At 30.6% G+C, this 110314-nt stretch overlaps 2 protein-coding genes and 1 long non-coding RNA gene across 14 annotated transcripts; 2 read left to right on the forward strand and 1 right to left on the reverse strand.

Moving 5' to 3' along the window:
- Nucleotides 1–19416: 19416 nt before the first annotated feature.
- On the reverse strand, nucleotides 19417–22522 carry LOC107456409 (uncharacterized). Its single transcript, XR_015429221.1, has 3 exons — nucleotides 22263–22522; nucleotides 21258–21403; nucleotides 19417–20638 (listed from the first exon to the last, which is right to left on the reverse strand). It is a non-coding gene; the product is annotated as an uncharacterized LOC107456409 (long non-coding RNA).
- LOC147816842 (GPI-anchor transamidase component PIGS-like) lies at nucleotides 22517–53571 on the forward strand. Of its 6 annotated transcripts, XM_087151784.1 has the most exons (7): nucleotides 24109–25437; nucleotides 27275–27374; nucleotides 29829–29975; nucleotides 40570–40695; nucleotides 45130–45221; nucleotides 50309–50413; nucleotides 53513–53571. In XM_087151784.1, exons 2-5 carry the CDS (start codon nucleotides 27333–27335, stop codon nucleotides 45169–45171), a joined length of 357 nt encoding a protein of 118 aa, XP_087007910.1. In that variant the 5' UTR covers nucleotides 24109–25437; nucleotides 27275–27332; the 3' UTR covers nucleotides 45172–45221; nucleotides 50309–50413; nucleotides 53513–53571. The 6 variants fall into 6 exon arrangements, with proteins under 6 accessions (XP_087007892.1, XP_087007903.1, XP_087007898.1 ...); XM_087151766.1 differs by lacking the exons at nucleotides 40570–40695; nucleotides 45130–45221; nucleotides 50309–50413; nucleotides 53513–53571 and adding exons at nucleotides 22517–22772; nucleotides 37985–39370 and having other exon boundaries at nucleotides 25322–25437; XM_087151760.1 differs by lacking the exons at nucleotides 40570–40695; nucleotides 45130–45221; nucleotides 50309–50413; nucleotides 53513–53571 and adding exons at nucleotides 22779–24093; nucleotides 37985–39370 and having other exon boundaries at nucleotides 25322–25437.
- Nucleotides 53572–55307: 1736 nt separating this feature from the next.
- On the forward strand, nucleotides 55308–74336 carry LOC122272964 (uncharacterized). Of its 7 annotated transcripts, none has more exons than XM_087151796.1 (6): nucleotides 55308–56273; nucleotides 59447–59550; nucleotides 63669–63744; nucleotides 66155–66213; nucleotides 68816–68910; nucleotides 73884–74336. In XM_087151796.1, exons 1-6 carry the CDS (start codon nucleotides 56264–56266, stop codon nucleotides 74026–74028), a joined length of 489 nt encoding a protein of 162 aa, XP_087007922.1. In that variant the 5' UTR covers nucleotides 55308–56263; the 3' UTR covers nucleotides 74029–74336. The 7 variants fall into 7 exon arrangements, with proteins under 7 accessions (XP_087007922.1, XP_087007920.1, XP_087007925.1 ...); XM_087151794.1 differs by having other exon boundaries at nucleotides 55311–56273; nucleotides 59447–59559; XM_087151799.1 differs by having other exon boundaries at nucleotides 55314–56273; nucleotides 59447–59559; nucleotides 63687–63744.
- The last annotated feature ends 35978 nt before the right edge of the window (nucleotides 74337–110314 follow it).

The following is a 110314-nucleotide window of genomic DNA, read 5'->3' on the forward strand; positions in this document are numbered from 1 at the left end:
CTTAAGAATCTCTGTAAGTTGGTGTTGCTAAGTCTCGAATGTTGGAGCTCCAGTCAATATGTCATCCATGCATAGGTCATTACAAAAAAACTGATGCGGCCAATGGAAAATTTTTACCCTCGTGGATGGAAATTCGTTTAATAGTTCTCATTGCTAAATATGGGGCACTAACAGTTCCGTATGTGACGGTGTTTAGCTGCTACACCTTAACGGGTTTGTCAATCTCCTCTTTCCACAAATTTCTTTTTAATTTTCTGTGATTCTCTTCAATGTCAATAAGGCGGTGCATACGACGAATGTCTGCCCGTGAACGAACAGCTGTGCTTTCTAAATATCGCTAGCAACGAAAAAATATCATCCTGAATGACTCCACTATTGTATCGAATGGGGCTGAGAGAATCAGGTAGTTAAGGTCGATGCATTGAATACTATTCGTAGTTTTGTTGTGCTCTTCTGAGCCTTATAAATGTCATAATGGGGCATATAATACGAAACTTCGGGTTCATTACTCTGGCTTACTTCAGTCATATGTCCTCATTCTTCATATTCATTCAAAAAGTCTCAATGCAATTTTAGGTAGTTTTGGTCACGAGACAAACGAATCCACAGCGATTCAAGTCTCTTAAGAGCTATGTACCTCGAATCTCACAAAAACAGACCAATGCTTCCGAAATGGTATGGAAACTATATATTTTTTCGTCTTATCTCTCTTACGCGTTAACACGTACGATGGTTGCTATTTATATTTCTGGCCTAATAATGAAAAAACAAATATGTAGGATCGAAACTGGTTTTATTGTTTTTCAAAATATTCTCCATGATGATCAATACACTTTTGCATGCGTTTAAACCAATTTTCAAACCACTTTTTCCAGTCCGATTGAGGTAACTCCAAAACATGCATTTTGAATGCATCAGCCGCTTCTTCGGGGGTCGAAAATCGTTGTCCACGTAATTTATTTTTGATGTGTGGGAGTAAGAAGAAGTCATTGGGTGCCAAATCAGGGCTGTACGGCAGATGACCCATCAGTTCGATATTTCGCTCCGTCAGAAATGCCTTTGTTTGAGTCGATGTGTGAGAGCTCGCATTGTCATGATGAAGAATGATTCGCCTGTTCTTCTGCTTTTTTCGAATTTCTCTGATGACTTCTGGCAAACAAATGGTCGTGTACCATTCAGAATTGAACGTCCTGCGTTGCTCTAACGCCACTGTTGCCGCATGACCGTTAATGCCGAAGAAACATGCAATCATTTGTTTCGATGTGCTTCTTCCTCGAACAACTTTTGTTGGTTTTGCCTCGTCTTGGAAGACCCATACAGTTGATTGCTGTTTTGTTTCCGGCTCATATGCATAGATCCATGATTCGTCACCTGTGTAGATGTTATACACAGCCTTTGATGTACCTTGAACGTATTTTTCCAACATTTCCTTGCACCAATCGACACGAGCCTTTTTTTGAGCGTTTGTCAGATTATGCGGGATCCAACGCGAACAAATTTTTTGTACGCTCAAATGTTCATGCAATATTTTATTGATGCTAGTCATACTAATGTCCAAAGACGCCTCTATCTCAAGGTATGTCACATGACGATCTTGCTTTATCAGTTCACGCACAGCATCGATCCTTTCTGGCAGAACAGCGGATTTTGGACGACCTGCACGGGATTCGTCCCGGATCGAACATCGACCACGATTAAATTCGTTATACCAATTTTTTACAGTGTTGTAGGAAGGCGCTTTATCGCTGAATAAAGAATTAAGTTCATCGAAGCACTCTTGTCTTGACAATCCACGTCGAAAGTTATGAAAAATAATGGCACGAAAATGTTCACGATTCAATTCCATTTTTTGAAAGAGAAGAACTATTCAATTTACTGCCAACAACACAAATGAAGCTATAATGGTAAATCGTCTGCTGAATTTATGTTTAAAAATATCAAACTTTCGATTAAAATCGTCTACGGTCGCCTAGCAACACTTACTGTTGCCAAGGCCAGAAATATAAATAGCAACCCTCGTAATGGTCTTCGCATAAACTTATAATCTTCGCATAAACATAATGTTCTTCGCATAGAATTTTCCTTACTTTTAGGTTATTCATTTCCCATCTCATCGATCTTCCAAAATTTTCTCAAATTCAAATTTAATTCATCTGACCCTCATATTAAAACGCTATTAACTAGAATTAAGTGAATCGAATCTGGAGACACTATATATGTAAACTAACACTGAGTTTGTAATAGTTTTTTTTTCACTTTTAGCTTATACACAGTCCAGTCACATTAATGTGACCACCACCTACTTTCGACGTCAACGTGAAATAATCAATCACAGAGTGTATGTGGCAGCACATTACAGTGTAGTGTATATATTGGATGTCTTAGGGCATCGAAAAGCATTTCAGTCGTTGGCGCAATGCAGAAACGTAGCGATTTATCCGACGTCCGAAAGGGCATGATTATTGACTTTCGGACCAAGGGTGGAAGCATTTCGGAAGCGACTGATTTTGTGAACTGTTTGCGTGCCGCCGTGGTAAAAGTATACCGTGCATGGCAAAATGGCACTATACGAAACAAGCGGCGTGGCACATGGGGTGCACCACGGACCAAAGATGGCAGAGGCGAATGAAGGCTACGGAGATGCGTTCAGATGAATATACGTGCAACTGTTGAGCAACTGACCGCCCAAACGAACCAAGGGGCTACCAAGAGTGTATCCTCAACAACTGTTCAGCAAACGTTGCTGCGCATGGGCCTCCGCAGCAGACGCCTGGTTAATGCACCCATGCTGACTGCTGTTCATCGGTGACAAAGGCTGAATTTGCACACCAGTACCGCAACGGGACGTCCACAGAGTGATAACAGGTGACTTTTTCCGATTAATCACATTTTAGCTCCATGGGACAGATGGACGTTGGCGTATACGGCGTGAAACGTCTGAAAGCAAACACCCTGCAACAATTGCCGGAAGGCTGCAGGCTGGAAGAGAGAGCGTTATGGTTTGGGGAATGTTTTCCTGGCATTCATTGGGTGCACTCATCACTGTGGAAGGCACTATGGATCAGTACAAGTACGTATCTGTCCTTGCGGACCACGTCCACCCCTACATGCAAATGATTTTTCCTCAGACTGATGGCATCTACCACCAGGACAATGCGAGGTGTCATACAGCTCGCAGTGCATGTGAGTGGCTCGAAGAACACCAGGATGAATTTACCGTACTCCCCTGACCAGCAAACTCACCGGATTTAAACCCAATCGAGAATCTGTGGAACCACCTCAATCGGGTTGTTCGCGCCATGGATCCTCAACCGCGTAATCTAGCGCAGCTGGCCACGGCACTGGAGTCGGCATGGCTCAACATCCCAGTGAACACTTTCAGAAACCTAACTGACTCTCTTCCTGCACGTCTCGTAGCGGTTCGCTCTGCCAAAGGTGGTTATTCTGGATTTTGACAGGTGGTCACATTAATGTGACTGGACTGTGTATTTTCGCCGGTTTTATCACGTCATTAAAATATTCTGATGAAAAGAATAATGTCGACTGTTCCTGGGATATTGAAATTAGGATCCGCAAGATTAAATGACTCTGGAATTCGCACACGCGTATCCATAATTTTATTTAGAACAAAATCCACTATTTTTTGTACTACTAACATGGAAATACTCCTTGTAAACTTTTATTTTTATTCGCAATAGTCGCCGAGTTACCCGAGCGCGTAGCCAGATTTTTCAAGAAAAAATAAGCACTTTTTAAACTATATATTCGGGGAAGCAACGTGTGAGTCGTGGTGTGGTTGTTAGCTCCATGGTTAAAGAAGTTTGTAGACTCGGTGGTCAGGGGTTCGGTCCTAGTCACAGAGTAATTTTTAATTTTTTTTTCTATTTACTTTATTTTATTTTTCTGAAACTTATTTTTCGACATTTCAGCATGAATAAAGTGTTCTATATATAAAAATAACTATTCTTTTTTTGGGAAAAAGAGAATAATAGCTACAAACGGAAAAATTTCTAATAAAACTTATTTTTCGATATTTCAACGTGAATAAAGTGTTATATATATAAAAATAAATATTTTTCTTTGGGAGAGAGGGATTATTAGCTAAAAAGGGATAAATTTCGACTCCGGAGCTACGCACACGACTCACTCCGTAACTCCCTTTAATATTAACTTATAATTCTCAAACTCTGCCAGAAAATAGAGTTTTATATACCAAACATCGTACCAAAAGGAATTTTTATACACTAATTAGGGGAGTCATAAAGGGCCAAAATAGATTTTGTTAATTAAAAGGAAGAAAGTACTTTAAGCTATATATTCGTGGAAGCAACGTGTGAGTCGTGGTATGGTTGTTAGCGCCATGATAAAGAAGATTGTAGTCTCGGTGGTCAGGGGTTCGGTCCTGGTCACGGATTATTTTTTAATTTTTTTTCTTGCTTCTTTATTTTATTTTTAAATTTTATTTTTCGATATTTCAACGTGAATAAAGTGTTATATATATATAAAAGTTATTATTTTTCTTTGGGAAACAGCGATTAATAGCAGAAAAACGGATAAATTTCGACTCCAGAGCTACGCACACCACTCACTCCGTAACTCTCTTTAATATTAACTTATAATTTTCAAACTCTGCCAGAAAATAGAGTTTTATATACCAAAACATAGTACCGAAAGGAATTTTTATACACTAATTAGGGGAGTCATAAAGGGCCAAAATAGAGTTTGTTAATTAACTGGAAGGAAGTTCTTTAAGCTATATATTCGTGAAGGCATCGTGTGAGTCGTGGTGTGGTTGTTTGCGCCATGGGTAAAGAAGTTTGTAGACTCGGTGGTCAGGGCTTTGGTCCTGGTCACGGATTAATTTGTAATTTTTTTTCTATTTACTTTATTTTATTTTTTAAAATTTATTTTTCGATATTTCAACGTGAATTAAGTGTTATATATACAAAAATAATTATTTTTCTTAGGGAAAGAGGGATTAATAGCTGGAAAACGGAAAAGTTCTTTAAATGGATATTGGAAGGTGAGAAGAAAAACATCCAAACCATTGAAAAAATTATATTGTTTCTTTTTATAATGGCCTTTCAATTCCTCCTTTTTTCTGTGTCATAAATTCCCGACAGGGGGGGGGGAGTATCGCAGTAGGCGGTGCAGCCCTTCTGCAGGGACCTAACAAGATTGTGGTTGATTAAGAGATGTTATGGATTTTCGGAAAATTTTGAAGATCGATCTATTTTTAAACTTAATTAAATATACTATTTTTCAAATTTAGAAATTTGTTACTAGAAAACTATGAAGTATGCAAATATTTGTTTGTTTTTAACACTTTTTATAAATAATTCTTGAATGTATTGGTAAGATAGTTTATTTGTATAATTTATGTGTTTTTTTCTCTCTTTGTGTGATAATTCAAAGGGATGTTCTCAAATCTACTTTACCTCACATTTTTTGTTAACTCATAAAGTATATGTGATTAGATTTTTAAAAATATTTCGCTCATAGTAGTACTAACAAAAAAAAAATCAGGCGGTGGATTGCAGGTCTATCTAATAGCATTTTTATTATATTGCCGGCATTGAGCAGTAGACGCAATTCTGAGTTTACGACTATCTATGTTCAACTACGTAGCCTTGTAATTTTGAACCCTGCCCGGAAGACAAGAGAACTCATAGATCAAGCATTGGGACAAACTAGCTTTCGCGGAGGTCTCTTTGATGAAACTTATTCGCATTTGCGTTATAGTGAGAGGAAAACCACGAAAACATCTCACCGTTTGCCCGTATGCTAAGGTACACTAACCCTTGATCCATCTAACACTGAGGATATCCTGCGAGTGAAACTGTGTTTGGTGTGAGTCGGGACCGGAATTCGAATCAACCAGCACCTCTGGGTTTCCAAACTAGGGCATCTCATTGAGAGGTGAACGCTTTATCTACCGCAGCTCTGATAAAATTTGTCGAAAAAAATTTTCAATAAAATATAAGAAATATATTTAATTAAATATTTAATTTAAATTTCAAAATTATTCCGCTGAATTTATTTTTACGCAAAAACACTTAAATTATTTACTCATGATGGAACTCCGATGTTAAGCATCACTGGCGGTTGTCAGTGTGCGAGTGGGTAACCACTTTGATCAGCCTGCGTAGGGACCGAGGATGCGCCGTATCGGTCCGCGTTAAACTATTCTACCATATAGTTCTCGACTTCGTGCGCAGGTCGTCGGCCTACCAAAGCAGGGGAGCCATCCCCTCTGCAGAGGATCGAAATTGCGATGGTATGTCTTCGGATCATCCTCAGGGATGTTTCCCAGACCGTCGCCAATAGCCCATTGTGTAGCTCTAATGCGACGTCAATAAAGTACCTACCTGCATATGAGTTATTTTTACTAAAATTAGTAACAAAAAAAACGTTTATAGTTTAAATGCATTAGCTATAAAATATATTTTCAATTATTTGAAAGAAAGGTTTCAGAAGAGCATCTAAACAAAAATGTTAAACGACTTAATATGGGACTAAAATTCTTTTTAACTTCATATTCAAATATTTTTATTTTTCTATACGCGGGAGCTGAAAGGGTTTTCACTTGTGAAGAGGACGGTGACCCAAAATAAGTTGGAAAGCTATGTTATACACGCTAAGAAGATTTTAGTCCCAGCTTCTTCAATAATTATCGTTATATTTCTGACTGTGTTTAACACTAATTTAGGACTTTTTTTGTCTTCATTTCTGACAAGGATTCTAAATATATATATATTAACCGCCTCCCTTACCAATATTTGTTGAAACAAATGCATAAAATCGACATATTTTTTTTAATTTCATTAATAAATACAAGGAACTGAAACGAAACATAATAAACAAGTTTTAAGTTAAAATTTAATTTTTTTTTATTTGTAAAAAAATATTAAATTCACTGTTTGTTTACTATCCCGAGTTATCTCGGGAAAGTGAAGAAAATTAAGTAGTAGTCCTTGTATAATAGTTTTTAAAAGTGACAACACAAATTGATACTTTACAACTGCCAGTGAAGTGATGTCCCATTTGTTTTACCCTTTTTCTTCTATGTAATGTCATCAACCATTGTATAAACAATTGCACAAAACACTTTTGCTGTCCCACAATCTAACAGCATAACTCTCTAACAAACTTCTGATCGCAGCAGATTTTTTTTTTTTTTTTTTTTTTTTTTGGAAAACAAAGCGCACCGACAAATTCTGCTATGCCCGAGTTTTCTCGGGATAATAAATATTTGCAATATATACGTACCCGAGTTAACTCGGGATAATCAGGGAAGCGGTTAAGGGCGGACGTTGCAAATCACCTGAATGACGGCTATTTTTAAAAGTAACGTTTTAAAAAGAAAAGCGAATGAATTTAACCCTTTGCACTCGAGGTCCTTTCATCTATTAAACACAATTCACACGCAAAACTAAGGAGGATATTATTGAATTAGTTTAAATAATTATTAAAAATTATTTTTTATGTTGAATTATCATCGGATAAAGGAATTTTATAATCGTGTGCATAAATTTTACGATTTGCTTTAAAAGTTTTTAAGTAATAGTGAAATACGCACAAAGTGACATTAACAATTACGGTACCGAACTTTCAATCGCTCACCAGCTTTATCATTTGGAACCCGTATTTTATAGACTACGGGCAACAACCCTCCATGTTTTGATGATAATGAATCGAAATCCTTCGAAAAAAAAGTTACATTTAATGCGAGGAAAATACGGGTTTGTGTTTGAGTTTAGTTGAGTTATATTTCTTAAAAAGTGTGAAAAGTATAAAGAAATAAAAACTGAGGAGGATAGAAAAAAAATGAATAAAATGAGAAACTAAGTTAAAGATTTAAATTACGGCTGCAAATTCTTCTGATTACTTGCCAACATATTAATTATTTAAAAACCGCTCAAAGTTACTTCCGCCCTCCCCACTTCCTTTCCCTTGTCATCCATTTGTGTTTTTCAATCTTTTCTTTTTAAGAGATAAGGTCTCCTTTTAAGAGAGGAATTCAAATTTTTTTTTCCTTTTTTTGCATGATTCCCATATTTAACCCATTATCTTTTTCATAGTTTCCTTTTAAACTTGCAAATTCACTAAATGGGAATTTTTAGTTAAATTAATAATAGCATTAATAATAGCAATTAAATTATGAATAGTTATTAAATTAATAATAGCACATAAAATAATGACATCATGCCTGGAGGGGAGGGTGGGAGTTCTTAAAACTGCAACAGTTTGTTACAAAGGGCAGGGAGGGAGTTCTGCAAAACGCACATTTCGATTAAAATCAAAACTTTTAAAATCAGTAGATTAAATAATTTATATAACTAGTTTTTGTACTGTTTATATATTTTTCATCAAAATACGTACACATGTAAACAATATTGTTATTATGCTTACAAATGTCATTAGAAACATGCAGTTAAATTTTAAAAATACAATGTGAAATACGATCTATAATACGCCTTTTTGTTTCTGAAATTGTTATATTGTTTATGTATTGTAGCGTGAATGCCTTTTTCAACACATAAAGTTTTAACGAAGTGATTAAAATAACTCATTTCCTAACTAAAAATGCTTGCACACAATGCTAACTAACATGCATGTTTTGTTTTTTTCTCTTAACAAATAACATGTGATAAATAACAATCAGCTAGTCAAAAAATAACATGATAATTGTTTTTTTTTTTCTATATTTAAATGTAATTGGTTTTCCAATGATAAGTGTATTGTTTTAAAATATTATCCTTCCAAGGTGTATTTCCGCATATAAATAGTATTTTTATTTTGAATATAAATAATAAATATCATATAATGTTGAATTAGATAAACTACTATAAAAAAATTATTAAGAAAAAAGCTTTTTTATCGCGTTGAACAAAAAATAAAGATTAGGTATAACTTGTAAGAATCGAGTTGAGTGTCTCACAATTTTCCTGATATTATGATCATTTTGTTGAAAAGTTTATCTTATAATGTGTCATTAGAATTTCTTATAAATTTTTTTTTAAAGAAAGCAGATGAAAAGACATTGGTTAATTGAATGTTATTTTTTTTCATAACCACCGTTGAACGGGTAACACATTTCTGAGTTAACGCATATCAATGTTCAATTCTGTAGCCTTAAAATTTGAACCCAACCCAGAAAACAAGGAAACTCCTGGGACAAGCATTGCGAAAATCTAGCCTTCGTGCAGGACTTTTTGAAGAAACTAATCACACTTACGATAAGTAGGTATGTATATACCCCTTGCCTTTAGGATATAAATAGTAGAAACGCATGACCAGTTAGTAGAACAATGTGTATGTTTGAGTAGTTTTAAAGTTACGGTAGTGATTTTTATATGTTATAACCGTCGTTGAACAGCCGACCCACTTTTGTTTTGTGTTTACGACTACTAATGTTCAACTCCGTAGACTTGTACTTTTGAACCAATCCAGAAGAAGGTAACTCTTGGATCAGTACCCCTAGAGCAGTTGCCCCCCTCCCTCCAAGCTCTTGGGCGCATTCTTGGGCAAATTCTAAATCCCCCCCCCCCAAACTATTCGTTTTATTTAGGGTAAAAATTCTAAATAAAACGAATCTATCTATTTGGCACCTTCCAATGAGGTGAACCGGGGTTCAATCCTGGCGATGGCTGGTCGATACGAATTCCGCATCCGGCTTGCACTGACCACTGTGCTGATATGAGATATCCTCAGTGGTAGACGGATCCCCTAGCCGGCAGGCTAACCGTGGGAGGTGTCTTCCTCTCCATGTAACGCAAATGCGGGTTGGTTCCATCAAAAAGTCCTCACAAAGGCAAATTTCTCCCAATATTTGATCCATGAGTTTCCTTGTCTTCTGGATTGGGTTCAAAATTACAACGCTACGTAGTTGAACATTAGTAAACGTAAACCCAAAAATTGGATCGACTGTTCAACGACGGTTATAATATAAAAATAAAATAAAATAATTCAACTTATTGTTATAGTCAATTAGCTGGATAGAAAAATAAACGAGCATATCTTTTTATTTCATCGCATTAACCTAAACAAATCGTGAATTTAATGCTACAAAATATAGGTTGTTCCGTAAAAACTGCCTCGATGTATATTTTTAGTACCCTTTTAAAAAATAAAAGTCATAAAAGTCTGCATAGTGGGAGTCGTGAATTTAATAGAGAGGAAAAAGAAAGAAAACGCTATCAATCGCCGCCTGAGGGTTTCGATCTGAAAACATCAAAACTTGGTTCACTGATAGAGGAAATATGGAGAGTTATAAAGCAATTATTAAAAACACCAAGTTTAAACCGTATTCAAAGTGGTTTTAATATTTTCTCTACCAACTTCATTCTTATAATGGTTCGATTCTGACAAAAAAAAAAAAAATATTTTTCTCTCTATCGCTGAAATATCGATTTGAGACTTCGAATGGTCATTTTTTTTAAAGGATTCTGAAAGTTCATAATAAAAACTTTTTTACAAACAAACTGCATGTTTTGGATGTTTTAAATCCTCGGATTTCGAATTCATAACAAACTTAAAATAATAATAATAAATCTAGCTCGACCTCTTCGTATTTCACTCAAGGAAAAATGAAAAAATAGAATCCTTGAATATTAATAAATAAAATTTTTAAAGTTATTTTTAATCATATAAGAAATATTTTCAACTCGAAAAATTAACGTATTTTAGTCTGTTTTTTTTTAAATTCGTTTTTATGCGATAAGGTAAAATGAAATTTAATTCATTAAAACCAGCATACAAACACTCCCCCCCCCCCCCCCCCACTACCATAAAAAAAATTTTTTCAAGTATTTCTCTTTATTTCAAGAGAAGAATAAATCACATCATAATCATATCTGTACCGCAGTGGACTGATCATTAAGACACGGTTCCCAGCAGATCACCGAAGTCAAGCATCACTGGCTGCGGTCAGTGTGCTGGAGGGTGACCACTTGGATCCGTCTGCGTAGGGACCGAGGGTGTGCGGTATGGGTCCTCGTTAAACTGTTCGACCGTGAAGTGCTCGACTTCGCGTGCAGGTCGTTAGGCTACCGAAGCAGGGGTGCCATCCCCTCTGCAGAGAATCAAAATTGTGATTTCTCTTCGGATCATCCTCAGGGATGTTTCCCATACCGTCGATAATAGCCCATTGTGCAGCTCTAGTGCGACGTAAATTAACAACAACAACATAATCATATCTTGAAGGATGGGTTTTCAAAACAATAAGATTAAAATCAAAGTCGTTAGCCCCGCAGTGGACTGATCGCTTAGACACGGTTCCCAGCAGATCACCGAAGTCAAGCTTCATAGCCGAAGTCAGTCATTTTTAAAAAGATACTACGATCATCAATCATTGAATTAGCGACCTTTTCCCCAATGCAAATACATCGTAACCCTCTCAAGGTGCAATTTTTTTCTACGCGCATCGTTGAATTTGATTGGTTAACAAATTCAAGGCTTAGGCGAAGCGCTGTTATTGGAATCTGTATTAATGTTTTAATTTTCCGGTGATTTTACAACACTCAAATTAAAAGAATACTTTTTTTATAGTTTAGCTACATAGAATTAACTAATCTTTAAAAAGATAGTTTAACATTTCACACCAATATCTACTATTACAACAACAAAAGCTTTAAAAATTCAAAAATTCTAAGATTATAATAGGTATCAAAACAGGGGCAATTAATTAAATAATATGCCGACAACCTGTAATGTTTCTCGAAAGTCCAAGAGGAAATAGTAAACATTATTCATTGTTAATAAATCTACAATATTTAATTTGTTGTTGTTGGTGTTACTTTACGTCGCACTAGAGCTGCACAATGGGCTATTGGCGACGGTCTGGGAAACATCCCGGAGGATGATCCGAAGACATGCCATCACAATTTTGATCCTCTGCGGAAGGGATGGCACCCCCGCTTCGGTAGCCTGACGACCTGCGCGCGAAGTCGAGCACTTTACGGTAGCACAGTTTAACGAGGACCAATACCGCACACCCTCGGTCCCTACGCAGACTGATCCAAGTGGTCACCCACCCGCACACTGACAGTAGCCAGTGATGCTTGACTTCGGTAATCTGCTGGGAACCGTGTCTTAACGATCAGTCCACTGCGGGACATATTTAATTTAAAGATAAACTAATTTACTTTATTCAATGCAGACTAACTAATTTACAAGCTTTGAGAGATAATTTATTTTATTAAAACTGTAATGTTTTGCTTATTTCTGCCCATTTTGTGAATGAGTTAAAATTTTTTTAATGTCAAAATAACGTGAGTTAGATTAAAGCGAATAATTGTCTTCTACCATTTTCACTTATAAACAACTTGGGTTTTGGTGGTAGTGAAGTAGATATTCGCCTAAGATTAGAAGGAAGTGAAGGTCCTATCTTCCCGGTGGCAACAGAATTCCAAGAACTTACCCTCTTTCAGGTTTACCTTAGTCGAGTAGTTTATCTCACTATTGGCGTATCTCTAAAGAGCGCAAAAATTTGAAATTTCTTATCCTGTCTATGATTGGACAGATTTATTACTGTCTGTAAGGCTTTAGAACGCCTTACGTCAAAGTATCTTGCATACGTGACTGTCATTAACAATGTATTTCTTAACTTGGAAATAGATTCGTAGTTGCACAAAGATATTATTTAGTCTTACTCAAGTCATTTTATTATGATATTGAACAGAAAAAGATTATATTACTTCACCATTTATGTCTTTAGTAATCACATTAAAAGGTGAATTTTAATAAACATGATTTTAACATTCATATCGCTTGATTGATTGTTATCGTTAAAAAAATTTGAAAATAATCTTAAAATAAATTTAGACTATCATTTAACAAACATTAAAGATGTTCGTTAATTAAGCTTTTAGAAAAACAGTTGTTTATTTAAAAAAAAAAAAAAAGGGGGGATATTATTTATTTCCAGGAAATATTTGCTAGGCAATAGCATTAGTGTTTCATTATACTATAAAATTTAACGTCAAGAGTAAAAATCTGAAACACATTATAAATTAATGAAAATTTTTAAAAATGAAAAGTGAAGGGAATAAAGACAAAACATAATTTTTAAGAGATTTAACTCTGTAAAATGCTGTAGGCAAGAAACTTGATTGCCAATATATTTCCAAAGATTTAAAATCCTAATTCATTCAATTAATCCGCAAACCGGGGAAGGTTTTCGTGGTTTTCCTCTCCATGTAAGGCAAATGGGGGGATAGTAGGCTGCTCAACAATGGTTATAAAATAAAATAAATTAGAACCTATGTTTAAATTATCTAATTATTTGTATTTAAAATACATTAATTTAATTTCAATTTTGTCTATTTGATTATATAAAAAACTGTAGAGCATGAAAAGCTATAATCAATTCATAGTCCATTTTTTTAAAGGGGCCTTTTGCTTCTATTATTTATATATCAAATGTTTAATTTTCTAAGTATTATTTATTTTGTAAACAAGAGAATTTTTTTTTTAATTGTGTAGTAAATTTTGCATTTATTCTTTTGACAGCAAAAATTTTATTAATTCGTAGTTTAATTACATTTATGTAATTCCCTTTTATTTGTGCAGATAGGAAATGTGCAACTTTCTTGAGAACTTAATTTTTTTTCATTATGTTTGATTAAGACAATGAAGTTTAACTTGTTTATTTATTAAGGTTGGTTGGGATAAACTCCCAAAAACTCCATGTCTTTAAAAGGCTTAAAAAGGTTTTATATATCTTCAGATGTTTTAGCATTATCTTTAGTTTTGTGATAAACAGTGAAACCGAAGGAGGTAATTTCAGATCCGTGAAAAATTACTTGACTTGAAAAAAAATGAAAAGTTTAGGAACTTATTAATATTAATTTAAAAATTCAAAACATACATTTCCTTTTTTTTTTCTTCGTAATTGCACACACAAACAATAAAATCCTAAATCAATGAATTTAACTACAATATAAGACTTATAAATTTATGGAACTGCCAGTAGGAACCCACCAGCTCCATTAATCATGCTTACGTACGATTTTTTTTACATTTATCATAAAAACGAATATTTTTTATGCCTAAACAATTAAAGAGGAACAAGTTTTGAGCGTTATTTAATATTTTAAAATATGAAGGAAATCAAAACTTGCTTCTGCTTTCGAAACACAAAAGCAAAATTTATATATTTACTTGAAAAAATTACATCTTTAGTAACAAAAAAAATTAACAATTTTAACTATTAATTATCTAATAATTAAAATTTCAAAGCATAACTGCATAAGTACGCGTGTCGTGTGCAAATTAAATGAATAACTGCTTTAATTTCTTGTTTTATGTGTTTTAATTTAAAAATTTTTTCTTGTTTAAACAATAAGTGCTGCACTACTATTTTACTCAGATTTTCTTATACGTATTTTTGCTGGAGTAGAAAGTTTAAAATTGAAGAACTTGTTTTTTAGGACAACATTAACGTAAATAACGGCCACATCAGGGCGACTAAGCATAAGTAGTGATTTAAAAATAGTCTGGCAGTTAAAAAATGGAACTTTATGCATAAGAAATGCAATTGTAAATTCGATAGTAACTTTTCCTTCGAAAATGTATCCCATTTTATTATTTTTATTAAAAAAGAAAGTTGAAATTGTTAAGAATATTTTATAATATTGTGAAATTTGGTTTATTTCAAGTTTAAAATTTTTCTTTTTTCGAAATCATCCTTGTAAATTTTACCATACTTTACTTTAAGAAATACTTGAAAAGAATGCCTTATATCACCAATATGAAGTTTTTTTTAATCATTTAAAACTTTCAAGTTCTGAAAAAAATGGCCTTAGTTAAAAATGTTACAATCAGCCACTGGAGCGAAATTTCCGAAATTCGCCATATATCCTAGAAAAGCAATATCCTAGAGGGATGAATACAGCATTTTCCAAAAGTAATATTTTAACTTTAAACTGCTCTTTAGTATGATTTTCAAAGACCTACCTAACAAATTACCAAAAATTTCACTAGATAACATTAAAAACATAGACATTTTTTATTTCTCACTTAGAGACTGTATTTTGTTTTTAAAAAAATCAAAAAGGTTTTCTCTAGCAATTTGGAACCATACTTAACAGTTATTTTGACGAGGAAATAGACTAATCTTGTATTCCTTTACGAAATATTAAAAAGTAATCTTACCTCGAAAATTTGTTGTAAGTCACTACAACTTAATTCAGGGTTCCCACTTTTTTAACAAAGCAAAATTTAAGAACTCTTAAGGACTTCTTTCTGAAAAAAATTAAGTATTTGTTTTGAAAAACTAAGGGCATTAAATATAGTATAATAATTGTTCATCCTAAAATTTACATATGCCCCCAGTGACAGTGACAATTTATGTATTTTTTTAAATAAATAAATAAATAATAAGAGAGAAATTTCATTATAATTTAAGTACTGATACAATTGTATTCATTACCAGGAAAATTTCGCGAACCCGAGCTTGGTTTGTTTGAGTGGGCCCACTTAAAGAAACTCACTTCTTACCAAGGTGGTGTTTTTTCAAAATTTATTGAACGAGATCATTAGGTTTTGCTTGAAAAGCATAATAATTGTCCTTAGAACAAGACTTTTTTAATAATTAAAGAAAAACTAACTTGATACATAAATTGGTATTTATTCAACTCATTTTAAGAGCATACTAATGTGCCGTTAATTATAATGGGAAAATAAAATGACTGTCCTTAATAAAACAACGAGGATTCTTAAACCTTGCGAATATTTTTTAGTTTATATAAAATAATAATTGTAATTGTTAATAAAATTTCCATTACAAGTGAGCTTTGAATATAATTAATATTGCATTTTTTTAAAAATATTTAGACTTATTACAGTGCTTTAAATTAAAAATTAAATTAAACTACTTCATTTATAAAAAAATATCTATTTTTATGAAGTGAAATTATTATGTAAATTAGGGGTGTGGAACAAGCGGCCCGACAAACTTTAAAGTGCGACTTGCTCTAGCAACTTGAAAAAAATAAAAAGATTAATGCAATTTTTTTTCGAAAATTTATAATTGCGCATTTAGGTTTCTGACGCAATAATCTCTCTCAATGTAGTTTTTCGATTGCTTTTTTCCGTTAGTTAATACTGCGAATTTGCGCATAGTTTTCACAATACCAATATTTTTAATACGACTATAGATCATTTCGAATTTTGTTTATTACTTTTGACCCTCTTCGTGTATACTGATTTTATGATAAATCCAATGACTTTTCGCTAGGTACTACGCTTTTCCCCGTGATTTAAAAAATCCTGACATGTATAGTTTCACGGAACACGAGTTATGAATCACGATTTAAAATAATAATTTTTTACGTGCTCTAATTGTGCCGATTTTGACATAAATATTAGAGGTTAAATGTTATTTTCTTCTTCCTTTTTCGGCAGCTATTGATGTATTGTGATTTTGAATATCCCGATATTTTAACACATATTACAACTCATGAAATTCGATTCTATTTTTTTTGGTAATTTAAAAAGTATTTACGTATTTTAGCAAAATCGACACCTCCCCAAAGAGAATAATAATAATAAATAAATAAAAACGAGTTGTATACATTTATATTGAACGTGAATCCCTTTTGCAGGAGAACATTTCAATACACGTGCACAATTCTATAGTATCATGAACTTGTGCATGTTCAATAACACATATCCAACCTATTCTTTTTCGTGATCGCATGATTTAAAAATCACATGTCGTGATTCGTGTGTTTTTAAAATCATGCGTTTTGATTCTTCTCGTAAATAAGTCACACATCGTGATTCGTATTCTGGTGTTTAAAAAATCATACGCTGTGAATCTTCTTCTCGCAATTTTAAAAATCACACATCTCGATTTGTATTCACGCTATTTAAATATCACACATAACAATTCGTGAAGTGATTTAAAAATCACACACCACTCTTCGCATTCTCACGATTTAAAAATAAGGAAAGGAAGAGCACCATGTGAGACAAATTCCAAACACTGAATAAGTTATTTGCCCTTAGTTTTAAACTGATCACAAGATTAGTTTCTGCAGAAAGACTTGTTTTCCAGAATGAATTGGGCATGTTCTAGAGATTGCGGAATAATTTTTAAACAAAATTATTAAATTTTCATTTAACAGCCCGAAAAAGCTATCAGATGATCAAGTAGATAAAATTATCACAATATTTGAAAATTTTGCAAATTGCAGGTTAACCCGTAAGAAATTTTTTAAGCCATGTGCTATTTAGATGGACCATCTTGTATCATTTATGATCATATGCTGGGAAATTTGTATATCCCCAAATTTTAACAGTAAAAAAGTGTAATCAAGATGAGTAGCGTAATGTAAATTTTAATTAGTTGTTAATATATATGTGTATTAATTGTAAGTTGTGTCATGTTAAAAAGTATTGGTCATAAAGAGTTGTAAACAATTATCTTAATAGTTTTTTATTATTAAGGTAAATAATTCCTTCAAAATTAATGGTTTATTTTCTTTTCTCTTATAATTTATTTAAAATGTTTTAAAGTTGGAGTATATTGTCTACTAAATGTTGAATCTTATTTCGCCCTGCAAAGGTTTTGCTTTAATTAAACTAACATTTAATTTATCAACTAGAATATTTAATTTTTTTAAAATTTAATTGTATGAACATTAAAAATTTTTAATGTTAAATTTATCGTTAAATGAACTTTAATATTTTGTAATGTGACAAAAAAAGCATGAATTTTCTCATTATTTTGCAATTTATCTAAATTTTTTCCTGATAATTGATTCTATTTTTTCCCTAAGTAATCAGTTTTTAATTTTAAACACTTAAAGATATTTAATTTCATGCAAACGTATTACATGGTTAACATGTCGTTCTAAATGCTTGTCATGCGGCCTTTCAATGGTCAATCTGCTGTGAATGTGGCCCTTCACTCAAAAAGGCTGTGCCTCCCTATGCGAATTATTATGCTATTTTTTACACATCTTCAAAAAAAGAATTTTTTACCCGTCTATTTATAAAATGAATTATAGAAACATTTTATAGGATTAAAATACAATTAAACTTGAGAGGATTTATAATTTTCGAGCAAAGATATCGCATATATTAGTTCTCAATGTTACATATAAATAAAATTGTCTAAAAAGATTTTTCATGGTCAGAAAATTGTTAAGGTTCCTTTATTAAAATATAAATTTAATTTTTCATAATTCTCTACTATTGTTATGATTCAGTTCATTAAAAGTAGAAAGCGATTTAAATATTTTGAAATTATTACTAAATGGCAAATATGTTACATTAATTTTTATAATTAGCTATATATAAAATTATTTCCAGCCAAAACTGTAATTAGGAATTAATTTCACATATTACTAAATAATTTGGCAAAAAACATTTATCTTTTGCTTACAGCTGGTACAATGGTGCACCCTAAGCAAAGGGTTAACTAATTTTAAAGCAGCCATTTTCCATAAGGGGTTCCATTTTAAGCAAAAGAAAGAATTTAAAAAAAAAACCAATACATTCATGAAAGGACATCTCTTCTCGTCTCTCTAAAATGTTCTACTCTTGATGCAAGGAGATAAAAAAAAAAAAAACGAATCATTGTTTCTAATATTTTTGTAAGACTAAAAAATTGTTTCAGCTTCAATAATTAAAATGAGATTATTGCATAAAATTGTTTTTTATTTTTATTAGTGCTTACTTAATTTTGATTTATTATATTTGAACAGTTTCGTATACTGGAGATTCGATGGTTATTTGAATAAAAAAAATGGAATAAATTTGAATATGAGCTTCTAACAACTTATTTATGCCAAGAAAACATATTACAGGGGAAAACTTATAGAATTAATTTCCCAACTGTGCGTAGTGTTTAAAATATTATTTTCTGCAATGGACACTAGCTTCAATAACTATTTGCAAAAAAAAAACAAACAAACTAGAAACTTAAAACAAGATTCTACAGGCCTGCACATTAGTTTAATAACAACCCTTTAATTACTAAGGCAACACAATTTTCAGAGTGCTATTTCTAGAAATATTTAAGACAAAAATGTTTGGTAATTTTGTTTAAATTTAATACTTTTGTATAAATGCAGCAACATTGAGCAAGTCAGCACCATTACAATTAAAGTTTTGTTGCACACAGTGATTAGTAAAGCGTTAGTCAGGTAATGAAAATGTGGCATCTTTTTTGAAACATTACTTAAAACTGTCTATTAAGTTAAGAATCAATTTGATATTGGAAATTCTAAATACATAATTTATGAACATAAATAGTTTTTATACTTAGAATTCTGTAAAATGATGCATAAAGTTTCAATGAGATAAAATTTTAACTAAACATTCTCTCTTTGAAAAAAGAAAAAAATTTTGTAAAAATTATACAACTTGCAAAAAATAGTAGGTGCTGCTGACAGGATATATTATTAAAAGGTACATTAACTCGGTAGTGTGAGAATTGGAAATTTATTAAAAAACATGTATATAAACACAGTAATTGTTGAACAAAAACCAAGCACAATAGTTTTATTATATACATGACATACAAATACATTCTAAAACACTGTTGTCCTTCAAAAGGTAACACTGAAGTTTTAAACAGGCTCCTCTTTCAGAAATTAACCGGATTTGAATATACAGCTGATTGAACAAACTTTCATCACCTAGGACAGACAAGATGTTTAATGATGACAGGCTGTTCCAGCTTTCACCACTAGGCTAAGTCAATGCTTGTAAATTTGGCTCTGCAACTCTCCTCAGAAAGAACAGACCTGAAATTCAACTTTTAAAACAGGCATGATTGCAACCATTTTCCACATCACCCAAGAGCAGGGCTGTAAACTCTTTATGCTTTTATAAAGTGAAATTTAAAATTTTTACTTTCACAATTTTTTAAAATGAAACTCTTAACACTTTATAAATAAGCTCTACAGGTAAATACAGCTCTGCTCAAGAGGTACGGTTGCACAGATGCGTTGACCCCTTTTATTAGGTTGTTCCAAAAACATATTTAAAAACTGATTATTATACTTAAAATACGAAACACTCTATAATTATGCAAATTTCTTTTTTATTTAAAATGATTAAATATCTATAAAAAAAAACCTTTAAAACAACATTGCATAGGGTTTAAAATTTTTATAATCCATTATCCCAATAGAAAACCAGGAACAAGTAATAAGTACACTATAATCTATGGAACAACCTAACAGCATATAGCAAGGCGGGTTCCCCAAGAGGCATATATTCCTTTTGTGTCATGACCATTTAATACTTATTCTCACTTAAATCTTTGAATTCCTTTACCCTTAACTTGAAAAGAAGAAACGTTTACATTTATAGATATTTTAGGCCTTACATTACTTTGTGTTATAAAATTCTTAAACAAGAATGGCAGTCGCTCAAATTTATCAAAAAAGGTAAAGAATGTTATGGATTTTATAAAATCTTTAGGCACTCATTGTTGGTAAAAACGGTCATGACACTATACAATAGAACACCATTTATAAATCTCCAAAAAACAAGAATTAAAGGGCAAAAACATGAATAAACATTTTTTATACTATACCCTTCTAGGATTGTTCAACAAAATTTCCTAATCTTTCATACTGTTATATTGGCTCTACAATTCACAAGCAATCAATAGAACCTGAAATTAAAGTTATCAAGATTATTTATTTATAAAATACTTAAAATGATTATGAAAAACTGCTTCTACTACAGTGGTTTTAAATCTTTATCAAAATAGTGGGAAAGAACCCCAGCATTATAAAAATAATATCTAAAGACATTAGTGAGTTTATAAACAAATAAAAGTATATTTTATTTTGAAATCATAAAATAAGAGGAATGAAATTTTTTTGATTCATTAACAATTACAAATCAGAAATTTGTGTTTGGCAGTTTAATGCACATTCCTGGAGTTTTGGGTATAAATATAAAAGCTGAAAATTAAATAAATAGAGAGAAATACGGTTTCCATTGAAACAGAAGCTAGAAAAAGCATAAACATTGAAAAGATTGATGAATCACATTCTTTCTTAACAAATTCAGCTATTCTATTTTTTTTATTTTGAAAAACGTAACAGAAAATGTACATATTTTCAGGAACCTTCACATAATTTATTCAAGATATAACAACTAAAAAATAAAAATCGTTATTCATAGAAAACCCTTTTCTTTAAAACACAACCACTGAGTTCTATTAAAAGGTAAAGGCACAGTTTCAGTCTATCAATAAATAGATGTGAATTAGACGGGGTACTTACCAATATGTAGAGCAACCACATCAAATCCACTAAACTCCTTTAAACATTTAATTTTAAATCCTGGAAAGTTTGCGACCTAGAACTACATCAGGAACATGGGGTTTCAAATATTTCAACATTGAATCCCTGATTACATAAGCCTTCATCTAAATGAAAATTTAGATAAAAAAAATGATATATTAGAAAAAATGATATATTAGAAAAACATGCTTAAACACATACTAGATCACAGAGTGTTAACTAATTAAATTCTTTTAGTTTATTTGTATTTCCTTTTCATACATTAAAATTATTTAAATGTAGTTAATTATAAATCATATTTTTGATTTTAACAAATGAAACAAAATTATGAGCTAAAATTACACCTTAATATGATTGAAATATGCATTCAATATTACAGGTATTATACAATACTGAGTTATAAATTACACCACAACTTTTAATAGCTCAGATCACATGTTTTTTGTAAGCAAATGCATGCCCGCCACCTAAACACATTTTGCTATAACAGTCTAAATTATGATATCCGAAGATACAACACAGAAGATTTATGTACCATAATATATTGCAGAAATGTAGTCATACATTATTTACTGAACTCTTACATTTATAGAAAAAATTGCACAATATTAACAATTAAGAGATTACAATATTTAACTCTAATAAAGGCAACGCGTGATAAAATAAATAGATGAATAGTATAGAATAGAGTATTTAAAATCCAAAACTATAAATGAAACTTTTGAAAATAATAAAACCCTACAACATACCATAACAGATCTGATAACATGCTTGCGGAATTGAATATAATCACGGTTTCTTTATATTAGCTATACGTTTATTCAACATTTACACGTTCATAGGGGAAAAAAAAACATTTAACTATATCAATAATCGAGCGATTATAATATTTATAAATATAAGATTTAACACGTGATGTAATAAACAAATACAACATAAAAATTGAATATTTTTAAATTCAAAACTTATAATAAATAAACTTACCATAAGAGATTATCCAAGTCTAAAAACCAAGTATTAATTACTAAAATTAATAAAATCAATGTATATCAATAGCGAATCTAAAACACGTGCTACAATGACTACGAATATGGAGCCAAAGCACAAAGCAGGGTAAAAGCACTGACTGGCGACTAAAACAGCAAATAATGTAGCCACGAGAATTAAAATAGTAACCTTTTAATCGTTGCCACCACATAAAACAGACCTTCACTTCCTTTTAATCTTAGGCGAAAATCTACAAAAATCGTTTTGGTGGAGGGTCTCTTGTTTTAAAATATTGTGGTATATAATAAATACACAATTCGTGATACTTTCATAACACATAAATAACTAAACTGATCTGTTTTGTGTAATTATTATACATGTTAGTTTTGACGAGTTTGAAATGATAATGTTTAATCAATTAAGGACGTATGCTGTTCATGAACAAATACTTGCTGGGGGAAAGAATAAACGTATGCTTTCCAAGATGATTGATAATTAAAAAAAAAAGTTGATACTCTTTTCTAATTCTTTTTATGCAAGTTTCGAACTCTCGAGCTTTCCCCACCCCCTTTTTATTTATAGAATATTTATATTTGCATCAAATTAGCTTTTACATTTGTTAACTACAATATATATATCTATTTTTAAACAAAATTTTTACAATTAATAATGTTGTTTTATGTCTTGATTTTTTACAATATGAAAAACAATAATGTAACAGTACCTGTTCCAAATAACTTTGCCCATCAGCTGCAGGGACCATCTAGTGGTGGAAGGCAAGAAACTTTTAATAGCATTTTTCACTTATAGATCCAAAAAATGTGATGAATACTTCAAATAATTTTTTTATCAGAGAAATATCTATAGCATTTGGGTAAATTATCCAGTTAGTAGTTCCTATTACACATAAATGGTATTTCTAAGGACATTGCACTGTTTTTCTATTTGTGAAACTTATAGCACTATTCATTTCTAGTTTTAAAATACACTATTTCTGTTAGAAAAGAATGGTGGCAGAATCGCAGCAACATTGTCACAGAATGTTACAGAGTTCTTGCAGAAACAATTTTTTTTTAGAAAGTAAAAAATTTTGGTTCTCTTTCAGCAGAAGTTTTTGAAAAAAAAAATGTCTTTCAAATTATACTAAAAAGATGCCTTTATTGCAAATCGGAGGGGAAAAAAATGTCCGCAATTTTTCAATTCTTGTTTGAGAAAATTGAAAAATAAAGATCATTGAAACGAAAAATTTTGGTATTCTTTTTTTTCACCGATTTTATGATTTTTAATTTTTTTTTTATGTGATGATGATTTACGAAATGCAAAAAAGAAATAATTAGTGTGTTTTTCTCTTACAAAATGGGACAATGTCGCCGAGATATTAGAATGAGAAAAATATTCATATTCATTTTAAAAATAATACATACAATTTTATTATACGCAAATAAGGTTTTCTTTATGAATACAACATTCCTGTTATATCATTAATAACATGTATTAGTTATTAAAAAGTATCTTGCTGAAAGATATTAGCGCTAGAGAGGTTTGTCGCAGAAAGCCAGAAAAATTCTGCCACAGGGAATAGAATAATGTTTACTCTGATCATAAATCATAATTATTGCTTATCATAATTCCTTATAGTTGTATTCCATGATTAATTCTAATCCTGACAATTTGTAATTAAAATTATGATCTAAGTACTGGATTAATAATACATTTTTTTTAAGCTCGGCGTTGCACTTAATCTTTTTTTTTTCTCTCTCCATATTTTGTTACTTAATTTTTTATGCATACTTACGGCAAAAAATGGCATTTGAATTTTATGGAAAAGGTGAGTTACTTTCCTCTTTTATATCCTGAGAGTCTTGTCTTGACCAATATTTTATATACTCCCTTTACGATGTCGACGCTTTATACATAGGCGTGCACAACCTTTATGAGTGAAGGGCCACTCGCACAGCAAGTAGATTAATGAAGGGTAGCGCGCATATTTAGTCATGTTAGCTGAAAATATCAGGGGTCTGTCTAGGTTTTTCTGAGAGGTACCTATTTTGTGAAAATTTAGACATAATTTGTGAAAAATTTAAAATTATATTAAAAAATCAGCACAAAAATATGAATTTATCGTTTCTTACGGGATACAAAAATAAAATTTTAAGAAAAAGTATTTTGTGAAACTTTTTTGATATTTTCTGGAACAATGCTGATTTAACGACTGCCAGAGCATTCAGCATCATAAGTGTTCATGTATAAATGCAATGTATTACTCAATAATAGTTGATTTCCCAGATGAAGAGTCTTTATAACACTTACCAAGTCACTGTTTTGCTTCAACAGCAATTTTCTACATCAAAGCAATGCTTAATCTGTACATGAAATTCTTTTTTAGCCATTGTTTCAAAAATTACAAAACTAGTGTCACTAAAATTAATTGCAATCTCTAAACTAATTATCAGAATGTCATTTTTTTATCCGTGATTATTGAAGATTAAATTAATAGTATTTGCTAATGTTACTTGGCTGTTGAATTTATTTTGAATAACTCTGAGCAATGCAAAAAGAAAGAAAAAAGATATTTCGGGTTCTAAGCTGCAACCTATTCTGCTTATATATAAATCCAACCTTGTGTGTTATTCATTTTTTTTTTTTTTTTTGGGTGGGGGGTTCAGTTCAGATCAAATTTTGAAGGGGATTTTTCAAAGGGTGTAAAGACAAACAAGTAATTAAAATCATCAACTATTTTTGAGATAAAACTTAAGGCAGTTCGTAACACATTCCAATCTAAATGAAAAAATAAGCTGTTTTTATAATTTCAATCTCTCCTTTGCTCTTTCTGATATCAGCTATGTAGTGGGTGAGAGTTCGAAACTGTTTTTTTTTTCCTCCCTTGAAAATTAATTTGTGACTTTTTATGAGATGTTATTACTATTTCTTTTTTTTTCAAATGCGAATGATTTCTCAATTATGTGCCAATGATTCCTTAATTATGTATTAAAAGTGATTTTAACACCTTGTATGTATGTTTCCAAAATGGTAATATCAATGCATTTATTTTTCAGGTTAAAGTATCTCCGTGTTATCAAACATTGAATGTACACTGGTAGTTACCATCTACTAGTTATGAGAAACACAAAGAAATAGCTATTGCTCTGAATTCTATATCTCCACGACTGAGGTATCACATATTGTCATGCAGAAAAATATTTGTTGAATCTTTTGGACTGAGCTTTGTAATGAATTTTTGTTGACGTTGTCTACCACGTTCTTAAAGTTAATTATAGTTCGGCCTTTTAAATTGTGACTTTGTTCATTTTTCTTGGCAAAAGAATTCGAAAAACACTATTAGCTACCAGCTGATGATAGTCAAAATTTTGTATATAACCCTTTCAAGGGGCCGTGAGTGAAAGACTTATTTACACAATATTGATACTAAAGCTGCTTAGTGTTGGTGTAGTTTTAATAATCGGAAAATATGTCAATATAATACTCGATACCTATATTAGTATATTTGGGATTTATTACATAACCTTTTAACATTTGAGTTGTGTGCGAAATACATTTATCAATAGCAGCAAACTAAACCCGGAATTTTAAAAACAAATAAAATTCTTATGAGACCTTGATAAGGACTTTGGAGCATGACTATTTCTCTATCTGATCTTTGATTTACTGTTTAAAATATTTATAAGTAGTGATGAAAAAAAGATTTCCTTCAATTCCAATTTATTAAAATATTAATATACTATTTAGCTGATAAATTATTTTTTTATTTCAGCTAATACATATTATTAACAGTGATTAAGCATCATTGTTGTCAATAATAGTATGGCAATTTTTTATAGTTTATCGAAGCAAATCAATACCTTTACTTCATTAATTTTGTCTTTCAGTACATGGTTTATTTCTTTTATTTCACTATGCATATATTACCTAAAGTAATTAACAATCATTGGCGTCAATAATAGCATGTCAATTTTTCATGTTTCTCTTAAACGAATTAACGAATTGCCTTTAAATACTTATATTTTTTTCATATATTTTTTAAAATACTTATATTTTTTTTTATATTCTTATCTAAGTATTTTTTTTTCATTTCAATTAGTGTTGATTTTAAATTATTTACTTTTACAGAAACACGTTTTGAAAGAATTGGTATAAACAAAATAAGCACACGATCAGAGATAACTTTAGGAATACTAATATGGTGACGTTGTCTATTCATGCTCTCACGTTAATGCTGAAGGTATCTGATAGAACAAATAAAAATAATTAAATGTTAAAGTAGTATAATAAATTTCCTTTTCTTATTAATCAAATAATGTTATAAGCTAATAAATATCGCTGATGTTATCTTTAAAATATTCGGTTAATTAAATTGTCTAAAGTTAATTATAAAATAGTGGATAACGCCTGACCAATTGGAAAATTTCCTTTCGTTTTTCACTCATTGATGTTGACATTTTCGCTCAATGGGCTTTCTTTGTGCTTCAAATTTTTTGCATGCCATATTGCTGTTTGGATGATTTGGCAGTACACACATAACGGATTAAATATTAATAAAATATAGTTTTCTGATTATATTTTTTGTTTCTCTTGTAACTCCTGTCATCTTTTATTTTCAAAGTTTCAATTTTCTAATTTACATAAATTTGTATTTTAATTTATGGGGAAAATATGTAAAAATTTACCATATTTTTGTGTTCTTTTTTTAATATAATTCTTATTTTCACAAATTATGTCTAAATTTTCAGGAAGTAAGTACTTCTCATACAAACCTAGACAGACCCCTGATATTTTAGTTCACCTACAAGGAAACACTTTATGCTATTTGGCGAAACAATTTACTGTCCAGGGAAATTTTGATAAGAATTCTCCTGTTACTGCCCGAAAACTGATTTGTTTGAAAAGATAAATATCTTAAATACCATTTAGATTGTTTTATTGTTAATGTATTATTTTTTAAATAACAAGAAGAAAAAACAGCTATATTTAATTGAAATATTTTTTTATAGATGCCACGTCTTACTACTTGCTGGTGATTTATCTCCCCACCTTGAAGACTCTGTAACTATGAGCAGTCGACTTGATCCAACTAATTCAACTTGGATGAAGGTTTATTTTAAATATTCTTTTTAATCACAATTTGTTATGTGTTTCTTTATTTTATAACCGTCGTTGAACAGCCGACCCAATTTCTTGGGTTTACTACTACTCATGTTCAACTCCGTAGCCTTGAAATTTTGAACCCAGAAAACCTCCTGGATCAAGTATTGGGAGAAACTTTGCCATTGTGGAGGACTTTTTACGGAACTAACCCACATTTGCGTTACATTTAGAGGAAAATCCCGAAAACCTCTTAGCTTGATAACAAGGGGATACCACTGATAATATTTTACATCAGCACTGTGGTTACTGAGAGCCGAATACAGAATTTGTATTGATCAGCCATTGCTGGAATTCTAATCTACTTCACCTCATTGGCAGGCAAACGCTCTATTTCCGGAGTCACCCTGGTTCAATTTCTTATATGGTGATAAATTCTTTTTTTCTTCTACTTATAATTTTTTGAAGGTCAATACGAATTCCGCATCCGACTTACACTGACCACAGTGCTGACTTGAAATATCCTCAGTGGTAGACGGATCATGCATTAAGAGTCTCCTTGCTATCAGGCTAACCGTGGGAGGTTTTAGTAGTTTTCTTCTCCATGTAACGCAAATACTGGTTAGTTCCATCAAAATGTCCTCCACAGAGGCAAATGTCTCCCAATACTTGATCCAGGAGTTCACTTCTCTTCTGCATTGGGTTCAAAATTACAAGGCTATGAAATTGAACATTAGTGGTACTGAACCCAAAATTTGGGTCAGCTGTTCAATGACAGTTATAAAATAAAAAGTAGTAATATGCACTCTCAACTAACATCTTTACTTTTGTCCAACGGGAAACTATTTTCCCACTCATGATTTTACTGCAATCCGCTGATAACTTCAGAATAAACCAAAAAGGAGAAATCAATTAAAGGCTCTATTTGCATAAATATGTCTAACTGTAAGTGTGTTATGCATCCTTCATTTGGTCATTTTTTGTCAAATTTATTTGTAATTATAAACATTAAATTTATATATTTAATTGTTTTTAAGTATAGAATCAGTAGTTTATGTATTTCTTTTGCAGTAAGCAAAATTTAAAATATATAACCCACCTACTCACTAAAAAAAAGTACAACGATCTTAATACACAGATCTCTCGGCTTCTCACAAAACAGCAATGAATTCGTTCATCGAATTCTATCACTGATATAATTCTGGCGAGGGAGTACTGTAGTGCGTCTACTACTACAAAAATACAATTCCAATTTACTAGTATATACGACAAATTAACTTGATTCTATGTTGGGGTACCTTTTCATAGATGAAAGTTGACATGGTCGATAATTTCTTTCTCCACAGTCTTTTTAATTATCAATAACATATTAATTCTCTATTTCTGTTCAATTTTATGAATTAACATAATAAAAAACATTTCAAATTCAAGCAGTAGTGATTATATTCCAGGTTTTTCGTATTATCTATCCAGGTCTAAAACCTAAGAGCAGGGCATGTGATTTTTTCGCGGAATTCTGCATATATCAAGACCATTGATTCATGGACTTCCGCAAATAAAATTTTTAATCTGCCGAAATTTCCACCGCAATCTAAAATTTAAATTTTTAAACCTTCGCAAAATCACGTTAACATAACATTTTCAGATGCATAATTTTCTTGCAATTTAAATGTTTTTGTTTTTTTTTTGTTAGTCGGATTTTTATTGTTTTTAATACTTGAAACTGTACTGGATTCCACTAATACGGTGATTCATATTAACGCAATTTTAATATCAGACATCGATTTTCATATTTTTCTAATTTAAAAGTTACTTACTGTTCATCATATTTACTAGATTTAAAAATCATATATCGCAATTCATATTCATGTAATTTAAAAATCCAATATCTCGATTCGTATTCGCATGAGTTTATTATCCATTGTCTTAATTCATATTCAAAGAATCTAAAAATTATGCATCATGATTCGTATTGACGTGGTTTTTAAACTCAATATCGCGATTTGTATTTTCGCATTCTTAAAATCCAATATCGTGATTCTTATGTGATATTCTTTATTGGTAGGTAATTTAATTATAAATTTTGTTCAAAAAATTATTTTAAATATGAATATTATATAAATTAATATCTTGTTATGGAGTTTTTGTACACAAAATTTTCAGGTTTTTTCATTTAGTGTCACAATCTCTTCTGTTAATTTAATGTCAGTCGTAAAAGGAAAGTATTACAGACCATTTATAGTTATTACTGTAATAAGGTTTTTGTATTTTGATGACAGTAAAAATCTCTGAAATTCTCTATATGTAAAATATTTAGTATATTTTGCAACAGTTATCATGAAATTTATAATATTTCATGAGGTCTACTGGATTTTTTCCTGTCCATGTATTTTGTTAAAGGTATCTGATGTATATGAAGTTATTGCATATTATGTATATTTCAGGAAAGGCTCTTCTTTCCAGTGCTTTTCTTTTGCCCCAGTGGGAAGGCTTCATGACCCTTCTTTGCCTGAGAATTCATCTTTATCCTACACTCTGCACATTGATATGTCAAGCCTCATGAATGTCTTTCTGAGCCAGTTTTGTCTCTTACTCGGCTTGCTGAATGTTGTAAGTCTAGTTCATTTTGTTTATTATTTTTTAAAAGTATGAATAGGTATTAACAATTTTTTAAAAAACCTAATCTTAAGAAAGTTACCAATCTAAGGAAAGCAGACAGTTTCAAGAGAGGGTGTGCCAAAAAAAATTTGAAATTGCCTAAAAAAAGTTGCATAAATCTGAAATGCATAGCTACCAACTCAATTGGATTTTGCCAGTTTCTACTGGTATAGTAAAATTTTTCTAGTTTTTGTACATTTTAGAAAATTACCTGAAATTAGGTAAGTTTTCTAAAAAAATCCCTAATAAAATAGACTTTTTGCACACATTATTGCTTGCTGGAATATTTAAATACATAATAAAGCGAGCCATTTATAAAAATCAGTTTAAATTTTTTTTTGTTTATAAAATTTTGAGTTTATTATTATTCAGAACCCCCTTTCCAAATTAATTTAAAAATCTTACTTTCCAAATTAATTTATTTGTATTTTTACAAAACAAAAAAAAAAAAAAAAATTAACATTCCTTTAAGAAGATTGAGAAATTTAAATTCATGAAGGAAGTCAGAAATTCAAAATTCCATAGTCTAAAGGGGAACGTTTCCATAATATCAAATTAAAATAATTTTAATTTTTCATCAAATGTCAAACAACTGGGGAAAGACTCTCCTATTTTCATTAATTCCTTCCTTCACTGTGAGTTAACAAGAATTGCATATTTCGAGTCACATATAACTAATATTTATGCTAGCCATTATGAATAATAGATAATTTATCACTATGGTCACACTTTCACGTGCGAATGTACACTCATAAATCAGTGATGGTATTTCAAAGGACGGAAACATATTTTTGATGTACTTAATTTCTTAGAGGAAATAAAAGAGCATTAAACACTTAACAAAGTCACAAGTATTTAACAGTTTCATATTTCTTAAATTAAATATTCATTGTCGAGAAAGGCATAAAAAATTTAAAATCAAATGAGCAAATTCAAAAAAAAATAAATAATAATAAATGTTTTAGAATAACAAACTGGCTCATGTAAATATGAATAAATATTTCTAAATAGTTCTTCATGTTTAATATTAGCCAATTTTTTTATTCTTAACCATTTTGTACATAATGTTTAAATTCATTTCTCCAGCAAAGTGCAGCTCCTTAGAGTAGGGAAGTAACTCCGTGGCGACTCAGCGACATTGTCACAGAATGATACCGAGTTCTTGCAGATAGATTTTTTCTTTGGGAAGTAATAATTTGAATAGTAACCCACCCTATTTGTGTAGGGTTTACGTCAAGCAGAAAATGTACAATAAATAGAAATAAAAGTTACAGAAGTACCCAAAGGGGCAAACAGACAGTCAAGAGACCATAGTAATAAAATCAAACACAATAAAATCACAATGTAATAAAGTCGAACACAAAAAAGTTAAAATTACTGAGAAGTTAAGCACCATCGTAATGGAAAAATGCAGGTAAAACCGATATAAAAAAAAAGTAAGCAGTTGACAGTGATAAAAAAAACCCATGAAAGCATGAAATCAAGCCCCAGTAGAAAAGATGAATGACAAATAATGAGTAACATAAAATCATTAAAGAAAAAACATTAAGAATGGAATAAAGTAAAGCATTAAGTTAAAAGCCGATGAACTGCCTGAGACACCCAAGAAGTAGGGAGCGCAGGTTCCGGGTCTTATTACCTGTCTCCGAGTACATCTTCAAGTGTTTGTTTAATAATAGAGATGATAATTTTTCTGCAGGCCAAATTGGCAAAACATTGGTGTTGATTAAAATTGGTAAAGTTATTGTCACGAAGTGTCTGGAAATGGGAACAACTAAAATTTAAAGGATCGATTCTCTGTTGTTCCGCACAGTAATTGCATTGAATGTTTTTATTAAAAAGTCTATTTTGATGTTCTCCGAACACTCCATGGCCCGTTAAAAATTGATTAAAATAAAAATTTGCCTGCCGTCTGTTTAGTTTTGGATCCTTGAAGAATTTAAAAGTTTGCCTGCCCTTCCCAGAACTCTGCCACTCCCACTTCCAGCGACTCATATTGTGTGATTTGACCACGGTTTTAATTTGGGCATTGGAACTGGGGACTTCAATTGAGATGTTGCAGTCACTCGTGGCTTCTTTTGCTGCCCGATCCGCCTCCTCATTGCCTTGAATTCCCACATTGGCTTTGACCCAATTGCAATCAATGCTGTCATGCCAAAGAAGTTTTATCTCTTCCACAAGTTTTGAAATAGGCTTTGGATTGTTTAGTGCTTGCAACGAGGACAGCGAATCGGAGTCGATGGTTTCCCTGGGATAATCCATGTCAGAAAGTCATGAAATTGCCTTTTTAATTGCCACGAGCTCTGCAACATAAACGCTAGAGTTATTGGTAAGTCTGATGAAGGCCACCTCAATAGTCTCACCATCCAGTTTCGCAATCATGTGAGAGCCAGTTCTATATTCCTTATGGTTAGTATTGGGGTTGGCGACCTCCATCCTCAAACCATCAGTAAAAATTTCAAGTCCCGTATTGGTTGGTAGAGACTTACTGTAGGGCACAGAACGAAAAGTGGATGGGTGAAGCCTAGATGGAGGACAGTCAGGGCGTGCAGCCTGTAAAACAGCCCTAATATCCGAGTCAAAGTCTTCAAGTCGCCACTGCCACCTAAGTCGTTTGACACAAATATCATTAATTACTTTAAGGTGAATTTCTTTGGGAAGTAAAAAAAAAAAAAATTTGGTTTTCTTTTCTGTGGAAATTTTCCAAAGATTTTATCTTTCCCTCAAAATTATATTCAAAAGATGCCTTTCTCGTGCATTGGAATAGATAAAAATACTTCTGATTATGCTCATAAAAGCTTATGCTCATTTGTGAATATTAAAAAAATAAAGAATAATAAAGTAAAAAATTTGGTTTTCTTTTCTGCAGAAATTTTCGTTCTATTTTTAGTGCAGTTATTAATTTCTACACAGTTTTTGAAATCCTATATTTTTAATTCCATATTTATTATAACAACTGAATCTTAAAATGGAAACACGCATTTACTAACTCCTTTTTGAATAGTCTGATTTGCGTGATTTCACCGTCGATCATTCTCCGTTTTGGTAATTACAGCTACGGATTTCACGATTTTTTATTATTTATTTTTAATGTGATGAGGATATACAAAATGGACAAAAAGAAATAATTAGTGTATTGCCCCCCTACAAAGTGCGAGAATATCGCCCATAATATTAGAATAAAAAAATATTACATATTCAGTTAAAAAAATTATTTTATTTTATCCCGATTTATTTTTTTTTATGCTTCTGTTACATTTAATTAGTAACATGTATACTTGTTATTATTAAAGGTATCTAGCAAAAAGATAGCCGTAGGGGGAAGTAGTCACTACATTTAAAAAAAGTAGTTGTTAACATTTGTAACAAAGTAATTGTAAGTGTCGTAAACTACAAAAATAATGTAGTTTTCTTAACTACTAATTAAATGATTACATAGATATTGACACACAAATTACAATGAAGAGAAAAACACGCATCAGATTTTAAGTAAACTCGGTATTAAAATGTCTGTAAGAAGATGTAGAATAAAAAATAAATCAATAGAACTAAACAGTTCCAATCTTGACTAAAACTAAAAGCAAACTCTCCTTAAATTGGTGTTTACATAAAAATTTTACAGATATTAAACTTAAATTAATAAAATGTAAAATTTTATTTTTCTTTATGTTGTTACAATCGACGCTGTTTTGTATCCCCTTGGCAGAATCATGACGACATTGTCGCAGAATAGTACAGAATTCTTGCAGAATTTTTTTTTTGTGAAGTAAAAAATTTTGGTTTTCTCTTCTGCTGAAATTTTTGAAAGATTTTATCTTTTCTTCAGAATTATATTCAAAAGATGCCTTTTTCGTGCATCTGAGTTCAAAAAAAAAAATGCTTTTGATTTTTTTATTCTCATTTGAAAATAATGAAAAATAAAGAAAAATGAAGTAAAAAATTTAGTTTTCTGCTGAATTATATTTTTATGCATTTATTACTACTGATTTTCACATAGTTTTTAGAATCCAATATTTTTAATATGTTATTTATTACAATTGAATCTCAAAATGAAAACATGTCCCTTTTTGAAGAGTCTGATTCGCATGATTTTGCCATTGATCTTTTTTTCGACAATTATAGCTACGGATTTCACAATTTTTTTATTATTATTTGTTTTAATGTGATAATGATATACGGGGCTGATTGTGCTCCGGAAAAATACGGATTTCCGGATTTTTCACTAACAGTTATCCGGAGATCGAAGGTCCAGACGTTTCAAAAAATCATTGATCAAAGAAGTTTCCGGTCATCAAATTTTCAAAGGTGGAACTTAAGAACACAGTTTATTTTATTTGTTTGTAAGGGAGTGTCAGAGAGATACTTTATAAGCTTATATTCATGATTAATATTCATTTTTTATCAGTTAATAGTTGTTATAATCATAAACTCCTGAAGGAAAGACATGCTTGTAAATTTTAATTATTTCTCCAGGTCATCATAGGTATGTGTAAATGGTATAGGTATGTGTAAAATTTTAAATATATTTTTGGTAAACTAAGAAATATTGAGAAGAAGGAAGAAAAAAAAACCTTGTTTAAATTTATTTTCAATTTAAACAGCTTTTTTTTTTAACTCAAGAAATTTTCCGGAATTTTGACTTGAATTCACAATCACCCCTGATATGGTAACGTATTCCCTGGAAAATTCTAATTACCGCTCATTTACTAAAAAATACAAAACTAAAATGTAAAATATAACCATATAAATAGTTTTTATGCATAATCTAAGATCTCTTGATAAAATTAAAAAATTTTATCGCATATTATAAACCATATTTTATTGCTCATTTTACCAAAATCGTTTCCAAAGCGTTTCGGTAAAAATTACCAAGCTTTTTGGTGTTCCCATGGGACCAGAAGCTTGGTAAAGTTAACTACAGTTTCAACCATCCATTTTATTCTCAGTGTGCAAACCTTTTATTACATGACAAAAATCTAATCTTCAATCAAGTTTATTCCCTACATTTTGTAGTTCTACATTACATTGTAGTTCTTACATTTTGTAGTTCTATTGTTTTGTAGTTTTGTATTCAGCAATTTCAACTAAAAAAAAATTGAATATTTTTTATTAATTTCGACTATCACTTATGCATGGGCAGAGATGATTGTGCTCTGGAAAAAATCCAGATTTCCAGATTTTTCGCTAACCGCCATCTGGAAATCCAAGGTCTAGAAGTTTCAAGAAATTGTCCATCACATTTATGTCTAAAAGTTCTTGTATATTTTATTTCAAAATTATTAGAACTAGAATTTATACTTGACATCTTTTTAATTGTAAATATTTTTTCTTTTAGATTAATAAATGTGATTGGACATAAAAGTAAACTTATACATAATTATTAATTTAAATTATGCTGCATATAATTTATTTAGAATTTCATGTTTTTAAAATATCAATGATTTAAATTTCTGAAGACATTAATTTTTTGAAATGTGTCATTAATGATTTTACTCGAGAAATTTTCAGGAATTTTGAGGTGGGCTCACAATCACCCCTGGATATACAAAATGCAAAAAAGGAAATAATTAGTATGTTTTTCTCTGACAAAATGCGAGAATTTTGCCCATAATATTAGAAAAAAAAACTATAACTCAATTTAAAAAAAGAAAATTTTTATCCAAAAAGTTGGGGTTTTTTGTCGCAGAAAGCCCAAATCAATTCTGTCATGGGGTTTTGTATCAACCCCAATGTTGGCAAGTTTTCTATAATAATGGCCAATACAGAACATAACCATTTATTCAGTATCCATAAAACCGAAAATTTAGCTCGATTTTCCCTCTGTTTTGAACTTGAGCCATAGAGATGATTTTTCTCATCCTTGAAGTTGAGTAGAGGAAAATGAGGGTTTGTCGAGAGAAAACTTCAACATTTCTTCTGTGATCTGGAAGATCTTTAGATCAAGAGAGGGCAGGTAAAAGACATATGTCTTATTATCCCTTGTGTATTGAAAAGATTTGGTGGTTTTCAGATTCTTATTTACTGGCTGATAATTTGAAATCCTTAGCGTGGACACTGTTTATAAAATTTTTGTGCACTCACAATTTAACAACTTCAAGTTAGATCGTAAATTTTAGTTTAGATAAAAAGGAATATTACGATAAAGGAATGTATATGTTTATTTATATTTATAAATAGAAAACATTTTCTCTTTTCAGGGTGATCTTAAGAATGAATCCTTTTTATAACTGACTGGACCAATTATTCCTGAATGGGTAAGATTATACAATCCTGTGATTCTTCTAATTCGCAGGATTCTGTGAATCTGGAAACCGTTGATTCATGGATTTTAAGGAATGAATAATTTATATTCCAGCAAAACTTTCTCAGAGTTCTCCTTATCTAGAATTTAAATTTTGTCACATATGCAAAGTCTCGTTAATGAGATATTTATTCCCCCCTTACCAGTACCTTCTTTTTTTTCTATAATTCATGCACAATGACTTTTACGCAGCTTTGTAAAATAATTTAGTTTTCTTCCTGTATAATGATATTCTGTACAAAGATGCTTAAATGCCTGATATTTAGAGAGTTATTTATGGTTTTAAATCTACTGCCAAACAAAATTAGATAAACTATTTAATGGTCTGTCCGGGGTAAATTTACTACCGATCAGCTGTACCTTCACAAATTCATGCAAAGCCCATTCTCTTTGCAATCTATGGAAAAGAGGAGCTTTTTTGTTAGCTGCCTTCTACGAAAAGTAGCATATGTTTGATCAGATAGTGCAATGTAGTAACCCTAACAGGTCATTTACGCCATATCAAAATGAGCTTTTTTAGCGGAGTTGTTTATAATGAAGCGATGAGGCTCTCCCTATAAACTTTACAGGAAATCGAAATTCAAACATTATTTTAAATACTATTGTAAATTTATTCTAACAGACTTTTATTTTTCATGAATATTTTTTTTAATTCTTTTTTCTGTATGACCCAGTTGAAAATGTTCTCATAATTAAAATAACTTTTAGTACTAGTTCTGTTAAATGCATGTTTTAATAAAATCAAGTTGAAATTTAACTATGGACAACAATTTTTATGGATTTTGAAATTCGGATACAATTTTTTGCTCAAAATTTTACAATAGCAAAATTATTTTTGAATATATGGGGGAATATATATAGAAATTTACCAGTCATAAATGAGTTTTATTTGTAGTGACAATTTTTGAAACTATTTTCTTATGTTACCATATTTTTGTGTTGATTTGTTAATATAATTTTTAATTTTCACAAATTATGTCTAAATTTCCACAAAATAGGTACTTCTTAAAAAAACCTAGACAGACCCCTGCTATTGTGCCAAAAAATGTATTAGAAACTGTTTGCAAAGAAGTAATTAAATTTGTTGTTGTGCTGATGTTGACTGAATTGTTTTTCTCTAACAATCTATTATTTTTGTGAAAAAAATTTTTATTCTTGTATTGTATAAACTTTTTTCGGGTATTGTGTGACTAAAATTCAATTACAGTCAGACCTCTATTTAACGAAGTCGCTAAATCCTGAAAGAAAGTTCGTTATATGGAAAATTCGTTAAATAGAAAATCATCTTTTGGGATACTTACACAATGTAGAATAGATTTTAAATTCATGGATACTAGAAATAATTAAAATTGCAATTGATACACCTTTATCTTGTAAATTATGATCTATTATTTAATTTATAAATCTTACCCATGAAAGAAATCTGCAATGAAAGTAAGAATAGAACAAAACATTATCCAGTGTTATACTATCATGCTGCATATATTTTCCCCTGAATAAAAATGATAAATTTTTATATATTAAAATTATTGCTGCATTTATTATAAATGTAATTTTAAACATACATTTTCACATGCATTCTTAATTTTAATTGCTATTGACAAAGTCTGTTAATTTTGTCTGAGTTTTTTGTTTGATAAAGTGTTTTTTCTCATAATAGGTCTCGCATTTTTGTAATGCACCAAAAATTCCTTCAGGCGTATTCTCCTCAAACTGCAATCCACGTCGAATTGTTTTAAATGATTTTAACATTTCATCATATGAAGGTTTGCTAATTCCTTCATCATTTCCATCTTCTTTGTCTTCCTCTCAATTTATAGCTGTATTGTTTTTATTTTTCACACAGTCCAAAATATCTGATTCAGTTAATGTTTCGGTGGTTTCAACTTCAGAATCAATAGAAATAAAATCATTTATCCGTACATCATCATTAATTTCGTGGTTCTCTCTTAGCTGTACCGAAATTTTTTTAAGTTCCTCTAAAGGAATATCATCCTCGTCCTCACTTTCCAAATTCTCATCGTTGACAAAGAATCCAGCTTTAGCAAAACTGTTACGAATTGTACGATCTCTAGCATCATAGTTCCATGCTTTGGAAATTTCTGTTATGCTTTCTCGCAATTTAATCTTTGGCATTGATTGCTTATTTTCAAGTGCAGTGATAACTTTTCGTACAATTCTTTTGCGGTTGTGCAGTTTAAAGTTTTGAATCACCCCTTAATCCATTGGTTGTAGCTTCGATGAAGTGTTTGGAGGCAAGTAAAAAACTGTAATGTTTTTCAGTTTTTTGTTGATTTCCTTCGAATGGGCAGGGCAATTGTCGAAAATTAGAGCAATCATAAGTTTGTCCAACTTTTGAATCCATTTTTCACAAATGTCAGCCGTCATCCATGATTTTTTGTTGAATTCATAATCAACCTCCAAAGATTTTGTGCCCTTAAAACATCTTGGAGTTTTGCTCTTTCCTATAATTAAGGGTTTTAATTTTTGATTGCCTGTCATATTTACCCCTAGCATGATAGTTATTCTTGTTTTGCTGTGTTTTCCTCCAAAGCATTTTTTATTTTTAAATGTTAGGGTCTTTTGAGGCAAACATTGAAGAAATAAAGCCGTCTCATCAGCATTAAAAATGTTTTCTGGCTTATAATCTTTTAAAATTTTATTAAGAGTCTCTGCAATCCAACTTTCACAGTCCTTATCATTGACATCATTACTTTCACCAGACATAACTTTTCCTACAATTCCTTGTTTTCGTTTAAACTTGTCAAGCCATCCACTACTTTCTCGAAATTCATTGTGTCCCAATGCCTTTGCAAATTGCGTTGCTTTCTCGGTTATTAATGGTCCAGAGATCGGCACGTTTTTATCTCGCATTGCGTGTATCCACTTCAAAACTGCCTCATTCACATCTTCATAGAAACATGTTGTCAAACGTTTTGAACAAGGATTTGGTAAATCATAGTTTTCAATCTTATCACGATTTCTTATTATCGTTGATAAACTGCTTGAACGAATACCAAATTTTGATGCAATATCTTTTTTTTTTCACACCCCTATCCACTTCTTGAAGAATTAAATTTTTTTCTTTAAAAGTCAGGCACTTCTGCTTCGACATTTTGCAGTCGCAAGTAAAGCAACAAGCAGCACTCTGATCAGCAATCTCAAAACAGGAGGCAATTTCGAGAACGGAGCTCTACTGAGTGAACAACTAGAATGTTGAAAGTTTTTCTGGAAAGAAAGTGAACAGTGGGGGTGGGGATAATAGGACATGTCAATAAGGTACCAGGGACCACACACTTTGATGACCCATTCCCTTTATCTTCTCTGCTCATTTCCTATTCAAGAAATTTGACCCTTTCCCCCTTTTTCTAGAGGCGTTGCATTTCCTATATGAAATGCAAACAAAAAGGAAAAGGAATTTTACTGCTTTCTCTAAAAGTTATGGGGATGCGAAAATCAGTTCAAGGTCATTTCCCCCATAAAATGCGTTAACAAGTTAATAATTTTCTCAAATATTTTGGGAAATGGGGCAAGTAGATCTCAAAGCAAATTTCGTTAAATAGAAAATTCACTTCATTATTTAGAAGTTATTTAACGAAGAAATTTCCGAAATGTTCTTGGTTCCACAGAGAAATTCGTAAAATGAAAGTTCGTTAAATAGAAGTCCGACTGTCGTTGTATGAGTCCTTTAAGAGGGCACCACACAGCGGGGGAAAGGGGGGAATTTTATCGCACATTTACTTTCTCATTCATTACTAATTTAAAAAAGAAAAATTTAGTTCATGCAAATCTTAAGTAAGTTATGAAGTTTCAGCTGCTGAAAGAAATACTTCAAAATATTAAAATGCGAACAAATTATTATAAGAGAACTTAACTAATTGCTTAATCCTAAGTTATCTTCTCACAATTTGTTTACATTTGTATCTTTTAAAATTTTCTTTTCAGCATTTAAAACTTCATGGCTTACTCAAGGTTTGTCTGAACTCACTTTTTCTACACTTTAAATTTCAAATTAGTAATGAATGAGAAAGAGAATTTTTCCTTCTTTACTAAAGAGCATCCTCTTAACTAAAATCATAAAAATTGGCCTTTAAAATAATAACATATTATTTTTAATAGGAATTTACAGTATTAAATTATTGATTTCGAAGGTGCTTTTATGAATAAATCTTATACTTAATTGTAGTATCGTTTTGTTTTAAAAAAATAAATATGTTTGCATATTAATAATAGTTTCTTTTTAAGGAGGATTTTTTGTTGCGCAAAAATGTTCAAGAACAGATATCTACATCAATGTCCTCACTTTCATCCTTAAGTCATTTGTTACAAAAAATAAGAAATATTGTCATTCATTATGATATTGGTCAGGAGGTGAGAGGAACATTAGATATTCCTATGTAAAGAGTTTTTATTAATTATAAAAGATTCTTAATTATCCAAAATGAGATATACTTTGTGCTTGCCAGAAAACAACATGAATGAAGCAGAAATAAAGTAAAGAAATGAACATATTATAGTTTTGGCTCTCTTAACAAGAACCATATGTATATCATTTTATCCTTGGTGACTTTATGTTTGAATTTAGATCACTGTGGATAAAATAATTGACATACTATAGTTTTGTTTCCTGGTAAGAGAACCAAAACTATAATATGTCCATTTCTATACTTTATTTGTGCTTTATTAAAGTTGTTTTTTGGTTTATATTTAATTTGGCCGAATAAGGAAAATATTTCTTTTATCTGCACTGTTTAATTTTAACTACCTGTGGGCATACGTTCAGGGGTAGGAGATGACTGTAAGGTCGGTCACAGATCTCGTCGCCATGGTCGTGGAAGCGGCAGCACTTTATTTTCACACACTGTCCCATTTTCATTGGAAATATGATCAATTAACGCATCAAATCAGACCAATCTATGCTTTTAGTTTATCTCCAGTTTTCCAGTAGTTGAGCCTGTTATTTTTCAACTTCTTGTTTAATAAATTCTGCAAAAGTTTGTTATTGGCCTATGTCGCAGAGTTTTGATGTTTAATGGCTGAGACTTGAGAGATTTTGAGAGGTGTGTTCGAAGGTGTAAATGAAAACAATAACTGGAGATTTAACATTGAACTGTACAAGATTTATAAGCAACCTGATATTATTAAATACATAAAAATGAATGTGATTCGAATGAGCAGTGACAATACATTAAAAAAGATATTGCATTTTAGACCAAGAAAGCGGCGAAGGCCGCTGGGCTGATTCGGTGGAGTCAGTTCTTGCAATTAATGAAAAGAGTTGGAGATCAAAGATAAATTGGAAGTCGCTATGGAGAAATCTTTAGAGGAAGGCATTCGCCCACATTGAGCTGTCTTTCCAACTGTGATGATGTTTTTTCTAAAGTTACTGTCATATAAGATTCTTCTAGAAGTAAAGACATGTGTTGTTGGCTCAGACACGTGTCTCAGTTATGTGTAGCTATTAGTATGTTCTGTTAACTTTGTCATCTAAATCATTTGTTTCATATTCATCAAATAATTGTTTATTTCTGCAAAAACATTTTGTTTCCTTATTTCAACTACTGCTTCACTTACTATTCAATTTTGTTGACTGATGAAAAAAAGTCATATCCAACAACAGTTTTGAACGGCTCCGTGAATCCAAATGTAAACATTTTGAAGTTAGCATATATTAAAGGAATTTTCAACATATTCTGTAATTTAACCAATTTCTTTAAGCCGTGATGGCCCAGGAGATAGAGCGTTTGCTTTCCTATGAGGTGAACCGGGTTCGAATTCCACATCTGGCCTGCAGCGGCCACAGTGCTGACGTGAAATATCCTCAGTGGTAGATGGATCATGGATTACAGTCCCATCGCCATCAGTATAACCGTGGAAGTTTTTCGTGGTTTTCCTCTCCATGTAACACAAATGCGGATTAGTTCCATCAAAAAAGTCCTTTTATGAAAGCAAAAATTCTCCCAATACTTGATCCAGGAGTTCTCTTCTGGATTGGGTTCAAATTTGCAAAGCTACGTAGTTGAACATTAGAAGTTGTAAGCCCAAAAATTTGTTCAGCGACAGTTATATTATAAAATAAAAGTGATGTTATAATCTCCATAACTGCCAACTTTCACTCGTTCCAGAAATGGATTATCCAAGTGGTAGTAAAACAATTACTGGAAAACAAACTTACTCAAAAATATATTTTTATTTTTACCAGAATGAAATTTGCTATTGTAAAGATCATTTTGCTTTGATATATTTGTTGTAATTATTTATATGCAGTGGTGGTAAAACTCATTTATAATTACAGTAGAGAACCAATTATCCGGGATGCTCGGGACTATCGCTATCCCGGATGTCTGAATTTCCCGGTTTTCTGGATCGACCAAAAAGTGTCGTTAATGGATGTTTTATTGAACGAAAATTACAAGGAAAAAGTGTAATGCATAAAATAAGAGAAAAAAGAAAGGTACTCCTAACTTTAAAAAGAAAAAAAAAATGGTAGAAAAATAACATTTAAAAGAATGAAAAAATTTGCAAGTTTAGACAAGAAAAACAAGATTAAAAAATACAAAATTCTCGTATTTATTTTTTAAAAATAATTACAATTCCTAAATTAACTAATATAAGCAAAACAAATGGTTAAATAACGCAATATATTTCATACCTAATTATACGGGGGAAACGATAAAATAAAAGGAAAACTTATTAATCTAAATAAAAACACTTTAAAATTATCGAACCGAAACGATAGTTAAAAAAGGCACTAGCATAAACATTGAAACCCGGAACAGGGCAAAATCAACGGAATTTTAAAAAAAAAAACCTAATGATAAAATTTATGAATAAAAAGAATTAATTTATTGAGTGCGAAATTTATCGTGAAAAGAAAAAAAAAATCAAGCGTAGTGGAATCAGAAAAACAAAACTGCAATCTACTTCATAAAATAATCCTATGTTTAAATTAATAAACAATTCTCCTTTTATTTATTTATTTTTTTTGTTGATAAAAACACGATATTTAATTACAGCAGATGTGATTCCACACCAATAAAAACTTGCAAATGATACTGCACTTGAATTTATTCAGAAGAAAAAGATTTTATTTTTATTAATCGATGTCAAATAGATAAATATATTTTTCTCTTTCATCTTCTGTTCACTGATATGCATTTTCCCCATCCCCCTCGTAAATTAAACAGAAAGCGAAATCAGCATGCCACACCCTTGAGCTTGATTGGCGGCCTAAAGGAGAAAATAAAACATTCCTCCCTTCCCTGCCTTCAAGGTCACGGAGGAAATGACGTTTCTCTGGGTAACCGGGAAAAAAATTCTCCCCTTCCTTACATTTTCCTCTACTCAACTTCAAGGATGAGTTCATTTTCGCTTTTTTTCATAATCATTCTAGTTTAAAATGGCGGGAAAACCAATCAAAATTTTTCCCGGTTATCTGGATACCGGATAAATGGTTCTCTACTGTATTATTATAAATCAAAAAGTTTAATGGAATAACATGCATTTCGCTGCCTCTTTAAATATGAAAATAAAATCTCCCGGGAAAATCGGAAAGAGTTGGCAGCTATGTATCTCTTTCAAAGTCATTCCTTTTTCCTACTCTATGCGTATCGCTAGTGATCGCAGCTTGAATTTTCAGGCACAAGTTCCTGTGTTAAACACGCTCATCATGATATGACAAATCAGCTCGTTAAGTTTGACATTAACCTTTTACCCTGTGGCAGAATTTTTTCGTTCTTTCTGCGACAAACTTCCCTAGCACTATTATTTTGCTTTCAGATACTTTTATCTATAACAATTACTAATTTAAAGTAACAGAAACATTGTGTTTGCAGAAGAAAGTATAGAATAAAAATGTATAAAAATTTTTTATTGTAAAAGTAATATTTTTCAATTTTAATACTATATAGGATTTTCTCGCATTTTGTCGGAGGAAAAATGCACTAATTATTTCCTCTTTCAAATTTTGTCAATATTCAGGGGTCTGTCAAGGCCAAATTTACTACCATTTAGTGGTACCTTCACAAATTCAACTTTACGGAAAATGGTATTTTTACAAAATACTTTTTCTTAAGATTTTATTTTTGTATCCCGTAAGAAGCAATAAATCCATATTTTTGTGTTGATTTTTTAATTTTTTACAAATTATATCTACATTTTCACGAAATAGGTACTTCTCTGAAAAACCTATGCAGACGCCTGATATTACACAAGTTAAAATTTATAAAATCCGTGCAGTATCTCCCAAAATAAAGATCACAAGTCACGCTAATAGGACTCTAGAAAAAAAGACAAACTCAATTAAGTGTATGTAAAATATGGAGTTCTTTAAAGAAAAAAAAATGAAAGAAAGAACATCATTTCTTGCCCAAACTATCTTATAAACTTTCGCAATTTCTGAATTTCTTATTTTATATTATGAATTTGAAATTCTAGCTGAAGCCAGTAATTACTGATTTTTTTTAATATCTCAAATGAGAATAGAAAAATCATGATTATTTCTTTCCTCTCTGATGCGCAAAAGGAAATTTTTGAAAAAAATTCTATAGAAAAAAAATTTGAAAAATTATGAGAAAGGAAAACCGAAATTTTTCCTTTCCCAAATTAAAAATTTTTCTGCAAAAACTCAGAAACGTTCTGTGACAATGTTGCCGCAATTCTGCCATGGGGACCTTTTGAAATACTCTGTTTCAAAAAATCTGGAATCTATTTACGCAAAACATCATAACATTTGCTTTAAAAAAAAATATGTTTCTTTATATAAAGAACGATAATTCTACTAATGCAATTTTTATTCTGTTTTAGGTACAGTTTGCCCTCTCATCTACCAAAGAAAGTCTTTCATAGTTACTTAAAAGAAGGTTACAAAGCAGCTCAAGTTGCTTTTGTTGATTCAGGTATTCAGTTTAAATTTGAATGCGCAGAAAAAAGATCTTCAGTTAAACATTGTTTTTGTTGTGGCATTAGAAAAGGAATTGGTATCTTGCTTCCTTTCATTTAAGAGTGTTTTTCAAGGTGTTGTCGAAAGGGAGAAAAAAACCCTTAGCTTAAGAGCCTTGAACTTAAAGCAATGTTATATAATTTCAAACTGAATCATTTTGTCTTGAAAAATGAACAAATCACTTAAATATTTAAAAGAAAAATATTAAACTTTTTCAAAATTTGCTAATTTGACGAGATTTTACCTCTTAGATCAATAAATAAATCAATTAATAATTCTCAATTTTCCAAAGTATTTATAACCGCAGACAATCAAAGAAGAGGGATTTTAATCAATCTGTAAAAATCAATGATTTGACAGGGAATTTAATTAAATACCCCAGGAATCACAGTAAATGTATTAACTTAAAATACCTAAAGGTCAATTTTTTTTCTGAAAAAATTAGTTTAATTTTTTTAAATATTTTCTGCATCTTAATTTGGTCAAATTTTTCTCATTAAGGCTACAGTGGACCTTTATATTGCCAAAAATTGATAAAAATTTCGGGGATTTTTTTTGGACATATTTAGACACTTGTTTCATTGCTTTTTCAACTGAATTTTTTTTTTTTTAAATTTCGTCATTTTTTGAGAAGTTATAGGGTAGTTTCGTTTTCACATTATGAAGCCACACCCCTTTTCTTACACAAAAAGCTGTTTTTCTCAAAATTGAAATTTTGTTATGTTTCACGTATTCAAAATGTTCCAGTCGACTTTGTTTTCATCCTATTGAGATGAAATTTTTTTTCTAGTTATTTATATGTATATTAGATTAAGTTTATGCATTTGTTTCTGTTTTATAACAAGTAATAAAAGAGTTATCGGGTTTCATGTACCTAACGACCTTTATTTTGAAACAAAAATCTACATAAAATTTGTTTTTTGGTCATAAATTTAAAATAAATTTAGGAAAATTCCTATATAATGCATAAAGCTTTTAACATTTATCTCTAAAAAAAGAATATTAAAAAAAATAAATAAAAATTTTAATTTAAGCCGCTCGGAGCATTTTAAAATTGATGAAATTTTTTTTAAAAATTTTTAAATTTCTCAAAAATGGTCCAAATATTTTTTACAAAAATTTTTTGCAAGGGCATATCTTGATAGAATACATAATTTATAAAAAAAGTTTTAGTGTAGCATAAAAACTAAAAAAAATTTTTTTGAACGTCCACTGTAGCCTTAAATAGGTACCTAATATTTTTTATTTTATTTGTAATTTTTTTTTCTTTTTTGCTTTATTGAGACATTTATATATAAATTGTATAAATTTATGTAAGAAATTTTTTAGTGCTTTAAAAGACTATTTTTTAGAAAAATATTGTTTGTTTATTAGAAAATATTTCAATATCTGAATCAAAACTTTTGTCTTTGGTACTAAAAAATCCATTTTTCATTGTAGAACCATCTTAGATCCATTTTTCATTCCCACAGCGATTAAAAGTTACCCTTATTGCTACCTTTGTTAGAAATAGTGGTTGCATAGAATAAAATATACACAGCTCTATTTAATGAAGTCTCTAAATCCTGATAATAAGCTCGTTATATGGAAATTTGTTAAATAGAAAATCACCTTTTGAAATACTTCAACACAAAACAGGTTTATAAGCATTAGACATAATTAAAATAGAAATTGATGCACCTTTATCTTGTAAAGTAGTATCTACTTTTTATTTTATGAATCTTAACTATAAAAGAAATCAACAAGGAAAGCAAGAATGGAGCAAGACATTATCCTGCGTTACACTATCATGCTACACACATTTTCAACTAAAATAAGCTAAATTTCTGCATAAAATTATAGCTGCATTTAATATGAAAGTAATTTTAAACATGCTTTACCACATGCATTCTTAAGCTTAATTGCTACTGATAAAATCTGTTAATTTTTTCTGAGTTTTCCGTTTGAAATGCAAACAAAAAGGGATAGGGATTTTACTGCTTTCTCTAAGAGTTAAGTGGCTTCAAATTATCAATATCCCTCATAAAATGGGTTAACAAGTTTGAAATGTTCTGAAACATTTTGAGAAATAGGGAAAGTGGATCTCAAAGAAAATTTCGTTAAATAAAAAATTCCCTTCCCTATTTGGAAGTTATTTTATGAAGAAATTTCCAAAATGTTCTTAGTCCCTCGAAAAAAATTCGCAAAATGTAAGTTTGTTAAATAGAAGTCCAACTGTATATTGTCTTTTATATCTCTGTTCTGCTACCTACCTGAATCTTTTCACTTAATATAGGTGCTTTATTTATATATTCTCAATATAAGTTTTTTAAAAAGAAATTTTGTTTTTTTCAACTTTTGTAGCAAATCAAAATGTTTTGCAATATTATATTTTCTGTATGTAATTAAAACAGTGCTGAAAAATCAGTAAAATTTATGTCATCCATTACGAAAATCAGGGAAATCAGATAAAATCTGTCTGGGAAGTTTCTTCTGAGTCTTTTTTACTTCATTAATTCGAATAACTTTTCAAATATTAAGAAATTAGATCATAAGCGCCTTTTAATTTTATAAAATTGTGGCTTTTCTTCATACATTTTGTGCCTCTTTTCATGTTAGATGTTAATAAATCTTAACAGTCATGAATAACAGTTGCACCCTCAAGACAGTTTTTAATAAAAATGTCATTTAATTTGCAGAGAAACTTTATTTCATGTGATGTCAGGGCTTTCAATAAATAGCCTTGAAGTTAACTTTTATTAAATTTGTTGGCGTCAGGGTTTCTTATAAATCCACTATGAGGGAACATGATGTTGTTGCTATTGGTTTTATGTTTTTATAATATGGTTGAATGTGCTTTTAATGAGCACAAAGAGGCTACAATAATTGCTCATTAAAAGTTCTCGTGAAAAAAGTGTTCGTGACAAAATCATAAGAATTCATTTGAACTTTTCTAAATTACAAATACAGTCGGATCTCTATGTAACGAGTCGCTAAATCCTCATAAAAAAGTCCTTTTTTCTTGATATAACAAAATTAGGATATAATTGTGAAGAATAAAGATGTTTCTATTCTAGTTAAAGTAAAATTAAATTTGCAGAATTAAATCAGAAATTTACCAATATGGAAGGAAAGAATAAAGAAGTGTGACAACATGCCTTAAAACTTGAGAAAGCATTCCTTACGGACTATCTCTCTTTCTCAAAATAGAATTGTCATTGCTTGGTGTTTTTTGCATTTGAAACCAAGCAGTTTATGTCAAGTCCTGCACTATGAGAATTTGAAGACTGCTAATTTACTAAAAAACTATAAAATAAAAAGTATAAAATAAAATGTTTTGAAAAGTATAGGATTCATCCAAAAATTAAAAGTTCATCAGTCTAAGGGACTTCATCAGTTATTTTCAATTAAGCTTTATTTATATTTTCTTTTTAAAAACATTTTATATATTCATTATTATAAGTGAATAATGAATATATAAAATGTTGACACCCCCCACCCTTACTTGATGAACTATTCTGATGGCTTATTCTCTCTACACTTTTCATAACGCATGTTTTTCTGAATTGAGTGTAATGGTCAATGAAAAAAGTGACCACACATTTAAGACTACCTAAAACTTCTTTTCCCAGTATTGAGAGAGTTTTGCCACGCCATATTTCATTTCTAAAAACTTGTCTCTTTTCTTTGATTGATTTTTCCATGCTTTGAATATAAAATTTGCAATCTTCTTAACAGTTAAAAACAAAACCTTTTAAAAGTATTAATTTTGTATTGTGGAAATAGAAGTCTAAATGGTAATTTAAAGCTTTTTAAAAGGGAACTTTTTTAACAGGTTTCAATTCGTGCGTATAGATATATATAGGATTCAAAATGAGTGGTGACCATTATAAAATAAACAGTCAGTGTTTTTAAACTAGCAATCAATGTTAAGGGATGTTTCGCTGTTATGGTATTATTTCAGTTGTTGTTGTTGCTTATCCTCATAGATCTGACATTAGTCAGGTCAACTCCAAAAAGTAGTTTACAGCCAGAAAGTCGATGACAAAAAGGGGATCGTAAATTAAGTCCACCCTGGACTGTCCGACACAATCAAGTATATGTTTTGGTGATGCTGGTTGGATAGAGCATTTTTTACAAGTCTGATAAATTTTTGAGCCGCGTTCGAATGTTGGACATTTTAGGTGACCAGTTGAGAATCTGGCCAAGGCAGCCTGGGTGCTTTGATTGCTTATTTATTGATTATTTCAGTTCTTTTAGTTATTAGTCCATTGGATCAGTGACTAAATCTTCTTAATTTCTACTTCTATATACATTTATACAATAATGTCCTAATATTAACATGAATTTGTTGTTCACTTTTTTGATTCAATCAAGAAAATATTTTCTATACATATTTTTGTGATTAATCAAGGACGTCAATATTTTCACTTAATATCACAGATTTTGTTATTTTGCAAATAATATGCTTTTTAACTACTTTTTTCTCTTTCTCATTTCTTCAGATAAACATAGATTTCTTGAATACAAGTAAATTTTAATTTTTTTTTCTTTGTTTCCTTAAATTTTTTTCTTCTTTGTCAGATATCATTTACAATATTGAGTCAGCACTTATTTTCAGTTTGTTATGTCATTTACCTTTGGTACAGTAAAGCCAATTTAGGTTCCCTTGTTGGCAAACTCTACAGTCAATTAAATGTTCCTTTTTTTCACATTTTTAAAAATTTTTTGAATGTATTTTTTAAAATTTAAAATATTACAGTATTTTTTTTAAAAAATCAACTAACTGCTGACAGCCCCTTTACTTTCATGCACGGAATGAAGTTTTTCTTATTTGTTACTTAATGGACATAATCTGCCAATGAGTTAAAGGATTAGTAGTATAGTAACTTATCAGTTTAAGAATGAAATCATATTTAACATCTTGTTTAATATGAAACTGCTTAGTGTCATTTGCATATGTATGATTCAGTAGTTTATTCTAGCAAGAAGAAATTTATTATAGTTTTTGTTACATAATTGTTATGAATGTATTTAATAATATATTTTATTATTATATCATAGAATCAGAGATGGATCACCTGGAAAGAAGCTGGAGATACATTTAGCTGAATTATGTGCAACAGAACAATGAGAACTATGCTGTGGTTAGTGAAATAATACCAAATAGCAAGTATATTTTATTAACTTTTTATTTTTCTCCCTTTTTTAGGTTTTGTAGAATTTCTAATGCATGCCATTTGCATTTTATATTATGAATGAGAATACATTATTTGACTTATTGTTAACTTTAAGGATTTTTAGTTTACTTAATTATTTCCTTGTTTGATGTTTTTTTTTTATTTCGATTGTGTATTTATTTCAGTTATTCTTTATTTTGGGAATTATTTATGATCTCATTTAAATATGAAAGTTATAATTTTTTTTTAATAAAACAGTCTTTAATAACACAGTAAAACAGTTTTACCTTTTATTCCCTTTATAGTGGGAGAAATATGGCTCATACAAATTCATTCGTAGTCTTGGAATTGAATTGTTGGTAGTATGAGATACAACATTTTGTGTTGTATTGTACTTTTAATATTAATTAAGGACTATCTTACGTGTTAGTAGGCATGCACAGTATCCTAGTAAATGTACAGTGCGCGAAATAAAAAACGGACCACCCTGAATAATTTTTATCTAATGACCAGATTTTCATGTTGTGGGACTCATTCTTAATCGTTCGAGGAGGTGACCTCAAATATACTAATTCATAAGTGCAAACGATATATTAAGTTACGAAATCATATGCGAAAAAGTACTTTCTCTAAATAAAAAATATATTATTTTGTTTAACTGATTCGGATTTCTGGCTCCCCTAAATATAGGGGGTAGCCACAATCTGGGAAATATGGTCCCAATAGTTATATCAAAAAAGTGGTAAAGTTTGAACCCTGTGTTAATTTTACTTTCTACGTATTTTGCTATATATTGAACTTTTTAAGCTAATTGAAAATTTTTTGCATACAATTATAAAATTCATTTATCCAAAGATAATTCCATGCAAAAGATAACTTTCAATAAAGATTTATTAATTCATTTAATAATGGTCGAAAAAATCTTGAATTGTAAGATTTACAATTTTTTGAATCATTTTAAAGACTGTACATTTATATGGTAGATTACAAAATTTGATCAAAATTGATTTAATAGTTCATGAGAAAGTGAATTTAAAAAAAGCCAGATGTTTAAAATTCTGTTTTCGTGAACTATTCTACCAATTTTGCTGAAATTTTGTAATGTAAAATTACATTCTATAAGTTGATGTAAATAATATCTTACAATATCTTATGCATATCTTACAATTCAAAATTTTTTCAACTAATATTAAATAAAATAAGAATTTTTTTTGAAATATTGATTAAAAGTTATTTTCTGCATGGAATTATCTTTGGATAAACACTATAATTGTGTGCAAAGTTTTTTTCAATTTGCTTTGGAATTTCTCAAGATAGGTGAAATACACAAAAAGTAAAATTCAAATTTAGGGGTCCAAATTTTGGACCACTCTCTTCACCAAACTATGGGGATCGTGTTTTCTAGATTGCAGCTATTCCCTGTATTTTAAGGATCAGAAATCAAAAAGATATGTTTATTTAGAGAAAGTACATTTCTGTGTCTGATTTCATAACTTAAAATATGGTCTGTACTAATTAGTTAGCATATTTGATGTCACTTCCTCGAACCATTAAGATTGTGTCCTAGAATGCTAGAAACCAGTTTCAGTGGTTCCCAACTTATTAATTTCCTTTTTTTCCAGCTACCTAAAAATGACTAGTTGCACTTTTGTATACACAAAGTTTTGTATCACAAAGTTCAAATATGCAGGATATTTACATATAAATCTTCTGATTTAAAATTCCATTATTAAGAAAACTATTTTTATAAATACTTGCTGTATGTGTTGTTGTGGAGAACAATTCATTAAGTTTTTTATTTTCTTAATTTGTTTCCCTTAAATTTTTATCTCTGTCTTCATGAGTAGTTTATTTTTAGGACAAAAATATAGTCTACACCACATATATATTGGGAAATAAAAAGAAATCTTGGATAAATCTCATAGACGTTTGATAAAATCTTGCTTTTGTAAAGTGTTACTGTATAGAATCACTTGTAAACAAAACAAAGAACAAAAAAAAACTGATTACATTAGAAGATGCTAATTTCTTTAGCATTTTTAACAACATTTATCTGTATAAATTATTGTTGAAATGCGATTTTACGCTTAAACATTATTACAGAATAATCACAAAGAGCAATTCTTGAATAAGCATAAAGCTATACTTGTATAAAAGCACTACAAATTTTATGACAATGGCATAAAATTAGATCCTGAAAATGGCAATTAGATTTAACTACATTTCAATTGGAATCAGGTGTAATACTTTTTCTAGTATACAAAATATAAAATAAAATATCTCTAGTGGTATATGCAGAGCATGTCCTGAAGTAGGTTAACCATTCTCTCAATGATTAACATTAAGAAAAATATTCTTACAGTAAAAGCATGTAACAAGATAAAGAATTTTCCATCAAGTTTTAATTTCAAATTTTTTTCAACAGATGGTGCTATGGAGAGCCAATGTCAAATGCTTCAAAATGCCGAGTTTAAGAATTTTAAATCTTTAAAAGAACCATAATTGTTTGATTAATATTAAACTTTTTCTTCTTATAAGTTTTTTAACTTTAAAACTTTTTTTGAATACCATCAGTCAAATACACATAGTGCATATAATATGTGTCTTACTGTGTTAACAGTACACTTGTTTTGCCATTTTTTCTAAAAGGTTTTCAATGATGGTGAGTTTGTCCTAATATTTGACTTGGCATTTCTTTTGTGTACTAGCTTCGATTATACCTAATAATTTTTTATAGTAAAACATTAAGGGCCACACACACTTTGTAGATTTGATTATCTTTTTCAGTAGTGACAAAATAAATTGATAATGAATTCTATTCTGAACTTGTTGAACTAAAAAAAAATGCTTTTTTTGGAGAAATATGAATCACATGCTGTTAATCTAGTAGAAATGTGTTGTTAATCTGGTAGAATCTAGTCATATAAATTTTGAGAACCTAGGATCTAATTCTCCATTTAAAAGTTCGGTGGTTTTATTTTTAATTTTTTTTTTCATGAAAAACGAATTTATTTTAATCAAATCAATTTATAATGTATAATTTATAATAAAATGAATATGTTTAGTCAAATTAATTTTTTACTTTAAGGTATAAGAAGAGTAAAAGCAATGAAAGAAACTTCACTTAAAGGAAGGAAAGAAGAGGCAAGTAACACATTTGTTTCCAGGGTGGCCACCCACCCGGAAAACCTGGATTTATCAGGGAATTTTTTTATACGGGAAAAAACCTGAAAAAGTCAGGAAAATTAGGATAAAAATCTAGAAAAATCAGGGAAATTTTAAAGAATAGCTTGAATTTTTTTTTAATTTAAATTATTTTACCATTCTCTATGTCCACTTTATTTAGACGGAAATTTATTGCAAAGGAGTTGAAATATCATCATCTTAGGAATGCTTTTGCTTGCATTAAAAATTTCTCCATTATTACACTGCTAAACTAGAATACCATATGAAACTCTCCCATGGTTGCTAAATGAATGGAGAAACCCGTGACCTCATTGGAGATTATGGATCTAAGCAGTTTTTTTTTAAATTATTATTAGTCTACATAAAAATAATGAAACTTTTTGGCAAGTTTTCCCATATTTTTTTTTATTTTTTATAAAGAAATAATTTAGGGACAGTTATTTTTTATTCCTGGATTTTTTAAAATTATTAAATTTAAGTAAATATTGCTTAAATATGAGTTCTATTTACATTGTTGTTAACATATGTTGCAGTGTTAAAATGAGTGATTTTTCAACTAAATTTTACAAAATGGAAAATTTTATAAAACACATTGATCCATCCATTCCAGCAGGTGATAGAAGATTATTTTTAATTGAAACTATTGAATTGATACTATTTAACTGAAACATAATGTTTATAGTATTAAGATTTAAAATTATTTTAGTCATTATAATGGTTGTCATTAACTTTAATTTATATCCAACTAAAAATTTGCATGACACTGACATAGAAAAGAAAATTATGTATCATATTTCACAAAATAAGAACTGCATAGAATTTTTCATTCAAATGTCAGCTTCAAAATTCAGTCAAGTTTACATCTAAATTACAAACAAATTCACAGAGTTAAGATAATTTGTAAATGAGTAATCATTTTTTGCTTTCGTGTGATTTACATCTGACACCAACAATTTAATTAATTTAATTTGAACTTAATATACTCAGTTTTTAAAAAAACAAATTGTTTTTTGATAGGATATGATGTACTAAATATTTGATTTAAAAATTTGATGATTACAAACTTAACTCATGTTTTATAACATAATTTTCCTAAGAAATTTATGTTTATTTTTAACTCCGGACACCATGGAATTGCTCAGTTGTAAAAACAAAAAAGAATTAAGTAATCAAAACTAAGAAACCATGTAGTTAGATTGGAATACTTTAAATATTCTAATTTCAAGTAAAGAAAAAATAATAATAAAGCTTAAAAAAAATTGTCTAGTTTTTTGCTGAGAAATTTGACAATTTTGCATTTGCGAATACCTTAAAATAATAGTGCTAATTCAAAACAAACAATATTATTTAAACATTTTACCTTGGATATTAATTTAAAGAAAATTATATCAATGAATTTTATAAAGGGCACTGTTTGGATAAAATACAGTATAAAACAGCCTTATATTGTAATGTAAATAAATATAAAAATTTATTGATGCATAATCACTTGGAATTATTTTCTTTTGCTTAGTGAAAAACAGTTCTTATTCAAGAGTTTTTTGGGTCACTTTGTATTTGCTATTTGGTACACTTGTGCAAAAACTATATAATGCTTTAAAACATTTTTTATTCATTGAAAGCAAACATCAAGCTAAACATATTATTTTCTTCACCTCTATTCAAGATGGTAGATTAAAAAAAATAATATTTTAAATAAAATGCTAAAAATTGTGCAAAAACTATATAATGCTTTAAAACATTTTTTATTCATTGAAAGCAATGTATTCTACAAGCTAAACATATTATTTTCTCCACCTCTATTCAAGATGGTAGATTAAAAAAATAATATTTTAAATAAAATGCTTCATAATATTGACACTTTTCTTGTACTAACCTACACTTTCTGAGGGGAGGAAACATACACACACACACGCTAATCTGGAAATGTTAAGATTTGCTGGAATACCTGAGTGGCCACCCTGAAACGTGAAAAATCCTAAACTTCTGACAAACTTTTTTCATATTGCCTGGATTTTATTGAAATATTAAAATAAAATTTGTTAAATAAATTGTTACAGTTTTAAAAAATTGTTCTTAAATTTTGTGGTTATAACTTTTTGTTAGAAGATTCTATTATTTTTGTAGTTTCTCATCTCATAAACTAATTTAAACTTAAGTTATAATTTTTAATATTAAGTTAAGTAAAGACTATACTTAATATATTAAAATTATTTTAGAGTTTAAAAAAATGATATAAGCTTTTTAATAGACCTTCTATTGATTTGAAGCTAGTTTTTATCATTTTCTTATATGAAGCACATTTTAAAACATATAAAGTTTTTAAATTATGGCCCAACTTCTTTTTATAATACTTGGATTCTAGTGGCCCACATGTAGAAAAAAAAAAGACTCAGTGAAAATTCTTGGAACCCCTTAAAACTACTATTTTACTATTGTGTTGGCTGGAAAATAAATACGGTGTTTTAGAGTTAAATAAACTCTTTCTATATAAAAAGTAAAATTAGAATAAAATCTTTCATACTTTTTGATTTTCACCATCTTGTTATATTTAATATTTTCATGGTCCAGAGCTCATATAACTTCAGGTCCTTATCAGCAAAATCTTTGGGATCAGGAAAATCAGCTTTGGGATCAGGAAATTTCTACAAAGATGGTAAAAGGTCAAACAGAATCGAAGATATTTGACTAATTAAAGACTACTACTATTTGACTATTTTTTCTATAGAAAAAAATCATTAAGCCTGTAATTTATTATAATTTTTAATTGATCATATTTGTTATACTTTTTAATTTATTGTATTTAATATTATACTTTTTAATTTATTGTATTTAATATTATACTTTTTAATTTATTGTATTTAATGTTATGATTTTTAATTTATTGTATTTATTATCTATTCGAAAAATATATTGATATTTTTAATTGATTTGAGGAGTGCATGTTTTTTTTCATTCTTTTAAGTGTATTAATTGCAGAAATTTTTTTTTCGAAATTTTAAATTTTTGTCATTTTTTGCTCTGAAACAAGTAACATAACATTTTTTGTATAAATTTTATGTTGGTTAATTTTAATGGTACTATAGTTCTTAACAAAACAAATATTAAAATTTTCTATTTTAAAATTTTATACCACTTTTACAAGTGTTCTCTTATTGTCATTAGAAATTACTGAATTTAGCTGTTTTCAGTAGAGAAAAATTTCCATTCAAATTTTTTCTTAATTTTTAAAAGAATGTTTTAATAAGACTTCAGCAAAAGTTGGGAACCGTTCTTGAATTATGTAATGCATTTCTCTCCACTCACACTGCTTTACTCCGCACTTTTTTTACATCATTAGAAACATTTTAGCATCTGTATAAAGACATATATTAAAATATTTTTATTGTATAAGCTTAATGTAGAGTAAACTGAAATATCCATGAAATTTGGAAAAAAATTAAAACAAATTCATAAACAATTCAATCAAACAATTTGGTGTTCTTAAAGTGGTGACAGTTATTTGACCATGATTTGTTTACTTAAATTTTAATATCTGTCACATTTTTTTTTCAAAAAAGTTTTAAAAAAGTCTTCAGCAAGTTTCTGAAATAGATATGTGCAATACTGATTTTTTCTTATGAACTTAAAAGTACATTTGGAATAGCTTTTAGTATTTCTAAATATAAAGTATAAACCTTTATAAATATTATTTTCTTGTTTAAATATAGTATATAAAGTTTTACTGTTTTGATAGTTTTACTGTTTGCTACATTTTGAAGAATTGTTTTTTGTGATGTTTTTTTTTTCTTTTGTAATCTTTTATTACAAATATCTTGTTTTAAAAAATTAATGTTTTTTTAAACTGGTTTTAATATTTCTCTGGTTACATTTATGGTTATAATTCATTTTTAAAGTTTTTCTCTTCTTCTACAAATCTTAATTCTTCAAAGAGGAATATGAATAATAATAATTTTACAGGTTTGTCTACATTAGATTTTCTTTTTTTCTTTTTCAAGAAAGTTTTAGATTTTGTAGAAAATATGAAACTTCCGGTTTTTTTATTTGGCATCTTAGAAGATGTTTTTTCTCAATATTATGGAAAATGTTTCCTGACTTACTCTCTCTTAAGTTAGTTTAAACTGTCTTCTAGCAGATTTGAAAAGAAAATGTTTGAATGTTTTTGAAACTATTTGTACTAAAACAGCTTCTAAATCGCTAAAAAGTGCTTGCTTTAAATTTTATCTTACCCAGTTCCAAATTCAGTGCACTTTGAAAATTGTTAATAGAAGCAAGGTGAAAAATTGTGCAAATAGTATAGAGTCAATAAAAGTTGTTTACAGTTAAAAGTGAAACAAATTGAATGTTTGCTGGAAAATCTTATTGGCCTGTTGCAGAATTTTCAGAAATTTTTTTTCCGAAAATTTCAGAATTTTCAGAAAATTTTTTTGTTTAGAAATTCTTTTCTTCATATTTGCAGACTTCTTGTGGTATAAAATGTTTCTATTTCGTTTAATTTTTTTATCAATCAAGAAGTTGACAAGATGCACAATAAATAGTATTTTTTTCTATAACAGGTTGATATTTTTTCTCTTAAAATTTTATAATATAATCAAAAACACTTTAAAGATTCAGAAAAAGAAATGCAGAATGATTATAATCCAGTATTTTCACTATCTGAAACCAAAACATGCCATACTTTTTTCTTCACAATTTAATTTGGTGAGCAGTTAATGATTGACTGCCAAAAAATTAAATTCAACTTTCGGAAATTAATGTAACGTTTCAAAATTAAATTGTGCAATGTATAACAGTTTTATATTTGATTAACTTTATTTATTTATAATGCTTTAATATAAATTTAATTGATATATTATAATAAATTTATAACGCACTTCGCTTATAGAACCTTATAAAAAGCTTGAACTTGCTTTGCTTTAATGTTTCTGATAAGAATTATAATCTGTTTAATTATTGATGCAGTGTTAGGGATCCAATTTTAAGTAAGTTGACTCAATGAATACACATAAAATTAATAAAAAGTGCATTTAAAAAGTTTCGTGAATGGAAGGGTAAATTAAAACATTTTTGATAACGCTGAAGACAAAATCAGTTTGTCGCAAAACACTTTGCACAAACTGAGACGGTGAAGGCTCTTTTTGCAATGAATTGATGTTACTGTCCTTAAATGAGTACTCAAAAACCTTTTTTACATTAAATCAAAAGACGATGTAACTTGTCTTCAGGGAGTCCTCAAAGGCCTTTTCTATGTTAAATGTTATTTGTCTTCAACAAGTGCGGGATAAAATGAGAAAGTATTATTCATTTGCTGAAACCTCTGCGATTGATCTACTAGCACTGTCCCTTATTGTTACTTAATTCTAGAATCTTTCAATGTTTATAAGTGATCAACAGCATATGTCACATACCTGGAATCATCCCATCTCTTTATGGTCTCCCCTAATATGAGTTGTCATCAGTATGGTTTCCTTTCCTTCTCTGAAATGTTTAAAGGTTAAACGAATTGAATATGGATTCTAGGTTTACATGTAATGCATTTCTTAGACATTCACTTAGAGTAGTAGATATGTTTCTCTGCTCAAACAAAACTTCTTCTTACTCTCCTTTCTATCAACCATCTCAATGTGTATGCATAGAACTGTATTTTTTACTCCTGTTACTTTTGAAATATTCATAAATGTCGTTCACAAAATTTTTAGATTTATCTTGTTATTTAGTGAAAAAACTTTTTTCAGTATAATTTTTGATGGTAGAAATATTCGTTAGGTATGATTAGGATAGCTGTTAAAATTGCTTGCATCAGCAAAAGAAAATAAATGTTAAATAAATTTTACAGGCTTTTGCATGGTTAAACACGCGAAGATCTTCTGGTCATTGTTAGCTGTTGATATGGACACACTTTTAGCTGAACAGCCTGCAGATACATGGGATTGTTTTCCGGTAAAGATGGTAATAAATTATATTTTTAACCATGTTTTTATTTATGCACCACAAGTTGAAATTCAATAGTTAACTTTCTTAAAATTGAAAGAATGCCTCTGTTCAACATTGAAATTTGTTATTGGAGAATATTTAAAATAATAACAAGATTTAATGCAATATTTACACTAATCACAAAGAAAAAACTTACTACAAAATAAAAGTAATATTATTTACAATTATTATAAAGTGGAAAAAAATCTAAAAAATGGCTTAAAGCATGAATAACCCACCCACCCACTGCTTGTATCTTCAACATCCTAATCTTGCTTATTAGTATATTATGTACATTTTTCACTTAAGCACCGCTTTTCTTCAGAAAACTTATGCGGAGGGAGGTTCCATCAACAACTTACATTTGCTTCCCCAGTTGTCTGTTATGTGGATCTAATGAAATAATGATGTGAAAAACAGGGTGGCCACCCACCTGGAAAACCTGGAATTATCAGGGAATTTTTTTATACTGGAAAAATCAGGGAAATTTGGATAAAAACCTGGAAAAATCAGGGAATTTTAAAGAAAAGCTGGAAATTTTTTTAATTTCACTAATTTAAATTATTTACTAATTTTCTTAATTTAAATTATTTCATCCATTATACCCACTTTTTTTAGACTGAATTGTATCTCCAAACAGTGAAAATATCATCAATTTAGCAATACTTTGCTTGCATCAACATTTGCTCCATTACAGCTCTGTTAAACTAGAATGCTGCATAAAATTCTCCCACAGTTGCTAAACGAATGTGAAAAACTTTGACCGCTATGGACTGTGCAATTTAGGAAAAATGTGGTGGAGGTGGAAGAAGGGATTAGGATATTAACTTCTGTTTTTAAATTCTGTCCTTGGGCTGAATCCATTTATGGCTTAAGTTTGTTCCAATGCTTTCATGGTAATTTTTTTCCATTTTGACAAAATGTTTTTGTATTTTTAACTTTATAAAATTCTCCAAAAATTGGTTGGTTATAATTTAATACTAATAATAGATTTTATATTGCGCTCTTTTTCTGAAAGCTTTTATATTCCCATTAAAAGAAATCTGTGAATTATTTTTTCTCAGTAAACCAACCAATCACACGTTTTTTTTTACAATCTCTAACAGCAATGTTTATTGACAAATTGTTGCATTAATGCTAATTTTTTCTATTTCATTTTAACCTTTTATAACATATTTTAATTTTAAAAAAAGGTTTTTTTTTAAGAACTAACTACATACTAATATTTAATTTTACTCTTTTGTTGGTCAATATATGATTTTTGATTCAAAATTTGTACCAAAACATTAAAAAATGAATAAAAAATCTTTCCAAATTATCAAAATAAATTATTTTTTTCAAGATATGTTAAAAAAATAACATTTTGAATAAAATATTTTATAATATAGACACTTTTTTTGTACCCACATCCTACAATTTATAAGAATAAAGAAACTAAAACCTGGAAATTTTAAGATTTTTATCTGGAAAAATCAGGGAAATTTGAAATCTGATTTGAGTGGCCACCCTGGGAGGTATCGGTATAGTTGATACATTGCATATACTTTGTCTTACTCTGATTAATTGAGAGGTGCATTTTTTTGGCCTCTCTTTCAAGGTCCAGGAATGCCTGCTTTAGGTCTTTAGGGGTTCTTGCTATGATATCAATATCATCAGCATGGGCCATAATTTGAACAGATTTTGAGAAAATAGTTCCTCTAGTGTTAATTCCTGAATCTCTTACTACTTTCTCAGGAGCAAGATTGAAAAGAAGGCATGCTAATGCGTTGCCCTGTCTTATGCCATTTTTTATTTCAACAGGTTCAGATAAGTTTTCCTGTATTTTGACTCTCAATTTGGTGTCATTTAATGTAAGGGATATTAGTTTCATAAGTTTTTCAGGAATGTTAAACTGTCTCAGAGCGTCGATAAGCAGTTCTCTATTAATGCTATCATACGCTGTTTTGAAATTATTTTTATCTTGTTTACTGTGAAAAAATAAATTAACAAAATGTTAAAAAAAAATCAAATTATTGATTTAATGTTTGTGCCATTATTATGGAAAGATGCATTTTGGAGTCAGTGAGCTATGAATTCATGAAAATTCTGGTAAACAACGCTAGATTGTGTTAATTGGTCAAAAAAATAAGTTTAGTCTTGAAATTTCTTTAGAGTGGTTCCCATGATTATACTGGAACACTAACGTCTTTTATGTATAAAAATTATATTGAATTATTCAGTAATATTTATAAATATATATTGCAGTTTAAAAATATTATTATGATGGAAATTAAGTGTTATTGGTTGTTGCAATTGAAGTAGATTTTGTTGATTTTAAAATGAAACAAAATTAAAAGTAATGATACTTAGTCTTCATAATTCAGGATTTTATAAGTGAATGATGCTTCTAATTACAATTATCAATGAAATATGTTGAAAATGGAATATTATTGCAAGTGTAGGATATTAATCAGAATAAAAAAATTAATGTTTCATAAAATGTTAATGTAAAGCTCAAATTGCCAAATTAAAGAATATTTTATCTATGTAATATTTTAAGTTAAATAATAAATTTTAGAAATGGTTCTGAGTGTGTGGCTGTAAGGGCTAAGCTCCACAGGACATCTCTGACCATTGAAAGATCCAAAATGCATACCTGCCAAGTCTCCTGAATTTTACGACTATATATTCTCAAATTCTTGTATTTTATGACCATATATTTTCAAATTTCTCCGTATTTGTTGAAGAAATTTAAGAAAAACAATTGGCAATAAAATATCGGATGATGGCAAAAATACTCTTATTCCTTAACAGATACTTTAACAGATGGTGCTATTGCCAGTAATGCAGTATGTTGAGTGTTGATAGTTTAATTATAAATAATGGTTTCAAAAAAGTCTTCTTTAGATTAAGATTTATATACATATTTTTTACTTCGCCAAATTTAGGTGCTTATATTATTTCTAATTTTGAATTTCTCTTTTTAACTTACATGATTATGTATGATGTATCAAAACTTCACTCGTAGGCTAAAAAATGTTGCTAGTAAAATCTCCGTTATTTTATTTCTCCAATGTTGGCAGGTATGAATGCAAGTAGGTATGAGAATTTTCACCAAGAAATGATAAAGAATTCATGCATTGGTTATTAATTGTTTTAAATTATTGACAAGGCTCATTTCTTAGCCTTACACATTCAAGTATGTTATCAGAAAAGAAAGTGGGAATAATAAGACAAAACATTTCAGCAACCATGTAATGGTTTTGAATTCTATGTCAACGTGTTTAGCAAGTGTTTTTAAAATTGTATTGATTCTGCAAGGTTGTGGAATAAAAAGATGATTAATTTATATTAATGATTTTTATTTATTGAGAAAAGAAATACATACCCTCCAACTTATGAGGATTTTGAAAATAATTCTTTCTAGTGGTAGCGAACCAAAGTAGAAATTTTTAAAGCAAATGGATCTCTCTTAAAACTTTTATCAGAACTTAAGAATCTAGCCATATGGCCTGCACTTTTATAAGTAATAGTGGACAAATTACGCTAAAATTAATTTTTTTTAAATATTAAGGCATTAATTTTGCTACCGTCTGAAAAGAAGATTTCTGAAACTACGGAAATTCCGTAGCAGTTGGAGGGTATGGAAATAAATAATTTAGTTTTTTAGCGATTGATGATATATTATGTATATTTTTTTTGCATGACAGTTATTTATTTATATATATTTATTTAATAAACATTGATAAACAAACAAAAGCAGTAAATTTTAAAAGCATTGTGTTGTTATATTATACCATTAATGATGTTGGTGATTTAAATCGTGCAACCGTAAATATTTCTATACAATTCGCTTTAACCAGTACATATTAATGTATTTTTGTAATTTATAAGTTTAGAACTGTAAAGAAGTATGGAAGAATGATAAATATTATCAAAAATTTTTGTTTCTTTCATTATTATTACTTCCTTATGAATTCAATATTTATATGTAAATATATTGTAAAAATATACATATATTTGATGATTAAAACGGGAAAAAAAATTTGTAGCTAAGAACGCACATTCTAGTGCCTACTCTTTGTCATGCTTTGTTAACTTATCAGGAAAACATTGCTTTAAAGAAAAGACTCAGCCAATGGGAAAACAAACAGAAACTTGAATCAGTATCTAAATCTAAAGGTTAGTTGCTGCTATTTTTTTATTCTTTTGTTTTTAGAACTTCTATTATTCATTACAATTTTTTTAAAAATTATTATATGTTTTTGTTTTTCTTTCAGAAACTATTTGCCATAAAAAACTTTCTTTATAGAAAATTTTAAATGCGTACATACGTTGAAAACCTATCTTTCAAAATATTTTTGTCATTTTGAAAATAAACCTGAAATGGACATTTCTCCTGTTGTTTTATAGAACAGTGTTTCTCCACTCAATTAACTCAGTTAAATATTTTAGTGTTTTATGGCAGATCGGTTGGAATAATTTTTACGTTAACAAAATTGTGGCACTCAAAAATTCTTTGATCAGTTTGTTTCTAATCATTCTCTACTATGAAAAAGATTTCAAGCCTAAACTTGTATAAATATAAATTAGATTTTGTATAGTATAAACAAGAGATCCAAATATTTGTCAGTAGACTGAGCTAAACTGTTATTTTATGCTAAAACATACATTTGTTGACAAATATTTTATTGACCATGCACAACAATGATCATAATCATTCAAAATCAATATAAATAATCACACAATTTTTATTTGTATAATTATTTTTAAATAATATCTATTTGGATTTTGTTTCAATATAAAGAGCATACAGGTTTTACGAAGAAAAAAAAAATCCCAAGTCTTTTTTTCTTTTTCTTCCAAAGACACTGATTCTAACCATTATGTTTAAGGCAGTGACTCAGTATTTCACAATCATTCAAACTCAATATAAATAATTACTCAATTCTTATTTGTGTAATTATTTTTAAATAGCATCTATTTGGATTTTCTTTTTTTACTGTTTTTTTATTACATTTAAACACAACAAAATGAGTGTTCACAAAAATTAATTAAAATTATAAGAGAAAGTAAAAAAAAGTTGAATTTACTTGCACCCAGCTAACCAAAAAGTACAGATAAAGGAATTAATATATTTACTAAAAAAGCAAAATTAATGGATTATTGGTACTAATTCATTTAGAAGGAAAGTAAAAAATTGCCTTATAATTTTTGCTTCCAATAATGGTCACTTAATTTTGGTAATACTTACTAATTAAAATTTTAAAAAAATAAACTGAGTACTCTATAAACCAAAATTAATGAAAAATGGTACTAATTTGTTAAGGAGAAACATATTGAGGCTAATGTTGCTTAATTAATTTTGGTAATAGGTACCACTGCTGTTGTATTCATTGGCGTAGTTTGAATAGGTACCAAAGATACTAATATAGATACAATGTACAGGGTGTTTAAAATTAAACGCACAGTACTCAGAGGCTCATAGCTCCGGTTCTACTGGACAGATCCAAATGAAATTTAAAATATACGTTATGTAGAACATGCGCTCGAGGTTTTGGCAATAAAAAAAAGTTTACATTTTCGACAAAAGTTTCAAAGTTCGACAAAATTTTCGGCAAAAATTTCAACTTTTTTTTATTGCAAAAACCTCGAGTGCTACATAACATATATTTTAAATTTCATTAGGATCCGGTCAGTAGAACCGGAGCTATGAGCCTCTGAGTACTGTGTGTTTAATTTTAACCACCCTGTATTATATTAGTGCTTTTGGTGCCTATTAAAACTGCATCAATTCAGGGTGGGTTAAATCTAGGTAGCGTGGAAAGTTTTTTACGGTCCCGCAAAATAAATAAGTTCCGTAGAATATTGGTTTATTGTGGTAAATTTTAACTTTCATGAGTTGACTTCAAGCAACAGCATCATGCCAAGTGATGAATAGAGTTAATCTTTAATTTGATGGGATGAACTATTAGGAATTAGTTTTGCTTAATCTAATAACATAAAGCCACCTGAAATGGCAAAATATAATAATTAATCAAAAATATTGGAATTAATTTAGGTACATTAATTGTGTTGGTATATATATTTTAGTTTTGTGCATGATTTTGTAGTGTTGTTCAGTACTAATTTATTGGTTATTATTCTTTTTTTCACCACGTATGAAAGACAAACATTCGGCTAGTATTAAATAAATAAAACATAAAAATAAAATGAAATTATTTATACAAAAGTTATTCTTACAATAATTTTTAGTGGATAATAATGGATTATTTCTCCAAATTACTACAAAATTATAATTGTACCAACTATTTCAGAACTAAAATTGCTGTTTCAAGTAAATCCAAATTCAATTAAAATTAGCTGTTACAAATTACTCCAAAATACCAAATCATGTAGTTATTTGTTTTCTTATCTCACAATAATAAATGATTAATTATTTTTACAAAGATTTTGAAAAAAGTGTTTTTTTTTTCTATTATCTAACTTATTATTTTTCTATTTATTTTAAAATTTATATCTTGAAAGCATGTATTTAAAAGAACACAAATAAATTCATTCATAGATGTAACATATTTTCCTTATTTTCCAGATATTTTACTGGATTATAAAATGAACTTAAATGCCTTTAATCTAATGAATAATACAAATGTTAGTAAGTATATGATTTTATGCCTGCAAACTGTACTTGTCTATTTTTTTAAATATTTTTAAATTTTTCCATTTAGTGTTTTTACTCTTTTTAGAATTATCTAGTTATAGTTCACTTTGTTTTTAATAATTTCACATTTATTTTGAGTATTCCATCTTTTAATTTTTGATGAAGTTTTATAAAAGCGGTATGTTTAGAGTTTTGGTCCTGTAAAGTATCCTTTTTCATTTTGGTTTCTTTTCTATCCCTTTTTTTAGATATTGGTCCTGTAAAGTACCCTTTTTCATTTTGGTTCCTTTTCTATCCTATGTTTTTAACATTTGGTCCCTGAAGACCCTGTTTTTTTTTTTAATAAATTTGTATCAAATGACTAGCTGATGCTGGTGCTCATTTTCTATTTCGTTTCTCTTCTTTCTTTTTTTTTTTTGTCAAACATAGAATGAGGGATTTGTTCAACTTTTTTTCCATTGACGTTGGCGTTGATTGAGGGAATTTTTGCTAAACTAGTTTCTAGTGCAATTTGGTATTAATCTAATACAAAATTGTACAAAAATACATTCTAACTTTTTCTCTTTGGTGGTAAAATTTTGCATGATTAAATCATAGTAGCATTATCAAATTCTAACTCACCCTATAAAAATATGTTTACAATGAGTTGCGGTGGCCCAAATGTTAATTCATTATAGTTTTATAAAGATGACCAGTCTTCTAGCTGTATGAAAGATGTTGTTGATTGACATTGGTTTGTACAGTTCACAAAAAGTTTATAGTAATAGAACTAAATTTTAATTAGTAATATAACTTAATTTTTATGTGCCTTTTTATGTTTATTTTTGCAAAAAAATTTGAATCGTTTTAATACAAAAGCATGATTTTCAGCCTTAATTATCAATTTTTTGAAGATCTTAATTAGTTGCAAGTCTGTGTTCATTCATTACTTTTATTATCTGATATCACTGATGGTGTGTAGCATTTTTAAAAAGTGCTTAAAGGTGTTTATTTTCGATTTTCATTTTTTAAAACCTCTTGAGAGTTCTTTTTTCTTTGGGTGTTTTTAAAAAGTGCCTAATTTTCCCTTTTCGAAAATGAGATTTTTTTCTTTACCATGTCGATTTTCAGCACAAATTATGCAAAAGCGTGCTTTTCACATTGTTCTATGCAACGTTTTCACAATTCATTCAATCACAATCTATTTCGGCTCACCGTCGGTCCCTAGCTTATGAAAGGGCCAATCATTTTACATGTTTGATGAAATACTTGCGAGTCCGCATGTGTGTCTACTGAACTGGGTTCGGTGAGATTGCACTCTCATATACTACTGAGCTGCATTTTGCAAGATATTCTCAATTCCAGGCTTCATTTTCCACCCTCTGATATCGGTCCGAAAAATCTCTTGATCATTTTATAATGGCTAATATAAGTTCTTTGTCAGAAACTAGTTATTTTATCATGATCATGCAAAGTCTTTGAAAATTATTTTGCATTTTGTTAGTGTATATAGTACTTAAAAATATATTTTAAGTGCTTGAAAGTACTTAAAAGGTGCTTATTTTTTGCTGATATATTTGGCTACGCACCCTGTCACTATATACATAACTGCCGATTTTTATGCAGTTTCTATGAAATTTTAAATGCATTTAAATTTGTAGTAAAGTTTATGCTTTTTATTACTTTCTTGGATTTTTAAATTTTATTTAAAATGATTTGGACCACCACTACATATTAAAGGATTAATATTTATAAAAGTGGATGAAAATTAATGCAATGTTATTTTTGAACTCTGAGCCAAATAAAACAGATATTTCTGCTGATAGTAGTAATAAAATTTTTATTTTACTACAACTGGAGAAAATCATCCTCAAGTTGGCAGGGACTATGTACATACTTTTCTTATAAAAAAAAAGCAGCTTTTAAATAAACTTGTCATTTCTTTTCTAAAAAAGTTCCTCTTATTTAAAAAAAAAATTGAGCCGTGATGGCTCAGAGGATAGAGCTTTCGCTTTCCAATGAAGTGAACCGGGTTCAAATCCCAGCAATGGCTCGTCAATACAAATACCGCACCCGGCTTGCACAGTGCTGATGTAAAATATCCTCAGTGGTAGATGGATCATGGGTGAGAGTTTCCTTGCCGTCAGACTAACCGTGAAAGGGTTTTGCGGTTTTCCACTCCATATAACGCAAATACGAGTTAGTTCCATAAAAAAAGTCCTTCACAAAGGCAAAATTTCTCCCAATACTTGATTCAGAGTTTCCTTGTCTTCAGGATCAGGTCCGAAATTGCAAGGCTACGGAATGGATCATTAGTAGTTGTAAACCGAAAAATTTGGGTCCGCTGTTCACCAACAGTTATATATATACAAAGAAAAAATATTTTTGGTTCCTAAGTCACTTTTTTAAAGTTCCAAGCTACTAAAAACTCTGTAAAAGCTACCATTTAAAAAAGAAAACTTTTTTATTACCTATTAACTAAATTAACATTTTAATTTTACCTTTCAAAATTGTTACTGCTTGCAAGTATATATCTATTGAGCTGTATATGTATTGTGTCTACTTTATTACTTTTTAAACTTAATAAACTAATATTTAGTTCATTTGTTTCAGGTTTCTGATGCTGATATTGTTGATTCATTTTTGATTGTTCAAAGAGACATGCAAGACTGTTCCGTCAAAAGAAAAAACGTTAATGGAACTTCAGAGTAAGTTATTATTATTATTGTTTTAGCTGAATGTAATTTAAAATAATAAATAATCTAATAAAAAAATAATATCTGTTTATAACATTTAAATATAAAGGAATTGAGGAAGTTTAAAAAAAAATGTGTTTGATCATACTCAAACAGACTTTTATAATTTTTTTATTTTGTAACCTTCTCTTCCAATTTTAATCTTGACGTTTGAAGACAGATTTTGACTATCAGTCTCTCTCTCTCTCTCTTTTTCATTTTTGAACAAAATTTGGTTTTTGACATCAATAACTGGTTTTTGATATGACACATCAAAAACCTGTTGAAAGTGTCAAAAACAGTCCAAAATTGTTGTAATATGACAAAAGTCTGGGACAAATTTATTTTTTGCCATTTGGAACATTTTATTTGCACAATCATACACAATACTTGCATTATATACAAAAAGGGTAGTCACCCACCTGGAATTTTTTGGAATTTATTAGGAATGAGTTTATTAGGAAAGCAAAAAGTTTAGTTTTATGTTCTGCATTGTACACGTACAAATTTCTAGTTCGGCAATTGCACTGTAAGGTCTATCAGATAACCAAAATTTTAAACTTGATAATTTTAAACAAACAAGGTATCATGTTCAAAGTAAAAAATTGAAGATTTGGAAGTAATGACTATTAACTTTTATATATCAGTTTCAATAAATTATAAGCTGTTAAATGAAAGGCTATATCATTTAAAATTTTTAACCTCTATTAATGAATCTCTCACAAGTGCAGTTTTTTTTTAAAAAATCACACTAATAACAGAAAATACAATAAATAATTATTATAGTAAACTGTAACAAGACAGGTTATTTTGCACAAACGTGTTGAAACATATTGCGTTTTGATTTACAAAAAAAAAAAAATTTAAAATCTCGATACATTTTAGATTTTTTACATCTGACAAAAAAAGGAATAATTAAATTATTTTTTTCTGTTTAAAGCAAGATTCTAAGTCTCATTTGTATAATCTGCTTTGCTTTGGAAGATAATAATTGTTCTTATTGTAAATTAATAATTAATTATTTTTTGTGTTACATTTGTTTGTTTTTTTATTAATTTTCTTTTATTTTGCTTTTTCTTCTCTGAAACTCTGCTGCATTTTGCAAGATATTCTCAATTTCGGGCATCATTTTCCTCCCTCTGATATCAAACGGAAAAACCTCTTCATCGTTTTATAATGGCTAATATAATCAAGAAAATAGTTCTTTGTCAGAAACTGGTTATTTTATCATGATCATGTAAAATCTTTGAAAATTATTTTGCACTTTGTTAATGTGTAGCGCTTAAAAATATTTTTGAGTGCTTAAAAAGTGCTTATTTTTTGTTGAAAAATTTGGTTATGCACCCTGGATGTGTATAAAGGTACTTTCAAAGTACCTTTATACACATCCAGTTATTTTAAATTTTTTGATGTATTTTTAAATTTTTTACAGAATGACCAAAAGACATATTATATAAGATACAAAATGCTGTGTATTTTCTATGGGTTTTAGTTTCAATTACAAAATTATACAATATAAAGAAGAACTGTAAAAAGCACCAAATTTTCATGTTTTTAAAATGTGCTTTTAGTAACTGTTTTATATTTTTAATATTTTCTTCATTAATTGTTTTATTTGTTTTGTAATAAAACTTAAAACATTATTTTAAATTTTTTATGCTTGGTTGATCTTCTTACAGTTAAGTATATTGAAGTGTATTCTATTGTTTGAAGAAAAAAACTGTTGTTTATGGTATTGTACCATTTAAAATTTCGAATTAACTATTACTGCTGAAGTTATTGCACAAATCTATCCCCATATCTTAGAAAAAGCATCTTGAATAAAAATAATCGCTACATTATGATGAGGGTGACTACGCGATGATGAATTATTTTATAGAAATTAGGCAATTAAGATTTTAGCTAATTTTTTTTTTTTAATAATTGTCATTGAACAGCCGACCAGATTTTTTGGTTTACGACTACTAATGTTCCACGCCATAGCCTTATAATTTTGAACCTAATCTGGAAGACAAGGGAACTCCTGTATCAAGTAGTGTGATAAATTTGCCTTTGTGGAGGAATTTTTGATGGAACTAACCCACATTTGGGTTACATGGCGAGCAAAATCTCCCAAGGTTAGCCTGATGGCAAGAGGACTCTAACCTCTGATCCGTCTACCATTGAGGATATTTTACGTCAGTACTGTGGTCAGTGCAAGGCGAATGCGGAATTCGTATCGACCAGTTGGGATTCAAACCTGGTTCAGCTCATGAGACTGCGAATGCTCTATCACCTGAGCCATCACGGCTCTTAGATTAATATTGTAGTGGATTTATATCTTTTGCTTATTTTAATATTACAGAAAAATCTTATAAAACTTCATTTGCTTAAAAAAAATATGCTGATGGTAATAAAAATCTAAGTGTTTTGAGTGCTTAAAAACAGGTGCTCATTCTCAAGACTCCATGACGTGAGTGAGGAATATATTCATGCCTCATTCACATCTGGCGAGTCTTGAGAATGGGCGCATATTTTGAAGCTTCAAAACATGTTGACTCAGAATAATTTTTTTTTTTTTGCAAATGAAATTTTATATCATCAATATGTCAAATGGAAATCTTGCCATTTTAAAGTTTTAAGATATTTTTTGCATAATCATCTATAATTTACTCAGTTAAATCATCTTGATAATCCATCCTGCTTTATCCATATTTTAAATATCTCCAATACGTGATTTAAAATCATCGCTTGGTTTTTAAAATCTTTGTAATTGTATTCATTTATAATAAAAATAGCATTGGTATTTATTCATCGTTTTGATTTATAATTCAAATAGTATTGGTATTCATTCATCGCTCTCCTAGATCAAATTGCCCCCATAGATAGCACCCAGGGGTGGTGGTCGGTAAAACTACATTTTCTTTGTAGTTAACTTCAGTAGCTAACTCTGTAGTTCTACTTTATTACAATTGTTGTTAACTATAACTACTTTTTTTTGAAAAATGTAGCAACTACAAACTACTTTAGAAATGCGTTCACTACTCTGCTACTTTTAGAAGATAAACTTAACTGGAGAACTTATTTTCACCGATTGTCAAAATGGTGTTGAATAAAAAATTGGCTAGGTTAAATATAAGGAGATATTAAAAAGTTTTAATTCATGTTTACATGAAATAGTTTTTTTAATTTTAAAACACTTTTTATGAATTTGTTCTTTTAACTTTCAAAATCTATGCTTTTCTGGTCAGTGATTTAGGAAATAATCAAATATTTGTGATTTAAGTGATCAATGCTTTTTTATATCTTCAAAGAAATAAAGTGCAAACTTGCTGGGGGAAAAAAACAAAAAACACTGTTAAAGTACGAAAAACAAAAAAGCTAACCACGACGAATGACTTTTGATCTAATGATCGGATCTTCACGTTCTAGGACTTAATCTTAATGATTTGAGGGGGTGACCGAAAATAGGCTAATTAATTAATGCAGACGATATTTTAATTTATGAAATCAGATACAAAAGCGTACTTTATAGTTCCTGTGAAATCGAATTCTAAGAAAGTCAGATATTTAAGGTTCGATTTCTGAGGAACGATTCGACCGATTTTGCCTAGTATCAGTTCCTGGCCAAATTATTTGACGCACTGAAGATTCTATATAAATTATCAACTTACTTTAACGACTGAAACCAGTTTGCACTTGTTTACGTTCGTGTATTAATTGGTTAACATTGTAATGCAATACTTTAAAAATAATTACAAATAGGAAGTATATAAAAAATCTCTAGAATAGCACTCATTACATGTATGTTTAAATATAAATGTATCGCATATACACTCGTGCAAAACATGCAGTTATTAAAACACTAGTTATTAAAAAACTGCAGTGCGTCTAATGATTTGGTCGAATTAATAATAATGTACTAATATAATACCTGATATAATAAATATTTATATAATCTATCGTCAAATTTACATTATATATCGTTTAATTTAAACGTAAACAAGTGCAAACCGCGTAAAAGCTGTATAGTATCACCTAATAATTAAGATTTTACATAGAATCTTATAGTGCGTCTAATAATTTGGCCGTAGATCTTATTAATGCTCAGCCACAGAGGCATTCTCATTGCGTACGTTTACCCGAAATATAGTAAAGGATAGTTTAGATGAATGCAGTAAACAATTTTTATTCCGTGAACATTTAACGAAAACATTTTACAATATTTTTATTCATAGCTTTCTTTTATTTACGTCGCACTAGAGCTGCACATTGGGCTGTTGGCGACGGTCTGGGAAACATCCCTGAGGATGATCCGAAGACATGCCATCACAATTTTGATCCTCTACAGAGGGGGTGGCTCTTCCATTTTGGTAGCCCGACGACCTGTGCGGGAAATCGCGCACTTTATGGTAAAACAGTTTCACGAGGACCGATGATCAAAGTGGTCACCCTCCCGCTTACTGACCGCAGCCAGTGTTGCTTGACTTCGGTGTTCTACTGGGAACTGTGTCTTAATGATCGGGATCATTAATTAAATAAAAATGACCTATCAGTATTGATTATTGACTCATTTGGTTGGAGGAAAAATTAGCTGCTAAGCTATTAGTCTACCTACCACAGGCTACTAACTGAAAATTTAAATTTTGAAGTCAACAATCATTGTCAGATGAACTTTGGATAACTCAGTCTTTGCCTTCAACTAAATTTACTAATAATGGTTTTGATACATCAGATAAATAAATGGTCTAAAAAATATCTAAAATCAAATTTCTACGCAGTTATTGGTTAAAATTCTTCTCACCTATAGCCTTTGGAAGTTGTAATAGTTTTCTCTCCTAAACTAACCGTTGCAATTTTTTTCAGAAAAATTTTATTTATAGGATTTTTAACTACCAAAAACTTTTCCTAAGTGTATTTTTATTATTGTATGTAAATCGAGAAATACAGTTTCTTTTTCATTTCAGGCTCGTAATCAAGCTTCATCTTCCACGAATCTTAAGAAAACAAAAAATTAGAAGAGTTTTAAATTTTGAAATAAAATGTTTTGTTTCAACATTTGTAATTAAAATATTTATTTATCACTTTTACTTTGATGATGATTCCTATTAAATATTTATTTTGTTTATTGTGAATTTCTGGTTTTCATTGTATATTCTTTAAAAGTTACCAAAGTTTTAACTACCAAAAACTTTACCTAACTGTATTTTTATTATTATATATAAATCGTTAAATACAGTTTCTTTTTCATTTCAGACTTGTAATCAAGCTTCATCTTCCATGAATCTTAAGAAAACAAAAAATAAGAAGAGTTTTAAATTTTGAAATGAAATGTTTTGTTTCATCATTTGTAATTAAAATATTTATCACTTTTCCTTTAATGATGATTCCTATTAAATATTTATTTTGTTTATTGTGAATTTCTGGTTTTCATTGTATATTCTTTAAAAGTTACCATCCCTTTGTCGATGTTGCCGTTCTTTCCAAGTAATAGCTAGGAGACGGAACCCTTGTGAAATCCTAGAAACAAGGAATGATTGATGTCTTGTTTGTATAAAAGGAACAATTCCTTTTTATTATTCAATAATATTAGATACCTTTTTATAGATTTTTTGTTTCTTGAGCTTATGACTGTGCACTTGCTTGGTATTTCAGTTAACAGTTACTTGTTGTCAAGGAAAAAAATTAATTTTATTATTTTTTTTAATAATATATATGCACATTAGTGTTCAATAGATTGGTGATGATAAATGAGGAACTGTTGTTTATATTTTAATTCGATATGTATGAACATTTATATCATGATTTTGTAGATTGAATATAAAGATTTCTGAAGAACACTTTATATTTTAAATATCAAAAAAGCAGACGTCAAAGTATATTTTGGTGGTATCCTTTTAATATCTAAATTTTATTTATTATTATAAGCACTAATTTTTAAATATTTTTTTAATAACTATTATATTCTGAAGTGGTTGTTTTTTTTTTTAAGTAATTTAAATACCAAGCAATATGAAGTATTATAAAAAAATACAGTTAATGAAATAAAATAATTTTTAATAGTATTTGTAAACAGTAGAGTTCATTAAAAAAAATATGTCCATTTCTTTTTAAAAAAAGGGGGGGGAATATTTAAAGAAAAAAAATGAAATAATAGGTCTCAAACGTTAATCAATATTCGATCGTCTAGTCTAGGGGTGCACAACCTTTTTGAGTGAAGGGCCACTTGCACAGCAGGTTGGCTAACGAAGGGCCGCACACGTATTTAGACATGTTAATGACAAATGTTATAATGTTTATTTAAACATTAGCGTTCCATTTTTTTCATCAATAAACTTAGTAATATTAATAACTTAATAGTGTTCCATTATTCAAAATAAAAAGAATGCATTCAAAATAAAAAAAAGCTTATACTTTTTTTTTTTCTTTCTTTTAGAAAAAAAAAACTTGCTGTTTTTATTATATGAACAATAGATTTATCAAAATAAATAAACATTGAAGAAAAGAAATATTTTTTCAGATTAAATGCGGGTTGTGCACCCCTAGTCTAGTCATTAAGTGTGTTTTAATACAAGTGAAGTTTATGTCTGCATTAAAGAGATATTTCGCTTAAATTAATGAGCATGGTTGAAAACCTTGGAGAGGTTAAAAATTTGCAAATACTGCTGCTCCTGGAGTAAAATATGTTTGCTTTAAGTTTTAATTCATTCACTTGTGAAATAGTAAAACTTTTTATCTTTCGTGAATTTATGGTGCAACAATTAAGCCTTCTAACTGAGACATTCATTTATATTTCTTGATTCCTGATATGAAAATACTGATAATTATTTAGTATGTTTTATTCAATATTTAAATTATTATTTTTTAATTTAAATTAATTATTTTACAAAGTTTAAAATTTTCAAACAAAAAACGATTAAGCTACATTTTACTTTTATTTTTTAATTAAAATATGATTATAAAAAAATTAGTAATGTAAATTTTTTTTTTATTTAACTGAAATTTTTTTATTTTGTAAGAAATATTTTGAGTTATTTTCTTAAAATTTAATTATGAAATTTAAGCAAAATTTCATTACAATTCTCGTGAAAACAAATAATGTGTATTACCATCAAAGTTCATATTTTAAATGGCATGATCTTCTTTTTCAGTGGTAAATATCTCTTTTCAATTTATCCTTATTAATCTTTTTTTTTCCAACAGGAATTATAATGTAATCTTGTTCATATTATTTAGATTAAATTTAATAAAAACTTAAAATATTGGTTACAAAATAAAAGAAATTCAGTAAAAGACATTAAAAAAATTAAATTTCTAAGTTACAAATAAGTTTTCTCAAGTAATTCAAAAATAAAAAAAACAGCCAATTGTTTTTTGTTTTTAATATATGAATTTTGTAAAAAAAGTTACATTAAAAAATAATAAATATATATTGAATAAAACAAACAGAATAGTTATCCACCTTTTTAGATCAGAAATCTAGAAATATAAGTAAAATTTAGCAGGCGATCATTGTGTCGTGACTTTAAAAGAGTAAAAAAGTTTTATTATTTCATAAGTAAATGAATTAAACTTTATATGGCAGCTAATTTTTACCCTATTCGAGGTTTTCAACCATTATCTTTACTTTAAGCTTAATTTCGTTTAAATGCACATTTTACAGCTGTGTAATGGACAAAAACACTCCGTAATCTAATGACCGGCTTTTCGTGTCATACGATTTATGGTTCAAGGGGGTCACTTCCAAGGATGGACTGAACTACTGGGACCTGCAATGTATTTGGAAACCTTAACGCGCTGGGATCCTTTCGGCTGATTTTAGTTATCAAGAGGGAGAAGAGATTTACATAGATTCTGTTGGAAATATGATCGATAATCGTCTCAAATCAGCCGAATCTATGCTCGTTGTTTATCTTTGGCTAAGTCACGGGATGAGATCCAAAAAGCTCGATGTCGGGCGTTTATCGGCAGTGGTAACAAACCACCCTCATGAAAATATGTTTTCCTTACGGGAGACCAGGGCTCGAAGAACCGCCCGTCCTCGGCGGTCAAAAATTCCCTGCGGACAACAAATATCTCGAATCCGGCGTCCGAGCGGACGGCCATTTTCCCGTTAATATTCGTGATACATTTTCAATTTTTGTTATCTTACAAGAGTCCTGCGCCTCACTTCTAAAATGACCCTCTAATCTAGAAATACAGCAACATACTGCGCTTGGTGGAATTGATGTTTTCTCTGTCTGGGAGTACTGCAGTGGTTGAAAGAGGCTTTTCAGCAATGAGCTTACAAAAAAACACATTACGTACTGGTCTTAAACAAGAAGCGTTAAACGCAATTATGAACATCCACCTAAATGGAAAACCCCTTTCAGAGATCTGTGCAGAAACCTCTGTAAATTATTGGCTTGATTGTGGAACTGGCAAAGGTCATATTTGTTTCATTTAAAAAACGAAGTACAGTGAAACCTGCCAAGTTGACCACCCTTGTAAGTTGGGCACCTGCATAAGTTGACCTCAATTATCAAGAACGGAATTTTTCCTATATAATATAAAGAAGCAAAACCTGTCTATCTTGTATGTTGACCACTGAAATAAGTCAATTTTGTCTAGGAGTATTATGAAATTCTATTCTAAAAACCTCATAAGTTGACCAGAAAAAAAATTCAGAAAATTTTCTGTCATTTTAGCAATGTATGTTAAAATTTCACTTGTTTGGTGAAATAGTGTAAAAAGCTAATCTAAACCCTTTTGTGAGTTGACCATCAGGGGAAACTGTAAGGAGTCAGCTTTTTACAATTTCTTTCATCCGTTCATTGAAAACAGGTGTGTTAGTTGAAAAGTTGCTCTTCCTGTTGCAATAGTGAGCATTTGAATAAATGAATACTCTGAATCTTTGATCTTTAAGTGTAGTAAATAAATTCCAAGTGTCCAAATAATTTTATTTTGTGAAAGATTTCAAATTACATATTTTCGTGTTCTGATATTTTAAGAAATTATATTTATTAAACACTTCACATGCATAACTAACCAAATAATTTTTAAAAAAAAAATTAGTTAAATATTAGAATTATATGTATCAAATTGAAGTTCATTCAGGGTTAAACACATTTCTTAACATATTCATTTGCATATTTTCTGAATAAAATTTTAAAGTCAAGTAAAAAAAAAATTTAATATATGGCAACATGATATAGGAAAAGAAAAAGTAAACAATGACCCACCCCCTCTATAATTTGCCCACTTGTCTAAGTTGACCGCTAAAACAATGCACCACAAGTGGTCAACTTAAACAAGTTTTACTGTACCCTCGGATAAATTGACATTCCAGATAACTTGACCTTTGTCATTTAAATTATTTCATAAGAGAAAGAAATTATTTCATATAAGAATTACTAGGTTTTACTATTAGTAATCCAGTATCTGTCATCCTAGTAACTACTAATTCATTGTGCAATTTATATTAATGGTTGTAATAAATAAGAGAAAATTATATTTTTATTTAATTATAAGCTACAGGTTAGTTTCAAAGGAGGACGGGTACATTGTTGAACAAGCCGTCCTCGGGGACAGCTAAAATTTCTGACTTTCTTTGAGCCCTGCATTAAACTCTAATTTCAGGACGAATTCAAAATTTATAGGTTATATTATAGGGAGTTACGGGGTGTGATGTGTGCGTGCCTCCTGATACGACTTTTGTCTCTCTTTCAGCCATTATTCGCTCTTTAAGAAAGAAAAATAATTCTTTTTACGTATAGAGCACTTTATTCACGTTAAATATTGAAAAAGAAATTAAAAATATAACATAAAATAAATAAATAAGTAAAAATTATCCAAAATTTTACCGTTTATTAGCTATTCGCTATTTCCCAACAAAAAAAAATTATATTTTTATATACAAAACACTTTATTTACGTTAAAATATCGAAAAATATAAGAAAATTTGAAAGTCGACCCTCGCAGGGTTTCGAACCCAGGGTATCCGGGACTACAAATCTTCCTTGCCACGCAGCTTTACCAACTGCGCCACACTTCACATGCCAGGCCCGCGGATATTTAGCTTAAAACACCTCCTCCTGGTTAGTCAACAAAACTTATTTTGGCCCATTGTGTTCCCACTAATAGGTCTATAAAATAATCCTTTCGTACAATTGTTCGTTACATTAAACTCTAATTTCGGGCAGAATTTAAAATTTATAGGTTAACATTATAGGGAGTTACGGGGTGTGATGTGGGCGTGACTTCTGATACGACTTTTGTCTCTTTTTCAGCCATTATTCGCTCTTTAACAAAAAAAATTAATTCTTTTTACGTATAGAACAGTTTATTCACGTGAAAATATTGAAAATGAAGTTAAAAATATGACATAAAATAAAATAAATAAATAAGTAAAAATTATCCGAAATTTTTCCGTTTATTAGCTATTATTCACCATTTCTCAACAAAAAAAAGATATTTTTACATACAGAACACTTTATTTACGTTAAAATAATGAAAAAAAATTTTTAACAAAATAAAAAAAAACTAAAATAACTTGAAAGACGATCCTCGCAGGGTTTCGAACCCAGGGCATCCGGGACAACAAATCTATCTTGCCACACAGCTTTACCAACTGCGCCACGCTTCACATGCCGGGCTCGCGGATATTTAGCTTAAAACACTGTGTGGCAAGTTAGATTTGTTTTCCCGGGGGCTATGGGTTCGAAACGCTGCGACTGTCGACATTCAAATTTTTTTTGTTCTTTTTCTATATATTATTTTTTTTATATATTTCTTGATATTTTAATGTGAATCAAGTGTTCTGTATATAAAAAAAAACAATTTTTTCTTTGGGAAATAGCGAATAATAGCTATAAAACGGATAAATTTTATTTATTTATTTATTTTAATTTATATTATTTTTTTAACTTCTTTTCAATATTTTAAAGCGAATAAAGTCTTCTATATGTGAAAAGAAATATTTTTTGCTGTTAAAGAGCGAATAAAGGCTGAAAACGGGACAGAAGTCATATCAGGAGGCACGCACACATCACACCCCGTAACTGCCTATAATATTAGCCTATAAATTTCAAACTCAGCCCAAAATTAGAGTTTAATGTATCAAACAATTGTACCGAAGAATTTTTTTATATACCAATTAGTGGGCCCACAATCTGCCAAAAAAAGTTTTGTTTACTAACCGGGAGAAGGTGTTTTAAGTTAAATATTCGCAGGCCAGGCATATGAATCATAGCGCAGTTGGTAAAGCTGTGTGGCAAGTTAGATTTGTTGTCCCGGGGGCCATGGGTTCGAAACCCTGCGAGGTCGACTTTCAAATTTTTTCTTTTTTTTTAATATTATTTTTTTAATATATTTTTTGATATTTTAATGTGAATCAAGTGTTCTGTATATAAAAAAAATCTATTTTTTCTTTGGGAAATAGCGAATAATAGCTAATAATCGGATAAATTTTGGATAAATTTTATTTATTTATTTATTTTAATTTATATCATTTTTTTAAACTTCTTTTCAATATTTTAAAGCGAATAAAGTCTTCTGTATGTGAATAAAGGCTGAAAACGGGACAGAAGTCATATCAGGAGGCATGCACACATCACACCCCTTAACTCACAATAATATTAACTTATAAATTTCAAACTCCGCCCAAAATTAGAATTTAATGTATCCAACAATTGTACCGAAGGATTTTTTTATATACCAATTAGTGGGCCCACAATCTGCCAAAATAAGTTTTGTTTACTAACCGGGAGGTGGTGTTTTAAGCGAAATATTCGCAGTCAGGCATGTGAATCATGGCGCAGTTGGTAAAGCTGTGTGGCAAGTTAAATTTGCAGTCCCGGATTCCATGGGTTCGAAACCCTGCGAGGGTTGACTTTCAACTTTGTTTTAATATATTTTTCGATATTTTAACGTGAATAAAGTGTTCTATATACAAAAAAAAAAAACTATTTTTTCTTTGGGAAATAGCGAATAATAGCTAATAATAGGATAAATTTTATTTATTTTAATTAATATTACTTTTTAAACTTCTTTTCAATATTTTAAAGTGAATAAAGACTTCTGTATGTGAAAAAAAATATTTTTCTTTGATAAAGAGCGAATAAAGGCTGAAAACGGGACAGAAGTCATATCAGGAGGCACGCACACATCACACCCCGTAACTGCCTATAATATTAGCCTATAAATTTCAAACTCAGCCCAAAATTAGAGTTTAATGTATCAAACAATTGTACCGAAGAATTTTTTTATATACCAATTAGTGGGCCCACAATCTGCCAAAAAAAGTTTTGTTTACTAACCGGGAGAAGGTGTTTTAAGTTAAATATTCGCAGGCCAGGCATATGAATCATAGCGCAGTTGGTAAAGCTGTGTGGCAAGTTAGATTTGTTGTCCCGGGGGCCATGGGTTCGAAACCCTGCGAGGTCGACTTTCAAATTTTTTCTTTTTTTTTAATATTATTTTTTTAATATATTTTTTGATATTTTAATGTGAATCAAGTGTTCTGTATATAAAAAAAATCTATTTTTTCTTTGGGAAATAGCGAATAATAGCTAATAATCGGATAAATTTTGGATAAATTTTATTTATTTATTTATTTTAATTTATATCATTTTTTTAAACTTCTTTTCAATATTTTAAAGCGAATAAAGTCTTCTGTATGTGAATAAAGGCTGAAAACGGGACAGAAGTCATATCAGGAGTCACGCACACATCACACCCCGTAACTCCCTATAATATTAACCTATAAATTTCAAACTCCGCCCAAAATTGGAATGTAATGTATCCAACAATTGTACCGAAAAATTTTTTATATACCAATTAGTGGGCCTACAATCTGCCAAAATAAGTTTTGTTTACTAACCGGGTGGTGGTGTTTTAAGCTAAATATTCGCGGTCAGGAATGTGAATCATGGCGCAGTTGGTAAAGCTGTGTGGCAAGTTAAATTTGTAGTCCACGATACCATGGGTTCGAAACCCTGCGACGGGCAACAATCAAATTTTTTCTTTTTTTTAATATTATTTTTTTAATATATATTTTTATTTTTAAACGTGAATCAAGTGTTCTGTATATAAAAAAAAAATCTATTTTTTCTTTGGGAAATAGCGAATAATAACTAATAGCGAACTTTTTTTAACTTCTTTCCAATATTTTAAAGCGAATAAAGTCTTCTATATGTGAATAAAGGCTGAAAACGGGACAGAAGTCATATCAGGAGTCAGGCACACATCACACCCCGTAACTCCCTATAATATTAACCTATAAATTTCAAACTCCGCCCAAACTTAGAATTTAATGTATCCAGCAATTGTACCGAAGGATTTTTTTATATACCAATTAGTGGGCCCACAATCTGCCAAAATAAGTTTTGTTTACTAACCGGGAGGTGGTGTTTTAAGCTAAATATTCGCGGTCAGGCATGTGAATCATGGCGCAGTTGGTAAAGCTGTGTGGCAAGGTGAATTTGTAGTTCACGATACCATGGGTTCGAAACCCTGCGACGGTCAACATTCAAATTTTTTCTTTTTTTTAATATTATTTTTTTAATATATATTTTTATTTTTAAACGTGAATCAAGTGTTCTGTATATAAAAAAAATCTATTTTTTCTTTGGGAAATAGCGAATAATAACTAATAGCGAACTTTTTTTTAACTTCTTTCCAATATTTTAAAGCGAATAAAGTCTTCTGTATGTGAATAAAGGCTGAAAACGGGACAGAAGTCATATCAGGAGTCACGCACACATCACACCCCGTAACTCCCTATAATATTAACCTATAAATTTCAAACTCCGCCCAAAATTGGAATGTAATGTATCCAACAATTGTACCGAAAAATTTTTTATATACCAATTAGTGGGCCTACAATCTGCCAAAATAAGTTTTGTTTACTAACCGGGTGGTGGTGTTTTAAGCTAAATATTCGCGGTCAGGAATGTGAATCATGGCGCAGTTGGTAAAGCTGTGTGGCAAGTTAAATTTGTAGTCCACGATACCATGGGTTCGAAACCCTGCGACGGGCAACAATCAAATTTTTTCTTTTTTTTAATATTATTTTTTTAATATATATTTTTATTTTTAAACGTGAATCAAGTGTTCTGTATATAAAAAAAAATCTATTTTTTCTTTGGGAAATAGCGAATAATAACTAATAGCGAACTTTTTTTAACTTCTTTCCAATATTTTAAAGCGAATAAAGTCTTCTATATGTGAATAAAGGCTGAAAACGGGACAGAAGTCATATCAGGAGTCACGCACACATCACACCCCGTAACTCCCTATAATATTAACCTATAAATTTCAAACTCCGCCCAAACTTAGAATTTAATGTATCCAGCAATTGTACCGAAGGATTTTTTTATATACCAATTAGTGGGCCCACAATCTGCCAAAATAAGTTTTGTTTACTAACCGGGAGGTGGTGTTTTAAGCTAAATATTCGCGGTCAGGCATGTGAATCATGGCGCAGTTGGTAAAGCTGTGTGGCAAGGTGAATTTGTAGTTCACGATACCATGGGTTCGAAACCCTGCGACGGACAACATTCAAATTTTTTCTTTTTTTTAATATTATTTTTTTAATATATATTTTTATTTTTAAACGTGAATCAAGTGTTCTGTATATAAAAAAAATCTATTTTTTCTTTGGGAAATAGCGAATAATAACTAATAGCGAACTTTTTTTTAACTTCTTTCCAATATTTTAAAGCGAATAAAGTCTTCTATATGTGAATAAAGGCTGAAAACGGGACAGAAGTCATATCAGGAGTCACGCACACATCACACCCCGTAACTCCCTATAATATTAACCTATAAATTTCAAACTCCGCCCAAACTTAGAATTTAATGTATCCAGCAATTGTACCGAAGGATTTTTTTATATACCAATTAGTGGGCCCACAATCTGCCAAAATAAGTTTTGTTTACTAACCGGGAGGTGGTGTTTTAAGCTAAATATTCGCGGTCAGGCATGTGAATCATGGCGCAGTTGGTAAAGCTGTGTGGCAAGGTAAATTTGTAGTTCACGATACCATGGGTTCGAAACCCTGCGACGGTCAACATTCAAATTTTTTCTTTTTTTTAATATTATTTTTTTAATATATATTTTTATTTTAAAACGTGAATCAAGTGTTCTATATATAAAACAAAATCTATTTTTTCTTTGGGAAATAGCGAATAATAACTAATAGCGAACTTTTTTTAACTTCTTTCCAATATTTTAAAGCGAATAAAGTCTTCTATATGTGAATAAAGGCTGAAAACGGAACAGAAGTCATATCAGGAGTCACGCACACATCACACCCCGTAACTCCCTATAATATTAACCTATAAATTTCAAACTCCGCCCAAACTTAAAATTTAATGTATCCAGCAATTGTACCGAAGGATTTTTTTATATACCAATTAGTGGGCCCACAATCTGCCAAAATAAGTTTTGTTTACTAACCGGGAGGTGGTGTTTTAAGCTAAATATTCGCGGTCAGGCATGTGAATCATGGCGCAGTTGGTAAAGCTGTGTGGCAAGGTGAATTTGTAGTTCACGATACCATGGGTTCGAAACCCTGCGACGGTCAACATTCAAATTTTTTCTTTTTTTTAATATTATTTTTTTAATATATATTTTTATTTTTAAACGTGAATCAAGTGTTCTGTATATAAAAAAAATCTATTTTTTCTTTGGGAAATAGCGAATAATAACTAATAGCGAACTTTTTTTAACTTCTTTCCAATATTTTAAAGCGAATAAAGTCTTCTATATGTGAATAAAGGCTGAAAACGGGACAGAAGTCATATCAGGAGTCACGCACACATCACACCCCGTAACTCCCTATAATATTAACCTATAAATTTCAAACTCCGCCCAAACTTAGAATTTAATGTATCCAGCAATTGTACCGAAGGATTTTTTTATATACCAATTAGTGGGCCCACAATCTGCCAAAATAAGTTTTGTTTACTAACCGGGAGGTGGTGTTTTAAGCTAAATATTCGCGGTCAGGCATGTGAATCATGGCGCAGTTGGTAAAGCTGTGTGGCAAGGTAAATTTGTAGTTCACGATACCATGGGTTCGAAACCCTGCGACGGTCAACATTCAAATTTTTTCTTTTTTTTAATATTATTTTTTTAATATATATTTTTATTTTAAAACGTGAATCAAGTGTTCTATATATAAAACAAAATCTATTTTTTCTTTGGGAAATAGCGAATAATAACTAATAGCGAACTTTTTTTAACTTCTTTCCAATATTTTAAAGCGAATAAAGTCTTCTATATGTGAATAAAGGCTGAAAACGGAACAGAAGTCATATCAGGAGTCACGCACACATCACACCCCGTAACTCCCTATAATATTAACCTATAAATTTCAAACTCCGCCCAAACTTAAAATTTAATGTATCCAGCAATTGTACCGAAGGATTTTTTTATATACCAATTAGTGGGCCCACAATCTGCCAAAATAAGTTTTGTTTACTAACCGGGCGGTGGTGTTTTAAGCTAAATATTCGCGGTCAGGCATGTGAATCATGGCGCAGTTGGTAAAGCTGTGTGGCAAGTTAAATTTGTAGTCCACGATACCATGGGTTCGAAACCCTGCGACGGTCAACATTCAAATTTTTTCTTTTTTTTAATATTATTTTTTTAATATATATTTTTATTTTAAAACGTGAATCAAGTGTTCTATATATAAAACAAAATCTATTTTTTCTTTGGGAAATAGCGAATAATAACTAATAGCGAACTTTTTTTAACTTCTTTCCAATATTTTAAAGCGAATAAAGTCTTCTATATGTGAATAAAGGCTGAAAACGGAACAGAAGTCATATCAGGAGTCACGCACACATCACACCCCGTAACTCCCTATAATATTAACCTATAAATTTCAAACTCCGCCCAAACTTAAAATTTAATGTATCCAGCAATTGTACCGAAGGATTTTTTTATATACCAATTAGTGGGCCCACAATCTGCCAAAATAAGTTTTGTTTACTAACCGGGCGGTGGTGTTTTAAGCTAAATATTCGCGGTCAGGCATGTGAATCATGGCGCAGTTGGTAAAGCTGTGTGGCAAGTTAAATTTGTAGTCCACGATACCATGGGTTCGAAACCCTGCGACGGTCAACATTCAAATTTTTTCTTTTTTTTAATATTATTTTTTTAATATATATTTTTATTTTTAAACGTGAATCAAGTGTTCTGTATATAAAAAAAAAAATCTATTTTTTCTTTGGGAAATAGCGAATAATAACTAATAGCGAACTTTTTTTTAAACTTCTTTCCAATATTTTAAAGCGAATAAAATCTTCTATATGTGAATAAAGGCTGAAAACGGGACAGAAGTCATATCAGGAGTCACGCACACATCACACCCCGTAACTCCCTATAATATTAACCTATAAATTTCAAACTCCGCCCAAACTTAAAATTTAATGTATCCAGCAATTGTACCGAAGGATTTTTTTATATACCAATTAGTGGGAACACAATCTGCCAAAATAAGTTTTGTTTACTAACCGGGTGGTGGTGTTTTAAGCTAAATATTCGCGGTCAGGCATGTGAATCATGGCGCAGTTGGTGAAGCTGTGTGGCAAGTTAAATTTGTAGTTCACGATACCATGGGTTCGAAACCCAGCGGCGGTCAACATTCAAATTTTTTCTTTTTTTTAATATTGTTTTTTTAATATATACTTTTATTTTTAAACGTGAATCAAGTGTTCTGTATATAAAAAAAATCTATTTTTTCTTTGGGAAATAGCGAATAATAACTAATAGCGAACTTTTTTTAACTTCTTTCCAATATTTTAAAGCGAATAAAGTCTTCTATATGTGAATAAAGGCTGAAAACGGGACAGAAGTCATATCAGGAGTCACGCACACATCACACCCCGTAACTCCCTATAATATTAACCTATAAATTTCAAACTCCGCCCAAACTTAGAATTTAATGTATCCAGCAATTGTACCGAAGGATTTTTTTATATACCAATTAGTGGGCCCACAATCTGCCAAAATAAGTTTTGTTTACTAACCGGGCGGTGGTGTTTTAAGCTAAATATTCGCGGTCAGGCATGTGAATCATGGCGCAGTTGGTAAAGCTGCGTGGCAAGTTAAATTTGTAGTCCACGATACCATGGGTTCGAAACCCTGCGACGGTCAACATTCAAATTTTTTCTTTTTTTTAAGATTATTTTTTTAATATATATTTTTATTTTTAAACGTGAATCAAGTGTTCTGTATATAAAAAAAAATCTATTTTTTCTTTGGGAAATAGCGAATAATAACTAATAGCGAACTTTTTTTTTAACTTCTTTCCAATATTTTAAAGCGAATAAAATCTTCTATATGTGAATAAAGGCTGAAAACGGGACAGAAGTCATATCAGGAGTCACGCACACATCACACCCCGTAACTCCCTATAATATTAACCTATAAATTTCAAACTCCGCCCAAACTTAGAATTTAATGTATCCAGCAATTGTACCGAAGGATTTTTTTATATACCAATTAGTGGGCCCACAATCTGCCAAAATAAGTTTTGTTTACTAACCGGGAGGTGGTGTTTTAAGCTAAATATTCGCGGTCAGGCATGTGAATCATGGCGCAGTTGGTAAAGCTGTGTGGCAAGGTGAATTTGTAGTTCACGATACCATGGGTTCGAAACCCTGCGACGGTCAACATTCAAATTTTTTCTTTTTTTTAATATTATTTTTTTAATATATATTTTTATTTTTAAACGTGAATCAAGTGTTCTTTATATAAAAAAATCTATTTTTTCTTTGGGAAATAGCGAATAATAACTAATAGCGAACTTTTTTTAACTTCTTTCCAATATTTTAAAGCGAATAAAGTCTTCTATATGTGAATAAAGGCTGAAAACGGAACAGAAGTCATATCAGGAGTCACGCACACATCACACCCCGTAACTCCCTATAATATTAACCTATAAATTTCAAACTCCGCCCAAACTTAGAATTTAATGTATCCAGCAATTGTACCGAAGGATTTTTTTATATACCAATTAGTGGGCCCACAATCTGCCAAAATAAGTTTTGTTTACTAACCGGGTGGTGGTGTTTTAAGCTAAATATTCGCGGTCAGGCATGTGAATCATGGCGCAGTTGGTAAAGCTGTGTGGCAAGTTAAATTTGTAGTCCACGATACCATGGGGTCGAAACCCTGCGACGGGCAACAATCAAATTTTTTCTTTTTTTTAATATTATTTTTTTAATATATATTTTTATTTTTAAACGTGAATCAAGTGTTCTGTATATAAAAAAAATCTATTTTTTCTTTGGGAAATAGCGAATAATAACTAATAGCGAACTTTTTTTAACTTCTTTCCAATATTTTAAAGCGAATAAAGTCTTCTATATGTGAATAAAGGCTGAAAACGGGACAGAAGTCATATCAGGAGTCACGCACACATCACACCCCGTAACTCCCTATAATATTAACCTATAAATTTCAAACTCCGCCCAAACTTAGAATTTAATGTATCCAGCAATTGTACCGAAGGATTTTTTTATATACCAATTAGTGGGCCCACAATCTGCCAAAATAAGTTTTGTTTACTAACCGGGAGGTGGTGTTTTAAGCTAAATATTCGCGGTCAGGCATGTGAATCATGGCGCAGTTGGTAAAGCTGTGTGGCAAGGTAAATTTGTAGTTCACGATACCATGGGTTCGAAACCCTGCGACGGTCAACATTCAAATTTTTTCTTTTTTTTAATATTATTTTTTTAATATATATTTTAACTTTAAAACGTGAATCAAGTGTTCTATATATAAAACAAAATCTATTTTTTCTTTGGGAAATAGCGAATAATAACTAATAGCGAACTTTTTTTAACTTCTTTCCAATATTTTAAAGCGAATAAAGTCTTCTATATGTGAATAAAGGCTGAAAACGGAACAGAAGTCATATCAGGAGTCACGCACACATTACACCCCGTAACTCCCTATAATATTAACCTATAAATTTCAAACTCCGCCCAAACTTAAAATTTAATGTATCCAGCAATTGTACCGAAGGATTTTTTTATATACCAATTAGTGGGCCCACAATCTGCCAAAATAAGTTTTGTTTACTAACCGGGCGGTGGTGTTTTAAGCTAAATATTCGCGGTCAGGCATGTGAATCATGGCGCAGTTGGTAAAGCTGTGTGGCAAGTTAAATTTGTTGTCCACGATGCCATGGGTTCGAAACCCTGCGACGCTCAACATTCAAATTTTTTCTTTTTTTTAATATTATTTTTTAATATATATTTTTATTTTTAAACGTGAATCAAGTGTTCTGTATACAAAAAAAAATCTATTTTTTCTTTGGGAAATAGCGAATAATAACTAATAGCGAACTTTTTTTTAACTTGTTTCCAATATTTTAAAGCGAATAAAGTCTTCTATATGTGAATAAAGGCTGAAAACGGGACAGAAGTCATATCAGGAGTCACGCACACATCACACCCCGTAACTCCCTATACTATTAACCTATAAATTTCAAACTCCGCCCAAACTTAGAATTTAATGTATCCAGCAATTGTACCGAAGGATTTTTTTATATACCAATTAGTGGGCCCACAATCTGCCAAAATAAGTTTTGTTTACTAACCGGGCGGTGGTGTTTTAAGCTAAATATTCGCGGTCAGGCATGTGAATCATGGCGCAGTTGGTAAAGCTGCGTGGCAAGTTAAATTTGTAGTCCACGATACCATGGGTTCGAAACCCTGCGACGGTCAACATTCAAATTTTTTCTTTTTTTTAAGATTATTTTTTTAATATATATTTTTATTTTTAAACGTGAATCAAGTGTTCTGTATATAAAAAAAATCTATTTTTTCTTTGGGAAATAACGAATAATAACTAATAGCGAACTTTTTTTTAACTTCTTTCCAATATTTTAAAGCGAATAAAGTCTTCTATATGTGAATAAAGGCTGAAAACGGGACAGAAGTCATATCAGGAGTCACGCACACATCACACCCCGTTACTCCCTGTAATATTAACCTATAAATTTCAAACTCCGCCCAAACTTAGAATTTAATGTATCCAGCAATTGTACCGAAGGATTTTTTTATATACCAATTAGTGGGCCCACAATCTGCCAAAATAAGTTTTGTTTACTAACCGGGAGGTGGTGTTTTAAGCTAAATATTCGCGGTCAGGCATGTGAATCATGGCGCAGTTGGTAAAGCTGCGTGGCAAGTTAAATTTGTAGTCCACGATACCATGGGTTCGAAACTTTGCGACGGTCAACATTCAAATTTTTTTGTTTTTAAGATTATTTTTTTAATATATATTTTTATTTTTAAACGTGAATCAAGTGTTCTGTATATAAAAAAAAATCTATTTTTTCTTTGGGAAATAGCGAATAATAACTAATAGCGAACTTTTTTTTTAACTTCTTTCCAATATTTTAAAGCGAATAAAATCTTCTATATGTGAATAAAGGCTGAAAACGGGACAGAAGTCATATCAGGAGTCACGCACACATCACACCCCGTAACTCCCTATAATATTAACCTATAAATTTCAAACTCCGCCCAAACTTAGAATTTAATGTATCCAGCAATTGTACCGAAGGATTTTTTTATATACCAATTAGTGGGCCCACAATCTGCCAAAATAAGTTTTGTTTACTAACCGGGAGGTGGTGTTTTAAGCTAAATATTCGCGGTCAGGCATGTGAATCATGGCGCAGTTGGTAAAGCTGTGTGGCAAGGTAAATTTGTAGTTCACGATACCATGGGTTCGAAACCCTGCGACGGTCAACATTCAAATTTTTTCTTTTCTTTAATATTATTTTTTTAATATATATTTTTATTTTAAAACGTGAATCAAGTGTTCTATATATAAAACAAAATCTATTTTTTCTTTGGGAAATAGCGAATAATAACTAATAGCGAACTTTTTTTAACTTCTTTCCAATATTTTAAAGCGAATAAAGTCTTCTATATGTGAATAAAGGCTGAAAACGGAACAGAAGTCATATCAGGAGTCACGCACACATCACACCCCGTAACTCCCTATAATATAAACCTATAAATTTCAAACTCCGCCCAAACTTAAAATTTAAAGTATCCAGCAATTGTACCGAAGGATTTTTTTATATACCAATTAGTGGGCCCACAATCTGCCAAAATAAGTTTTGTTTACTAACCGGGAGGTGGTGTTTTAAGCTAAATATTCGCGGTCAGGCATGTGAATCATGGCGCAGTTGGTAAAGCTGTGTGGCAAGGTGAATTTGTAGTTCACGATACCATGGGTTCGAAACCCTGCGACGGTCAACATTCAAATTTTTTCAGGTGATTTTTTTTAATATTATTTTTTTAATATATATTTTTATTTTTAAACGTGAATCAAGTGTTCTGTATATAAAAAAAATCTATTTTTTCTTTGGGAAATAGCGAATAATAACTAATAGCGAACTTTTTTTAACTTCTTTCCAATATTTTAAAGCGAATAAAGTCTTCTATATGTGAATAAAGGCTGAAAACGGGACAGAAGTCATATCAGGAGTCACGCACACATCACACCCCGTAACTCCCTATAATATTAACCTATAAATTTCAAACTCCGCCCAGACTTAGAATTTAATGTATCCAGCAATTGTACCGAAGGATTTTTTTATATACCAATTAGTGGGCCCACAATCTGCCAAAATAAGTTTTGTTTACTAACCGGGAGGTGGTGTTTTAAGCTAAATATTCGCGGTCAGGCATGTGAATCATGGCGCAGTTGGTAAAGCTGTGTGGCAAGGTGAATTTGTAGTTCACGATACCATGGGTTCGAAACCCTGCGACGCTCAACATTCAAATTTTTTCTTTTTTTTAATATTATTTTTTTAATATATATTTTTATTTTTAAACGTGAATCAAGTGTTCTGTATATAAAAAAAATCTATTTTTTCTTTGGGAAATAGCGAATAATAACTAATAGCGAACTTTTTTTAACTTCTTTCCAATATTTTAAAGCGAATAAAGTCTTCTATATGTGAATAAAGGCTGAAAACGGAACAGAAGTCATATCAGGAGTCACGCACACATCACACCTCGTAACTCCCTATAATATTAACCTATAAATTTCAAACTCCGCCCAAACTTAGAATTTAATGTATCCAGCAATTGTACCGAAGGATTTTTTTATATACCAATTAGTGGGCCCACAATCTGCCAAAATAAGTTTTGTTTACTAACCGGGAGGTGGTGTTTTAAGCTAAATATTCGCGGTCAGGCATGTGAATCATGGCGCAGTTGGTGAAGCTGTGTGGCAAGTTAAATTTGTAGTTCACGATACCATGGGTTCGAAACCCAGCGGCGGTCAACATTCAAATTTTTTCTTTTTTTTAATATTGTTTTTTTAATATATATTTTTATTTTTAAACGTGAATCAAGTGTTCTGTATATAAAAAAAATCTATTTTTTCTTTGGGAAATAGCGAATAATAACTAATAGCGAACTTTTTTTTTAACTTCTTTCCAATATTTTAAAGCGAATAAAGTCTTCTATATGTGAATAAAGGCTGAAAACGGGACAGAAGTCATATCAGGAGTCACGCACACATCACACCCCGTAACTCCCTATAATATTAACCTATAAATTTCAAACTCCGCCCAAACTTAAAATTTAATGTATCCAGCAATTGTACCGAAGGATTTTTTTATATACCAATTAGTGGGCCCACAATCTGCCAAAATAAGTTTTGTTTACTAACCGGGCGGTGGTGTTTTAAGCTAAATATTCGCGGTCAGGCATGTGAATCATGGCGCAGTTGGAAAAGCTGTGTGGCAAGTTAAATTTGTAGTCCACGATACCATGGGTTCGAAACCCTGCGACGGTCAACATTCAAATTTTTTCTTTTTTTTAATATTATTTTTTTAATATATATTTTTATTTTTAAACGTGAATCTAGTGTTCTGTATATAAAAAAAAATCTATTTTTTCTTTGGGAAATAGCGAATAATAACTAATAGCGAACTTTTTTTTTAACTTCTTTCCAATATTTTAAAGCGAATAAAGTCTTCTATATGTGAATAAAGGCTGAAAACGGGACAGAAGTCATATCAGGAGTCACGCACACATCACACCCCGTAACTCCCTATAATATTAACCTATAAATTTCAAACTCCGCCCAAACTTAAAATTTAATGTATCCAGCAATTGTACCGAAGGATTTTTTTATATACCAATTAGTGGGCCCACAATCTGCCAAAATAAGTTTTGTTTACTAACCGGGAGGTGGTGTTTTAAGCTAAATATTCGCGGTCAGGCATGTGAATCATGGCGCAGTTGGTAAAGCTGTGTGGCAAGGTGAATTTGTAGTTCACGATACCATGGGTTCGAAACCCTGCGACGGTCAACATTCAAATTTTTTCTTTTTTTTAATATTATTTTTTTAATATATATTTTTATTTTTAAACGTGAATCAAGTGTTCTGTATATAAAAAAAATCTATTTTTTCTTTGGGAAATAGCGAATAATAACTAATAGCGAACTTTTTTTAACTTCTTTCCAATATTTTAAAGCGAATAAAGTCTTCTATATGTGAATAAAGGCTGAAAACGGAACAGAAGTCATATCAGGAGTCACGCACACATCACACCCCGTAACTCCCTATAATATTAACCTATAAATTTCAAACTCCGCCCAAACTTAGAATTTAATGTATCCAGCAATTGTACCGAAGGATTTTTTTATATACCAATTAGTGGGCCCACAATCTGCCAAAATAAGTTTTGTTTACTAACCGGGTGGTGGTGTTTTAAGCTAAATATTCGCGGTCAGGCATGTGAATCATGGCGCAGTTGGTAAAGCTGTGTGGCAAGTTAAATTTGTAGTCCACGATACCATGGGTTCGAAACCCTGCGACGGGCAACAATCAAATTTTTTCTTTTTTTTAATATTATTTTTTTAATATATATTTTTATTTTTAAACGTGAATCAAGTGTTCTGTATATAAAAAAAATCTATTTTTTCTTTGGGAAATAGCGAATAATAACTAATAGCGAACTTTTTTTAACTTCTTTCCAATATTTTAAAGCGAATAAAGTCTTCTATATGTGAATAAAGGCTGAAAACGGAACAGAAGTCATATCAGGAGTCACGCACACATCACACCCCGTAACTCCCTATAATATAAACCTATAAATTTCAAACTCCGCCCAAACTTAAAATTTAATGTATCCAGCAATTGTACCGAAGGATTTTTTTATATACCAATTAGTGGGCCCACAATCTGCCAAAATAAGTTTTGTTTACTAACCGGGAGGTGGTGTTTTAAGCTAAATATTCGCGGTCAGGCATGTGAATCATGGCGCAGTTGGTAAAGCTGTGTGGCAAGGTGAATTTGTAGTTCACGATACCATGGGTTCGAAACCCTGCGACGGTCAACATTCAAATTTTTTCTTTTTTTTAATATTATTTTTTTAATATATATTTTTATTTTTAAACGTGAATCAAGTGTTCTGTATATAAAAAAAATCTATTTTTTCTTTGGGAAATAGCGAATAATAACTAATAGCGAACTTTTTTTAACTTCTTTCCAATATTTTAAAGCGAATAAAGTCTTCTATATGTGAATAAAGGCTGAAAACGGGACAGAAGTCATATCAGGAGTCACGCACACATCACACCCCGTAACTCCCTATAATATTAACCTATAAATTTCAAACTCCGCCCAAACTTAGAATTTAATGTATCCAGCAATTGTACCGAAGGATTTTTTTATATACCAATTAGTGGGCCCACAATCTGCCAAAATAAGTTTTGTTTACTAACCGGGAGGTGGTGTTTTAAGCTAAATATTCGCGGTCAGGCATGTGAATCATGGCGCAGTTGGTAAAGCTGCGTGGCAAGTTAAATTTGTAGTCCACGATACCATGGGTTCGAAACTTTGCGACGGTCAACATTCAAATTTTTTTGTTTTTAAGATTATTTTTTTAATATATATTTTTATTTTTAAACGTGAATCAAGTGTTCTGTATATAAAAAAAAATCTATTTTTTCTTTGGGAAATAGCGAATAATAACTAATAGCGAACTTTTTTTTTAACTTCTTTCCAATATTTTAAAGCGAATAAAATCTTCTATATGTGAATAAAGGCTGAAAACGGGACAGAAGTCATATCAGGAGTCACGCACACATCACACCCCGTAACTCCCTATAATATTAACCTATAAATTTCAAACTCCGCCCAAACTTAGAATTTAATGTATCCAGCAATTGTACCGAAGGATTTTTTTATATACCAATTAGTGGGCCCACAATCTGCCAAAATAAGTTTTGTTTACTAACCGGGAGGTGGTGTTTTAAGCTAAATATTCGCGGTCAGGCATGTGAATCATGGCGCAGTTGGTAAAGCTGTGTGGCAAGGTGAATTTGTAGTTCACGATACCATGGGTTCGAAACCCTGCGACAGTCAACATTCAAATTTTTTCTTTTTTTTAATATTATTTTTTTAATATATATTTTTATTTTTAAACGTGAATCAAGTGTTCTGTATATAAAAAAAATCTATTTTTTCTTTGGGAAATAGCGAATAATAACTAATAGCGAACTTTTTTTAACTTCTTTCCAATATTTTAAAGCGAATAAAGTCTTCTATATGTGAATAAAGGCTGAAAACGGAACAGAAGTCATATCAGGAGTCACGCACACATCACACCCCGTAACTCCCTATAATATTAACCTATAAATTTCAAACTCCGCCCAAACTTAGAATTTAATGTATCCAGCAATTGTACCGAAGGATTTTTTTATATACCAATTAGTGGGCCCACAATCTGCCAAAATAAGTTTTGTTTACTAACCGGGTGGTGTTTTAAGCTAAATATTCGCGGTCAGGCATGTGAATCATGGCGCAGTTGGTAAAGCTGTGTGTCAAGTTAAATTTGTAGTCCACGATACCATGGGTTCGAAACCCTGCGACGGGCAACAATCAAATTTTTTCTTTTTTTTAATATTATTTTTTTAATATATATTTTTATTTTTAAACGTGAATCAAGTGTTCTGTATATAAAAAAAATCTATTTTTTCTTTGGGAAATAGCGAATAATAACTAATAGCGAACTTTTTTTAACTTCTTTCCAATATTTTAAAGCGAATAAAGTCTTCTATATGTGAATAAAGGCTGAAAACGGGACAGAAGTCATATCAGGAGTCACGTACACATCACACCCCGTAACTCCCTATAATATTAACCTATAAATTTCAAACTCCGCCCAAACTTAGAATTTAATGTATCCAGCAATTGTACCGAAGGATTTTTTTATATACCAATTAGTGGGCCCACAATCTGCCAAAATAAGTTTTGTTTACTAACCGGGAGGTGGTGTTTTAAGCTAAATATTCGCGGTTAGGCATGTGAATCATGGCGCAGTTGGTAAAGCTGTGTGGCAAGGTAAATTTGTAGTTCACGATACCATGGGTTCGAAACCCTGCGACGGTCAACATTCAAATTTTTTCTTTTCTTTAATATTATTTTTTTAATATATATTTTTATTTTAAAACGTGAATCAAGTGTTCTATATATAAAACAAAATCTATTTTTTCTTTGGGAAATAGCGAATAATAACTAATAGCGAACTTTTTTTAACTTCTTTCCAATATTTTAAAGCGAATAAAGTCTTCTATATGTGAATAAAGGCTGAAAACGGAACAGAAGTCATATCAGGAGTCACGCACACATCACACCCCGTAACTCCCTATAATATTAACCTATAAATTTCAAACTCCGCCCAAACTTAGAATTTAATGTATCCAGCAATTGTACCGAAGGATTTTTTTATATACCAATTAGTGGGCCCACAATCTGCCAAAATCAGTTTTGTTTACTAACCGGGTGGTGGTGTTTTAAGCTAAATATTCGCGGTCAGGCATGTGAATCATGGCGCAGTTGGTAAAGCTGTGTGGCAAGTTAAATTTGTAGTCCACGATACCATGGGTTCGAAACCCTGCGACGGTCAACATTCAAATTTTTTCTTTTCTTTAATATTATTTTTTTAATATATATTTTTATTTTAAAACGTGAATCAAGTGTTCTATATATAAAACAAAATCTATTTTTTCTTTGGGAAATAGCGAATAATAACTAATAGCGAACTTTTTTTAACTTCTTTCCAATATTTTAAAGCGAATAAAGTCTTCTATATGTGAATAAAGGCTGAAAACGGAACAGAAGTCATATCAGGAGTCACGCACACATCACACCCCGTAACTCCCTATAATATTAACCTATAAATTTCAAACTCCGCCCAAACTCAGAATTTAATGTATCCAGCAATTGTACCGAAGGATTTTTTTATATACCAATTAGTGGGCCCACAATCTGCCAAAATCAGTTTTGTTTACTAACCGGGTGGTGGTGTTTTAAGCTAAATATTCGCGGTCAGGCATGTGAATCATGGCGCAGTTGGTAAAGCTGTGTGGCAAGTTAAATTTGTAGTCCACGATACCATGGGTTCGAAACCCTGCGACGGGCAACAATCAAATTTTTTCTTTTTTTTAATATTATTTTTTTAATATATATTTTTATTTTTAAACGTGAATCAAGTGTTCTGTATATAAAAAAAAATCTATTTTTTCTTTGGGAAATAGCGAATAATAACTAATAGCGAACTTTTTTTAACTTCTTTCCAATATTTTAAAGCGAATAAAGTCTTCTATATGTGAATAAAGGCTGAAAACGGGACAGAAGTCATATCAGGAGTCACGCACACATCACACCCCGTAACTCCCTATAATATTAACCTATAAATTTCAAACTCCGCCCAAACTTAGAATTTAATGTATCCAGCAATTGTACCGAAGGATTTTTTTATATACCAATTAGTGGGCCCACAATCTGCCAAAATAAGTTTTGTTTACTAACCGGGAGGTGGTGTTTTAAGCTAAATATTCGCGGTCAGGCATGTGAATCATGGCGCAGTTGGTAAAGCTGTGTGGCAAGGTAAATTTGTAGTTCACGATACCATGGGTTCGAAACCCTGCGACGGTCAACATTCAAATTTTTTCTTTTTTTTAATATTATTTTTTTAATATATATTTTTATTTTTAAACGTGAATCAAGTGTTCTGTATATAAAAAAAATCTATTTTTTCTTTGGGAAATAGCGAATAATAACTAATAGCGAACTTTTTTTAACTTCTTTCCAATATTTTAAAGCGAATAAAGTCTTCTATATGTGAATAAAGGCTGAAACGGGACAGAAGTCATATCAGGAGTCACGCACACATCACACCCCGTAACTCCCTATAATATTAACCTATAAATTTCAAACTCCGCCCAAACTTAGAATTTAATGTATCCAGCAATTGTACCGAAGGATTTTTTTATATACCAATTAGTGGGCCCACAATCTGCCAAAATAAGTTTTGTTTACTAACCGGGAGGTGGTGTTTTAAGCTAAATATTCGCGGTCAGGCATGTGAATCATGGCGCAGTTGGTAAAGCTGTGTGGCAAGGTAAATTTGTAGTTCACGATACCATGGGTTCGAAACCCTGCGACGGTCAACATTCAAATTTTTTCTTTTTTTTAATATTATTTTTTTAATATATATTTTTATTTTAAAACGTGAATCAAGTGTTCTATATATAAAACAAAATCTATTTTTTCTTTGGGAAATAGCGAATAATAACTAATAGCGAACTTTTTTTAACTTCTTTCCAATATTTTAAAGCGAATAAAGTCTTCTATATGTGAATAAAGGCTGAAAACGGAACAGAAGTCATATCAGGAGTCACGCACACATCACACCCCGTAACTCCCTATAATATAAACCTATAAATTTCAAACTCCGCCCAAACTTAAAATTTAATGTATCCAGCAATTGTACCGAAGGATTTTTTTATATACCAATTAGTGGGCCCACAATCTGCCAAAATAAGTTTTGTTTACTAACCGGGAGGTGGTGTTTTAAGCTAAATATTCGCGGTCAGGCATGTGAATCATGGCGCAGTTGGTAAAGCTGTGTGGCAAGGTGAATTTGTAGTTCACGATACCATGGGTTCGAAACCCTGCGACGGTCAACATTCAAATTTTTTCTTTTTTTTAATATTATTTTTTTAATATATATTTTTATTTTTAAACGTGAATCAAGTGTTCTGTATATAAAAAAAATCTATTTTTTCTTTGGGAAATAGCGAATAATAACTAATAGCGAACTTTTTTTAACTTCTTTCCAATATTTTAAAGCGAATAAAGTCTTCTATATGTGAATAAAGGCTGAAAACGGGACAGAAGTCATATCAGGAGTCACGCACACATCACACCCCGTAACTCCTTATAATATTAACCTATAAATTTCAAACTCCGCCTAAACTTAGAATTTAATGTATCCAGCAATTGTACCGAAGGATTTTTTTATATACCAATTAGTGGGCCCACAATCTGCCAAAATAAGTTTTGTTTACTAACCGGGACGTGGTGTTTTAAGCTAAATATTCGCGGTCAGGCATGTGAATCATGGCGCAGTTGGTAAAGCTGTGTGGCAAGGTAAATTTGTAGTTCACGATACCATGGGTTCGAAACCCTGCGACGGTCAACATTCAAATTTTTTCTTTTTTTTAATATTATTTTTTTAATATATATTTTTATTTTAAAACGTGAATCAAGTGTTCTATGTATAAAACAAAATCTATTTTTTCTTTGGGAAATAGCGAATAATAACTAATAGCGAACTTTTTTTAACTTCTTTCCAATATTTTAAAGCGAATAAAGTCTTCTATATGTGAATAAAGGCTGAAAACGGAGCAGAAGTCATATCAGGAGTCACGCACACATCACACCCCGTAACTCCCTATAATATTAACCTATAAATTTCAAACTCCGCCCAAACTTAGAATTTTATGTATCCAGCAATTGTACCGAAGGATTTTTTTATATACCAATTAGTGGGCCCACAATCTGCCAAAATAAGTTTTGTTTACTAACCGGGAGGTGGTGTTTTAAGCTAAATATTCGCGGTCAGGCATGTGAATCATGGCGCAGTTGGTAAAGCTGTGTGGCAAGTTAAATTTGTAGTCCACGATACCATGGGTTCGAAACCCTGCGTCGGTCAACATTCAAATTTTTTCTTTTTTTTAATATTATTTTTTTAATATATATTTTTATTTTTAAACGTGAATCAAGTGTTCTGTATATAAAAAAAAATCTATTTTTTCTTTTGGAAATAGCGAATAATAACTAATAGCGAACTCTTTTTAACTTCCTTCCAATATTTTAAGGCGAATAAAGTCTTCCATATGTGAATAAAAGCTGAAAACGGGACAGAAGTCATATCAGGAGTCACGCACACATCACACCCCGTAACTCCCTATAATATTAACCTATAAATTTCAAACTCCGCCCAAACTTAGAATTTAATGTATCCAGCAATTGTACCGAAGGATTTTTTTATATACCAATTAGTGGGCCCACAATCTGCCAAAATAAGTTTTGTTTACTAACCGGGCGGTGGTGTTTTAAGCTAAATATTCGCGGTCAGGCATGTGAATCATGGCGCAGTTGGTAAAGCTGTGTGGCAAGTTAAATTTGTAGTCCACGATACCATGGGTTCGAAACCCTGCGACGGTCAACATTCAAATTTTTTCTTTTTTTTAATATTATTTTTTTAATATATATTTTTATTTTTAAACATGAATCAAGTGTTCTGTATATAAAAAAAATCTATTTTTTCTTTGGGAAATAGCGAATAATAACTAATAGCGAACTTTTTTTAACTTCTTTCCAATATTTTAAAGCGAATAAAGTCTTCTATATGTGAATAAAGGCTGAAAACGGGACAGAAGTCATATCAGGAGTCACGCACACATCACACCCCGTATCTCCCTATAATATTAACCTATAAATTTGAAACTCCGCCCAAACTCAGAATTTAATGTATCCAGCAATTGTACCGAAGGATTTTTTTATATACCAATTAGTGGGCCCACAATCTTCCAAAATAAGTTTTGTTTACTAACCGGGCGCTGGTGTTTTAAGCTAAATATTCGCGGTCAGGCATGTGAATCATGGCGCAGTTGGTAAAGCTGTGTGGCAAGTTAAATTTGTAGTCCACGATACCATGGGTTCGAAACCCTGCGTTGGTCAACATTCAAATTTTTTCTTTTTTTTAATATTATTTTTTTAATATATATTTTTAATTTTAAACGTGAATCAAGTGTTCTGTATATAAAAAAAAATCTATTTTTTCTTTGGGAAATAGCGAATAATAACTAATAGCGAACTTTTTTTAACTTCTTTCCAATATTTTAAAGCGAATAAAGTCTTCTATATGTGAATAAAGGCTGAAAACGGGACAGAAGTCATATCAGGAGTCACGCACACATCACACCCCGTAACTCCCTATAATATTGACCTATAAATTTCAAACTCCGCCCAAACTCAGAATTTAATGTATCCAGCAATTGTACCGAAGGATTTTTTTATATACCAATTAGTGGGCCCACAATCTGCCAAAATAAGTTTTGTTTACTAACCGGGCGGTGGTGTTTTAACCTAAATATTCGCGGTCAGGCATGTGAATCATGGCGCAGTTGGAAAAGCTGTGTGGCAAGTTAAATTTGTAGTCCACGATACCATGGGTTCGAAACCCTGCGACGGTCAACATTCAAATTTTTTCTTTTTTTTAATATTATTTTTTTAATATATATTTTTATTTTTAAATGTGAATCAAGTGTTCTGTATATAAAAAAAAATCTATTTTTTCTTTGGGAAATAGCGAATAATAACTAATAGCGAACTTTTTTTTAACTTCTTTCCAATATTTTAAAGCGAATAAAGTCTTCTATATGTGAATAAAGGCTGAAAACGGGACAGAAGTCATATCAGGAGTCACGCACACATCACACCCCGTAACTCCCTATAATATTAACCTATAAATTTCAAACTCCGCCCAAACTTAAAATTTAATGTATCCAGCAATTGTACCGAAGGATTTTTTTATATACCAATTAGTGGGCCCACAATCTGCCAAAATAAGTTTTGTTTACTAATAGGGCGGTGGTGTTTTAAGCTAATTATTCGCGGTCAGGCATGTGAATCATGGCGCAGTTGGTAAAGCTGTGTGGCAAGTTAAATTTGTAGTCCACGATACCATGGGTTCGAAACCCTTCGACGGTCAACATTCAAATTTTTTCTTTTTTTTAATATTAATTTTTTAATATATATTTTTATTTTTAAACGTGAATCAAGTGTTTTGTATATAAAAAAAAATCTATCTTTTCTTTGGGAAATAGCAAATAATATCTAATAGCGAACTTTTTTTTAACTTCTTTCCAATATTTTAAAGCGAATAAAGTCTTCTATATGTGAATAAAGGCTGAAAACGGGACAGAAGTCATATCAGGAGTCACGCACACATCACACCCCGTAACTCCCTATAATATTAACCTATAAATTTTAAACTCCGCCCAAACTCAGAATTTAATGTATCCAGCAATTGTACCGAAGGATTTTTTTATATACCAATTAGTGGGCCCACAATCTGCCAAAATAAATTTTGTTTACTAACCGGGTGGTGGTGTTTTAAGCTAAATATTCGCGGCAGGCATGTGAATCATGGCGCAGTTGGTAAAGCTGTGTGGCAAGTTAAATTTGTAGTCCACGATACCATGGGTTCGAAACCCTACGACGGTCAAAATTCAAATTTTTTCTTTTTTTTAATATTATTTTTTTAATATATATTTTTATTTTTAAACGTGAATCAAGTGTTCTGTATATAAAAAAAATCTATTTTTTCTTTGGGAAATAGCGAATAATAACTAATAGCGAACTTTTTTTTAACTTCTTTCCAATATTTTAAAGCGAATAAAGTCTTCTATATGTGAATAAAGGCTGAAAACGGGACAGAAGTCATATCAGGAGTCACGCACACATCACACCCCGTAAGTCCCTATAATATTAACCTATAAATTTCAAACTCCGCCCAAACTCAGAATTTAATGTATCCAGCAATTGTACCGAAGGATTTTTTTATATACCAATTAGTGGGCCCACAATCTGCCAAAATAAGTTTTGTTTACTAACCGGGCGGTGGTGTTTTAACCTAAATATTCGCGGTCAGGCATGTGAATCATGGCGCAGTTGGAAAAGCTGTGTGGCAAGTTAAATTTGTAGTCCACGATACCATGGGTTCGAAACCCTGCGACGGTCAACATTCAAATTTTTTCTTTTTTTTAATATTATTTTTTTAATATATATTTTTATTTTTAAACGTGAATCAAGTGTTCTGTATATAAAAAAAAATCTATTTTTTCTTTGGGAAATAGCGAATAATAACTAATAGCGAACTTTTTTTTAACTTCTTTCCAATATTTTAAAGCGAATAAAGTCTTCTATATGTGAATAAAGGCTGAAAACGGGACAGAAGTCATATCAGGAGTCACGCACACATCACACCCCGTAACTCCCTATAATATTAACCTATAAATTTCAAACTCCGCCCAAACTTAAAATTTAATGTATCCAGCAATTGTACCGAAGGATTTTTTTATATACCAATTAGTGGGCCCACAATCTGCCAAAATAAGTTTTGTTTACTAACCGGGCGGTGGTGTTTTAAGCTAAATATTCGCGGTCAGGCATGTGAATCATGGCGCAGTTGGTAAAGCTGTGTGGCAAGTTAAATTTGTAGTCCACGATACCATGGGTTCGAAACCCTGCGACGGACAACATTCAAATTTTTTCTTTTTTTTAATATTATTTTTTTAATATATATTTTTATTTTTAAACGTGAATCAAGTGTTCTGTATATTAAAAAAAAATCTATTTTTTCTTTGGGAAATAGCGAATAATAACTAATAGCGAACTTTTTTTAACTTCTTTCTAATATTTTAAAGCGAATAAAGTCTTCTATATGTGAATAAAGGCTGAAAACGGGACAGAAGTCATATCAGGAGTCACGCACACATCACACCCCGTAACTCCCTATAATATTAACCTATAAATTTCAAGCTCGGCCCAAACTTAGAATTTAATGTATCCAGCAATTGTACCGAAGGATTTTTTTATATACCAATTAGTGGGCCCACAATCTGCCAAAATAAGTTTTGTTTACTAACCGGGCGGTGGTGCTTTAACCTAAATATTCGCGGTCAGGCACGAGAATCATGGCGCAGTTGGAAAAGCTGTGTGGCAAGTTAAATTTGTAGTCCACGATACCATGGGTTCGAAACCCTGCGACGGTCAACATTCAAATTTTTTCTTTTTTTTAATATTATTTTTTTAATATATATTTTTATTTTTAAACGTGAATCAAGTGTTCTGTGTATAAAAAAAAATCTATTTTTTCTTTGGGAAATAGCGAATAATAACTAATAGCGAACTTTTTTTTAACTTCTTTCCAATATTTTAAAGCGAATAAAGTCTTCTATATGTGAATAAAGGCTGAAAACGGGACAGAAGTCATATCAGGTGTCACGCACACATCACACCCCGTAACTCCCTATAATATTAACCTATAAATTTCAAACTCCGCCCAAACTTAAAATTTAATGTATCCAGCAATTGTACCGAAGGATTTTTTTATATACCAATTAGTGGGCCCACAATCTGCCAAAATAAGTTTTGTTTACTAACCGGGCGGTGGTGTTTTAAGCTAAATATTCGCGGTCAGGCATGTGAATCATGGCGCAGTTGGTAAAGCTGTGTGGCAAGTTAAATTTGTAGTCCACGATACCATGGGTTCGAAACCCTTCGACGGTCAACATTCAAATTTTTTCTTTTTTTTAATATTAATTTTTTAATATATATTTTTATTTTTAAACGTGAATCAAGTGTTTTGTATATAAAAAAAAATCTATCTTTTCTTTGGGAAATAGCAAATAATATCTAATAGCGAACTTTTTTTTAACTTCTTTCCAATATTTTAAAGCGAATAAAGTCTTCTATATGTGAATAAAGGCTGAAAACGGGACAGAAGTCATATCAGGAGTCACGCACACATCACACCCCGTAACTCCCTATAATATTAACCTATAAATTTTAAACTCCGCCCAAACTCAGAATTTAATGTATCCAGCAATTGTACCGAAGGATTTTTTTATATACCAATTAGTGGGCCCACAATCTGCCAAAATAAATTTTGTTTACTAACCGGGTGGTGGTGTTTTAAGCTAAATATTCGCGGGCAGGCATGTGAATCATGGCGCAGTTGGTAAAGCTGTGTGGCAAGTTAAATTTGTAGTCCACGATACCATGGGTTCGAAACCCTGCGACGGACAACATTCAAATTTTTTCTTTTCTTTAATATTAATTTTTTAATATATATTTTTATTTTTAAATGTGAATCAAGTGTTCTGTATATAACAAAAAATCTATTTTTTCTTTGGGAAATAGCGAATAATAACTAATAGCGAACTTTTTTTAACTTCTTTCCAATATTTTAAAGCGAATAAAGTCTTCTATATGTGAATAAAGGCTGAAAACGGGACAGAAGTCATATCAGAGTCACGCACACATCACACCCCGTAACTCCCTATAATATTAACCTATAAAATTCAAACTCCGCCCAAACTCAGAATTTAATGTATCCAGCAATTGTACCGAAGGATTTTTTTATATACCAATTAGTGGGCCCACAATCTGCCAAAATAAGTTTTGTTTACTAACCGGGTGGTGGTGTTATAAGCTAAATATTCGCGGTCAGGCATGTGAATCATGGCGCAGTTGGTAAAGCTGTGTGGCAAGTTAAATTTGTAGTCCACGATACCATGGGTTCGAAACCCTGCGACGGACAACATTCAAATTTTTTCTTTTTTTTAATATTATTTTTTTAATATATATTTTTATTTTTAAACGTGAATCAAGTGTTCTGTATATTAAAAAAAAATCTATTTTTTCTTTGGGAAATAGCGAATAATAACTAATAGCGAACTTTTTTTAACTTCTTTCCAATATTTTAAAGCGAATAAAGTCTTCTATATGTGAATAAAGGCTGAAAACGGGACAGAAGTCATATCAGGAGTCACGCACACATCACACCCCGTAACTCCCTATAATATTAACCTATAAATTTCAAACTCCGCCCAAACTCAGAATTTAATGTATCCAGCAATTGTACCGAAGGATTTTTTTATATACCTATTAGTGGGCCCACAATCTGCCAAAATAAGTTTTGTTTACTAACCGGGCGGTGGTGCTTTAACCTAAATATTCGCGGTCAGGCACGAGAATCATGGCGCAGTTGGAAAAGCTGTGTGGCAAGTTAAATTTGTAGTCCACGATACCATGGGTTCGAAACCCTGCGACGGTCAACATTCAAATTTTTTCTTTTTTTTAATATTATTTTTTTAATATATATTTTTATTTTTAAACGTGAATCAAGTGTTCTGTATATTAAAAAAAAATCTATTTTTTCTTTGGGAAATAGCGAATAATAACTAATAGCGAACTTTTTTTAACTTCTTTCTAACATTTTAAAGCGAATAAATTCTTCTATATGTGAATAAAGGCTGAAAACGGGACAGAAGTCATATCAGGAGTCACGCACACATCACACCCCGTAACTCCCTATAATATTAACCTATAAATTTCAAGCTCGGCCCAAACTTAGAATTTAATGTATCCAGCAATTGTACCGAAGGATTTTTTTATATACCTATTAGTGGGCCCACAATCTGCCAAAATAAGTTTTGTTTACTAACCGGGCGGTGGTGCTTTAACCTAAATATTCGCGGTCAGGCACGAGAATCATGGCGCAGTTGGAAAAGCTGTGTGGCAAGTTAAATTTGTAGTCCACGATACCATGGGTTCGAAACCCTGCGACGGACAACATTCAAATTTTTTCTTTTTTTTAATATTATTTTTTTAATATATATTTTTATTTTTAAACGTGAATCAAGTGTTCTGTATATTAAAAAAAAATCTATTTTTTCTTTGGGAAATAGCGAATAATAACTAATAGCGAACTTTTTTTAACTTCTTTCCAATATTTTAAAGCGAATAAAGTCTTCTATATGTGAATAAAGGCTGAAAACGGGACAGAAGTCATATCAGAGTCACGCACACATCACACCCCGTAACTCCCTATAATATTAACCTATAAAATTCAAACTCCGCCCAAACTCAGAATTTAATGTATCCAGCAATTGTACCGAAGGATTTTTTTATATACCTATTAGTGGGCCCACAATCTGCCGAAATAAGTTTTGTTTACTAACCGGGTGGTGGTGTTATAAGCTAAATATTCGCGGTCAGGCATGTGAATCATGGCGCAGTTGGTAAAGCTGTGTGGCAAGTTAAATTTGTAGTCCACGATACCATGGGTTCGAAACCCTGCGACGGACAACATTCAAATTTTTTCTTTTTTTTAATATTATTTTTTTAATATATATTTTTATTTTTAAACGTGAATCAAGTGTTCTGTATATTAAAAAAAAATCTATTTTTTCTTTGGGAAATAGCGAATAATAACTAATAGCGAACTTTTTTTAACTTCTTTCTAACATTTTAAAGCGAATAAATTCTTCTATATGTGAATAAAGGCTGAAAACGGGACAGAAGTCATATCAGGAGTCACGCACACATCACACCCCGTAACTCCCTATAATATTAACCTATAAATTTCAAGCTCGGCCCAAACTTAGAATTTAATGTATCCAGCAATTGTACCGAAGGATTTTTTTATATACCTATTAGTGGGCCCACAATCTGCCAAAATAAGTTTTGTTTACTAACCGGGCGGTGGTGCTTTAACCTAAATATTCGCGGTCAGGCACGAGAATCATGGCGCAGTTGGAAAAGCTGTGTGGCAAGTTAAATTTGTAGTCCACGATACCATGGGTTCGAAACCCTGCGACGGTCAACATTCAAATTTTTTCTTTTTTTTAATATTATTTTTTTAATATATATTTTTATTTTTAAACGTGAATCAAGTGTTCTGTGTATAAAAAAAAATCTATTTTTTCTTTGGGAAATAGCGAATAATAACTAATAGCGAACTTTTTTTTAACTTCTTTCCAATATTTTAAAGCGAATAAAGTCTTCTATATGTGAATAAAGGCTGAAAACGGGACAGAAGTCATATCAGGTGTCACGCACACATCACACCCCGTAACTCCCTATAATATTAACCTATAAATTTCAAACTCCGCCCAAACTTAGAATTTAATGTATCCAGCAATTGTACCGAAGGATTTTTTTATATACCAATTAGTGGGCCCACAATCTGCCAAAATAAGTTTTGTTTACTAACCGGGCGGTGGTGTTTTAAGCTAAATATTCGCGGTCAGGCATGTGAATCATGGCGCAGTTGGTAAAGCTGTGTGGCAAGTTAAATTTGTAGTCCACGATACCATGGGTTCGAAACCCTTCGACGGTCAACATTCAAATTTTTTCTTTTTTTTAATATTAATTTTTTAATATATATTTTTATTTTTAAACGTGAATCAAGTGTTTTGTATATAAAAAAAAATCTATCTTTTCTTTGGGAAATAGCAAATAATATCTAATAGCGAACTTTTTTTTAACTTCTTTCCAATATTTTAAAGCGAATAAAGTCTTCTATATGTGAATAAAGGCTGAAAACGGGACAGAAGTCATATCAGGAGTCACGCACACATCACACCCCGTAACTCCCTATAATATTAACCTATAAATTTTAAACTCCGCCCAAACTCAGAATTTAATGTATCCAGCAATTGTACCGAAGGATTTTTTTATATACCAATTAGTGGGCCCACAATCTGCCAAAATAAATTTTGTTTACTAACCGGGTGGTGGTGTTTTAAGCTAAATATTCGCGGGCAGGCATGAGAATCATGGCGCAGTTGGTAAAGCTGTGTGGCAAGTTAAATTTGTAGTCCACGATACCATGGGTTCGAAACCCTGCGACGGTCAACATTCAAATTTTTTCTTTTTTTTAATATTATTTTTTTAATATATATTTTTATTTTTAAACGTGAATCAAGTGTTCTGTATATAAAAAAAAATCTATTTTTTCTTTGGGAAATAGCGAATAATAACTAATAGCGAACTTTTTTTTAACTTCTTTCCAATATTTTAAAGCGAATAAAGTCTTCTATATGTGAATAAAGGCTGAAAACGGGACAGAAGTCATATCAGGAGTCACGCACACATCACAGCCCGTAACTCCCTGTAATATTAACCTATAAAATTCAAACTCCGCCCAAACTCAGAATTTAATGTATCCAGCAATTGTACCGAAGGATTTTTTTATATACCAATTAGTGGGCCCACAATCTGCCAAAATAAGTTTTGTTTACTAACCGGGTGGTGGTGTTTTAAGCTCAATATTCGCGGGCAGGCATGTGAATCATGGCGCAGTTGGTAAAGCTGTGTGGCAAGTTTAATTTGTAGTCCACGATACCATGGGTTCGAAACCCTGCGACGGACAACATTCAAATTTTTTCTTTTCTTTAATATTAATTTTTTAATATATATTTTTATTTTTAAACGTGAATCAAGTGTTCTGTATATAACAAAAAATCTATTTTTTCTTTGGGAAATAGCGAATAATAACTAATAGCGAACTTTTTTTAACTTCTTTCCAATATTTTAAAGCGAATAAAGTCTTCTATATGTGAATAAAGGCTGAAAACGGGACAGAAGTCATATCAGAGTCACGCACACATCACACCCCGTAACTCCCTATAATATTAACCTATAAAATTCAAACTCCGCCCAAACTCAGAATTTAATGTATCCAGCAATTGTACCGAAGGATTTTTTTATATACCAATTAGTGGGCCCACAATCTGCCAAAATAAGTTTTGTTTACTAACCGGGTGGTGGTGTTATAAGCTAAATATTCGCGGGCAGGCATGTGAATCATGGCGCAGTTGGTAAAGCTGTGTGGCAAGTTAAATTTGTAGTCCACGATACCATGGGTTCGAAACCCTGCGACGGACAACATTCAAATTTTTTCTTTTTTTTAATATTATTTTTTTAATATATATTTTTATTTTTAAACGTGAATCAAGTGTTCTGTATATTAAAAAAAATCTATTTTTTCTTTGGGAAATAGCGAATAATAACTAATAGCGAACTTTTTTTAACTTCTTTCCAATATTTTAAAGCGAATAAAGTCTTCTATATGTGAATAAAGGCTGAAAACGGGACAGAAGTCATATCAGGAGTCACGCACACATCACACCCCGTAACTCCCTATAATATTAACCTATAAATTTCAAGCTCGGCCCAAACTTAGAATTTAATGTATCCAGCAATTGTACCGAAGGATTTTTTTATATACCAATTAGTGGGCCCACAATCTGCCAAAATAAGTTTTGTTTACTAACCGGGCGGTGGTGCTTTAAGCTAAATATTCGCGGTCAGGCACGAGAATCATGGCGCAGTTGGTAAAGCTGTGTGGCAAGTTAAATTTGTAGTCCACGATACCATGGGTTCGAAACCCTGCGACGGTCAACATTCAAATTTTTTCTTTTTTTTAAT

This window comes from Parasteatoda tepidariorum, chromosome 1, assembly GCF_982258835.1.
Source record: "Parasteatoda tepidariorum strain Cologne lab strain chromosome 1, Ptep-v5.0, whole genome shotgun sequence".
NCBI lineage: Eukaryota > Metazoa > Arthropoda > Arachnida > Araneae > Theridiidae > Parasteatoda > Parasteatoda tepidariorum.

What these genes read in the sequence shown, in the direction of transcription:
- LOC147816842 (XM_087151766.1), top strand. Translation starts at nt 27,333, where the DNA reads ATGAGCAGTCGACTTGATCCAACTAATTCAACTTGGATGAAG. An exon ending in CTAATTCAACTTGGATGAAG is followed by an intron (nt 27,375 to 29,828) that starts GTTTATTTTAAA and finishes TCTTCTTTCCAG; the next exon opens with TGCTTTTCTTTTGCCCCAGT. An exon ending in TACTCGGCTTGCTGAATGTT is followed by an intron (nt 29,976 to 37,984) that starts GTAAGTCTAGTT and finishes TTCTCATAATAG; the next exon opens with GTCTCGCATTTTTGTAATGC.
- LOC122272964 (XM_087151789.1), top strand. An exon ending in ATCAGTATCTAAATCTAAAG is followed by an intron (nt 63,745 to 66,154) that starts GTTAGTTGCTGC and finishes CTTATTTTCCAG; the next exon opens with ATATTTTACTGGATTATAAA. An exon ending in AACGTTAATGGAACTTCAGA is followed by an intron (nt 68,911 to 73,883) that starts GTAAGTTATTAT and finishes TTTTCATTTCAG; the next exon opens with GCTCGTAATCAAGCTTCATC.